Below are 144,179 nucleotides of genomic sequence, written 5' to 3'. Positions count from 1 at the left end.
CAGTGGGGTGCAGTGCCACGTAAAAGACCCCGGCCAGTTCACCTGTGGAGACTGCCCTGACGGTACCGTCTCCAGCGGCAAGGAGGGCTACAAATGCTTTGAGTATGGTCTGTAGTACACCAGCTATTATTTCTTTTAAATATGCCGTCACGTTTTCATCTAGCGACCTCAAACACGATAGCCGTCCTTACTCCTGTTTCCCGGTGTTCCTCCTCAGACATGTGCAGCCCTCCTTTTCCCTTCCCATGCCACAAGGACGCAGAATGCCGAACCACCAAACTCAGCTACAGCTGCGCCTGCAAATCTGGCTTCAGCGGAGATGGACACAACTGCACAGGTGCTAAATGTTGACCGGTTAGATAAAAATAACCACAAATACTGCCTTGAAAAAGTATTTATACCCCTTTTACTTTATCTCACTAGAGCCACAAGCTTTCTTTGTAGTCTTAAGTTGGACCAACACAGAGTAGTGACGTTGATGGTTTATAAAAATGATATACAAGAGAAATCTGAAATGTAGGGCGTCTATTCAGGGTCCTTTTTGTTAATGCTGTGTGGAACCACCTTTCATTCAATAACAGGTACACGTCTAATGGGGTGTTCACACTGAACGCGGCGTCTGTGAAGTTTCCTGAAGTTTTACGAAGGGGGTCACGATGCTGCATTTCCCGGGGAAAACCTACGGAGCTAGAACAGTGACAGCTTGCAGCGAAAAATTAGACAATGAAAAGTCAAACATTGTTAGAATGTAAAAACATATGATGATATTCTCATGTTATGCGGCAGCTTTGTCCAATGACAGACGTTTGTCGTTGTCGCTACAAGCTGGCATTGTTTTGCCGTCGGGGGGCGGAGCTAAACCGAAGGCCCGTTTTTGGGCCCTCTGTTTTTCCCATACTCATCATCTACCTGCTGTCACTGGTTTAGCTCCATGTCACTACAATCATTAGCTGTAAAAGCTTATGAAGATAATATCAATGAAAATAATGCCCTTCGTTGTGTTGAGCAGAGGTACTTGACCGGCGCTTTCCATAAGTTTAATTTCCACAAATTCAGTCCCTCAAAAACTAGATGGAAATGTGCTGAGGAAACCACTGCAGTGAGGATTAGTAATGAAAAAGAGCCACCACGGGTATTCACAATGGTGTTGTCTTCAACAACTCAAAAAGAAAGGTTTTGTATAAAATAATACTACGTATTCTTTCAGTGATGTCATCAAAATGTTGGTTGTTTGTACCTGTAATACTTTATCGGTTTCTTTTGCTGTTCTTTTTATATCTGTCTGCAGGTGTAGAAGCAGACTCCATAAATGTAATTTTGTTCTCTCCTTTTCTTCTACTCTATTTTCGTCACCTTTTCTCCCTTTTGGGATTTATCTCTTCCTTCCCTTCTCTTCTACTTTCCCGTTTTCGTGTCCATTGAACGTTAAATAGTCCCAGAATAATATCTAATAAAGCTTTTTGTATACACACACACACACGCACACACACACACACACACACATATATATATATATATATATATATATATATATATATATATATATATATATATATATATATATATATATATATATATATATATATATATATATATTTATAGTCCTCTTCTGGACTGAGACGTCTGATGTTTCTCCAAGTATCTGTTGGAGCCACTTCTCCAGAGTTAAGGATTATTATTACTTCTGCAAGGCATTGTATTTACATGTAATGCCTGAATTTGTTGACTCATTAAGGATTTTTTTTTTTTTTGCAGATGTGGATGAGTGCACAGAGCCTATGATATGTGAGAATGCCAAGTATGAGTGTTTGAACAACCGTGGATCTTTTAAATGCCTCTGCAGATACAAAGACTCCAAGAATGCTGACGGATGTGGTGAGTACAAAAGTATTACTTCAGAATATTTAGCTAGTGGCAGATATATACTGTAGAATTGTATTTATAAATGGTCTAAGCTTTCTTTACAATCAGGCAATGTATTTTATTTCTATATTTATTTTGCAGGTACCTCTCCGAATCCTCCAGGTATGGTCTCCCATTTACAGTTTATTTTCTGGCTTAACTAGCTGTATTATGGCCGCCGTCGGATACATTTATAATATAAATCTTCATTGTGCTTATGTGTCGACAGGGTACAACATGTTTAACATCTCCATGGGCTGGAAAGACGAAAGTACAGATAGAACCAAGCAGGTGAGTGATTGTGTTCTGATTTCACCCCTGTCGCAAAGACCTTACAGTAATAATAGTCTCTGTTTGACTGCAAGGTGATGGTTTAAATATGTTTCTCAGCTGGATGACCTCCTGTCAAGAGGTTTCACAAATAAGTTCTACAACATCAGCAAGAAAGTTTCATCCAAACCTGGCGCCGACGAGTATCGAGTGGCTGTGTCCAGCGACACGCCCCACTGGTACATCCGGGACTACCTGGCCAGAGTCGGCGCCTACTACGGCATGAAAGACGTGGAAGTTGATGGTAAGATGCTGGTGTGCGAGTGTAAATCTGTGCAGCTCACAACATAGTGAACAATAGAACCGCGGAGACGCCTTTTTCATGATGAACACGACGAAGCATTTTTGAACTGCTCCATCTTGATTCTGGAAACAGATTTAGATGAGTGTAAGGCCAAGGAGGCCGGATGCGTCTTCCCTGCCAAGTGCATCAACACCTACGGAGGCTACAGGTGTGTTTGCAATGGCACAGAGGTCGACGGAAGCCAGTCCTGTATAATTTGTGAGTATGCATAGAATCCTAGATAGAAATACATGAAATCTCAATAATATCACTCAGAATATCACTCAAAAGTTAGTTTATTTTAGTAATCAACTCTAAGAAGAGAAGTTGATTTTGACAAATATGCATTACAGTTAATGAAAGCCCAAAATCTAGCTTCTGATAGATGTTGAATATTAGACCAATAAAGGTTATGATTGGATTTTATTGTGTTTTTAACACAGAAATGTTTCTCCACAAGCAGGGTGAGCTAAAATTGGTCATTACTATAAAAAAAAATTGGCTGTTAAAGGAGTGCTGTACACAAACATATTGAGGGAAAGTTAGGTGGAAGGAAAAAGCACGGAAGAAAATGTTGCACAAGCAGCATGGATAGCTGCAGCCTTAAAGAGCCACCACGCACAAACCTGTCCAGGATTTGGTCTACATATGTGACATTCGTTGTATTGAAGCCACGACTGAAGCAGAGACATTAGAAACCACTTTTCAGGGATAAGGAGAAAAGGAACTGGGCTGCTGCCTGGTGGCCCCAAGCTCTGTCTTCAAATGAAAATTATTTTTTGTATTTTATTTAAAAATTTAAGTTTTTAAAGTTTAAGTTGCTGTCTGCTGGTGTTGGTCTACTGTGTTTTATGAAGTCCAAAGTCGACAAAGTCATCTGCCAGGAAACTTTAGAGCCCTTCATGATTTTCTCTGCTGATAAGCTTTATTGAGATGCTGATTTAATTTTCCTGCAGGAACTGGCACCTGCCCCCATGGATAAAGGCACTAAAACCTGTTTCAATGAATATGTGCTTGGCTGGCCAGCAAACTGGTCTGGACTAAACCTTATAAAAAAATCTATGCATTTTTTTAATAGTGTCCTGTCCGGCAGTGTGGCATTAAGAATTGTCTTAATGCCAAAAACAGATTTTACTTTCACAAGTGGAGCCGTACCGCTTTCACCACAGTGCTCCGCTTGATTTATATATGTAAATAGCTTTGTTATAATTTATAAAGGGAATATTTCATGTTATATGGACGCTACAATAAGAAATTAGAAGAGAGGAAGAAAGGAAAAAGAAAAAAAAAAACGTAGAAAAGGTTGAAGATAATAATACCTGTTTTAATGACTATGTGCTTGGCTGGCCAGCAGACTGGACTAAACCTTACAGAAAATGTATGCATTGCTGTCAAGAGGAAGACAAGAGACACCAGAACCAACAATGCAGACGACCTGAAGGCCGCCATCATACCTCAGCAGAGTTCAAAGCTGATCTTCTCCATGTCACACCGCATCAGTGCAATAATTCATGCACTGCAAAAACAGAACTAACAATAAGTCAAATTTTCTGGAAATGAGTGCATTTATCCTTGATTATAGCAGGTAAACGAGATGATTTGCCAATGGAGTGAGTATTTTAACCCCTAAAATAAGATAATTAGATATACTGCACTTGAAATAAGATGATAGAGATGAGTTGTTCCTATTTTAAGTGTAAAAATCTCATTGCATTGGCAAATCATTTTATTCACCTGCTGAAATCAAGGACAAATGCACTAATTTCAAGAAGATTTGACTCATTTTTAGTTTTGTTTTTGCAGTGTGCAAATGGGGCCCTGACCAAGTATTAGTTTGTCCACATTCTGTGTTAAAAACAATTCCTTATTGATCCCGTGTAAACTTAAAATCTTCTCAGAAACTGAATTTTGTCTTTTCATAATCTGCAAACCACAAGCATCTAAATTAACAAAAAAAATTATAACATTTAGACATTTATATATCCTTCTGAGTGTAAGGAATCTTTATAACATAAATATATTCAATGATGTTATTAAGCTGCACATGTATTTTACAGATAAAAGAGCACTTTTTTTGCATGTGTTTAAAATATTTTGTTTTGTGTGGCACTTGTTTTCCACCTTCTCTCTCCATGAAACCTTTTCAACCAGCCGAGCGATCAGAGGAGCCTGACTCGAACGTGGATCTGATCCTGGGTCTGGTGCTGGGCATCGGCATCCCTCTGCTACTGCTGCTGCTGCTTCTGGCTCTGCTGGCCTGCTTCTGCTGCCGCAGGAAGACCGTCACCGGAGAGTGAGTACCGTCAGCAGTCCTTAGACGTTACGCCTTTGAACTAGGACCCAGCGTTCAAAGAGAACTTAAGAATTGTGCCAATCGGTTGTTCTAAAGATTATATGGATACAACAAGTTCAGTTTGATTACAGCTTTTAGGGATCTAAATCCAGAACAGTCATAAGACTTAGCCTTTCTATAAACAATGAAAGCAACGCATCAGTCTTCATCTTATTTATTCTGTAATGAGCGTAACCACATCAAAAGCTGCACACTAGTATACTAGCAAAGGTCCTACAGCCCAATTGGCCCAGAAAGCAAGCAATGACAGACCACTGGAAGTCAAAATCACTGGATATAAGACATAAAATGCCTTTAGGTGGGTCAGCAGATCCTTGAGGCAGGGAAGGATAATGTTCATGCAGCGGATTTGAGAATAAACAGCTGTAAAGAATGACACACACACACAATCTAATACACAAACGGTATTTCAGGGTACAGTAGTCCAGTTGGCCTGGCCAGGATAAGTCCATTCCAGGAACTTGAAGGCTGTAAATCCTGTCTGCTGTTCTGCTGCTGCTGCTGCAGCACCATCCTCCTCCTGCTCAACTTCTCAGTTGGAGGAAAGACTGCCCACTCTATTACTATATTAAACAAAACACTTCCTACTAACAGCTTTTGTGCGAGTTATGAAACTTTACCTTTAGACCACACAAGATTATTGGTGATACATCGCTTAGAAGAATAAAAAACCCCAACTACATGCACATAGTAAAAATTAGCTCACTATAGAGGGCATTGCTAAGCTTGTCTAATAACATTTTTCCTTTTTGGATTATTTTAGACTAATTTAGTCAGGAATCTCCCATGAAGGAAATGTAGAGAGCGTCTTTGGTCAGATTCCACAGTAAACTCCTCTCGGTTACAAGCTCCTATGCAACTCTGACGTTTCTCAGGTTTTAAAAATCGATGGAAAAGAATCTCCCTTCATATGATCACAGTCACCATATCACAAGTCACTGTGACAAATACCCACGCAATAGGGCTGGACGATAATTCAATAACGATATATATCGATTATAGACAATAAGGGTCAATAATAAGTTCAAAAGAATAACAGTTTTCCTTCCTTTTGCATTCTAGCCATGTAGGTTAATATTACAGTCATTACATTCTCCCAACCAATCACAACACAGACCCAGGAACCAAGCTCCGCCCCCTTCAAAGAGTTCAGAGAGCACACGTTCTTTTTGCTTTTTAAAAACTTGTAGTTTTGGTAAAAAGTTGGTTGAATAAAGGGTTGAGTTTGAATTCAGAGTTTGTGTGTTTTGTATCTAAAAATAAGTTGCTAAGAAACTATAAAACGAACAGCGCTGCACTTAAAATATATGTTTTAAATTTGTTGATAATTATCGATATTGATCAATATGATTTCTGTTTTATCCATATGCTTTTTTTCTATATCGTCCACCTCTACCACACAGCAGCGGTGTTTTGTTGTTGCCATAAAGTGTCTGTTGAGGTGATATTCAGGATAGATCTGTTCACTATTTGACTCAAACAAGTAAACTGCTCTGCTTGTTCGACCACAAGATGGCCGCTGGGTCTAAATTTAGCAATTTGATGTCATTTGAGGAATGCCCTATTGTAGCTTGAATATTCTTTAACATTTTAGCTTAGTTTAGCTAAATTTAGCTTCGGTCAGTTTGGATAATACACCTTATTAATGTAGCTTAATTATCACATCTTTCAATGTTTTTTTATTTATCTTAGATAAACATGCTGTGCTACCTTATGTAATTTTAGCTTAGTTTAGCCTATTTTAGGTCAATTAAGAGAATACACAGTGTAGCCTAATTGGCCTAAATTATTTTGGTTATGACTTTTTTATCTTAAAGTACCTAAACTGCTGTACTACCTTTTTTAGCTTAGTTAGCTTTTTTTTTTTTTAGCTACACCTAAGGTCAGTTAAACCTCTCCTATTTTTTTCTAAGTTAAATTGTTTATTCTGGCTCTATTTAATCTAAATGTATCCTATAAATCCTTCCTTTGCTTTGCTTGATTTAGTTTAGTTTATGTTGCCTTGGCCAAATTAATTGAAGCTAAGATTAATTGTCTTTGGTGTAGCCTCTCTTTAGATTATCATTGATGTCACATTTGGTTAATTTAGAAAAATTGTACTATTATGTATTAATTTTTCAATAAAGGTTTGTTTATATAGTTCCAATTCATGATACATGTCATCTCAAGGGACTTTACAAAGTCAAATTCAATCAGATTAAACAGATAAGTCCAAAAGTTTCCTCTCTAAGGAAACCCAGCAGGTTGCATCAAGTCTCTCCAAGCAGCATTCACTCCTCCTGAAAGAGCGTAGAGCCACAGTGGACAGTCGTCTGCATTGTTGATGGCTTTGCAGCAATCCCTCATACTAGGCATGCATGAAGCGACAGTGGAGAGGAAAACTCCCCTTTTAACCTCAAGCAGAACCAGAACCAGGCTCCGTGTGAACGGTTATCTGTCTCGACCGACTGCTATTAGTATAGCTTATCTTAACATTGTTTAGTTTGGCGTAATTTGGTTTAAATGATCTAATCTCCATTTATCTGATCCTATTTGATTTGTTTTTATTACTTTGTTTAGGTATATCTTAATTTATCTTAGCATCCAGGTTTCAACTCATACATTATGTGCCTATAAATTAAGCTAAATCAGCCTACCAGGACATGTAAGAAAACTTTTTTCTGTCTGTAAGATGTTTCCTAGTGGCTCTGACTTATTAGAAATAACAGAGTTTTCCCCACATTTTGTTGCAGAGGCAAACAAATCACCACACTACGGATTTAACGCATAGCGGATGAAAAGCTTCATTCTACTTATTATTTTTCCAAATGCACATAACATTGTGTTTTGTAATGTGCATGCGTACTTAGCTGCAACGTGTTGCCTTGTATGTGTGCAGATGTATGGCATCTGGACCAGGTGTTAGTGGGCCATAGAGACACCTAATCCCCTTGATGACTGGCCTCTTTTCCTGCTTTCACTCAACCACACTATGAATGTAACAATGCTGTCTGCGTCAGCATTGTCGGATCATGTTAGATTAGAGGGGGGGGGGGGGTACTAAAGCCAGAGAAACATTACCTCTGTGTTTCTTTCAGCAGAGAGAGAGAAAACAGAGATTCTTGGATTATCTGGTAAAATCGACTAAAGTCCTCGAGCTATTTGCTACAATGGAGCAGATACGAGTGAAATGGCCATTTCCAGCTTTTCCATTAGCTTCCCTCGGTTGTTCTGTCACATTTTCCGAGAAAACTATGACTAAACACTAAACAAAGGATCTGGTGGTGCATCTGCCAATATCGCAAGAAATCATTTCACAGGTTGTGTCTCTTTTGCTTGTTATTCATGGGCTGATTAAGCAGCAGGCTGGACAGTCTGACTGGGCCCCGTTATCAAACGGGATATACATATTAACAGAGAGAGCGGTTGTAATATACAGTGCAGTACGTTTTATTGGCCAGCAAAACAACACTGAGTCTGGAGAAAACGTTCAGATGCGAGCGCCATGTTTTTAATCAGCTTTAGCCCCAGATTTCAGCATCTTTCAGGGTATCTAGGCTAGAACAAGCATGAATATGCATGAGTCACGGTTGCTCATCCAAAGATTTCCATAAACCTTCCTAACGATTATTGTCTACTGTCTTAGAGATATGGACAGCAATAAACACAGCAAAGAGATTCAAGCGTAATGGAAGTGTTAAACGTTTTATATAAACAAGTACACAACCACGCCACGGTGCAAAAGAAACCTTTAGCCCTAGTTACAGTTGTTACAGCATTAAAAGGTTGCAGAAAGTAAATGTGCGCATCACTTTACAGCAACGGGACCCGAACACTGCTACAGCGGCATTTTAACGGTGCCTCACAGGTTTGCATGATTTTAACAAATGAAATGATGACAAATTATTTAAAAAAATATTTCCAGCTTTAGTTCATTCTGCACAATTCAACTGACTCAACAAATAAACCAGTTAAAGATAAAATGTAAGAAAAACCACAAAAAAAGTTGAAAAACTTGCATTAGTGTTCATACCTTTAAATCAATGCTTTGTCGAGGCTTCTTTTGATTACCTCCAGCATTTTTCTTTGTGAGATCCCACCTGCCACGTTTTATAGGTAATCTGATTCACCAGAAACAAAGGTTAGAAATCTTTGTAGGATTTTTCCTGCAGCATTTCATGTAAATACAGTTTGTGAAAAATATCCCAAAACCTCTTGAGAGAAGATGCTTCCAGGCTTAAATGCATGTTGTCACACAAAGATAACCCTGAGCATCTTTGAAAAAGCGTCACAGTCTGCGTTGAGCTGCGGGGTTTCGTTTTCTCAGGTGGATCTGCGTTTAAATTAGGGTGGAGCAAATGGGCAACAGTTCAAAATACCAGTCTGTGTTAATCTAAAACCCATCAGATCTCTGCTAGAAAGCTGAAGTCTAAACAAGATTTAATTTTGCAGCATTACAGTGAGTCGCAGCACACTTTCCAAATGAACAAAAGAACGACTTCATTCAGAGAAAATGTATTTCTTTAATTGGCCAAACAAGAGTCCAAAACAAAATCTGACTGAAATTATGTGGCATCACTTGAAGAGCAGTGGCGCCTCCAGAAATATTTCATAGGGGGCCAGATGGGGCCACTTAAACTTTTGGGGTGGCACTGAAACTAAAAGCTGTAATTTCACGATTTTATTCTACTGTTGTAATAAAGCAGCATGTAGAAAATTATTAGAAAGACTTAAGTAAACGCTTCCTACTAATATCTTTTGGATTTTAATGGTTTTCTGAACTTTTAATGTTCCTAATGATCTAATGTGCATAGACCAATAACAGTACAGTTAATATTTTGAGTTGAACAATTCCTTTTTATTGCGTAATTACATTAGGAATAACGTGCACATTTATTCATTTATTGGAAACCAAGGCAGTTACTAGAGGGAAAGTAGATACTGGCAGATACAAATAAAAGCGCAATAGAAGGTCAAGAAGAGCGGCTGCCTTGCTGGCTGTCCATGATGGGATGACATGCTAAAATAACGCTACTACAATTTACACTGGCCAAGACATGGCACGGGGGGCCACCCCCTGGTGGCGCCCCTGTTGAAGAGGAGTCCTTACAATCTAAGAGTAGCAGAGTAGACATAGAACAGAAAGACTAGCGCTGGAATTGAATCCAGAAATGTTTTCACTCATGCAACTGGATCATAACAGCTTTTCCCCTGTTTATAATTTAAAAAAATGAAGCTGGATATGTGTCAGATTAAAGGTTATGAAATGCTTTATCATGCTCTATTTTTGTTAATTTTTTTCCAAAAGCATGGCAACTCAGGAGTTCTGTAGACGTTTCAGATCCACTGATGGTCGTTAATTTTACGCCTGCATTCTGCCGTGTTTTCTTGCAGCCTCCCCCACCTGATGCCAGACCACATCCAGCAGCAGTACAACCCCCCACCCTTCAACTACGCCGACCCGGCCCTGCAGTACATGAGCCACTGCAGCCCTCGGGTCTTAGACAACGTCACGCCCCGGCAGCGGCTGAGATAGCCAGACTCGCAGTTTAACAAAGACGGTGCAAGCCCTTTTCCAGATCCCGTGTGAGATAATAATGACGTGGTGTAAATTATTTGGGTTTTCTTGAACAGGTAATTCAGTCTGGTTAAGTGGCAAAGTCGCCTAGTTGAATCTGCGAGGCTGAATCGTGACACGTTTGTTATTTTCATTCCTATTTAGTGTGCAAGGGTTTTGAATCTGTCTGACCCAGCAGAAGTCCACCATGTCTTGGCAGGGTATGTTGATTAAAAGTGAAAAACACTGCAGTGCTCTTTGGTTTCCAGTTAATAGCTGGCCAACAGCATTTGTCAGTCCATAAAAGGGTGCCACTGTTTAAAAAAAAAAAAAAGATCATTTATGTACTGTTCATTGTTGCATCCTAGTTCATTTACCACAGCAGATGCTCTGCTGTGGAAACCCTGCAAGTTAAAAATACAACCATTGTAAATATCTTGTAAAATGAGAATAAAAATGTACCATTCAATAAAATGTTACAGTGCAGATCATGTCAAGAACAATTGAATGAATGTTGAAAGACGGCCATCTGAGTAATGTTGGGAGGAAGGTTTTTATCCTGGAAGCTGATGAGCGACACGCCAAAGCTGTGGATTTGGGAGGAAAAGAAGACGCCGTGCTAAAATAATTTCCCCTTCAGTTTTAATTATAGCGGTGTTAATAATCTCCTGTGCTCTCAAATCAGAGAGGTGATTGCAAAGGAAAGGTTACATTAAATTAACAATAACAATGAAAAATCAGAAGAACTTGCAACCCAGGATATTAAAATCCAAGAAGTTATCAGACCTCTAAAACAAACCCTTTATTCTCTTTTTTTTTTCCATCCACACCTGCCATAGAAATGTGAACGCATTCTTAGTTTATAAGTGTATAATATGTGCATCTGCAGTGTCCTTTAATTACTGGTACCCTCTTGGTGAAAAAGTTAAAAGTTACTATTTTATTGCAGTGTCACAGTCTCAAACTGAAAATGCTGAAAGTTTCCCCCTTAGTTTTTTGTTTTTTTTGCTGCAGTTATTGTTACATCTGCTATCAACACTTTCTACACTTTGACGGCCATTAGTCTTCTCAATAACATTTGTCAAGGCTGGAGCACACAAAGAGAGGGATCACCGGCCTTTTCCTCTCCTCTTCAGGTCACTCCACAGGCTCTCCAGACGATTCAGGTCTGGGAATCGAGATGCCCGTTGAAGAAGGCTGATTTTATGGCTGGTGAATTGTAGCTAATTCATCAATAAAGCACATTTAAATGGGGGCAAAATTGTGCAAAATCCTCTTTTCTAGCCCTTTAAATGTATTTTGTTTTGTACTCGGGGAACAAAAGAAGTGCGGAAAACTTAAATTTAGTCTCTGCAGATGTTGCGCAGATATCCTTATATTCTGTTTGGCTCATGTTTTTTGATCTGTTCAGTTTTCCCTATTCCCTATTACTGTCACGATCTTCAGGAAGTGTGTGGTTTTGGACTTACTCTTTTAGCTTCGGGTATCACGTACTCTTCGGTTTCATCCTGCAGTGTTTTACTTAGTTAGTGGATTCTGTTAGATTTCTGTGTTTCTTCCCTGTCTGTCCTGTCTATCATTCTCCTTCTGCCTTAGATCTACCTTCATTGCTCTCACCTGTTTTCCATGATCACCTAATTTTACTACTTAGTGTGGATAAAATGGACATAAGGTCCAAACGTTTGCCAATTGCTTTACACTAGACCAAACTGGAGTACTTGAGGCCAAAATGCTCTCTTTAGTGTCATCAAACCCAAAACACACAGTTCATGCTAAAGTCCAAGAAGCATTTAACAAACTCCAAGCATTTTTAGTTTGTGATGCTGGGGCACAAAATGCTTATTTTCTGGCACGCCTCCCAAATGACCGGCTGGTAAAAACAGAACTAAAAATAAATAAACATTTCTTGAAATTAGTACGTTTGTCCTTGATTTGAGCAGGTAAATAAGATTATCTGCCAATAGAATGAGTATTTTGACCCCTAAAATAAGATAATTAGACATCCTGCACTTAAAATAAGATGATGGAGATGAGTTGTTCCTATTTTAAGTGCAACATTTATATTCCATTGGCAGATAATCTTATTTACCTGCTCACATTAAGGATAAATGCACTCGTTTCAAGAAAATTTTAGTTATTTTTAGTCCTGTTTTTGCAGTGTAGGAGACTTTCTTTTTCTTTACCTCCATGCCCATTGTGGTGCAGCTGTGTGAGGTGACAAAATGAATTATTCTTATCCAGCCCTGTTTTCAAGTTTTCATACATTTTAAATATTCTCATTATTTCTCTGACTGAAAATATGGGCATTTTTTTATGTCATTAGCTGTTTTCTCTCTCTTTTTGTGCCTCTGTGTGTCTTCATATTTACCCCCAGGTCTGCAGGAAGTCAAAGGATACTAGCTGCCAGAGTTCCTCTGATCAACCTAAAACAGTACAGCACATGACATTTAAAGTTGTAATAGCTCCATTTATTTAGCAGGAATTATTTTTGTCATGCCAACTGCAAAAATTAAACTACTACTGATGTCACATTTTGCTTTAACTGAGAAAGTAGCCACGACCTGTTGCAATAAATAGCTTCAGTACTTGCCTCATAAATATTTCTCCCCCTCAGCAGCAGCCTTTACCTCTTTTCAGGGACATCTGTTCCTGCTCCCTGTAGTTTCTTGTCTTGTCAGCAGGTGTCATAGCTGAGGCTTTCTCTTGAGGGAGATCAATTGGACTTGTTCATGTGCGGGGCCTCAGCAGAGGCGCAGCAGCACGCTGCTCGCAGCCTCCGGCCCACAAAGCGTGCGCGCACATCTAACAAGGCACCTGCTCTGCAGCCTTGATGTGAAGTGGCCACAGCCTGCGGCGAGCCCGCTGACCCCTGCAGGATGAGCTCATCTGAGAGGAGGCCGCCCTGCAGGTCCCCCTGCCTCTGCAGAGACAGACCCGGCCTGCACGCTCCAGCCGAGGTCAAGGACAGGAGAGCTGGGCCTATCTTCTCTTTATTGTTGCTTCATAGATTGTGCACTTTGCACACAATTAGCCACGATCCTTCCCGTGCTTCTGTTTCTCTTGTTAAAAGTTTTCTGCAGGACTATTTGAGGGCGACATTTCTGATCTGTAGGTAGAAATTTCTTGCAACAGCAGAATATCTGCAGCAGAGCTATCTGGGACGGGTCTACGGGTGAAGCGAGGATGAAATCGACGTCAGATTTCTGGAAGTTTCCGGCTCACGAGCCGCTGAAGGCTGCAGCGTTTGAACTCCTGCTCCAACCGACTGCAGCAGACAAGCTGGAGGCAAGCCAATGAGGGGGAAAAGGAGATCAGGCAAGGAGGACGGTGCTAGATAGTTGGAGAGAGAGCGCGGACAGCCGAAATGAAAAGTGGAAAAGCAAAGAGCAACAGCGGGGGCTCTGTTTGACAGCCAGGCTTTTTTTTTCCCTCTTCTTCTTCTTCTTCTTCTTCTCAGCCAAAACAACAGTGCAGGTTTAGAAACACTTGATGACTTTGTTGCAGGCCCAACAAACAGAAACACGTCCGTCATAAAAGAAAAAGTCCTCGCTCAACGGTATATCACTTTCATCATCACATAATCGAAATAGGCAGGGAACTGCAGACCCAAACAAAATCCTCTTATCTGATTTAAAGCCATTAATCTTTTCTTAATGGTGGCGCAATTTTGGAATTCAAGTATTTCCTCCAGGACAGGTAGGCGAGCCACATCCTGCTGCTGGACTCTGTAATGGCTAATGGTCTTATTGCACTTCCTGCTGACTGGGAACGCTCATAAACCTTTTCCACTGGCCGCCTGTTCTGAATTCTTATGATAATCTGGTCAGGAAGTAGGTATTAAACACCTTGCATTCTCAGTAAGTTCCTTCCTAATGAGGCTGTTGACATGAAATTCGCAGCACGTGTCAAGAAAAGCAAAAGCAATCCAGACAAACAAGTCGAGACAAAGCGTTCCGAACATTGAGTTGTGTCAAACAATCACAGGTAATTAACCTGCTCGTAGTTGTGAAGACAACTTCAGACAAAAGGGGGATCAGCCAGATGTGAGCTTGACTCATTCTTCCACACAATGTGTTCAACTCTTTGCCGGTTTTTGGGCTAATTTCCACAGCAGCTTCGTTATCTTTCTCTGAAACCAGCTGAAGTTTTTCCTCAGCTGTGTTTGGGATCGTTGTGTTGCTAAAAATGTTCATCGTTTATGTCTCCAGGCATTTCTCCATCCCTACTTCCATCAGTAATATGGAGTCGGCCAGTTGAATAAGCTGAAAACAGCCCCGCACCATGATGTTCCCACCACCAAACCTCACTATTGGTTTACTGTTTAGGGATTATTGTGTGTTCCCATTTTTATTCCATGTTGGCCTTCCCAGGCTACATCCTGTCAGTATTGAATTGGTTTATCCAAATGTTCTGCAGCAAATTTTAAACAATATTGAACATGACTGTCTCAGAAAATTAGAATATTGTGATAAAGTTCTTTATTTTCTGTAATGCAATTAAAAAACACGAAATGTCATACATTCTGGATTCATTACAAATCAACTGAAATATCACAAGCCTTTTATTGTTTTAATATCGCTGATTATGGCGTACAGCTTAAGAAACCCAAATATCCTATCTCAAAATATTAGAATATCGTGAAAAAGTATACTAGTTAGCTGTTCAACTAATCACTTGAATCGTCTAATTAAGTCGAAACACTGCAGAGTTTCCTGAGCCTTGAAAAAAACTCAGCTTGGTTCAGTAAACTAAATCACAAGTATGGTAGTGGTTAAGAGACGACATAAGATTCTCACAGTAACTGGTGTACTGACCATGGCATTACTGTCCTTGATTGGCCTGCCAATTCCCCTGACCTGAACCCCATAGAGAATTTGTGGGGTATTGTGAAGAAGAAGCTGAAAGACACCAGAGCCAACAATGCAAATGAGCTAAAGGCCGCTATTGAAGCATCCTGGGCATCCATAACACCTCAGCAATGCCACAGGCTGATTGCCTCCATGCCACGCCGCATTGATGCAGTAATCTATGCAAAAGGATTCCCAACCAAGTACTGAGTGCATTAATGGACAATTTTCAAATGTTTGACTTTGTTTTGCTGTTATAATTTTTTTTTATGTGGTCTGAGGAAATATTCTAATATTTTGAGATAGGATTTTTGAGTTTTCTTCAGCTCTACGCCATAATCAGCGATAATAAAACAATAAAAGGCTTGCGATATTTCAGTTGATTTGTAATGAATCCAGAATGTATGACATTTCATGTTTTTTAATTGCATTACAGAAAATAAAGAACTTTATCACAATTATCAAATTTTCTGAGACAGTCCTGTAGGTCACGGCGTTTGAGTGGGGAAAAATGATTGTTTTTGAGAGGGTAAAAAACTGTTCCTGTGAATTTCCAGTCTTTCTGGAGCTCTCTGCAAGCGGCCATTTGGTCCTGGTCAAGTCCTCTGATAAATCTTTTGACTTCTCTGTCAGAACATTTACGAGGGAAACCCGTTAATGTTGAAATAATGTCCTTTCCACCTCTGGATAGTTGCCACAACGGTGCTCAATGGGACATTCAGAAGTATCAAAGTACATCTCTAATTAATGCCATCAGTAGGTTTTGAAGCAATAAGGAGGATTCTAATTTAAAAAAACATACCCTAACCTGCTTCTTGATCCATGCCTCAACAAAAAAAAAAAAAATATATAGACCTTTAATTAGGACTAAGCCAGCCGATATTAACTGAGGAATAAAGAGATCAGAACTGCTTTTAAAATACTGACAGATCTCAGGAAGTTCAGCAAGCCTTTTCATGGCTTTTGCAGTTTATTGTCTTCATGTTTTCCATACTTACTCACCGTGTCATTCTCCTTCATCACACCGAATTGATGGACTAATGTGTTTTGATTTCCTTCTAAGCACTGATAAACCTCGGTTCGGGTAACTCTCCCGATCATAGACACATATTTACTGGAAAAGGCCGGGACATGTTCGATACCCGTTCTCGTGGGGTTTGAGCACAACTCCTCCCTCTATAGGCCGAAGCAATCAGTCATGCAGATTATCTAAACACGCCCTGGAAAGCAAACACATGCAGGTCTCCATGTGCACGCCGCAACAATGCAAAGGTCTTTTCACTTCTAGCTTGACATGGCCAGGGAAACAGACAACATCCATTGTCCTCCGTGAAAACCAATCCCCCCACTAGGCAGCGATCCGGCAGGTGCATTACAAACCCCTCATTCATTAATAATGCCGACTCTGTATTTCAGTTACACAGGTAAACATCTTCTCATATTTGTCACCAGCACTTAATCTCTCAAGGTCCTCACATGCCACTTAGGCTCACAAACGCCTCCCCCCCCCCCTCCCCTTTTTTTTTATTTTGCCTGGAAGCTGCTTTATTTTCATTGGGGATTGAGGATTAGCATTACAACGTGCAGTGTTGCCACATGCCGCCACGTCATCTGTTGTTCCAGTCCGCTGAAAATTACCTGACCCGCGACGATGGTTCGGTTTTCTGTGACGGGAACAATGCTAGCTGCAGCGCTGATGTTTAAAAGGTGCTCATTCCTTCCCACTGTTGCCAGGTGCTTGCTCAGGCAGAGGAGTTAATTACTCAATGCGGTCGTAGATAATTTTGTAGCAATAAGCATTATAAACTGGGTTCGGTTACATTATATGGGATGGGATTCAATTGGAGTGTGTGCAATTGAATATGAATCTGTCTATACCAGGGGTCTGCAACCTATGGTATAGGTCCAAAGAGCCGCAAGTAGCGCTTTGGACCTTCCACAGTGGCTCTTAACAACTTTGGCTACAAATTATATTTTTATTATGGTATTTAAATGTAATAATGATAATAAATGCAGGTTTTAGAAGTTTTTTCTTGGAATAATTTATTTAAATTTTCACACCAGAATGATGCTAAAAGTGCCAGTAATATTTAATTTTAAATCAATATTTTTTCATTATGTTGAAACTATTATTTTTTTTTATACATCATTATCCACAAATATCAACATCCCATCCATCCTCTTTTTTTTTTTTTATCTCAAAATAGACATAAATAGGGATTCTTTAACAATGACAACATATTTCCTACAGTAGATCTTTATCAAAAATTATAAGTTGTCTGTTTTCAAAAGGCCAGGCAACATTTGCGGCTCTGAACGAGTTTAATTCAAGTAGACTGTAGGCAAAATGGCTCTTTAGACTGTAAAGATTGCAGGCAAGGCAAGGCAAGGCAAGGCAAATTTATTTATATAACACAATTCAGTACAAAGACAATGCAAAGTGCTTTACATGATTAAAATATAGCAAAATAAAAGCAAGTAGGAATAAAATGTAGATAGAAAATAGAATAAAATCAAGTAGGGATAGAATGTAGAAACAAAGAAGAACATTAAAAGCAGTAGAACAGTTTAACTAGAACAGTCAACAGCCACTGGTCTATACAGTCGATTTGAATGTGTAATACTGCATTTACTGCATTTGTAGTGAATTAGCACTGTATTGCTGAACTGAATTTAACTGAACTGAACTGAGTTGTTAGAAGGAGGGAAGTCCACAGGCCAGTGGGGATTGAGGAAGTGACTTCAGCCTCTACTAAACTGAGGTGGCCTTCGAACCCTGCGGGGCAGAAATTAAAACAGGTGATTATAAAAGTGGTCCGGGTTGGGCTCAGGCTGATAAGGATGTATGACGTGTGATAGTTAATGCACACAGGGCAACATGGTAGCGATGGACTCTGTGCTCAGCAGTGGTTTAGGCTCCCGCACATGTGTCAATGCAAGTACAAAACATTAATTCAAGATAAAAATGGCACCCAGCATTAATAACACAAATGTTTTAATCAAGTACCAAATGCTGTATTGGGTCCTACCTCATTGACATTGGGTTTGAGTTTTATTGACGATTATGTAAAGACTCCTAGGTTTCACTTTCGTCTAATTTACATTGACCTCCATTGTGCAGCCATGGTAAAACACCATCTTTCAAGTTTAAGGATGCAATAAAAAAAACATCTTTTTTTTTTTACCAGGTTCTAAATTTGACTATTAAAAAATTTGCCTTGACTGTTTTTATTAGGTTTAATGGGGAAACTTACAAGAAGCTGCTATTCGGATGCTCAGTGAATGTGTAGGGAAACCTTGAAGTTTGCTTTTCTGGAGCATACAGACGTGTGTTAACACAATGCCAAGATATCAACAGTGATGTCAGAGAAACAATTGTTTCCACCTATCAATCTGGGAAGGGTTATAAGGTCATTTTCCACCCGCGTTTTAAAGATTACTACCGAGAGGAAAATATTTTCAGACGTGCAGCTATAGTTTCCCCAGGGAGAGATGTCTAAAGAAATTCACACCAAAGTCAGATCGTGCAATAGTCTGAGAAATAATAAAATGAACATTTAAAATGTAAAGAAGGGTTTGGTGAGAAAGTGGATGTAAAGAGAATATGTCAGGACAACTGCAGGTTTATGGTGTTACACCTGAATGAACCAGCAGACCTCTGGAACAACTTACTTTGGGCAGATAAGACCAAACACCTCAAACCGACTGTCAATGATGGCTAACACCATGCAGCCATTAGATTGACAATGAACTGCTCTGCAAACGGAAGTACTCTACCATCAAATGTGATGCCATCCATCCAACAAGTGAAATTTGATCTATAATCTGGGCCATCCAACCCTGAATGGTTGGAAAATAAACAAAAATCAGTGTTGCAATGGCCTAGTCAAAGCCCATAACTCAACTTGATTGAAAGAGTTGACCAGAGTTCCTCCTCAGCAAAAGCTTTTGCATTTTGGCTTAATCTCTTTTTAATAAATAATGTAAGGGTTGAATTTGTTATGTGCTTTTGTGCGCCTGATTATGATCGGCTCATTTGACGACATCCTGATACATGAAACCCTGGATGTAAAGGAGGGTGTACTTTCTTTCTTTGAACTGTAACACAGTCTTCTGGGACATATGGGCGTGTCTGGGGCTTTTCATCTGCGATCAAGAGTTGGATTTCCACAAAGACAGAAATCGGTAGATAAACCGACGCAAGTTATGTAACTATTCTCTTATTTTACAGTGTTTCTGAAGTATTTCCACCCATCTAACGGTGAATTCACACACCTCCTGGTACAGTCATTTGCACATGCAACAGCTTACCGGGTCCTTGTGACAGATTTAGGCTTTTGTGCAGTCACCTCAGGAATTACATAACTTGTATACCGACAAAAATCCCTGCAGCAGAAAAATAAAAAAAAACATATAAGAAACACCGGAATCCAATTTGCTCCATGATTAGTTTGGTCAGTGGGAGGAATGGCATCTGTTGACAGAAACAGGAACCACTTTGGATAGTCATTTTTCACTTCTCTGCATAAACTATTGAGCTTTTCTACACGTTCCTCGGTTTCTTTGAAATAAAGGCGCACGGACACTGAAGCACATTCTTCCCGTGGTTGTTTATATCCTTTCTCCCTGCACCCACACCTCTGCATCTTTCCCTGGGTAGAGACAGGTGGTCACAAGTAGTAAAGGAGATGTCAGGCAATGGAGCACTCAGTATATCAGACCCCCCCCCCCCCCCCCCCCTCCATTCCCCATCTAACACCAAGCAGCACAATTAGGCCCAAGAATCTGCAGCAAATGCGTGTTAACTGTTGCAGTTGCTCATTGTAAATCTCGCACAAGCAATCAGACACTGCAGTCCGTCGCACGCCAACTCTACAGCTCTGACACTGAATGAGTTTCAAAGTGAGGAAAAAGTTGTTGCAGAACTACTGTCAGTATCTGGGAACTTCATAAACACGGAATAAATGCGTTCGGGATAAAAAATAAATAAATAAATAAACAGTGTAAGTAAAAGTAGACATCTGTAATCAGTGACTATTAAAAAGTAAAAAAAAAAAACGCTCCTGGTGGCTAAAACATATGACAATGTTCCTGAGGCAGGGACGCTACGCTACAGGCTCGTCTGGTGCGCCTCTATGGCACTGACTGGATGTCTGTAGACAAGATGCAGGGGCAGCGCAGACCATGGGAGTGACGCATTGCAGGTACAGAAGGACCAATCAGAGAGCGCGGTTGCTTTCCGCTACGTTCTGTGCCCTGCCACTGCCTAGCAGAAAGTATTCATACGCCGTCGTTTAGTCCACCGGCGAAACGCACCGTGACGTCTTCTGCATACCTCAACGCCACTCCGGAAAACGTAATTTGACAATTGAGGCGTAATTTAATTTACCTTCGCGTGAAACGTTGCCGCAAAGTGTTATTTTTTTAATAACCGAGCGAGAGACGATAGAGGAAGTCGGCGGAGGGATACGGGGAGAAGGAGGGGTTTAGGACAGCCGTTAAAGGCGAGTCCAGTACCGGTCTCCCTCTCAGTGTGCTCGCAGGGCTGCTTAGTATTCGTTGCTACACGTCGCGGAGACTTTTTCTGGGCTTTTTCCTTTAAACGGAGCTTGTGGTGAAGTAGCTGCTGCACCGACGCTGAGATGGTAAGAAAAGAGAACGATTTATTTTTTAGCTCTAGCTTTCGAAGATAAGTTTTTATATATATATATATATATATATATATATATATATATATATATATATATATGATATATATATATAATATATATAGATATTAGAGAATATATCTACTTATATATATATATATATAATATATATATATATAAAAAAGCCTTAACGGGGGGTACGGATGTAAAGCTGCAACATAACGCTGTTAGAAGTATAAGTTGGTGCCACTATCTGTTCCCGTTGTGTTGCAAATGTGCAGTTCTGCTAAAAAAAATAAACAAAAAAAACCTAATTAAAATGAAACTAGCGTTCTGAGTCGATCTTAATGACGTGAGGTTGAAATGTTGGTGTTTTGAGCATCATGGGCGTTGTTTGATCCTCGATGCTGCTTACGCTCCAACAGCCGTTATGAAACTTTTCTTAGTTTTCTGTTAAAGAAAACGGGGGGAAAAAACTGTCATCAGCCCGTTTTGCTCGTAGCTGGGCTCCTTGACGCGAAGTAATGGTATATTATCGTCGTGCTAAACGGGTCCGAGGCAGAGCCGGCGCTTGACGGCTGCTAGCGGGCTGTAGCGCTTCCTAGCTAGCCTTTACCCGCCAAATGATTAGCCCTCGGTTGTCTACCGTCACCGGCCGCCTGAAGCTGCTCCGGCATCTGGACTAACGTGTTTGGGCGACGTGTCCCATCAGTGCCGCTTCCTATTATGTAATTATCGAAAAAGGACCGAGGTGGAGACCACTTCCCTTTTGGGCTGGTTTTGCACCGACAGCCTGCGTAGCGAGCTGCGATTACAAGCTTTACAGCACTTGGGGTTTAGATTATTGAACCTGATTCGTTTTTGGCTGGGCGGATAACCTGCAACCCCATTCAGCACCTGAGTTGACGTGTTATCTCTTAATATTAATTATTATTTCTGTCTATTAAGTCTTGTTCTGCGATGATTGCAGGTTCAGCTCATCTCTGAGCAATCTCTCTCTCTCTCTCCTCAAGCAAGTGTCGATCAATGGGATCATAATGCGGATAATGCATCAAAATAGTTTTAAACAAAAAAATATTTATTTTACTTTGCATTAAGATTTGGCCTCTGATGGCTTATGCATGCGTCACATGTGGATTTGGCAACAAAATTTGTCCAAGTTCTATTTTTTCTTTTTTTTTTCTTGGCACTTAATAGTTTCTGTAAAACTATTGCATTAAGATTTGACATGTGTGTAAGGGGTCTAAATGACAGTGGATACTTGTTTCACCAAATAAAGGAGTCTTAAATTTCAACATTATATTACTGTTTGCTATTACACAATCTAATTCTGGGTTCATTTTGGTTAATTGCATAAATTATGTGCATTTTATACACTTTGATCAAGTTTCTGCTATCTAAGCAGCTTAGCTATGGCTCTAAAGTTGACCACAGGTAGATTGCAGTGGTGTGAGGTGTTTTCATGTTTTATGATTAATCTCATTAAAGTTCTGATGTTGTTTTTTTTTATTCTAGGCTGACCAACTTACAGAAGAGCAAATTGCTGGTAAGACATGGCTGCACTGATCTTCCTCCATAACTCGCTGCACCGGCCTCCGTTAAGGACTGGCGGATTTACACTTTTGCCTTTTAAGGCGTTCTACAAGGCTCCGTCTCGGTCATAAACCTGGAATGAAAGAAACCGCTGTTGCCTCTGCTGTTTGCGGACTGCTGAAGGACTCCCCTCTCGGAAAAACTTTGCATTTCCTCGGCCGCCGCGCTCTCTACGTGATGTAATCTGGAGGAGCTCTGCTCTTCCTGAGGCGTTGGCACTCTCCGTTTTACTGCTGCTTTAGCCGGGCCGCGCTGGAATGCCACCAACAACCGCAGTAGCTGCTGGGGGCTCATAGGAGCTCATATGCTGAGCTGGGACCTGGATGATAAACTATGAACAGGACGACTTGCTGTCTGCGTTTATTCGTTGAGTCGTGGCTATAAATTCAAGGCAGCTCCTCCTGGGCGGGTCACATTAGGATTGAAGCTGTTAGCTTCTTGTGTTGTGACTGGTAGCATTAATTTGAAGCTACCTAATGGTAGAAAGTGATTCCCTTTTTAAAGCAGTGAATTGGTCTATTACAGAACACGTTCCTTTTTTATTGTCCAGCTTTACATGGGTTGTAGTTTCTGGCTTGAGCCATCTGCAGCATGCCACCATTTATCAAACGTGAGCATCATCTTGAAGCCTCAGGGATGTCCTGAATGTGCCCTGATGCTTGCTCTCGGGGTGTTTAACCAGAAACTCGCTCAGTTGGAGGTGTAAACAGAAGCGCGTCGGTGTGTTTGTGGTGACCGACAGTCCTTCTGCTCAGCCTGAGTTTAGCCCAACAGTAGAAACCAGATTATGATGAGCTCAGCCTTGGACGTTAATTTTGCTGCTTTTGTAAGCCTTAAGGGGTTGTTTTGTCACCTTTTCTGTCTCTAGAGTTCAAAGAGGCCTTCTCGCTCTTTGACAAGGATGGCGACGGCACCATCACCACCAAAGAGCTGGGCACAGTCATGCGCTCTCTGGGCCAGAACCCCACAGAGGCAGAGCTGCAGGACATGATCAACGAAGTGGATGCCGATGGTGAGAACCGCTCAGACGCTTGAAGCCGTAAAAGCCCTTGGCTCTGGCTGCAACCACTCATCTTTTGTTTTTTTTCAGGAAATGGCACGATAGACTTCCCAGAGTTCCTAACCATGATGGCCAGGAAGATGAAGGACACGGACAGCGAGGAAGAGATCAGAGAAGCATTCCGCGTCTTTGACAAGGTAAGCGCTCCCAAACGTGCGGCGCGGTTAATTAAAGGCAGGCGCCTGATGGCTGGCCTGATTTTTCTTCAGGATGGAAATGGGTACATCAGTGCTGCTGAGCTGCGCCATGTGATGACAAACCTGGGAGAGAAGCTAACGGATGAGGAGGTGGACGAGATGATCAGAGAAGCAGACATCGACGGCGACGGACAGGTCAACTATGAAGGTTGGTGGCTGACGTTTAAATGTGGTTTAGATCGACCAGCGGCGTATGAGACCTACAACTCTGTTTCTTTCTTCTTACAGAGTTCGTACAAATGATGACGGCGAAGTGAAGGCCTTGTACAGATTTCTATATAAATTTGCCTTTTTTTCTTTGTGTAATTTATCTGTAAAATCTTAATAGCCCCCCCCTTCGTCCCCGCCCCCTTCTGCTGTCCAAAGGAACTGCATGTAAACTGCATAGGCTCTTGTCCCCATGTCCCTTTCTTTTGCTGTCATGGTGTTTTGGAGTGACGGATTGGCCGTACAACCAGGAGCTGGTGGCGGCCTCTGGGAGCCGGAGAGCTTGGGATGGTCTGATGCTCGGGGCCCCTCCACGCCTGGCGCCGACGTTGGAGACCTGTCACCTGGTTGTCACTCGGCAACACTGTTGGCATGGAAGCATCGTAGCAGAGTTTAGTCTCTGCATGGACTATGGACAAAGTATTTATGGAAATCTCAGCATTGCACTACTGCAAAAAAAACGACACGGGTGTATCTCCTTGGTACTCGTACAAACTCTTTTGTATCTGCTCTTCTATATTGGAAAATGACTAATCTTAACATGCTTTTTAATGTTTTACTCACTACTTTTACTTTCCTTGTTTCTTTTTCTTTTCTTTTTTTTTTTCTTTGACCTCTGGTCATGCCTAAAAACAATCCATTCCAAGTTGTATATTTTTGTTTTCCAATAAAATTTACAATCTACCCATATTTGAAACCTGTCTTGTTTTCTCGGTTTAAAATGAAGCCTTGACTTTGTTCACCCTGTAATTGCTGTTTTTTATTTTATTTGTACGAGGACAAACCGCTCCGGTTTAACAGTTTTTCTTTTATGATGTGCTTAATGTTTGACTGGAAGCCTCCCCTGTTTGAAGACACAAAAAGCACTTAGGAGCATCAGCCAATGCCTCTCAATGTATTGAGCTCGACTCAGATTTGTTTTAAAAGGATCAGGGAGCAGAGCGTTGACCCGGTGCGAGCGATGGCCGCCATTAGGCCATCCTGCGCTGTCCCTGCTCCCCTCACCGTGGGCCATGCGTCGTCTCCTCGATGGCGTGGCTCTGCGTTTAAAAAGCTGCCCCAGTTAAGGAAGTGGGGGCAGAAACCGGTGTAAATAGAGGTGTACCTGTTGGCTTTCTTTTTTCCAGAGTTTGTTACAGTAGCTTGCAGAGATACTAAAACTGTTTGAATGGTGAAATAAAGCTCTATTGTAGACTTCCTCCGTCTGGTTTCTTTTCTCCACTACTTTTGGTGATATGCTTCATTTGTGTTCACCTGTCAGCTAAATGGGCAGCCAGAGTCTTATCTGCATCATGTTACTATTGAATACCGTGGTTTTAACCAGTAACTTGGGAGCATGCATCTAAAGGTTTTTAGTGAAACCCACAAAAGGTTAGATTTGCTTGGAGTGGTGAGCTAAAAGTTAGAGAACCCATTCAATGCCACAGCCTGGTCTTATGACTGCATGGGCTGCAAAAGTAAATCTCCAAAGCTTTAAAAGGGAAGTATTTTAAAATGGTTTGCTCTACTGACCTTTTTCTAAAGGTTTATTGGTGATCCAAACAAAATGCAAAAGTTGTAAAGATGCAGGTCATTCTTGGAAAGCAGTGTTTGCTGGTTCCTCCCAAATTTCATCAGTTCTAACTTTAAAATGCAGCGTGACTGCATGGTTAAAGCTTTCTTTGTCTCTCTCCCCCCGTAACTAAGACCACATGCTTCCCGTAATTCATCTGGATATACACCAGTTAGTATTTTTACTAGAGATTTACTGTTTAGATAGATTTGCTAGGATTCTTTTGAACCACAAGACTTGGGTCAATTACTTTCGGTATCCTTTGTCTTGTTACTGAAAAGTGCTGTATAAATTGTTTTACCAGAACTTTGGTCCATTTCTCCTGGCACCATCAGTGTAGCTGAGTCCTGCTTGCACCTTTTCAGCTCTGCCTACACGTTTTCTGTGAGTGAATATTGACTTTGTTGTTCTCAAGCACATTTGAGATGATTCTGGCTGTGTGATTGGGGTCATTGTCCATTTGGAAGAGCAATTTGGTCCCAAGCTGACTTCCTGGGTGATGTCTTGGCATAATGGTTAATTTTGACACTTCCATTGTCGTGTACATTATGTACCTACTTTCTGGCCTCCCATTGTGTCTAAGCCAAAACAGTCGAGGAGTCTAAATTTAGCCCTGCACCAGGCCGGCTTGTTGAAAAATTAATCTATGGCTGAGCTGCTGCTATAGTAACAGAGTTATAATGGTGGTCAGGTATCACGTAATTTCCTCTTGAAGCAGATAGTGAACGCCCCTGAGCGATTCCCCGGAAAACAAAGTTGTTTCTGAGCTTGGTTTGAGGTTAATATTGTGCAAAGCAGAAGTCTGAGCACGGTTAGTGAGAAATTAATGTTAATGTCTTTTTTTTTTGTTTCGTTTTACAGGCCAGTCATACCTTTGTCCGTGGATGGCTGGGAACTTTGAAAGTAGGTGTCTCGGCGTCGTGCCAAACCCAGTTTGACTGTTTGCTTCGTCAACAAACACTCAGAGTGGGTCTGTGTAAAACAAAGGGGGGATGTGTAGGAACGCTGCTGGGTCAAGTGTGGTGGAAGATACGTGGGGATGTGAGCCTATTTCTGCTCCAAAGGCTTTGGGAACCTTGTCACAGTGCGGTGGTACCTGTGATGTACAACAGGGTGAAGATGTCGATGGGTAAAACATCTTGTCCATCCGAACTCCACAATAAGTATCACTAGGAGACGGCAAAAAAAGATGCCGTAATAACAGGCCGACGTTCTTTCATGCAAGCAGCTCTTATTTAAGATGTAGAAATGCAGTGTCACTGCTATGACTGCAACTTGGACGTGGTTAGATGGCTTGTTTTGGCAACAAACACTCGCGGAGGGCCGGGTGCAAACCTAAGGTTGAACATGTGGAAAAACACCTTTGTCCCTGATGTTTCAATACAGGATCTGTGATGGTGTGTGCCTGTTTCTTGGGGGCACACATTGGGGGGCGTGGCCTAGTTGTTAGAGCAGCGTGCTTGCCCTCTGAGAAGGTAAGTACCTGGTTTGATCCCCTGAGTAAGACCCTTAGCCCCAGATTGCTCCCCGGGCGTTGTGATAGCTGCCTACTGCTCCCTAAGGGATGGGTTAAATGCAGAAGACTAATTTCATTGGAATGTACAATTGCAATGACAAAGATTTCTTCTCCTTTTGTTAACCCACATTAGTGTGTTGCAACATGGACTCTTGGATAAATTAGTTGGACTGTCTGGACCCAGTGCAGGTGGTGGGAGACAAAAAGACGTAAGGAAAAAAATCACATCATTGATGGACGTCTCCCATCCCATGCATGGAGTTGCTGCAGAGCTGGAGATCTGTTTCAGTGACAGACGGCTGCATCCCAGATGCTCTAAGGAGCGTTTCCGCAGGTCCTTTCCTCCCAGCTGCAGTCAGACTTTATAATCTCTGCTGCTCCAAACAGACTCACTAACTGTTTACATCGTGCTGATAGCTGCACAGGTTCTGATCAGATCATTAAATGTTTACACTGTTCCCAGATGCTAAGCTAGCTAGCACACACCTTAGCTACTTCTGGATACTGCTGCAGTATCATGCACATTGCATATCATGATATTGTGTGTTGTGCAAATAGGCTGGAGTCTTTTCCACTGTGCAATATTTACTCTGGTATTTACTTTTTATCATCCATTCTTAGTTTTTCTTTAGAGATAATTTTGATTAGACTATGTTTTTTCCTTTTTTCTTCCTCTTTTCATTGCTAGTAATTGTCTTGTGTATTTGCCACTGCCACACCCGAATTCCCCCTCTGTGGGACAATAGAGGACTTCTTATCTTAATGGGGACCTTTTGCTTTTGTCAGATTCAACTAAAATTCATCTTTTTTAAATAAAACTCCAACTGGTGTTGGGAAAAAAAGAAGAATATGTGGAAAAGTGTCCCTTAACCGCTGTTAAGGATGGTTGAGGATGGACCTGTTTCTCTCAAAAAGGTCCTGACGTTCTTGTTGGAGTGTAAGGCATCTTAGACGCTTATAAATACAGGAATGCAGTGCCAGCTTGTGTAAATAGTTGATCCCTCTGGGTTTGAGCTTTTGCCTCAAGCAAAGGAGTTTAAGGAACTTGTCTTGAGTGATGGTGGAATAGAGCGGGAGGCGGATATTCTTGGTGGGGTCTGATCTGCAGTAATGCGGGAAGAAGAGCTGAGCCAAAAGGAAAACCTTGATTTACTGGTCGGTCCTTCTTGCCCTCCTGAACTTGGATAAGTAGAGGACATTGGATGGATGCAGTTATGGTTTCTCTGACATCATAACCGATCCCTACTGATCAATGGAAAAAGAAAAATGACATTTTGGGCATTTCATAAAACTATATTTAGCTGATTTAAGTTGATCCAAACCTCTAGGAAATAATAATTAATGATTATCAATGATAATCCTGTTTTCCTGGGGTATATAGACGAGGTGACAAGTAGGCCCCTTTCTCTTTGTTACTCTTTGCAATAGAGAAAAACATAAGAAAATGCAATTTGCGTAAGGCCAGAAACCTATTGACCACACATCCTTAGCATTATTATTATTATTTTTAAAGCTGTGGCAAACAAAGCTGAACAAGGACCAAAGCTTTTCAAAGTTACAAGGTCACCACTTATAGTGAGAAGTGGAAACGCATCTCATGCCTGCTGTTAGGTAAAGTGAAGGATCTGTGATGCTGTGGGCCTATTTCTCCCCCAAAGGTCCAGTAAAGCCTTCTAAAAGGGCACGGCATCATGGATCTATTTGGATGTACAAAAATGAAGTACTGAAACTATGACTGTGTGCTTTGATCAAACAATGCTGTAATTCAGTTTTTTTTTTTTTTGGAAACAAGCACTCCAGATGGTCCTGGAAGGAATCAAATGACGAACATGTGGAAAAACACTTCAAGCTAGGTTGGCGAGTTTTCTGGAAGTCTCCCCAAATCCCTTTTTGACTAACTGTGCATGCACAAGACCGCCTTACCTTGCTCTTCTGCAAAAAATCTCCCAAAATCCTCATTCCTTCTCATAAACATGAACGTGGTTTGCTTCTTGCAACTCTCAGCCAGGTTCTACAATGAACGGCTAACACTGAGGCTAGCCGCTAAGCTAGCCGCTAAGCTAAACGGATACATAAACTCTAGAAGTAGGCAATCTCTGCAGCGTACCAGTCTCTTCTCGTCAGTGCAAAGGTCTGCAGTTCCTGTAGAGATTGTTTTTTTTAACCTCTTTATTCTGAAAACATAATGTATTGACTAGGATGGAAGGACGATTTTACCCAGTATGAAAGCGTTTCTGAACAGGATCACCAACTATGGCTTTAATCCCTATTATTACGTAAGGTGGAGGATCCGTGATGTTGTAGATCTGTTTCTCTTTAAAAAGCTGTGGGGATCTTTTTTGAGTGAATTGCATCACAGAATACACAGAATAGGACAAATGCAACACAAATATGGTGGTCTCTACCAGTAAACAGAAAACGTTGGATTTTCATCAGGTCTTTCAAATGCATCTGTTTTCCAAAAACAAATATGGTGAAATCCACACAAAATCAACCTTCTGCCGTGATCAGTCGTCAGGTCAGACCTAAAGCATTTAGGAACCCTGTGGGGTGAGCTGAAGAGAAGAGAGGGCCTAAGAGTTGGGAGGATCCAAAGAGGTTGTGCAAAGAAGACTGGCTGAAGCTAGGTGCAACATTGTGAAACATGATGGAAGAAGAAGTCAGGTTACTTTCTCCTCTTTATCATGGGACCTCATGTTGATGGTTACAGCTGATAGTTTACCGTGTGTTTCTTTTATTGTCAGCCTAACATCAATAAGATTTTGTTGTCTCTCTTGGGCCGCAGGGTGTGGTGACCATCATAGAAACCCAGACCACAGAGGCTGCCGTCTTAAATGCGAGGCAGCAATCCCAGTAAAAAAATGTTCTGGAAGCAGGAGCCCCGGCGTGTGACGCGACAGCCCAAACAAACAGAGCCGCGGACAAAATGATGCACGCTGTCGTATCTGTCGAAACACTTGTTTATCTTTATTCCTTGTGCTCGCACATCAACACCTCGCCGCGTGTGACGGCAAAAAGCAGCGCTGAAGGTTCCCGGCGAGTAGAGCCTCTCTTTAACTCTCCGCTCACTGCGGAGCAGACAGCTCATGAATCATCGCTTGATCGCCGGATCCTTCCCTCTCATCTCCAGCATGGGGGAGTAATCACCAGCCGGCTCTCTTTCTTCCCCTACGCTTTCCCTCCTTGCGTTGAGCTTTTGCTTTCTTTCCGACAGCCAACCCTTACCCTCCGCTCTGCCTGATGTTTCGGTCGACTGTGCAGCAGATCGGCTTTCTCCCCCTTAAGTATCTGGTCACTAAGTTGGGTTATTAAGACCATTCAGTTTTTCCATCGCTCACAAACAGGCTTCATTACAATCTACTATCAATAGGTTTTGATTACAAGCTATGACCTAACGCGGGTCTGCCATGCAGTCGAGCAGGTTATGACAACCGCAGGGGTCAGAGGAAACCGATCCCACAGGCGGTCTGATTGTATCACTTCCCCACTTGAGGGCCTATTATGGCACTGTGCTGGTTGACCAGTCAGCTTTGGCTCGTATTGCAGAGTGTTGCAGCCCTAGCCCGGTGTCCATGCTGGTAGCCGATGGATATCTGAGCTGCGGTGGCAGCTGCTGAGTGTTGAGAGAGAAGGAAAGGGTGCTAAGAAACCCCCAGGGTGCTATTACTGCAAAGCTGAGAGCAGTTTTCTCTTAAGTTGTGTCATTTATTTCTTTATTTTTTTTGTCAAAGGTTAAGCTGCCAAACAAATCCCACAGCGTAGTCCAGTGGAAGTGCCGATCATTGACACCCTGACCTGATGGAAACGGCTTACGTTAAGACAGCGATGATAGTTTTTTTTTTAATGGTTTATGCTGAGTAAGAGGTTCTCAGAATTGTACCCTTGAGGTGCTCCCATGGGCAAGTGTCTGATTGAATTTTAAAGGAACAAAAAGTCATTTATGGGTAATTATACTTGTAGTAATCTCATCCGAAGAATAGATTACCTTTACCCTATTGGGTCCCTTGGGATTTTATGTGCATAACTTTGCTTGTGTTTATGGAAATTGCCTTAAATTTGGTCAAAGTTTGTACTTTCTCCTTCAAGTGTTTAACATGTTTATTTTGAGCGAAACGGAGCGGTCTGTGTCCTTTTGGTGCCGTGGACTATAGTTGAAAATGCATTTTTGAATACCCTAAAAAAATTTTTTTGTCTTTTCCCTGGTGTTGAAATGCCTTCAATATTTCATGTTTGCTCTTTTTCTACTATGTGAAGATATTTTTCCTTGTACTTTAATTTTAAAAGTTACTGTGCAAATACCTTTTTGTGACATTGCACAAACAATTGAACTGAAACTTGTATTTAGTTGTTTATTTTTTTCTTTTTCACACGCAGCTTTTCCATTTCCGCTTTATATTATTTGAAAAATGTTTAAACAGTACAGACATTTATGTGAAGGCTTTGAAAACGTAGGAACAGGAAGATAAATTACAATAATTCATCCTTGCTGTTTATCAAATATTGGATGGAATATTTTATCATTACTTCAAACTGTCAGTTTAGTTTTAATTAGGTTGCAATTTTAGTTAGTAAATGGTAATCGAATGCAAAGTTGGTTAGCAAAGACAGTGAGGAAAGTTCTGTGTTTTATTGCATTAGTGAGGCTATGTTCCAATAATTTTAGGTAATTTAGGTCAAAGCCTAGAACTAGAAAAGGGGTCGCTTTTCTCCTAACCATGGCTGCCTTTGATTTGTGAAGACTGGCCACTGTTTGCTTACTGGTAATTAGCTGCTTTAAGATTCTGATAAGCTAAAGTGAAATGAGGAAATGCCTCAGAATGCTGTAATGTTCATATTACTGTTTTCTAAATTAAAAACAGAAGGCCGTCACGACTGTGACAAAATAGTTCCAGGTATCCATGCCGCTCAGGAGAGCATTTCCACACGCTGTGCCACAGTGGGAAAGTAGGCCAGGCGCTTTGGCTCAAACACCCTTTTTACAGAGGCTCAAGGATTTCTCTGCTTTCCACCAACTCCCTGGAAACACACCTGCTTTAGCACCTGTGGGAGCGTCGAGCAGGTGTGTGGATGCCTGGCAGGACTGCGGCACAGGGTCAAGTGCGCTGGCAGCTCGGATCAAATGTCACGCGGCGGTGCCAGTCCGTCCCTTTGAGCGACGGAGGGAGAGCGAGAGACACCATCCTGTCGCTTTTGGTTAAAGTTGTGGAGAACGACTGAAAATGAAAAGCTGGTCCCGTGTTCAGGGACAGGGGAGGAGGGCGGAGGAGGGGCAGTGCTATTTCTGCATGGCCCAACGCTGGTGATGACCAGTATGTGTGTCAGTGGGTAAGAGGAAAGGAGAAGTGAAAGACAAAGAGTGAGAGGCAGAAAGAGAGAAAGAGAAACTGACTTTTGAAAGGCTTATGATCTACATGGTAGCAGAAGATAAAGGAAGTGAGAGAAGCAAGTGTTCATAGTATGAATACAACTTCTGCCCTCTAAGAATACCATTCACAAAAATACAGGGCTGTGCCGTCATGAGAAAATAAAGTTTCTACTTTTAGTAAAACTAAGGACTCCCCAACAGCTTTTAGAACCACCTTAATTCTCAGTATTTGTTCTCTTAATAACTGAATTAACTTAATTTAGGTTTGCAGACGTTATATAGTCTCTCCAGCCTTTGTAGCTCCTAGATTTCTTATTTTTTTCCCCAGTTTCCTGCTGGTTTGGCGATCGTTTTCCTGTTGCTGACCCGTTTTCTGCCGGTGCTGTTGACAGATTGCCTCACCTTTGTCTCCAGAGTGTTTTGGTACACAGAAGAGTTCACGGTCGTCTCAATGACTGCAAATTACCCAGGTGCTGAGCCCAAGAAAGGCATTTGTGCTAACATGCTGGACTTAAATTTCTTCAAACATTGTACTGATCATTATTACTAGACACCTCCAGGTTAGACTCATCAGGCCAAAAGAGATTGTGTCATTAAATAACCTTTTATGATGGATTTTGGTGCACCAAGTTTGTTCAGAGCTACAATGGAAAGGGTTGTATCAAAGCTGATTAATTTGTTAGAATGGCCTGGTTAAAGTACAGATCTACATCCAATTGAGAGTTATTGACAAGACTTGGGAGTAACGGTTCAGCTACGCTTTCCATCCAGTCTGACCGGCTTTGTAAAGATGAAGGGGCAGTCATTTTAGTTTCTATACGTGCAAATCTGTTAGAAAGATACCCCAAAAGCGAAAGGTGACTTCACAAGATATTAAAGCAGGCTGGCTGAATACATGTCACACTTTTTCTCCCTTTTATTCATCCAAAATTCAAAAAGCCATGCATTAAATTTCCTTACATTTCACAATTGTGCACTGCTTTGTATTAGTCAATCGTCTAAAATCACGATTAAATACCTTTAAATTTGCGGCTGTAACATGAGTTCAGGTTTTGAACACTGTAACGAGGCACTGTAAGTAAATAGTCATCAAATGGAAGCAAACAAGAGTGAAACGGTCCAGTAAATTTGATGAAAGGAGGAATTGACCAGGAGCCTAACTACCCTTTAACACTGTCTGGTCAGGAAGGCAACCAGCCTGCCCTGTGGTCTGCTTTCTCGACACATTTCACACTGTGATCCCTGATCGCCAGCTCTTTTTATTCATTCTGTCAGCTAACTGGATGTATAGCAGAGGGAAGAGTGTTTTATTACATGGCCTAGTGTTTATCAGTACGCTTGCAAGGGATTTTGTGGTTTGCCACCGACATAATCAGCTGCATTCGTTGTGCTCAAATTGCTTCGGTGACGCCAGCCAGGGAAGCAGAAGGATCTTATCTGCAACAAAGGGTACTTCATTCCACTTAACTGCGTGTTCTTGGTAATGCTCCCTTCCTTCATCTCCCCTCTCTTCTTGCTCCTAGTCGTCTTTCCCTCTTTGTTGGCAGTCGGGCTGCGCTGCCTTCCCACTATCTCTGCCCTGCTATGCACCCAGGAGGAGGAATGCTGTTCAGCCATGCATCACATGCACATAGCTTAGTGTGGAATGCTGCTGCACCCTCAGATAACACATTCAGCGTGAGGGGCCAAGGCAGTGGCAAACAATAAAACAGCTATTCCTATCGCTACCTGTTTCACATGTCTAGTCCTTTCTGGTGACGGAACAAAGCGAGACCGCAGAATAATGCCCGGACACAGATTTTAATCACATCCGCGTTTTTTTTGTGTGTGTGTGTGTGCATCACCATACAATCAACGACAAGAACAGCTGCGGAAACAAATGCATGAAACATTTCTGGTTTTGTAGTGTGCATTTATTCAATGACCAGGCATGCTATGTCCTCACAACTTGGAAACTGATGACCAAGAGCAGAGGAATTTTGTGCCGTGGCCAATTTGACAGTTGTTGAGGGAGTGGAGGGTTATATTCATCCCTTCTCTGTCCACCTGGACTATCAGATCGTATCCAAGGATTAAAGCCCACTCTATCAGGCTTTACTTGAGTGCTTTATTGATTATAGAGGATAAAACAATAACGCCTCTAGTAATAAAGCAATGGCCCTTTCTAATGGTATTAACAGATAACGGGTTCTGGAATAGAAAATGGGTGACGTGAGGAAATTTTTAGATCTCATTTAGATAAGTCGAGGGAAAAGTTGCAGCACGAGCATTACAGCTGCAGTGTCTATTATTTATATGTTTATAAGACAAAATGGTTGATGAAGAGTCTCTTTTAAGCTGTTTGGTTTGGTTTTATTGCTCTAAGTTCTGATACTGCTAAAACTAGCTTTATAAAATTAAACAGTAAAAAGTCCCAAAATAAGTAGTAAATATTTGACTTGCGGTTGACAAATGGCTGTCATACAAATCTAATAAGGTACATCAGCTTTTAAAGAGCAACTTCTCCAGACAATATGGACCTCTGTGTTCTGAAACAAAAATTTGTCAGCAAGTATAAAAGCTACAGGATTGGTGTGTAGTGTAATAATAATAATAATAATACATTTTATTTAAAAGGCGCCTTTCTAGACACTCAAGGTCGCCGTACAGAAGGGTAAAAAACAGAATGTCAGGAACAGAATCAAAACAAAAAACATTTAAAAAATAAATAAAAAATAAATAAATACCGAATGTGTAGAATCACTTAGTAGGTCGAGCATATGTTTTGAACTGTCCAAAAAGCCAGTGTCCAATAAAAAGCAATCATGAAATTCAAGTAAAACATTCAAACGCCTGGTATGAAGTACGCCATGACGTACAAAGTGGATATTGTCTGCAGAAGACTACAGCATGCTAGCAAAAGGCTACCACTGTCGCTCCCATGAAGTTGTAGCAATCCCCCCCAAAAAATCCCTTGAGAGGTTTCTGAACCTCAAACAGTAGTTTCAGCTCTTCTGCTGATGATAGTAATTTGCTTCAGTAATTTGCTAGTTGACAAACTCATCACCTCAGTATGTATAGGGAAGCTATCAGCTATATTAATAATCTTATCAGAAATATGAACTGGTGCAAGGAGGAACGTCAGGTGCTCCTTGCCTTCCACCCAAAAAGCTCTTTGAAGGCCCAATGACAACTTGGAGTGGTTGATCCTACCACTGCTGCCACTGCTGTAGCCATGCAGCAGTGACAGTACTATAGCTGTATGGGCACAGTTAACCAAACAGTTAGCTTTACAAACTCATATTCCACACACTAAAGGTAAGAAATAAGGACATTTGAAGAAGCTAACACTAACCGCTAACCAACGACTCTCAGTCAGTCACACGTCTTCAGACAAAAGATGCTGCATACACACGGTGCATGATGGCCGTTCGCACCACTGCATGTTAGAGGGAATAGCTGTTTCAGTTCAGAATAAATAACTTTTTCACATTTTTACATGGCAATTTGAGAAGAATATTCTAGCCCTCTGTGCACAAGACTGGTAGCTGCATTTTAAGAAAACCAAAAACGATGTGAGCATTGGCTGTCAGTGTTGCAGTTTATACGAGAGAAACAAGCAACAAGCTCTATGAAAACAAACAAGCTCAAAACAAGCCCAGCAGGCAAGCCACCGCACTGTTACACAGGAGCCGGTTGTAACTAGTATAAATGAACAAGCCCAAAGTCGCTGAGCAGACCTGACAACACTGCTGGAAGCCTGGAACAGTGCAGGACTGCTCGTTTCTGGAGGTCCCTTTTCCCCTCTATCATCAAACTCTTTTTTTAAGGAACATGCAATAATTCATGACTTTTTTGGGTTACCTGTTATTGTAACATCAGAAATATCAATATTGTTATATTTAATGTGCACTATTTTTTTATTTATAAAGCGTGAATAAAAATAGGTTTCATCATTGATGTGTTGAAACAAGTTTTTCCGATCTTATACATGCTGGTTAAATGTCCCAGGAGGATTGCCATAAGGTAGGCAGTAAGCTAGCTGGTGTTTTGCATGGAAGTGTTGGAAAATAAAATAATCCAATAGAGCCAGGGGCGACCCAAAAGCCCAGCTCCGAGTTCAGCCTCCTTTCACATTGTGCTGTGCCTATAACGAGCCCAGAAAGCAGGTTTACACCACTAATTAAAGGGTTAGGGTCACAAAGCAGCACACTGTGTACAGAACCCCCCCTCCACCCCTCACAGACACCAGCGTCTCTGTTTTGGAGCAATGGGAGTCGACGATATTAAGACCACATTATAACAAGAAGAAGAAAGGTAATAGGAAAACAGCACAGTTATTAACAATGTTTTTTGGGGCAGTTGTGACTGCTACTGTTGTGGAGAAGTCTGTGTGGATGTGGTGAGAGCCAGAACAGTGACATAAGAGGCGAATGAATATCTTGTGAACGATGTTATTGTACTCAGGGGTGCTAAAACCAAATAAAGTGGAATGCTAACCGGTCCGCAAACCGGCCATGTCCATTTGTGTGAATCCTACTATTATGAACCCTTTAGAACCCAAGTCATATAGATGGAGACCCACTTTGCTCTCTAACAGAACGTGGATAGAAAACCTCTTTATGTAGGAAAGCAATCATGACACTCATGGTCTAAACAGAGTTCACTAAACATTGTTTTTAATAGCTACTTTTTGCATACCAAAATATACTCCTGCACCATCACCAAGCTCTGTACCACAACAGTACATTCCCAAAATGATCCAACCACACACACCAATGACTGTGCCACCCTCCAGGCACCGCCCACAGGTTGGATTGCTTGGCTGCTGTCGGATGCAGCTACATAATGTAAGATTAAGACTTACTACCAGAGGTAGGTTAAGAGATTTTCTTTGCAGAAGCTTAATGACATCAGGCTTGATGTGAATGTTTGCTTCTTGCTATGCATTAAATAGTCTAATTGAAGGATGGCAACGTTTAGCCCCAGCCTTAAGACCTGAACCTTTTGTTGCAGAGAAGGCAGTAGTGGGATGTGATGTGTATCAGACACACCACCAAGTGTGTTGAAATAACTCACAGCCATCGTAATGTGGAGGCTCCCAGGATAGGCATAAATCCAGTGTGTTCTCCGATATTCACGTCCCAGAGTGTAATCAAATCTACTCTAGTGTCTACTGCTTGGGTTCCCACTGGATAGGGAAAAAACAAACAATTATTCATGTTTTCCTTATGAAAATGTTAGGGCCCACACATAGCTCATCCTGTGCATCCCAGCAGAAATAAATCCAATTTACCAACGCCTTGTATGCTTTTATAGCCTCTTGTACATAAAGTCTGAGGTAGGTGATATTGTTGATAAATATCCAAATTACAAACGTTTGACCACTTGCCAACAGATCCTTCTATTAGAGACTGAAAATAGATCTGGCAATATATTTATCTTAATGTGTCACAGTTGGACCAAAATGCGGACAGGAACTTGGGATTATATATGGTGAAGGACATTTAATAATAAAACACAAAACTCACTGGTCTAAGTGAACAAGACAAGGAGCACGGACAGAGGACTGAGCTGTGTAACAGAAGAATCCAGCAAGAAACAATGAAATACCAAGAGGTTAAATGCTGGGATAGGGGGAGATTTAGATCAGCTAACTCAGAATGAAGGCAGAGGAGCTGAGGGAAGGAGACTAATTAACACAAAGGGAGTTGAACTAAGAGGCAAAGAAACTACTAACCAAGTGAAAAAGAAAAGAAATTAATGTCCAAATGCACCAACAACAGAACACAATAGGAATAATCTACTATGGGAAATTGAACTAAGAAATGAACTGAATGTGGGAAATCCTACAGAACATAATAAACGAAAACGAAAAACCTAAATACCCAAGAATTGTAACATTACTGTCTAAAAGCACCGCTTGGCTTACCGTTTTACTGTTTATTTATTACTATACCGCTGTCCTCTCATGCTAGATTTATACATATATTCAAAGTAAAAAACGTAAATATACATTGGGTCTGCAGCGTATATACCACTGTTTCAACTTAATAACACAAAAGTAGGTGAGCATTGTGTGAAAATACTGCTGTGGAACTAAAGTGATTAGCAAATGTTTTCCAGAAAGACCTTCTGTTGAAATGTCCTTTTATGTTTGCCATGGTTAGTGTGTGGCTCGGTAGGTGAACAAATGGTTTATGTCAGGTTTGCTCTAATATCATCCGAAAACCTGATGTAATTGGAAAATATTGGATTTTCACAAACATTTGCCCTCAACTGCCCAATAACCGTCCGTGAAAGAGCAAAAACAGCCCAAGTAGATTAAATCTGTTCTATGGTGAGAGGCAACAAACGAGATTTAGGATTTCTTTTTCATGTGTTGCTACACAGCAACTGCTCGGACTGCCTGAAACTACCTCAGCTGTGTTTGAAGACAGGATCTGATGCGGTTTCAGGAGTTTCTTCCAACTTGGACGGAAACAGTTAAATTAAATTCAGTCCGTGGCTCTTCATTTCTTGAACTGCTGACATTTAGAGGCTAACAGAGGTTCAACAGTCGGACTGTCATTATTCTGGAGACAAAATAATGTCTCCCTCCAAACAGAGAGATGCACATTCACCAGGCTGGATCCCTGTGTGCAGGAGGCTGCTGTGAAAGCGATTTAGATATGAGTTTGTTTATGGTACTGATGAAAGCAAAAGGCCATGAGTAAGTGTGCCTCAGTCCTCAGTCAGCGCTCTTATTCCCCTCACAGTCCGTCACTGATCTTGGATAAATGCCTCATGCCAAGGACTTAGCACTCTCTGTCACCCCAAGTCTGCCCCTTCCACAAATACAGCCAGAACCCAGCTCTCCTGTTCTCAATTAAGCTCCCGTTTTATGGAGCACTGCCAAAAATAGACATTTTTGATTTAAAAACATAAATCATGCAAAGGAATGAACTTATCCTTCAGCCGTTAAGATTGACTCACAGGTTGTGAGTGCAAGATGTTTGGCTAAAAGATGATTGTTTTCTTTCCTTGCCATTATTGTTCATGAAGAGGAAAGTGAACGATGTTTATTTATAAGATATGATAAGATGAGAAATTATTTATCTTCCCAACATTGGGTAAATTCGGGAGCGACAAAGTGGCAAAGACAGAAAATGGGGCCAACATCTGGTGTCAAGGCAGGCAGTACATGGTAACTAAAAAAAACGATGCCACCAGTGAAAGAGATCATCATAAATGTTATTATCTTAGCTGGTGTCTCAGTCAAAGGGCTTCTAGCCTCCCTCTGGAGTATTAGCATCATTTAAGGGTTAAATGGGAAGGCCAATCTGAGGCTTTTCTGGTTCAAGCATGCTCTAACCATTACCACAGCCATTATTACCCTGATGCAGTTGAGGCTAAATTGCTGCAGATTCAAGACGACCCATGAAATGAAAGGAAATGACTTTAAATGTCCAGAAACCATTAAATAATGTGATAAACTATTCCAATATTGCTGCTCACCTTTTCATAACGCTACGGACGGAAATGTGAAACTTCCCACACGGACAAGCCAAATACCTTCTGGGGAAAATAAAGTTATAGTTGGACAGGACCAATTGTGAGCTTTTTTTGGTCATAGTGATAACAAGTGTGATTAGAGGAGTCCAGGTGATGCTTTTAAATATTAAAGGTGCTGTACCAGCTGTCAAGCATGGTGGTGGCAGCAGCATGCTATGGGTCTGTTACACTGCATAAAGTGGATGGACATTTGATGAGGGAAGACATACCTCCAAATTCAACTTGGAACTGGAAACTAGATTGAAATCTGGACATAGTCTGTTTTTTTAACCACAGGATAATGACACTGAACACACACCAAAAAGGGTTTTGAAATGGATAACATGGGTGACAATAAAGCTTCTAGCTTCCTAAAGTCTCTACCGACCCCCAATTGAAATTTTATACCAAATTCTGCAAAGACAATTGGTCCAATATTGGGTAAGTAGCTGTGCCTAAAGCTTGTTGGTGTTTTTAATTCTCAGCACATCCAAATTAAAGCTCTGACACAAAACCTCAGATGGCCTGAGAAACTTAGTGTTGGAGTCCAGACCTCATCCCCACAGCCCACACTGAGGGTGATGACTAGCTGGCCGAGGAGTTTAGCTGCCCTCTGAAGTGAGATGCTGGCAGGGTTACCAGGTATCTTTTTACTCCTCCTACCTTCAGCTGACGACAGACCCTCTGGAACAACATTCCACTTCTAATAAATGACATTTAAAAGTTTAATCAGCTCCAAAGGCGCCTGTTAGCGAACAAGAGGGTCATTGTCTGAGTGGCTAATGGCGCTGGCACCACTGCAGTGTGTGTGTGTGTGTGTGTGTGTGTGGATGGAAACCAAGAAAGCTGGAGGGCTATCAGGTGAGTCTGGAGTGATTGATGGAGGTGCTGGCCAGGCTGCTGTTTACTGTAGTTGGCAGGTTGCTTGCAGATACGCATGAAAATGCGTCAAATGTTTTAAAACTTGACATTCTGCCTTCAATGTTTTTTTACATATCCATAAATGTGCTTGTGAATTTTTGCGCTGTGTAGGATAATAGACCCTGTAATTTAGAATATGGTCCCCTAAAGACATTTCCCCCTGTTTTTTTATTGGTTTTGGAAATGGGTATTTTAGTCTATGTTTAAGCTTAAGTCAGCATCAACTAAAAAAGCTGGTATTCTCTACAGCACAGGTGTCAAACTGAAGGCCTGCGGTCCGAATCCAGCCCGTCCAAGTAAATTATCCGGCCCTCAAGAGCCAAAAGAAAAGGCATATCATGTCATAAAGTAGAGGCATATATCCTTTTAAAGTGTATAAAGTGGCTAAAACTGTGCCTCCTGTAAGTGTAACTCACCCCAATATCAACTTTTTTTTGCAGATAAACTGTATAAACTGGGCCTAAGGGTGCTACTTTTATGTTAGTGTGCATTTTTTATACTACTATGCAAACTGGAATGAAATTATGAATTGAAAAGTATCGGCTATACACGTGCAACCGGCCCTTTTAATGATTTCATGACACTAAAGTGGCCCTATATAGAAATGAGTTTGACAGCCCTGCTCTACAGGATATCTTTACCAGTTCTTTTAAAGTGGTTAATGGTGTAAAGTAGTTTTTGCTGTATTTGATAGGTGCCATTAACAGTTGATACTGTGTACTCCTTGAAAATACTTCAGGACTTCGATGGAAGTTGTTCAGGAGGTATTCTGATCAGACAGTTTACTACGACGTTCCTCAACATGAAGGAGTTCCTTACCCTGTTATTAAAGTGAAACATGATAAATCTTTGGAGGGAGCTCATCAACTGCTTGTATCAATGATCTCTTTCAACCCATATCTCATTGACACAGTTGTCAGAAAGTACACGGGGCGTGATTATCACCACCTTTTTTTACAGCACCTTTCAATTTATGTCAATAATCAGCACAAAAAATTATTTCAGTAAAACATTAAAACATACTGTGAATACCACCAAGATCAGAAACAAATAAAACAAACAAAATCAAAAAACTTATAAGATTAAAGCAAAGATGTCTTGCTCAACTGTAAGCAAAAGCACGTGAGACCAAGTTGTTTAATAGCTTAGACTTAAAATTATCCATGCCTGAGCAATTCTTATTTTAAAAGAACTGCTCATCACCAAGGTTTTATAACCTCAGGTTGTGAATCAGCGTATTAATGTGCCTCGAGTGTAAAGTGGTACAAACAGTTAAATAGTGCTATAAAACAAAATCTGTAATGAATACAAAGCCAATCCTGTCAAAAAATGGAGTTAGCTTGTATCTAAGTGTTGAGGCTTGATTTAGAAAATAACAACCTTTAAGCAAGTATTAACACATACGTTTTAACATCAACTGTTTTGTATAAAATATTGTATTGGTCTGCTGTAATATTCTAATATCGTCAGGTTTTCATTAGATGTCAGTAGAAAATCATCATGATTAATGAAAATAAAGGCTTGGGAACACCTCTCTGTGTGTAATTGATTTATGTGTGTTTTACTTAGTGGTTACAGAAATAAATTAACCTTTCAATATTACAGTATTTTATTAGGCTGCACCAGGATTAACTGCAAAAAAAAAAACAATGAACTGTTTCCGGTAGGAATCGTATTTTTAGACGGTAAAAGATTATTTCTATAAGAAAAGCAGGGTTTGAGGGGGAGCATGGCTTTTGACTGGAACAGGCAGGTAAACTATATTTAAATAACCAGGAAAAGATTCAACAAGACTATTTTGTTGCTAGTTGATGATAAACCCCAAGAAAATAATTGGGCCGTACACAGAGTCCTGAGGTACTCCCTCGTTAAGAAAGGAAATTTCTGGCCAAATCTTCCCTAATTTAGGGGAGAAACTGGAACAATTAAGGGCTGGACATGTTTTCAGAGGCTCTGAAAACTGGTGCCATCAAACATTTGTTACATTTTCTTAAAGATCCATCTAGTGATCAGAATGCCAGAATTAATTAGGCTAAAATTGTGATTTTTTCGACAACATTTCTCAAGCTGTACCGAACAGCCTGAGTCTGCAACCTGAGACGGCGACCCTATCGAGAAGCTTTTGGATGTCTTGCAGCGTTGTTGTGCAGCAAAGTGACAATCATCACAACCTCATTCACCTTGGGGATAAACTATGCATGTGCCTACTCTCATTTCATTTCTAAATGAGATTACAGGACACATTTGATCCTCATAACCTCTACCACACCCCTCACCCATCTATGACTCCATGGCAGCGTTTTGACATCACAGCAATGGTTTAGTATTTCTTTCTTGGCGTCCTGCGCCTGCTTTGACCTGCCTGTGCCCTCTGTGTGCCCCCCCCCCCCTTTTCCGCCTCTAGAGCAGGCATTATGAGGGCGATCTGAATGCCAAAGCCTGCACCCGGTCCTCACCTATAACCATAAACTGATCATTGGTCAACTTATGGCTGGAAATAAACCCAACAATGACGTCCTGTAAGCTTTGATAAGCAGTATTGTGATCAAAATAGGGCACGCTGTTATATATTCAGTTATTTCTAAACCGCATGTTCAAAATTTGATTTCTAATATTTCATTTATACCCCATTAAGCAAAATACAGCAAGAAAAATGTGTATTCTGAGAAAAAAAAGCTATGAAACCAGACCCTATAATAGGTAGTCTTACCTGTTTGAGTTGAAATATCTTCAGTGAGATGCTTTTTGCAGGTTTCTACCAGCCTGGGATTCCCTGTGTCTGCTCCATTCCAAGTCACCAAGCCCCCGCACAGCATCTCAGTGTTGCATGATCCAGTTTTGCTTCATGTTTATTTTATTTTACAGATGGCCCAAGATTGTCCTCTGACACGTGTATATAATTCATGGTGGGTTCTGTGATGGAAAGCAGACCAGGCCCTGCTGCAGCAAAGCATCACCCAACCATGACACTTCCACCTCTCTGCTTCTAGGTTGGTATCAGGCTCTTTTCCTGGAACATGTCCTCTGTTATACCCATATAATTCATTTTTATACTACTGAGAGAAGATTATTCCAAAAGTCCCGGTCTTTGTCTGCGTTTCCTCTGGCAAAATTCAGTACAGCCTTCCTGGTTTTCTTAAAGAACAAAGGTTTCTTCCTTGCTTTCCTCCCATAGAGGGTTAAACTGGTGCAGTTTCTGTTTAATTGTACAGATGTATTATATCAACAAGACTTTGTTGTTGGGCCTGTAATGACCTTTCAGGGCTTTTGGAGACTTCTTTTAGCATCTTTTCGGTCTTATTTCAGGCTGTACTTGCTTGGACAGCCAGACGTGAACAGGTCAGCAGTTGTTCCAGTTTCAGACTATATCCCATACAATAGAATGACAGATTTCAAATTCTTGAGGCCCCTTTAAATCCTTTTAAATGCAGATTCTTCTCTCCGAAAGGCATCACATAGCTCACTTCAACGTTTAGGAGCACCAAACTATTTACTTCAGATGTAAACAGGAGAAATCTCCTTCAAAGTCATGAGTAATGTTGAAAATGTTCTAATCACCTGGAGTGATATGCATGTGTATACTTTAAGTAGGAAAAAATATTGAGTGTTCCCCAATTTATTTCGAACCCGAAATGGTGTTTGTTGTTACATTTGTTTTTTTTGTAATTTTCTTTTTTATTTCTATTGCTGGTGGTTTAACATTTCAAAAGCAAACAGCCCAGAAAAACCTGAAAACAACATTGAGAAAAGAAAAAGAAAAAAATAAAGATAAGTAAATAAATTTAAAATAAAAGCGAAATAATGGAGAATCTTACTTGACCACCTGATGCCTTGGTACGAACACCATACTGTATCCTAAAATAAGGGTAACGGGTGGAGGAAGTGGTTTTACATGAAGTCTGATTTTACGGGCTTTAAATACTCAGACCATTTTGACCAAATTCTATAAAATGTATATTTTTGTATCCTGAAAGAAAAAAAATGCAATCTTATCCATGATATACATTTCATGCAAGTCATTCTTCTATGGTAGGTGGTTCCATTTTTAGCCATTTTCGTGATAGCCTTTTTACTGGCTGCCATAAGTAGACCAAACAATGTTCTATCTTCTCTATTCAACTTTAGTTGTACATCATGTACATAGTGGTGCATTTAAAAGGAATCTTAACTCCAGAAACATGTTCTACATGACTGTGTACTTCCTCCCAGAATGCTCTAATAACATGGCAGCCCCAAAAGATGTTCTTATGTGTGGCTCCCTCAGTCCCACGCAGTCTCCAACATGAAGCCTAGATGTCTTTTCTGCATCGGCGTGATGAAAAACCTCACAATGTTCTTCCAACAGAACTCCCGCCATGCATTTGATGCTGTTAAGTGTTGTTCCATTTTAATAATAATAATAATAAATAAAAAACGTTACCTGATTTTCTTCAGGTTGTAAAAACTGACTTTAAATAGCCACACGTCCAAATAAGTTCGAAAAGACACAGGCTATCAGGATATCCTGTCATTTTTTCTTTTTTTTACTTGGTGCATTTATGTGTGTGTGTGTGTGTGTGTGTGTTTGTGTGTTGGGATTTAGCATTTAAACAATTCATGCACATGTTCATATTGCAGCGTATGTACATTCTCCAAAGAATTTCATTTAAAAAATAACGTCAGCTTGTTGTTTTGTCAGGCTGTTTGCTTGATGGTGTGCTCTGATTGGAAAAAATGAATTATATAGAGAGACAACCTACATAGAAAGATAACCCGTTTTCCGTTATTGAGCAAAGCAGCAAAGCTAAGCACAGCGTTGAATGGTGCCCTGTAATGTTACACGTCTAGGTACAAGAAAGCACTTTGAAAGTGTTCACCACTGCCCGTCCTGTACAGCTTTATCTGCTATATGTACACTGGATAATCTGCAGGGAATTATTTTTACTCGAACAAAAATAAATAAAAGTGTCTTATTGAAGGAAACCGGTTTACAAAACAAAAAAAAATGCAACATTGAAATACAATTTCCAGATTATATTTAATGGGATGCTGTACTTTGCATTCAAAAGATGGTACAAATCAATTTAATTTAACAGTCTGGTGACAAAAACAAACCTCAAAATCATCTCTGAGCACCTTCCCCCGCCCTGCTTAAGAAAAGCACATCCCCACAGCATGATGCTGCCACCTCTATGTTTGACCATCTTCTCTAGGCGAAGTACAGCAGTTTGCCTGTAGGCTAAAGAGTTAGATCTTTTACATCTGACCAGATGCACACCACACAGTGGTCTCCTGTGGCTGTTTTTCAACACTGGCCTCTATTCTTAAAAGCCAGATTTCTAGAACTATCTTTCTCCCACCAGAGCTCTGGATCCCTGCAGCTCCTCCAGAGTTACCATGGGCCTCTGAATGTTTTATTTCCTAGCCTGGAAGTGCAGATGGACTGCCATGTCTTGGCAGGTTTGCGGTTTCCATCTTCAGATAAGGAATTCAACAGATTCCAATTAAATTAAATTATTTGGGTCATTTCATAACCCAAGTCTACTTTAAATCTCTTCACAACTTTATCCCTGGTGGATTCCTTGGTCGTCCTGACGCTGTTCACCAGTTTCCCACAACTCCACAGAAAATCTGTGATCATGAGGGATATAAATGACACAGAAGTGGACGCTGTTTGCCTATTGGGCCGATGCTTCAGGCAATCGGGTTGCACTGCAGTTAATTCTTGGGAGGTATTGGTGTGAAGAGGACCAAATATAAACTAATTCTTCCGTTTTCCGATTTCTATTTGTAAGAATAATCAAAAGAGCCTTGCATACTATTTATTCCAAGCCTGTGATTCCCTTATTTTGCTGCAAACGAAGACAACCGAATCCATATTTGTTGCCAGGGGGTTGTAAGCTGGGCCCTGGCTGCCCCCTTTGCTCTGTCACTGTGTGTATATTTGTGCACGTGTGAACACACAGTGTAATATTTCACTCTCTCCCCTCCGGGATTAGACCATTCATCTCTCGAAGCCCCTGCGTAGGTGTCTCACATAGTGCTAATGAGGAGAGGATGGAACAAGAGTGAGCCTGTGAGTCAGGAGGGAAAGAAGTAAAAATAGATCCTTTTTCCTCCCTTCGGACAGCAGAGGCTGCAATCAATTATGAAAAAAAAAAAGAGTATTGATGAATGAGGAGGTTTTAATCCTGGAGTGATGGATGCTTGAGAGGATGGGACTAGAAAGAAAGAGTCTATTTCATTTTGTTTGTTTTTCTTTGTAGCAGTCTGGGACGCTGATTAGAGCCGGCTCGTACCTCACATTGTAACAGCAGACATCGAGCCGACCCGGTCAGGTCTGCAAAGCTGCACGACGGGGGCATCGTTGGCCTTTTCTGTCTGCGAGAGCGCTTGCTTTGCATGCATGTGTGTTGTTCAGCAGAGCCGCTATCTCCCTGCTTTGCACACTTACTGAAACAAGAGGATGGCTGCTAGGCAACCAAGCCACATCACATCACATCAGGAGGAGAGGGCGAGCGACACAGACCCACAGAGAGGAGAGGGAGCGGGGAAGGCGGAGGGAGGCTGGAGGAAGAAGATTGTGCTTGCAGGATTACATAAGCCAGGAGCCCAAGTCATATCGCTCGCATTAACGCGGCGAGGCACTCGGAAGTCATTAGTCCATTAGTTACAAGTGGCAAGGCAGGTGAAGACGTAGCGTCCAACTGTGACTGTATTTATTTATTTGTGTTTTATACAAGGCTTGTTCATAACAGAAAGCACCATGGAGAGAGGAGTCAAGATGAAGGAGACATTTTTAAAAAGCGAAGAGCTGTAGTGGACAGAACAAACTGAAACGCACGGAGTCAATTAAAACCGCATGAAAATATACTGAATACACACATACACAGTATATACACACATATATACACAAATATATATACATATATACATATATACATATGTATATATATACATACATGTATGTATGTATGTATGTATGTATGTATGTATGTATATATATATATATATATATATATATATATATATATATATATATATATATATATATATATATATATATATATATATAAATATATATATATATATATATGTGTGTGTGTGTGTGTGTGTGTGTGTGTGTGTTTTATCAAAATTAATTCAATGGATCACATTTCTAGCTTACGTTCTCACCAGGCACAACACGTTTTATGATTTTTTTAGACTTTTAATCCCCAAAATTCTCCTATGGAAATAAAATAATTATTTGTGTTTTTGTTGATTTTTCTTTCTCTGTACCATATGTCTTAATTGGATCTTTGTGAGGAATTATCTAAGGCTGGGAGTGTCATAAATTGGCCGTTACATTGATCCTATATATAGGATCAATGTAAATATATATATATATATATATATATCTCATGAAATATAACGGGATCTTGCCATTATACCACCATACATGGATGTCACTCCTCTAGAATACAGTGACAGATTACAATGACAGATGAAAGTCTTCACACCCCTTCACTGTTTGCACATTTTCCTACATTTCAGACTCATTCTAAAGTCAGTTTAAGTATCAATTTCTCTTTATAATTCTAACCCGTAACCACAAAGTGAAAACACGTTTTCAGACATTTCTGTAAATTTGTTGAAATACAAGATAATTATATAAACTGTTTCTTACCGTCCCAGCTGTCATCAGAATAAGCCTTCCCTGTCGTAGGTTAGGTATGGATACAAAAAGACATTTATATTTGCTAAATGCTACAATAATAAGAGAGATATTTATTTCTTACTGTCTTGAATTTTAAAAGTTAATATTCTAAAAATGACTCATCCAATATTTTGTCCAGATGATGATGAGATATATTTGTACGGTACTGATTCGGAGGTATACCTGTGTTAAACCGCCAGGAACTAATTGCTTCCTTCTTGGACATCCTGGAAAAATCAAAGGAGATTAGCCAAGACATCAGGAAAGAAACTGTGGACTTCCAGAAATCTGGGTTTTACGTGGGTACATTTTCCAAAAGGTGCAACATTGTTCTGGTCAAACGATTACATGGGAGTGTAACGGTGATGGCGAGGGAGTTAGGTTCTGTTTTAGTATGTGTCAACGCAGAAAAACAAGTGCAACACTTTGTGAGATGCAGGCTGAAGCTGTCAAGAGTATCATTATCCACAAAGAAATAGGTCCTGTGGTCTGATAGGCCGCTCAGAAAGGAAGAAGCCACGTGTCCAAATGCCTAATAGAAAGATTACTGAATCTGAAATGATTATTTTAAAAATAATAATTTTGGGATTCAGCAAGTATAATTAATTAATTCATGCTTGCTCAGTATGAGGGATTGCTGCAAAGCCATCGACAATGCAGACGACTGTCCACTGTGGCTCTACGCTCTTTCAGGAGTGAATGCTGCTTGTCAAGACTTGATACAATCAACTGGTTCCCTTATATAGGAAATTTTTTGATCAATATGTATAATCTGACCCAATTTGTATAATCTCATTGAATTTCACTTTGGAAAGTGCCTTGAGATGACATGGTTCATGAATTGGTGCTATATAAATAAAATTGAATTGAATATTTCAAATTGATCATATGTCTAAATAACTTTATGGCAAAATTAGAGCGGGATCTGTGAAGGATCCTGATTGTTTCAAACTTCTTTTATTCATGGATAACGGGTATTGCTATCAGCACATTTTGAGAAACTCAATACCCCGGATTGTGCTGCAAATTATTTCTTTGACTTCATTGCCTGGTTTGTGCTCTGACATGCACTGTTAACAGAGACCTCAAAATGTGCTTAAAATCCTTTTTAATAATCTGAATTTAGCACAGGAGGACTGCCATGAAACTTCACAGAAACCTCTCTGTGGAAATTGGACGCACCTTAGTTAGGTTTTGAGTGCCTTGGCTAACCCTTATGTTTGAATATTTACAGAAATTTACAAGAAAAGGTTGAAAGAATGTATTCCTTCATTGAAGAGATTAGAACAGGTGAGTGTTTGTGGCCAGGATTTAAAGTAATAATGAAAAAAAAAACAATCATAAAATGTTCATATAAAGATCAGCACCTGTCCACATATACTGTCTGCTATGAAATAAAAATAATACACATTATTTGTCACAACCCGGAACAGATATGACTTATAAATAACTCCATAGGAGATGCATGCAAATAGTTGCACTGAAACAATTGGAAAAATACTAACGTTTCTTCAAATAATTTATTATAAATAGTGCAAAGAATGATCAAACATTGATTTGGAAAAAAGACAATTGAACAAGAAGCAAGTGACAAATAACTCTTGCTAACCCTTTTCAGACACATAAAATAGCTTCATTGCTAATCAAAAAAATAAAAAATAAAATAAACAGATAGGCAATGGTAAGTACCTGGGCACATACTGCTAAATAATACCCTTACCGAAATAAAGAAGCAAATTATTGTATTCTAATAAATTGTTTTTTGTGAAAACAAAAAGACATCTTTAGTTTTCCCCAGAAATCTTGGTTTTGTGTGCTGAAGTATTGGTACACCCCTGTTAATAAATGCATGTCTGAAAAGGGTTGCTTAAAATGAAAATGTCACTGCTGAATGTAAAAACATAAGTTAATTTTGTTTGTTTAAACAACCAATCATATAACATTATATGAAGCTACACCCGGCTGAAAGTTAGCTTAGCTAAGCCTAATGTGAGACTTAATAAAAAAAAAAAAATGAAATCTTTCTTTTATCATGTTTGAACATTACATTAGATTGAACAATCCTAGGAGAAAAAAAAAGGAATGTAGGAATTTAGAGTTTTGCCAGTTTGATGAGCTACGCTAATTGAGCTAACTGCATACTGATGATAATTAGTATTTAGGATACGTGTATTGAATAAATAGAAGAATAGCTCAGAGTTTTCCATACGTCGCTCTGCTGGAACAGACAAACCTAATTCTGAGAAAAAAAATATTGATATTTAAAGCAGGATGACATTTCTTATTTCGTATTATTTAACTTAAGAGACCAAATGTTTGTCCACAACCACCCCAGGCTCTTCAGAGCTCTCTGGGGATGATGGTGAAGGGCCTGATGGGGCAGGATGCCTCCAGCTCCAGGGCCGTCAGGAAGCAGTCTGGAGCCTGGCTGGAGTCCCGAGCCTGCAGAGCTTCGCCCAGGCCACTCCACGCCTCGTGGGAGGTGCTGTGGATCTGGACCGCATCCCGCAGCACCTTCTCACCCAGGTGGACCCGGCCACTTTTCACCAGCAGGCGACCCTGAACAGACAGAGGCGAGAGGCATGAAATATAACATGATTGCTTACAAGCAGTCATGAAGAAGTAAGACACCCAATTAAATATGGAGTTCCTGGTTTTCAAAAGAAATGTTCATTTAATAATGTCTCAAATGTCTCAAATGTTATTCATCTTTGGGGGAAAAAGTCCTCAATTGAACCTGAACAAAAAATAACCCTGTTTTATTCATCATAAGATAACAGAAATGGACAGCCGGTAGAATTCATGGTGGATGGAGTGACGGTAAATTGGCCAGGCCCTGCTTTAGCAAAGCGTCCACAAACCATGACACTTCCTGTCGGTGAGGATTCTCAGTCATCCAGGTTATGATCAATCCCAAAAAGGTTCAAGAATAAGGACCAAAATGTTAACATTTTGGACAGTGAAGATGGTTTAAGAGAGGAGTGAAGGAAGCCATTTACGTAAAGCGAGAAAAAAACAACCTATAGCAGAGGAGGAGAGCTCAGGTTTCAAATTTCAAAAGCCTACAACACAGCGATAGGTTTGATTCCTGCCAAGTGTCACCTCCACACATGCGGCCACAACATTTCTCCTGTGAGCCAGGCAAACAACGAGCCTAACAACTCTCTCCATTGTTGGGGCGACCAGTTCCAGGTTAATCTACAGGTGAATCTAAACTCTAATGAGGCCTCGCCTGCAGGTCTATAAAGCTGGGAACTCCACACTACTCCCGACATCCTGAATTGAGAAAGCTTCCTGGATGGGAAGCGAAACGTCTTCAGCTTCAGAAGAGAAGTCCAGTTGTTTTATTTTTTAACCTTTTTTGGCATGCCACTTTCTGCTCCATGCGTCACAGCTGGTCTGAGGAGCTTTTCTTGGAATGCTGCGGCTGTTTTGTTCAAACACACCTTCAGTTATGGTGTCAAACAATTTGATTTCAGACTCGTCCGTTCAAAGGTCATTATTCTAGAAGTTCTCTACTCTACTGCAAACGTTAGTCTGGCCTTGATGCTTTTCTTAAAAAACAGGGCATCTTCCTTTAATATGTCCCAGGAAAGTTACCGTCTTGAAAGTATTGAAAACATGAAGTAAATCGTGTGCTAAAAAGACAGAGAAGGCCAAAAAAACAGTTAAAAACTCATTTTATAAGAAATTCCTGCTTCTATGTGCAAATTAATATCAGTTAGTTTAATGTTAACCCTAAAATGGTTTCTCATTACCAAAGTAAACAAAGCAAGCAGACAGTCAGGTGAAAGCAAAGAGACCTTCACTATTTTAATGCAAATCGTACAACTGTAAACGGTCACAGCTATATTTCTAAACATCTGAATGTCCCGCTGGAGGCATAATCCAGGATCTGAAGGAACAGCAAAGTGCTGCTCCTAAGATTTATGACAGAGGAGTCAAAAGACTAAGTCCAATATCAAAGGAGTATTTGCAGAGTGCTTCTGAAGACCTTAAAACAGCGTGCACAAGACTCCACTGATGAAGAAAAACAATGCTGAATCTTGTTTAAAATTTGCTGCACAAGATTTGTACACGCCAATGAGAATATAGTCTGTTCCAGTGAGACCAAAGCTGAACTCTTAGGATGCAACGACGTTTGGAGGAAGAATGGTTCCTTACCCAAAAACATCGTAGTGCGGGCTGTCAAGCAGCGTTTGGTACCGCCGGACTTTACTGAACTGAACGCAGGACAAATGGTGAAATGTACATGAAACATTCTTGAAAAGGACCTGGAGAAAAGACGAATGACTGTGGATTTCCAGTTAAGAGACTGTAATCCCAAACACACAGCCAATGAAACACTTAATTGGTCTCAGAGTAAGGAAGAAAAACTACCAGAATGGCAGACCCATTAATGTGAAATACCAGGAAAGAACCAAAGAGAGTCTAGAACAGACCCCTGGAACTACAAATCCCACCTGAGCAATGCATGTCTAGGTTCTCTAAACAAGAAAATGATATACAAGGCTTTTCCACAATAGTTTTAAAATATTTCTCTGTGTACTGTACTTATTCCATGTGTCCTTTAAATTATTTACCCAGAATTCTTATTTACTAATTTATTATATTTGACTTTGTTAATTACTTGAGCCACTGAAAACATCTGGTGTGATTGTTATGCATTAGTCCCCATTAGAAACCTGATAAAAATGACATGATTTGTGTTGATTTTACATGCTGTTTGTGTGATTTCAGCTCGTTTAGGAGGAAATAAATCTCGGCATCACTGAGGTCAGTTTTTTTTTTCCACACTACGTTTTACAGAACTCATTGCTTCCCTTTTAATTTCATTTATACGACTTAAATCTTTCTGTATTGTTAAAAAATAGAAATTATATATTTACGTGTCAAGATTTGTAAGACAAGCCCAGGTTTATAAGTGTCAGTGTCCTAATTTTTCACATGACTATATTAATTTTTATATTAAATAGACCTAGATATTAAGAGATAATACTAAGAGTACAATGTTGAGCTAGCATTACTTAACCATCCAGCCTCAAATATACATCTATTTATTTTATGTCATTAAAACATTATTTTTTGCATAAAAAAAAATCAAGTCAGCAGATGGAGGCTTAAAAAAAAAGATAAATCTTGGATTACGATGTTGCTGTTCTGTAGAGTCGAGTCGTTTAGGATGAAAAAATGAAAACAAAAACTAAGCAGCAATAACAAGGGGTCACATTCAGCTGGGATTGAACAACTAAAGAGAGAAAATCCACAAATGATGAGATTAAGAAGAAACCTCAGCAGAGATGATGCACATTGTTAGATAAACACACACATAATGCATATAAAAAAAAGTTGAGACAGGGTTTAGGTTCAGAGAGGAGATCTGCTGCGAAAAGATTTCAAAGCAATGGGAACGTGGTTTTAGACAAAACGATGATAACAATGCAGATTCTACATGGACTCATGTAAACCAGTGGTTTGGTTTGGTTAGTACGAAATCCCTTTACCATCTGAGCCAAGCATTTATCGGTCTGCCTCTCTTCAAGCACGTCTATATATTCATTTCTGTTGTGGACCTGTAGTGTCTTAGCACTAAAAAAAACTCTACAGTTTAGGATCCCAAAACAGGTTTCTGTTGCATGAATGATAAAGCTCTGCTAAGCATAATGGGTCATGCAATCTCTACCATCAGTTGGTTAACAGTGAAAGACTTTGCTGTGAACCCTGCAAGTTAATAGATAACTTGGCCAAGCAGGAATGACAAGGCAGGTAACTAAACTAATTTATTATAAAACTGTATAACCTATACACAATTCATATTATGGCCAGTGTTTGTGTGTATACAGATAATATATTTGACAAGAGGTTTAGTTTAAGCTATAACCCTCATAAAGGTCAACAGTGTTATGTTTTTTTCGCCTACAGTGTCAAGCAAATCTCTCATACACAAACATGTTCAACATGCTGGTGAAGATTCTCAGTCATCCAGGTCATAGTCATTCCAAAAAAAAGTAAAAAAACAAAGCAACTGGACTTGTTTTCCGTAGTTGAAGACGTTTCGCTTCCTCTCCAGGAAGCTTTCTCAATTCAAAAAGTCTGGAGTAATGTGCAGTACCAAGCTTTATACTACTGCCATTACAAGGCCTTTGTTAGGCAGTAGTATCTTCAACTACGGAAAACAAGTCCAGTTGCTTTGTTTTTTACTTTTTTTGGAAAAAACATGTTCAATGGTCTCTCACATTAAGGCTATAGATGTTGTGTCACATACACATAGAGAATGACAACAGGCAGCTGTTCCTTCATAATATTACCCCTGTATAATGATACTACACCCCCCCCCCCCCACACCACCCCACCATACACACACATACGCACTCACAGTGAGCTGGCCTGAGGTCAGACAGACGAGTCTCGTTATGCCGTCCTTGCTCACAAGTTTCAGATTAATTGGGCTGAACTTCACATAGCTGTCTGCAGGTTCTGATGCAACTTTGAATGAGAACAACACACACACACACACATAGACACATATGCATGCGCTGTCTTCCTCTTTTTTCGCTGACGGTGTGAGAAAAACACAAGGACATCAAAACTTCTAAGTAAGAGGAGAGCAGGAGAACAAGGATGCACACACTTACAAGTACCTGTATGGGCCTGCAGGTGTTTGTGAGAGCACTCATCGTGCGCCCCTGCTGGTTTGAAGACATTCTTCCAGCCTATTTACATTAAGTCCATCCAGCTTTAAAGAATAATTAGTATTACGGCCTTGGCTCACCTAACCAAAGATTTTGAAACATACAGTTGCTCCTTCTTTGTTTTTTTATTTGTCTGCAACGAAACTATGGGATTGCTGCAATACGTATGCTGCTCAATCAGGTGTTGATACTTCCAAACGTCAACTGTGTTAACATTCAAAACATAAATGGCCTGAGGATGGCTACAGAACTTCAAGGCTAAAAGAGTCTAAAACGGTTGACAAAAAAGTTGCAGGACAAAAGTCAGGATAAAGAAAGACTACTTTGGGAAGAGAACATATAATACATTTTATAGGTGTTGGTTTTACAGTAGCACAGTGAGCCAGAGTGGCCATGTGCAAGCAGTTCATCCCTCCCATTCAGTTCTGGAACAATTTCTCTTGGGACCAGGGATTTGGAATGGACCATGTTAAAGATCTCCATTACAAATGCGGCTTCACAGAGCTGAGGCCTGAAGGTTATTATCGCCTGTCGCTGTGGCTTGGCTGGTGGACATCAGTGGTGATGGAAGCTGTTAAGCTGAAGAGAAGGTCTTTAGGGCTTTGTTGTCCTTAGGGACTCCTGAAACAGCTGACAGGTACCAAGTGGCCAGAAGGACTGCAGCTTCTGTGGTTGCAGAAGCAAAAACTCAGTCATGGGAGGAATCTGGAGAGACTATTGATAGAAACTTTCAGTTGGCTTCAAAGCAATTCTGGAAAGCCGAAAAGAGAAACATCCCAAGCTTGTATTGTTTGGGAGGGAAACTGCGGACCTGGACTGAGGACATCATTGGGCAGAGGAGGGAGTGCTTTGAGGATCTCCTTAATGTGCTCGCCATGTCATCCGTGGAAGAGATAAAGCATGAAGACTCGGGAAAAGGCAATTACATCACTGTGGCAGAGGTTGCTGAGGTAGGACAAAAACTCCCTGGTGGTTGGGCACAAGATTTGGATGCGATTCTGGATGAATTTCTGAAGGCTCTGGATTTTTTTTTTAAGGCCGTCATGGTTGAAACACCTCTTCACTGTGACATGGAGGACTGGGACAATATTGTTTGAGTGGCAGACTGGGATGGTGGTCCCGATTTGTTAAAAAGTAGACCAGAGCGTGTTTTCCAATAATTGAGGGATTACAGTGGTAAAGCTTACTCAGGGAGTTTGAAGAGGAGACTTTGAATAATTGTTGAACCTCAACAATACAGAGAAACACAGCTTTTGTCATGGCCATGGTACAATGGACCACATCTTTACACTCACATAATGGCTGAGGGGATCATGGGTGTATGCTTCTCTGGTCTACATATGTTTTGTGGATCTCCAGAAGGCCTTCGGCCGTGTCTCCTGTGGGGGGATGCTGTGGGAGTATAAAGTATCTGGGTGGCTTTTAAGGGCCATCCAATCATTTTACACCCAAAGCAAGAGTTGTGTCTCAGGCCATGACCTCCAGTGTGAAGGTCATGGCCTGAGGTCAAGGATGGGACTTAGCTCATCCAAGTCTGAGGCCATGGTCCTCTACCGGAAAAAAGGTGGACTGCCCCTCTGGATTTGAGAACAGTCTTCACGTCAAGTTGAGGCATTTAGGCATCTTGTTGTCTTGTTCACAAGTGATGGTAGGATAGAGCAAGAGATGGACATACACGGATTGAGGCTTTTTCTGCAGTAATGCAGAAACTACTCAGGTCTGTTGTGTTGAGGAAATAGCTAAGCCAAAAAGCAAGCTCTGAATTCACAGGTCTGCCTACATTCTGACTGTCACTTTTGGTCATGACATATGGATAATGATCAAAAGATCGAGATCCCAGATACAAGTGGCCAAATTGAGTAGATAGTCCAGGTTGTTTTAGTTTTCTGAGAAAGAAGAGCCATTGTTGGGCATACAGGTGGAAGGTGTTCTCAGTCCAAGAGAGGTCAGAGGAAATGTGAATGGCCAGGAACTTTTTGCTGTCCACACGCTCCACCACCTCCACATGTATGCAAAGCAGAGCATGTTCACTCTTCCTGGACCTCCTGTAGTCTATTATTACTTCCTTGGTCTTGCTGGTGTTCAGGATAAGGTTATTCCTGGAGCACCACTGGTGGGCCTCTTCTCTGTGGTGGGTCTCATCATTGCTGGGTATGAGACCCACCACATAGTGGGTCATCTACAAACTTCACGACCATGTTTGTGAGGTGGATAGCAGAGCATTCACTTGTGAAGAGGGTGAAAATGGGAAGGGCTGAGGACAAAACCCTGTATTGTGCTGGTGTTGTCGATCAGTTGTGAGTTTGCTTTTCATCACCACCTGGGGCCTGTTGGTGAGGAAGTTACTGATCCAGGAGCAAAGCGATGTAGATAATCCCAGGTTGTGGAGCTTCAGAACCAGCATGTCTGAAAGCATTGTGTTGAAGGCTGAGATGAAGTCCTTGAATAGTCGACAATGAGTCAGAGCTGTGTGAAGTGCCTACGAGACAGCACCCTATGTGGAATGATTCTCCCAATAAGCGTCCTGCAGGTTGTCCAGGCAAGCAGGGATAGTGCTGTTGATGGCCTTCAAAAGCATTCTCATGAAACACTTCACGATGATGGGGTTTAAAGCAAAAACGACAGTTATCAATAAGGCAGGTGATGGTTGGTCTTTTGGGGACAGGCACAAGGATGGAGGACTTCAGGGAGACAGGGACCATGGAGAGCTGCAGGCAGATGTCCAGAAGAAAACCCTGCAAGTTAGTCAGTGCATACTTTTTGTGTCTGACCTAAAACCAAATCTGGACCTGCAGCATCGTTGATGTTGCTCTTCATCAAGTTGGAAGTCACTTGGTGGAGATGCAGGAGGAGAGGCTGATGCTCCACCTCTGTCGCATGTTGGGAAGATGTTAGGTAAGGTTTGAGAAGAGTGATGTCCTTTCTGAGCTGCAGGTCACTGTGTCTATAATCTGTGATGGTCCTGATGCCTCTCCACATGTTGCGTGGGTTGTTGTTGAAATGCACTTCAATACACCTCTTGTGCTTTGCCTTCTGGATGCCCTTTTGTAGCTCACTCTTAGCCCCGCTGTAGGCCAGTCTGTCTCTGATCTGTATGCTGCATCCTAGGCCTTCAGCAGGGACCGCATTATGAGTTTCATCCATGGTTTCTGGTTAAAAAACATTCTGATAGTTTTCGTGGGTAGGACAGCATCAGTGCAGAAGTGAATACAGGAAATCACTGTTGATGTGTATTCCTCCAGATCAGGATTGTCTTTGAACACTGAATATGTGTGTTCAAAACAATCCCGTACGGCTGAGCTGGCGTCCTCAGTCCAGACCTGATTGGTTCTGAAGACAGGTTTGGTTCTGCAGATCAGGGGTTTGTACGCAGGGATCGGGTCCACAGAGATGTGATCTGAGCTTTATGTCATCCTGGAATGTTGCAATAGACCTGGTCTAATGTGCCCTGGTAGGAAACTTTATGAATCTGTGGAATTTGTTGAGCACAGCTTTTAATTCAACATGGTTAACGTCTCCATTCTATGATCACAGCTGCTTCTGGTTTACAGTTCATCTGGCTGCTGATGAACCAATGGAGCTCCTCCTGGGCTAATTTGGTGTTAGCTCTTGGTGGAATGAAGGCTTCAAGGATAATAACAAAGCCGAGTTCTCTAACCAGCTTTAATGGTCTGCTCTTCACTGCCATATATTTAAGATCGAGAGAGCATAAGTTGTAGATTGTTTTTGTAGCTGTGCACCATAGGTCATGCATTTACAATGCCAAACCTCAGCCTTTGATCCTCCCTTCAGCTGTAGTCTTTGTTAGCTCCTCTCTTTGATGCAGCTGACAATGTTGTTGTCCAACCACATCGCTGTGAATATCGCTACACAGCTGTCCATCTTACATAAGGCACTCCTCAGCTGGATCTCATCCAGTTTGGATGCCAGGGTAAAGCCGGCCCGTAAGGGTTAGCCTTTAGCTTAGCTAATTTATGTACATTCATTTTTATAAATGAATATACATGAATATACATGAATAACACAGAAATAAACTCAATTCTAAGATTTTGTTAATCACCACTGTAGTGCATCATAGATAAGTACAGTAGATCAAATTAACTATATAGTATAAAACCGAAGCATGTAGTCAAAAAAGTCAAAGTCGGAGCCATGACATCAGGTTTTTGGCAGGTGAGCCAGAACCTGCGGTGGTGCAAACAGAACCGGTGCTAAGCAAGCAGTTGGAACAGTTTAGACCTGGAACGAGTTTGGTGGAAAACCCCTCATACTGTCCACAACATAGTCCATTTGACCTGATCCGGTAATTATTACATTACGTTTCAACATGTGCAGTTTTCTTTCATTTCTCTGGATTTCACCTTTTGTCAGTGAATGTATAAAAATACTGTTTAAAGATAAAAAGGTTGTGACAAATAAATGCATAGAAAAAGATTCAAACATTGCAAACAGTGTAAGCATACAGATAATCACTGTTGAGGAGAGTGAACAGGCGAGGAACCATGGTCAGAAACTGACATAATGTTAAAGTCGGCACTACTTCAATAACACTAAAACAGCATGTTTGGTTTCTCTCCTCATGCAGTCCAGCCAACCATGTCTTATGTTTTACCTCAACTGAACCTAGTCAGCTTGGTCCTGCAGTTTTTATCTTTTCTACTGCCGTTCAAGTGTGTGGGCAGTGGCACATTCAAGCCAAAATTAGACAAACTCCAGAGAAACTTCAAACTGTTAAAAAAAATCTAATTAAGTGTGTTAAGCAAAAGAAGTAAGGATCAAAGACAACCCCACCCCCACCTCCAAAAACCCTCAAATGTACCAAGCATAAACTTGTTTATAGAATTCAGATTAGTGATGTTTGATGTCATCTGATGTTATTTATGTGATTCATTGCAGCAACAAAACACCAAGATAAAGCTGCCAGTGATAAGGTTTCGTTACAGGAAACAGACTAATCTAATAACTTCAACACTGCCACTGCCACAACTAAACAATATAGATAAGAATGCATAAAATGCCTTCAATTGATTTTTCTACGCACTATGGATTTAGAGATTACTTTCCATTACATTATGGTAATTATGGATTCCTAATAATTACATGTTTTGTAATATGAAGTTCCCAACATGTTTTATTGTTATTTCAACATAATTCACAAACACAATTGTAAACAGTGCTATGTACTATACATACAGTGCTTTGTGTACGTATTCATGACACGTGAACCTTTTTACATGTTGTCATGTTGCAACCAAAAGGCATTATAAGGATTTTATGTGACCGATAAAATGTAGAGCAGTGTTTCTCCACCCTGGTCTTTAGACCACGCTGTCCTGCATGTTTTCTGTTTCCCTGCCCCCACAAGTAGAAGCACTCCACCTGGTTCAGATGATTGGTGTGCTGGAGCTGGGGGAAGCACTGTAGGACCAGGATTGAGAAACACTGGTGTAGAGCATAATTGTTAAAGGTAGCAAAACAATAAACATGGCATGCAAAATGCTAGTATTGTGCCACACGTTGCATTTTTTGCAAGGCCAAAAAGTCCAGTATTGAAAACCTTTAAAATTTAGGAAACTTTAAACAGGGTCCGTCGTGGCTTTTCTTTCAACAATGGCTTTCTTCTTGCTACTCTTCTATGATGGCCAAATTTGTGAAGATCTTGTCAACAGATTCTCTCACCTGAGCTGTGGATTTCTGCAGCTCCTCCAGAATCAGCAAAGGCTCTTAGCTACTTCTCTGATTTAAGCCCCTCTTGCCCCATTGGTCGCTTTAAGTGGACTGCCAGATATTTGCGGGTTTGCAGTTGGGCCATGTGCTTTCGATGTTCAGAGCACAAATTAAACAGTTCTGTGTGAGCAAACCTAGCTTATAAATCTGTTGATGCTGTTTTATAACCTAACCCTGCTTCAAATTGCTCTACAAACTTTCTCCCTGATCTGTCTCCTTGGGTCTACATGATGCTGTTTATTTTCTGATGTTCTCTAACAAACCCGTGAGGCCTTCACAGAACAGCTGCCTTTATACTGAGGTTAAATTACAAATGGTTGGACTCTTCTTTTCTAATTAGGTGACATTTGATGGCATTTGGTTACATTGGATTTTAATCAGGAATATCAGTGTAAAGGAGGCTCAATACACACACACACACACGATGGTTTTCAGACAGCTATTTGAAAAACATCTGGAAAACCCTGCATCATTTTCCCTTAACATTCACAATTATACTTTGTGTTGGTTTACCAGACAGTCCCCACAAAATACATAGAAGGTTGTGGTTTAAATGTGACATCATGTGAAAACATTTTAAGGGGTATGATTACTATTCATTCCAACACTATGGTGAGGTGCTTTAAGCAAATTATCTCCTTTTTACATCATAGATACTTAAATAAATACTCCATCAAACACCTTTAGTCTCGATTCTCTTGATACAGTTTCCTCCAAAAGTTGACAGGCTTTCTCAAAATGTTCTTTTCACCAGCTTCTTTATTATTTTTTCCTGTTTGCAAAGCCACCTAATGCTGACCCAGGTGCTTCTTATGGCTCTGGAAATCTCTATATTTCCATTTTTCCAGAGTATGCATTAAAAACTGAGAAATCAAAGTCAGAGGGGGAAACACTGAAGTGGTTTAAAGGTATAGAGGAGGGATAGAGCAACATCGCAAAGAAACAAATAATTTTTGGCTCCTTTAAGTCTGAGGTTATGGTTCTCTCCTGGAAAATGGCTGGATGCTATGTCTGCGTCAGGGTCGGCATCTGCCCCAAGCAGAGGATTTCATATAATTTGGTGTCCTGTCCACAAGTGACGGCCAAAGTGAATAGTTGATGGAGAAATGGATTGGATCTGCAGTAATGTGTTATTTTGGTCTGTCTTGGTTATCCGCCACGCTATCTATTCCAACCATCACCTATGGTCATGACACAGAGAATTTGACTCCAGATTTGAGCAACCGAAGTGAGCGTCCTGTGTAAGTAGCAGCATGGCTCTGGGAGGAGAAAAGGTGCTGAGGTTTGCTATTTAAAGGGGATCTCGGAGTGCAGCTGCTGCTCCTCCTCAACACTGAAAGCCATCTGTTGAGGTTGTTCAGGCCTCATCTCAGTAGGATTCCTCCTGGAGGCCTCCCATCGGAGGCCCTCATGGGCAAGTCTCATTGGGAGGAGAACTCGGGGCGAACCCGAACTCGCTGAAGGGACTATACAAAATTCAGGCTTAACATTATCACCATCTGCCTAACAGCGTGCTGATCCCCCTTTTTGCCGCCAAGGAAGCCCCAAACAGCTGAGGCTTCGGACCGGGCTCGACCCCTGAAGGTGTGGAAATGAAACTCCCACCAAGATGTTTGCAGTGGATACTTTAGGTCCTGCTCAGGATCCCAGGGATCGGACATTTTAGAGTCAACTAAATTGCAGCCATTAATCAAACTGCAAAAAGAGAGCAATAAGGATGACTAACAAGGTTGGCCATCTGGGTCACACCAACCCAATATTTATAAATTATTCAAACTTATGGGACTTGACGGATTTACAAAGTGTGCATCTTGTTTAAAGCCAGAAATAAACACCAATAAATAGTCAAAAAACTTCATGATCTAATGGAGAAATGGGAATTGAAAACTGGGAAGGTCAGAACAGCAAGAGAAAGTTTTTGCGATTTCAGTCTGTGGTGTGAAAAAGAAAAGTGACGCAGAGAAGGAGGACAGCGGGAGATGGACCCTAAAAAAGGGAACCGTTAAACGAAAGGAGACGCACTGGAAGGAGAGGTCGAGCGTCAACTTGTCTCGGCAACATATGCGCGTGCAGAGACAGAGGAGAGGAGACTGAACGAAGGGGTGGAACCTGCAGAATTGGAGGCAGGCAAAAGGAGGAATGCAAGGAAGGAAGAGATTGTGTGAGCGAAGAGAAGGAGCTAAACTGGGAACAATGAACAGAAAGAGGAAGATGGAGAGAGGGAAAAAACAGACGTCAAACAAAAAAAAATTAAAAATAAGTGAGCTCAGAGAAGCCATACATAGCAACAGAGGCACCAGTCGTTTCCCTGTTTGCCCCCCCCCCCCTCCTTCCAGTTTGCTCTGCTCCTCCTGTCTCACTCAGTCTTCTTCCCTCTCTCTGTCTATTCATGGTTATCAGAGGTTCTGCTCAATAGAATATATTTCCCTGGTTGCTAGGCAATTCCATAAAGCGGTGAGAACGGCCAAAGTGTTATAAATAATGTATTTGCATTATCTAATCAGCTGACAACCGCCCCCACCCACACAGCCGGGGAGAGAGGGAGAGAGACAGGGAGAGAGATGGGTGAGCATTTGATAATTGGAACGCGATTAATTCAATGAGCACAAGTCCTCGTCCTGAGAGCACGCATGCATATGTAAGGCCGCGCGTGAATATGCCTCTGCTGGAGAGGAGTAAAAGTGGAAGCCTGTGCGCCTGCGAGGCCGACTGACTCACAGCGGGCTCCGCTACAGAGGGAAAGGGATGAGACGTGGAAGACGCTGGGAGTGGGTTGGATTCATCGCATTGCAACGCCGGAAGCAAAGCCGGGGCCGCGTTTTTAGGCTCGGCTACACGCCAACATGTTAGCAGTCGTACCACAGACCACACCGGCTCGGACGGGTGAACGTGTTAGCGACGACGCTGCTGCACCCGTGATGGACAAAACTGAGGGCCAGTGTCCTAGAAGTTACATTAAACAGCTTTCACCCGCAGTACGTCGCTGCTTCCTGGTACCGCTTCCTGTGCATCACCGTCTGATCACTGTGTTCTCCATCTGTCTCACAGACATGTGCACACAGGTGCTGACAAAGGCGCTTGATCAGTGGAGCAACAGATGGAACGGTGTCCCCGTTCTACAACAAAAACAGTGGCCATTGAACATGAAATAGTCCCAGCATAAAATCTAATAAAGCTTCTTGCATATATAAATCAAGCGGAGCACTAAGGCGACAGCAGTAAGGCTCCACTTGTGAAAGTAAAATCTGTTGGGCTCTTTTTGGCATTAAAGGTATACTATGCAACCGGGGTTGATTTTCCAGCGAGGCTCCCCCCAGAGGGTGAAAGTAAAAGTGCACTGTCGTAAAGATGCTCAGCTGTTCTGGTTTCTCCGTCAAGCCAGGCGCGGTTGTTTTGAGCTTAGCAGACAGGCGAACGCAACGAAAAGTCGAAAAAAACGGCAGTACAAACAATGACTAACACAGTGAAAGTATGAACATCAGGGTTTCCCGCAGCGCTATCTTGGCGAGGCCGCCGCGGTAACGTCTCGCCAACATAAAAAAAATAAATAAAATAAATAATAATAAAAAGAAAAATCTATTTGCTTTCATGTTTATTTGACGTTAACACGCGGTTCTTTGTTGTTGCTTTCGCGCGTGCATATAGTGAATGGCAGGGAAAAAACACATGGAGTTCTCGCCGTAAAGCAAGACCGACTCTCGCGGTCTTGCACCAGACTTCTGAGCCTGTGAGTGCGGGCCGAGGGCTCCTGCAATGGCGTACCGTGCACGTGACGTCACCGTCTCAAGAGCAACGCCCCTTTTGCCGCTTAGGTAGGGCATACAGGAGAGAAAGCACGGATAACCCAGTTATTACACGCGCAACAGAACCAGCGATATGACCGACTTTGCAGCCATTAAACTTTCCCAAGACGATGTTCCAGGCACACGGATTACTGGTCGAACTGTCGAAGAACACACCAACCTTCAGCTCAAACGATGGCTTGAGTGTCGAGGGCTTAAAAAGACCGGAAAACGGGCCGAGTTGATCGAACGGTAAGCTTTGTTTATTTTTTTTCCTGCGCGGCGATCATGCCGTCATCGGCCGTTTTTTTTGTAATCACCGTCCAGGAATCGGTATATGTTTAATGTTTGTCTTATTTGAAATGTTTTTGAGTAAGCTATCCTGGTAGCAGGGTATCATGTTAGCGCCTGCTACCATGATAGCCTATATGCTATCATGGTAGCAGGCGCTTCATTATTAACATGTCGGCCACCAAAATACTCTTACCTGTTCACTACTTGATGTCGCTGGAATTGGGTCAGGATGTTCTTCGGTTGGGCCCTTTCCTCCGACAAAAGGCTTGCTATATGTGTAGGCCGACCGCACCGGTGTACCAAGCGCACACATTTCTGCTTGGCAGTCTTGAAGAAAACATCCTTCATATGCGGCCGATCAGCGTACCTCGAGTCGCTGTTGCACGTTCCATAGCAACAATGTTTAAAAACCATGGTCTTAGATTTGGAAAAAGCAGTCGTTTTACCGAGTAAAACCTAGACTAACGTACGTCTCTTTTAAAGCAAAACAGCGGCGGGTTTCGGGAGCTTGCCCTACTGCGTATCACGTGATGTGACGTTATCGTGACGTTACGTTTCTAAAAATAGCTCGCTCGCGGTACGCCATTGCAAGTACGGTATTTCCCCCACAGATCACCAGGGCGGCCGAGAAAACCTTTGTTCGACCTGAAATGACTCATTTAATCATCCAAAACGGTATGGAACACATTAATTAACTGAAAAATGTTGCATAGTATGCCTTTAAGTCATTTCTTAATGCTACATTGCCAGACAGGACACACACAGCACACAAAAAAACTAGCACCTTTTGGTCTCATAACTATTTAATTACTCCCTGCAATCAAATCAATTTCCAAAATTATTGTTTCTCATTTAACTTTTAGCTAAATAGAAGAAATAACAGTTAAATCTGAGGTACCTTCAATCCCTTTGAGTTGATTAAGTCTAAATTATGAAGTGCCTCTCTCTTTATTAACAAAATTATTTAACTGTTAGTGACATTTTAACAAAGTGGTTAGAGTCGGCAATAAGTCTGTCCAAGAAGTAAAGTAAAATCACAGAGTTGGGTTCAGGGGATGCTAGGGATCACCAAATTTCCTTAGAGACAGAGCTTAGAGAGTTTTCAAGGATGGGTTTTAGAGGCCAAGCAGCGACATTCAAGCTTTACATCACCAAATGTGACAGTGGTGTAGAGAACGCTGCTACTGGGTTCTCTAGCAGCAGGGACAGGTTCACTGGAGGCTTTCTGTTTCTGGCAATCCGACCCACGAGTCTGGATTTAGCAGCTGCCAGGAGAATCACACCCGCTTGACCGCACAGACGTTTAGGTACGGCCCATTCCTGATCCAACGCACCGGTCCATCAAAACATGGATGTGCAGGTTTGGTGTGGAAGATCTTGACTGGCCCTGCACAGCTTACTGAACTTAATATGAGCGCGCAGAGGCTGCAAGGCCTTCCTGTCCAGCGTTACTGTCTGACCTCACAAATGCTCTTCTTGAAAGAGAAGAGGATCCCGGAAAGGCTCCAAGATCCCCGGTTAGAATCCCATAGATTGCCACTCGGTTCTTGAGCACGATCCGAAAGGTTTATACTTGATGCATGTTGTTTTGCGTTGAAATGAGACATGCAGACCCAACGTCTGCAGCATTTATGCTCCGCGTGGCTTTCCCTCCGAAGTCGCATTATTCTCCTAGACTCTGGAGGGCAGCGATGCGCCAAGCGTACTACACTCCACGACACGTATAAGTAGAAAACACAGTTGTTTTCAACATTTAAGCCTCTTACTTTCTTCCAACAGTGTGTCTGCGATTTCTGTCCAGGAATTGTAAAAATGTGTTGATTGTGACAGCAGCGTTAGCATCAGGGGCCCAATGCCTGGCTCAAATAAATATGGGTAAAAACAGTTGTTAACAAAGCTTAAAAGCTTTTAAGTCGGACGATATAAAACGCCAAAGGCAGCCATCTTCCTGTTTCATAGATCTAACAAATTTCACTGCGAAAATCAGAGAGAAACAAATGAAAATAAGAGAACGTTGCTGTCATTTCCCTGTGTTGGTGCGTCTTTCATTTGTTGCTTGGGCACTAAAAGCTTCAAAAGCATCTAAAGGACGGTCACACACAGTACAGTATGTACTTTTGCAGAATAATAGCTCAAGAGTAAAAATATCAACCAAGAATATCATCAGAATTCCCCCTTAAGGCAGAGCAGAATAAATGGGCCACCGGCACACAATGTGTCCACAGCAGATCCAGTACAAAAATAAACGCATGAAGCCTGAGACGTCGAGCTGCAGAGACTGTAGGTTGGATTTTTAGCAAGGCTAATGCAAGGCACAACATGGGCAGTCTTTTTAAATCAAAACGTCCAACACAGTGTTTTCCTCTCTCTCCGTCTCTTCCATTTACTCCTCTAATGCAGTCCTTAACCCACGACGTTTGGTGTTTCACGCGGAATTTCTCTATGTGGGTCAATTACCTCTTCTCAAAATAAATCCAATTGCATACATTTGTGTGCCTTTTGCAAAAAAAAAAAAAGGCACAAAGAGTCCACATGTGCACCAAATCCATGGAGGAAAGCTGGCACACACACACACACACACACACACACACACACACACACACACACACACACACACACACACTCAGGCTGAGAGCACATCTGTCCTGTAAGAGACCCAGAGCGGGACTCGGCCAGCTGGCTCCGTTTCAACTTTTCACCCCCCCCGGGATTCGGTTCTCTCGCAGGCCAAATAAGGGAGCGATGCAAACCTTCGTCCACCCCCTGGGACTGCACTTTCATGCAGACGCACAAATCCATCCCAAAGAGCGCAGTAGGAGCAAACACACATTAGCCTTATGTGGTCACAAGATGGCAAGAGCTGGAGTCAAAATATCAAGCAGCACATCTACTGTAACCATGGAAACCAGATCGGTCACAGTTGATGTGTGCGTACGCGTGTGTGTTGTTGGATGATGGTCCTGTTTTTTTGTTTGTTTTTTGGGATATCCCTCTCTAAGATCCCTACGCCATGACAACAGAGGAAGTTCAGAGGTGAGAGTGGCTGTGGACGATCCGACGGGTCATCAGGAAGGCAGACTGGCAGAGAGACTGGGCAGTGGGAGTGGGAGGAAGTGGGGAACTAGAGATCTTTATAGTGTGACACAGAGAGAGAGAGAAAATAGCTGCCAGGGAGAAATAAAAAAAAAAGAGAGCGGGAGTGATCAGGAGAGAAAACGAGAGACTTCAGGCACTATGTTTTTCATTTTTGAAGTATAGTTACTTTCATTTGTTTTCATGTTTGCGACATCTTCTGTGAAAGAGCACATCTTGTTTCATAAACGTATAAGTGTCATCCTCAAATTGTGAGTATAAGCAGGTATAAGGGTTGAATTAGGAAAACCAGAGGGCTTCCTGTTACACATGTTAAAATGTGAGAGTTTCCTGGGGCTGTTTTCAGCATGCACAACATTTCTGACCTCACATCACACCCAGACTATCATGGAAAAGCTCTAAGTACACAAATGTAATGCTTGGCAACACGACTGCTGTACATCATTGTAGTGTAAAGCAGAATACTCTTGCTATAACCAAATGTTTCTCACCACAAGGTATGACTGAACAATCCACGCTGCACATTTGAAAAAAATAGAATATCACACTACACTAAGGCTTCTAGTGGATAGAAAGGGGTATTTAGTGTGCTTGCTGCTGGGGTGGGGTACACACCTCCAAATTGCACCAAGGCTTGGCTGTGCTAGTTGCTGAGAGATCCAAGGAAGTAAAATATCTTCTGTTTTTCTTTTTTGTCACAGTGAATTTTTTTAGATCAAAAACCTTTAATATAGAACAGGAATAACCTGACTAAATACGATTTTATTTGTTAAGGGAAAAAAAATATCTAAATCAACCTGGCCTTATGTTAAGATATAATTGCCTCCCAAAAGTGGGACTTCTTGGGAAATGTAGAGAGTGAGAGTCCCATTTCATTTGGCATAAAACTAAAAGCATTTCAGAAGAAAAAATGTCACCATTCCTACAGTCAACACGGTAGCTGTACTTTTAATGGCCAGGAGCTGCTTGGCTGCTTCAGGACTTGGGTGAGCGGTGATCATCAATGAAATCGTGAATTCTTCTCTCCCACAGAAAAACAAGGAGGAGGATGTTCAGCCAGAAGTTTGTGACCTTAAGCTTAAATGTGAAATGAATGTTTTTGAGCGGCCTAGTCAAAGTTCAAACCAGGATTCCATTGAGATTCTTTGGTTTAACTACAACAAGCTGGCTGTGGTTGAAAAGTCCTGCAATGTGGCTAAATTGAAAAGTGTCCACACTGATGTAAAAAACACTTCTTGGCATTTATGCCAAACACTTGAGAGAAGTTGCTATGTCCAAAGGTCCAACAGCCAGTTATCAGGTTTAGGCCAGGTTTGTTTGTACATTTTTTCTCCCTTAAGCAATAAAACAAAACAAATTTAAAAACTGCATTTTATTTTTGACTCAGATTATTTTTTCTGACATTAAAATTAGTTTTACGATTTGAAACAACCAGAAGAAAAGTGAACACAGAAGAAGTCCCTAAGAGGGCAAACCCTTTCACAGCACTGTGCTTGTCTGATTATCCAAGAAAAGTCCTGGTGGGGAGGAGAAGGTGCAGCAGTTCATATGGGTTCATAATACTGAAAGCACGCTTGTTCAGCTGACGTGGCTGTAGAGTCTAAGTTAGACCAAATAAATGCTCAAAGTGGAACATATGATCTCTCATTCACCACGTTGTTCCTTGGGCAGTCCCGCCCTTCCAATAACAGATAACTTTGTGTATATATATATATATATATGTATATCATTGGCGTTTCAAATTTCACTGATTCAAACCAGTCTTTCCAAGAACATCTCTGTGGGTGAAAATTAAATCCTAAATATTTCAGTATAAGCTTGTGTGCGTATTAACTAAAATATACATTTCAACTTTGTAAACTCATGGTGTACCAGAGATGGACAAGAAGCGGAGTACAGAGAGCTGGTGGACCGCTTTGTGGCATGGTGTGGAAACAATCATCTCATCTTGAATGTGAACAAAACAAATTGGATAGTTGTAGATTTCAGGAGAAACAGGATTAGATGGAACCCGTATCCATCATGGGAGAAGAAGTGGAGGTGGTTGAGGAATATTGAGACCTCGGTGTTCATTTGGACAAAAGACTGGACTGGAGACGCAACAGTGAAGCTGTCTACCAGAAAGGACAGAACAGACTGTACATTTTGAAGAAGCTAAGCTCCTTCAGGGTTTGCAGAAAGATGATGCATATCTTCTATAAGTCTGTTGTTAAGAGCGTCATCTCCTCTGCCATCATCTGTTGGGGCAGCAGCATCAGAGCCAGGGACCTAAAAAGGCTCGACAGCCTGATAAAGAAGGCTGGTTCTGTTCTGGGGACAACTTTGGAACCTCTGGAGACGATGATGCAAAGAAGGATTTTGCATAAAATAAAGAACATTATGGACAATCCTCAACATCCTCTTCATGACATTGTCATTGGAAAACAGTCTCTTCAGTCAAAGGCTTCTACAGATTGGTTGTAAAACGGGTCGATACAGGAGATCTTTCCTGCCCACAGCCATCAGCATCTACAACAACTCCTTGACCAAATGAGTTACATCATTTAATTTCCCTTTGGGATAAATAAAGTAGTTTTGAATTTGAATTGAATTTGGATGGAAAAAAAAAGCTCTCAGTGCCCACTAAAGCTCTGCCCCCAGACGGTATTTTCCACCCACAACAAGATTTGGTTTGGTTCCCTGGACGTGAAAAAAACAACAACAACCTCAATACAGACCCCCAGGGGTTCGCCAACCAATGTCTTTGCTACATTCAGATGTAATAGAAACATTGCCAAATTTCAACCTTTGTATGAAACTCAACCAGAATTCAACAAAAATGGAGGTGAGTAAGTGAAAGTGAACATGGCGAGGACACACCTTAGGTAAACTATCCAACAATACCCTCAAAAACCAGCGCTGGAGAGTAGCCCTGGCCAGATTACACCGAGGAGAAGGAAGGTGGACAAAGACAGAAAACTGACTACTCTGACTGTTAGGACCTGAATCTGCTCGTTGCTCGTGGATGTTTTATTAGGATTGTGAGAGACTTCATCCAGCTCAACAACAGTTCCCTGACAGTACAGGAAAAGCAGAGGCGTGTTTGACATCATTCTTGCTTTACCGCTACACCTTTCTGTCTTAACTATGGCTGTAATATTACACCGTGTTACGTCACTTAGATCTGACAGTAGGAACAACAAGTGGGTTGCGAGGAAATGTTAATAATAGCTGATCTTATTCTGTGGCAGAATTATATAATCTTATATAAATCTTAAATGAATGAACCTTCCTCCAGCATATGTGAGTCAGTGTCTTGTGTAACAAACTGAGAAATATAATTTAAGTCAATGACGAAACGTCAACTTGATCACGGGATGTAGACTTTTCAAGCACCCTCCATTCTTATGTCAACCCTAGTAAAGGTGTGTGAGCTTCAAAATAAATGCATCTTTTACTATACACTGAACATTTTGGGAAAAAAACATCCATCCTTTCTCTGCTTATCCTTGCAGGGTCACAGTGAGGCTGGTGGCTATCTACAGGGGTCCTTGGGCGAGAGGCGGGGTGCACCCTGGACATGTCGCCAGTCCATCCCAGTCATCGGCATTAGTTAAAATAACATTGATAGGAGAACATTAAGTGTTGCTCTATTGGAAAAGAGGGGGCTGTGCCAGTGAAACTAGACAATTTGTTTAAAAAAATGTTAATGTGTGATAGAATAAATGCAGTAAACAAATGGATCAGTTTCTTCTGAATGTACGCACTTTGCCACCATAACATCCCAGTTAAAAAAAAAAAAGCACACAATCTATCAATGCATTCACTCATGTTCAAAACAGAGCAGCGGTCTATACGTTTTAAGTTTTGGAGCCTCTAAGTCCTCTCCCGTCACTCACCATTTGCACCAGTATGTGCTCTCCTGTGGGGTGGATGGCCAGGGCCTCGTCGTAAAGGGCCTTGGCTTCGTCCAGTTGGCCCCTGAGCTCGGCCAGGCGGCCCCGCTGCAGGAGCACCGAGTGGGAGTTGGGGGAGAGTGAGCTGGCCTCTGCTATGCAGAACTGGGCCTCCTTGAGCCGGCCGTCCGCCATGAACAGCTCCCCTGCAGGACAGAGAGGTGGGACAGAGATACGGATGGACGAGGTGAGAGCTTGCCTCAGGAACAAACGACAGAAAATGTCAAAATAAAACAAGCGTAGAAAAGCTGTGGAAGAGGACATGAAAAGAGAGGTTTTACATTCTTTTTAAGCCCATCTTTAAAGTCTAATACAAAAGTTTACAATGAATTCATGGCAGGTATTTCTACAGAGCTCTGGTGTTACTGATGGATGGAATGAATGATGGAGGGATAGATGGATGGATGGATGGATGGATGTATGTATGTATGGATGGATGGATGGATGGATGGATGGATGGATGGACGGATGGACGGATAAATGGATGGGATGATGGATGGATGGATGGATGGATGGATGATGGAATGACTAATGGATGGGTGGATGGAATGATGGATAGATGGATGGATGGAATGTTGGATGGATGGATGGATGGATGGATGGGATGATGGATGGATGGATGGATGGATGGATGGATAAATGGATGGATGATGGATGGATGGATGGATGGATTGATGATGGAATGACGAATGGATGGGTGGATGGAATGATGGATAGATGGATGGATGGAATGATGGATAGATGGATGGAATGATGGATAGATGGATGGAATGATGGATGGGTGGATGGATGGATGGATGGATGGATGGGTGGATGGATGGAATGATGGATGGATGGATGGATGGAATGATGCATGGGTGGATGGATGGATGAATGGAATGATGGATGGGTGGGTGGATGGATGGATGGATGGATGGAATGATGGATGGATGGATAGATGGATGGATGGAATGATGGACGGATGGATGGATGGAATGATGGATGGATGGATGGAATGATGGATGGGTGGATGGATGGATAGATAAATGGATGGATGGATGGATAAATGGATGGATGATGAATGGATGGATGATGGAATGACGAATGGATGGGTGGATGGAATGATGGATAGATGGATGGAATGATGGATGGGTGGATGGATGGATGTATGGATGGACAGAATGAAGGATGGATGGATGGATGGATGGACAGAATGAAGGATGGATGGATTGATGGATGGACAGAATGAAGGATGGATGGATGGATGGATGGATGGATGGATGGATGGATGGAATGATGGATAGATGGATGGATGGATGGATGGATGGAATGATGGATGGATGGATGGATGGATGGATGGAATGATGGATGGATGGATGGATGGATGGATGGATGGATGGAATGATGGATGGATGGATGGATGGATGGAATGATGGATGGATGGATGGATGGATGGATGGATGGATGGATGGATGGAATGATGGATGGATGGATGAATGGAATGATGGATGGATGGATGGATGGATGGATGGATGGAATGATGGATGGATGGATGGATGGATGGATGGATGGATGGATGGATGGATGGAAGATGGCTACAGGCAGGAGAATATCCAGATGTTTCGGTCGCATTAGTGACAACGACACAGATCAGAGAAATATGCACTTTTCAGACACTCAGAAGGACACAAACACACACACTGTTTCAGAGAATGCAACAGAGACCGGATGCAACATAAAATATGGGATGGCATGAAAAACTCCTGCCTAAATATGGCCATCAAATATGAAAGCTGTGGGCCTCCTTTCTCTGCTGCTGGGAATATGAGGACAGACCCCAGACAGAAAACACTTCCTCACACGATGACTCACGCCCACGAGCACTTCACTCGCAAAAAGCCCAGCAGAGGACCTGCCCCTGAGGACGAAGTGGACCAATCGCAGGGCAGGAGGCCGGAGCACCGAGCTGTCACTCACTTGTGTGAGTGGACGGCGGGTCCCTCAGGAAGAAACCCCCATGTGGAAGTGGAAGAGAGAAACTTGGAGCACTGTGTTGGGTAAATATACTAAAAGTGCTCTCTGCCTCCGAGAGCGACGAACCCATGTCTGTGTGATAGAAGATGTGTTTGTTTACCTGTGCTACACAGATGCACAGATGGGAAGCGCTTAATGCATGCATGCTACCACTGTGGGATGCTGGCTCTCTTACCTGACTCCGCCAGATAGATTTGCTCCGCATATCCATCTGGAAACCTTCTGTTGAAGTAATTTTGGGAAGGGGCGAAAATACTGGTTAGCTGATTGGCCTATGTTGGTGATAGACGGGCCAAATAAACCAATCAGATTCGTCGTCGCTCTGTTACGAGCGACGACGAAAACACAACCACAAGCCAAGCTACTCTTGCTGCTTCAGGTAAAGGCTCGTTAGCTCAGCAAAGAAATACTCTGTAATGCCGATAAAACTTGCTCGATAGCCGCGCTAACGCTAGTTTCATCGGCTGAAGCCGCCATGTTCTTTAGACTGAACTGTCGCTCCTCGTTGCGTCACACCTCAACCCGCCTCAAAGCCAACGCTGATTGGACGTTCGTTTGGTGAACGGCTCCAAATTTTCTTTAATGGAGGGTAGCCAGACTGATCTGCGAGTGAAACCTTGAAAGCTCGCGAGATCAGGATGGTCTCACGAGGCTACTGGCTCCCAGCCTTAGGGTTCCCTTTCACAGAGAACAGACTTGGATCTAGTGATGTAAAGTATATCCAACCTGAGCTTAGAACTCAGTATATCAAGGATTCATGAGCATTTTTTTTCTCAAAAGTCTGCATGTGTCGCATACTGGAGACCTTGCTGATCTAAAACTCCCACTTTGGACAGTGACATTGGTTTTCCAGCAGTTTTCTATCCATGTTTGGCTGGAGACTTTGTAGACCTCAGAACCAGGGACCTAAAAAGGCTCAAGAACCTGATAAAGAAGGCTGGTTCTGTTCTGGGGACGACTGTGGAAACTCTGGAGATGATGATGCAAAGAAGGATTTTGCATAAAATCAAGACCATTATGGACAATCCTGAACATCCTCTTCATGACATTGTCATTGGAAAATGTCTCTTCAGTCAAAGGCTTCTACAGATTGGTTGCAAAACAAACCGCTACAGGAGATCTTTCCTGCCCACAGCCATCAGCATCTATAATAACTTCCTGACCAAATGAGTTTAATTTAATTTCACTTATAAATAAATAAAGTAGTTTTGAATTTTAATTTAATTTGGATTGAAAAAAACACTCCTAGACCCTTGCAACACACCTCTGCACCAAAATGGTACTTTCCCCCCACAACAATATTTGATTTTGACTTTAGTTTTCCAGCAGTTTCTTATTCATGGTTGGTTTCCTTTCATCAAAGGGTGACAGTATTCACACTTGGATACAACAATGTCCAACTGGACAACGGTAAACTCAAAAGGGGTTCTGGACTGGTCAAAGCAGGTTAACGTTAGGTTCTGGGGCAACCTTGACTTCAACCCTGTTGAATCTCTGGGCTTTTCCCAGACAATCTCCCTACCAATTCAGCCAATAACAGTGATCAAAAATCTGATTCAAAGCGTCGGTTTTAGGTTCAACTTGCTAAGAGACGTTTAAAGGTGACATATGATGCTTTTTAAATCCTTCCTTTTCATATTTAAATCATTCAGCTGTTGATCTGTCTATAGAGGAACTGCAATGCTTTGGTCTCAATTCCTCGTTATTGTTGCCCCACAGCTGCTCTTTTGGCCCTGTTCTGAGGTGTGTCTGAGAGCAACTCGTTTTGGTGCTGTCCCTTTAAATTCACCCCCCCCCCCTCCAGGGCACAGGGTACTCCACTCCACCCCATTCAGCCATTTTTGTTGTATGCTGGGTAGGGGGTGTAATGAATTGTGTGGGTTAACCAAATTTATCCCCTTGTAGCTTTGAGAACCTTCAGCTTGGACTGCTGTGAGAACTAAAAAAGAATTTCTGAAATGGGTAAGCTGGAAGTCCATGACCTTGTTTAGTAGCTCAACAGCAAATAATGTGATGTTATTGTTAAAAAAATAATAGAAAATATAGAAAACTGAATAGATTGAAAAATATGACCCAGACAGAATATAAAGATATCTGCACACTATCTGGAGAGACTATATTCACATTTTCTGCACTTCTAGATACTCGAAGTACACAACAAAAATGTACTTAAGTGCTAAATAAGTGGATTTTGTAAACATGTCACCTTTAATATTACTATAGGGTTATACTGTAGATATTTATTATTTGAGATTGAATGTGTAATGTGCAGATTATAATGAAAATGCCCAAATCAGGAGGTGATGTTAATACCGGTACTACACAAAGCTGTAGAGGCTCTTACACAGTAATGCATTGGGATACTGCACAAAAAACGCCATTTTGGTTTGAATTTCCACTGCTCTATATGGATGGGTGGATGTGGCTTCTTTTGATTACCTCCTCACGCTCTCATGTGAGTTTTTGAAAGGCTGAAAGGATGTCAGAAACAGACGAATGCATTAGACATGTATATGGACTCAAGGACGAAGAAGCTTTATTCTTATACGTTACCAAAATGAAACTGTTGGTGAGGCAGACACCGACTCAGAATGCACATTGCTACACACAACACACTGACATACCAAGACATAATCTTTCTTTTTTAAACTAACAAATAAAAAAGTCAATTACACTGCCCAACAACAACATCCCCTAAGGGGCATAAGTGTACATATAGTCCTTAGCAGCTCATATCAATACTGTGCAGGAACTTTAGTTGCAGAATTGTGCAATTTGCATGGATGTCTAAACAGACGGTCCCTGAGAGACTGAAGTGTGTGAATAGTACACGCATATCACGCACGGACCCTGCACAGACTCCCCTGCATGGTGCAGTTGCACTGAAAAAAGGGCCAGAACCCCTCAGCAGAGACGTAGATGTTGAACTTGATCGCCCTTGTTTGCAGCACAGACTCAGGAATTTATGCCGTCAGGGATTTTAGTAACCCCATTAAATTAGAAGATCATTCATATCAAGTTATGTAACGTTGATCATAAACTAGATTACAGCTCAATTGATTCTTGGATGGGTGCAGCTTTTCCTTTAGAAGGAGTGCTTTGGCTTTTCTCAACAGTACTCTGAGTGAATTTTTGATGCTGCAGTGCACACAGCAACAAAAAAGTGTGCTTCCGCTGCATCAAGTGCATAAACAATGTCTTAGTCCCCTGACGGGCTGAAATTAAATTGAGCATATAAACAGGTCAGTAAGTTGTGTAAGACTCTGAGGGTGTGTAGCTTTCACCGCTACAGCTGCTTTGCTTGGACTGACTTGGGCTTCTTTGGCTAGATGGTTTCAGACATAAATAAGGAGTTCAAGGCCCTAACACTACACTGGAAAAATAGAACAAAAAATAAGAAAATTCTTCTTGACATGAAAGTATTTTTCCTTGATTTGAGCAGGTAAATAGGACTATTTGCCAATGGAATAAGATTTTTGCACTTATAATAGGAACAGTTCATCTCCATCATCTTATTTCAAGTGCAGTATATCTAATTATCTTATTTTAGAGGTAAAAATAATCATTCCATTTGCAAATAGTCTTATTTACCTGCTAAAATCAAGGGCAAATACATTCATTTCAAGAAAATTTTGCTTGTTTTCAGTTCTTTTTTTTCCAGTGTAGGAGATTTTCGTGTTGTAGCGACGCTTGATCCTGGCTTTAAACCCAAACACGATGGGATCCGCTACAGAAAGGTATCATCCAATCCAGTCACATCCAATAAATTACAATATTATTGAAAACTTATTTTATCTCAGTAACTCAATCCCCAAAGTGAAACACATTAGATGTATTAATTACAAACAGACTGAAGCCTCTACTTCTGTTAATTATGATGATTTTCTGCTTTCAGCTGATGAAAACACTGCATTTAAACACAAACTGCAGGATTACAGTAGACCAATAAAAAGACACAAAGCACAAATGTGGTCTTCCTGAGAAGGATGTTCAATACCTGCGTAAAGGTTGTTAATTTCAAAAGGTGCTTTTAACCTGACAAACAAGCCTCTTTGGATTCATATTCTAATTAATTGAATATGACCGTAGAGTGGATTTTAAGCAAATGGATATTATGGATATTTAAGGTGGAAAGACATGAGCATCAACATTAAGGAAGAAGTTGGGTTATAAGGCCATTTAATCTTTAATGTGTGAAAATCAGGGTCTTTGTGCTGACCCTAAACCCACGAATCGTTTCATGCTCCTCCACTGCTCTCATCCTATTTCCTTCGCCTTTAAATTCAAGCTCATCAGAGTTGATCTCCACAGGAGGTGCATCCCAATAAATTAGAATATCATTCTGTTCCTCTCCACTCTGTCTCAGCTCAAACAATTTCAATATTGTGTAAAAGTGGAATATATTTTGCCTGTCATGTCAGAAAGTCAAACTGTTATTTTATAGAGATTCATAATCTTCTAAGCAGGTAAAGAAAACCCCTATTTCTAAAAAAAAAAAATAGAATCACATTAGACCAATCAAAAATGTCGGGTTTCTGTAACGCATATCCATTCCTACGCATTGTACTTGGTTGGGCCGGACAGGTAAGACGCCTGCAGCTCATGTCTAGAATCCGTCTGTGGGTAGTGGCTCTGGAAGCACTGACTACAGCCTCAGCTCACTCCCAGTAACGTTCAAATTCTTAAACGAATTTCGCTTGACATTGCTGAGGCCGGTGCGCCTTTTACCGCCACACTTCTTCCTTCCACTCAATTTTCCGTTATGCTTGCATACAGATCTTTTTGGAGATTCCACTCTCTGTCCAGTCAGCAGTCTTCCCCGTGATTGTGTCGCCCACTGACCCAGAGTGAGAGACTCGGGGGAACCTTTGCAGGTGTTTTAAATGAATTAGCTAATTAGGGTGGGACACCTTTAGTTTCCGATAATGAACTTTTTCACAGCATTCTAGTTTTCTGAGACTGAACTTTGGCTTTTCCTTATCTGTGAACCATAATTATCAAAAGTACAAGAATCATAGGCTTGTAATATATCACTATGTGTAATGACTCTATGTAATATATGAGTTTCACTTTCTGAGATGACATAAATAAGGAAGAGGATATTACGCTTTTACACAATATTCAAATTTTTTTCAGACGTACCAGTAATTTCCAAATAAAATCCAACATTGCTTTCATCTGAGAAGTGAACTTTGGACCACTGAGCCAGAATCCAGTCATTTTTCTCCCTAACACAGTTTATGGCCATGAAGCAGCTGTAAATACACGTGAAAGTATGGAGCTAACTCCCTTATAGAGAACGACCTCCGAGCCTTCCCTCATCTGTGCAGCTAGGAAAGGGGACAGAGAGAAACACGGGTCAAGACAGCCAGTCCAGTTCTTTGAGAACTGATACAAGAGAACCCGGGCCAAAATAAGAGATCTGATTTTCAGTTCAGTGTGGGAAAAGAAACTGAGGGAACCTGTAAGGGTTTCCTCCCTGGATTCCCTGTTTCATTTCTCCTTACAGCTTTCCATTAAAAGACATTTATAGGATTCTGCTAACCTCATAATATTCTAAACATTCATTAACTGTCCCCTTTTGAATTTCTTCAACGTAATTGCAGTTATTTTGTTTGTGTTCATTTCTTTAGTTTCTTCACTATATGATTAAAATGTATTAGTAAGATTAATAATAATACAATAGTTGGTTGTAGAAGAAACTAGTTCAAGTCTAACCACTCAAGTTCAATTGACGTGATTCCAGAAATAAATCTGTTTTATTAACAGTAGTAGATAATATTCGTATCATTTAAATTCCTATAAAGGAATAATTTTTATACAATATGCAACAAGATGGCCAACTAAGCAAACCATTTTCCCATCAGATTTATTACTGATATGTTTGAGAATTATAAGAAAACATTACATTACATTAAAAAATTACATGAAATATAATGACTTATGATTACATAATAATCCGTTGTATGTAGGTTTTAATTTTTCCTACACAGTTTTTCCTTCCACCTAATTTTCTATTCAAAGAGTACAGCCACACTTGGACAACCAGCATCAATAATCTTTAGTAGTTTATTTTCCTTGTGGATGACGTCAGTGACAGTCTGCTGGACAACTGTCAAGTCGGCAGTTTCCAGTGTTTTTTTGAAGGCCTTGTCATAATCATAACATTTCTGGATTAATACACCCTTTTTTTTTTAGATGTACTATTCCAATGTTCCAAGAAACAAAATTGTGGGTTTTCATAAACTATAAGCCATCCATCTATTCATCCATAACTTTGGCGCTATGAGACACAGAGAAAAAACTGAACGAACCACTGCTCATCCCTAATGACAACTTTAGAGGAAAGTCACGTTTTTGTTCTCGGAGAGAACCAAGGCACACCCAGGGAGACATAATATATCAGTTTGAATTTTTTTTAAAGAACTATGATAATATATTAAGTTTTTCAATGTTCCAGTTTATTTTTGAACCACCTGTACTTAACTTGTTGATAAAATAATATTCCTGGTGTCACGGTGGATGGAAAACCGTGGAATCTAATTACTGGGAGTCCTTATTTAAACCAACAGTTTCTTTACAGTTGGTTGATTTCTTAGTTTAAAATTATCATCATTCACTGATACTTTATCTGACCAGCAATTGAGCTCACATGATATGCATTCTGAATGGGGAGGGGGGTTGGGGGGGACAGTATCCTTCTTGGAAATTGGAAAATCTAATTTTCCAGGAGGTCCCAGCGGGAAATGACCTAAAATATCAAAATGTCATTACAAGTCATGTGTTGTGACGCCTTACCAGCCTGCAGCCAAATACGCTCCAGAGTGGCCCAGATGTAAGTGGGTCCTTGGCGGCGGGTGGAGCTCAGGTCTGATACCTCCGACAGCGCCGCTTCCAAGCGGGACACCGCCACCGACGGAGGGCTGAGGGATCCTGACACAGGAAGGGGGAGGACCAGAGAAAACAACCTTTTACCTCTGAGGACGACGGTGGCAACTTTAACACAGCCGCCATGATTAACAGAAGTACGACTGAATCAAACAAACACAGTTAAAGGCCTGGCTGTCGTCACTTTTAATGAAATTTGCCAGCGGGTCGTCTTACTTTCAGAGCATCAAGAAATTTCCTGTTTGAACAAGAAGCCTTTGAGAAACACAGGTGCAGAGGTTGGTCACGTAATGCATATTTAAACAGCACATCTGCTCCTCTGACCAGGGCTGCATACGTGCAAACAGAGTTTTAATCAGGAAGTGGTTAAATGCAGGAACTTTCACCCCCAACCTGCATATGAACTTTTTTTTTTTATCAACTTTTTTTTCCTACATGTTTTCAAAAATGAGAGATGAGTCTAATTCAAGATTTTACAACAGGATTTGCAACCCAAATATAAACAGCGGCAGACTCTGTGGCGTGAAGGTAGTGGACCTGTGGAGCCGTCCTGGAAGTCGGGGAGGTTGAGGTGGATGGAGGGTTTCCTGACAGCAGGGTGGACCTCTGACCTCTCAGCCATCGGTATACTGCTGCTGTCATCTGTCTCACTGTAAAATGTAATGTATGAGAGGGAATTAGGAGGAGGGCCATCATAAAAAAAACATGTGGATGTGTAGCTGGCTGCTTATTCTAGGAAAAACACTTGGAAAAACCAAAAAACTCTAACAATCCATATGAATACAGTCATCAAACCAAATAAAAAGTCACACTTTTTTTTACAAGAGAGTCTCCAAAAAAAAGACCAAAAAATTTTTGTTGACACTTTCCCCAGCTATTTGCTGGTTCATAGCTGTTAACAGCACTTTTAAAGTTTGCAAGATCATATCCAGCGAATATAGGAGTAGGCAGTACATCACCACTAGTGATCTAATATCGGAAGGGCGTGGGACCTCCTCAGGCCAGCAAAGGGAGTTTAGAGTTACAATTCAATTAAACTATTTCGGGGGGAAAACCCTCGGAAATTACAAATTGTCACATTCAGGAGATGCTGAACAGAAATGAAAAAAGCGTTGCCAATAATAACGCTACGCAATTTCTTTCCAGTTGTGATTACAAAACAGAAATTGTGGACAAAAGACAGGAAGCACTTATTTTCTGCACCATGTTAAATGTTCGCCAGAAAAATATCTTCTCTCAGGAAAACCACAAGAACATTATTTATTACTTAATGGGCATCTCTTCTGCTTGTGTGTTTATCTATTAGCCTCTCCGTTCACCGGGCACCACAAGAACAAAAACCAGCCAGAACATGGATAATCTCTGCTGAGTCCTGGAGATGTCCTCTGCAGTGTATTAAGAACGTAATCCATTGTGTATTATGGAGCTGAGTCTCACTTGGGTTCTGTTTTAAAACGTGAACAAAATATGTGTGGTGAGATTGTGGTTTCTCCTTGTCGTGGAACATTTCTGGGTCTTTGGCTCAGCATAGACAAGTCTAGACCATGAATTTTAGAAAAAGGGTTCTTTGCACATTGAAATTGCTACAGGCTGGGCTACTTTTCCAATAGCGCTCTCAAATGGAGAGATGTGCAAACACCTCCAAATTGCACATATGGGCAGCTTATTGGTGGATCGGGGTTCATGTTGGGATCTTCAGGGAGAAGCTCAAACTGGAACTGACTTTTCGATTGCAATGCAAATTGTAATTGACAACAAAATTTGATTGATTGATTGATTGATTGAAATGCAGTATGTAAAATGATCACACATGATGGCACAATGTGTATAGATAACCTACTTGCTTGCATTCTGTGCTGCTGCTAAGTTGATAAAAATGCTTAGGGTGTTTTCTCCTTTGCAGTAAGACTGAAACTAATGGTGGCGGGGCAGAAAACTCCGATTTTTATATGTAAACTAAGCAAACTGAGAGTGATAAATAACAAACGTGCCGAGTACTAGTGTATGAGTACGAGTGTAAGTGGGGCTATCCTTGTCAATGCAATACACATTAAAACAACCGTGGAGACGGTAAGCCGGTTTTAATCTGGTGTGAGGGGGGACTTGGTCTGGAAATGCATCCGTTTGGGGGAACATAGGCGTTTTTGCAACCCCCAGAGCTTCAAATGTTTTGATGTCACACAATTTCCAAACCCTTTTTCTATTGGACAATGCAGAATGAATGATTCCTGTCTGATCCTGCCTGAAATGCTCGTGTTCTGCAGTGCCATGATGTCGCTCCCTGCTCCCTCTGCAGGACCGGCAATGAGGTTTGAGCGGTTACACCTGCGGCAACTCTAATTACTAGGAGCTGCTGCACCTAGGAGGAGCAATATTCCTGACTCTCCCAGCGGGTAACCGCCAGATTCTTGACAGCCATTACAGCAGGAGAAACAGTGCACTCAACAGTTTAACTGTAACTAAACACCCTGACTGGTCCCTGTGAGACAACATTCATATCCAAGTCCAAACTGTTGCTTGAGACTCTCCAGTGGCTGCTGGACATGGGTAGACACATCGCTGTGCGCTTTGAACAAAAAGAGTGTTGAGTGATAAGCAAAGCAGCAGCGGCTCTAATCTGTCTTGTGCATATTTACCTGAAGCGGCTGACATCATACTGACTCTGCCAGCGTTGCAACATCTCCTCGCAGGTCTGCAGGGCTGCAGCAGGCCCGAACATGGCCTCTTCCAGCTTCACCTTCGTCAACAGCAAGCTGAACCGAAACATGTCTAAATTAGTCATTTTCTTAGAATCCAAACTAATGCTCCACGTGTTTTATTTACACACTGTGTCCCCAGGGTGGATTCAAACCCCCTGAACTGTTTCAAATTTTCTCACGTTACAACCACAAACTTTGGTGTTTTCTATTTGGCATTTTATGCGGTAGACCAACACAGAGCAGTGCATAATTGTAAAGGGGACATTTTTTCTTTACATGTTTTTTAAAGTTTTTAAAGGAGGGTTAGGTTATAAAACAAAATCCCAAGCTTAGAACATCTCACAGAGCCATGTCCCATCATCTGAAAATGGAAACAACATGACACTAATGCAAAACTACCAAGACATGGCTTCAGAGAGCTGACTCTGGAGGAGCTGCGGTGCTCACCAGCTCAGGTGGAAGAATCTGTCGGCAACTAGATTTATGCCGTGCACAAATCTGGCCTCTAGAGGCAATGAGTGCGCAATAAGAAGTCCCATTTGTAGTTTGCCCCTAGCATTGAGTGGGAAGCAGGCACCACGCGAAGGAAGGTTGCTGGTAAATTGAGAACAAAATTGAATATCACCATATTTATTAAGCAATAAATATGGTGGAAAGCTACCCCTGCAAGCCACCCTGAATACGTACGTCATCCCCACCGTGAAACACGGTGGTGGCAACGTCATGCTTGTAGACGCTCTTTATAGCAGGGGCATGGATGCTGGTCAAAGTTGTTTTTGGCGATTTAATGGCATTAAGTACAAGACAATACTGGGAGAAGACAAGAAAAGGCTTGAGACTGAGGTGAAGGTTCACCTTCCAGCAGGATAACAACCCTGAACATGAAACCAGGAATACGGTGGACCGGTTTAGATCAAAGCTTATTCATGTGTTAGAATGGCCTAGTCAAAGTCAAGGCTGTTTTCCTGTCACAGCTCCACTACGGTCTATCATCTGAATCTCAATAAAGCACATTATAGGAATGTGGTTAGGGTAAATTATTAAACACTTTGGGGGGATAAATACTTTTGCAAGGCACTGAACCAGCAGCATTCGCTGTGTTCTTATTACTGCCGGCCAGTGTTGTAGTACTCGAGTCCGAGACTCGAACTCGAGTCCGAGTCATTAGCTAAATTTAGAGACTCGTGACTTGACTTGGACTTGAGCACTGATGACTCGAACTTGGACTCGGACTCCTACATTCAGATCATTCTGACTCGAAAATTGAGAAAAAGACTCGACTTTTTTTATATCGTTAGGCTATAATTTTAATATGTCATTAGAATATTATTTGGTGTATGATTTTAATATCTAAATTATTAGTGCAATGTGATGGAGTGTGGATTTTTTTTTCAGTTTAAACACATGTAGGCTATGCTTACTTTAGTGCGGAACTTGGACTCGACTTGGATCAATAGTGACTCGACTCGGACTCGACTCTGATTTTTTTTAATGACTTAGACTTGACTCGGACTTGAACACTGGAGACTCGAACCTGGACTCTGACTCGAGGCATAGTGACTTGACTACAACACTGCTGCCGGCAAATGAAACCGTAAACTATGTAAAATTGACTTGAGCGATGTTCAGATGTAAAACAAGTCAAACCTGTTCTTCAATCATGCAGCATTAAGGAATGAGGGAGAAACAGAGAAGGACAGATTTTCAAGAAATGAGGATTATCCTTCGAGGCGCACGTTCAGGTCTTCCATGCAGATTGGAACCACTGCAATCACAGCGTAAAGTGCTCCGGCCACATTAAGGGCTCGTGGATTTAACGGCAACTGATGCGCGCACGGATCGATGGCAAGAGACCGAGGGGAAAGTCGGTCAACCTCCGAAAGTGGTTTTGACGCGCGCGTGCGTCGAGAAGCACGGTGAGCAGGAGCCGCGGAGCGCTTCCGCTTTGCCCTTTCGGCCGAAGACAACTGGTTAAGTGATGTGGGAGTCTCTGATGTGAACACGGTTCCTCTGCGTGGGTAATTGCCAGCAGGGGCTCTCAGAGGATGCAGTCTGTCATAGACATCAATCATCCACAAGAGTGAGGAGAGATAGAAAGATGGAGAGATGAGGCTCTAGGATGGAGGGATACAGGCTGGGGAGAAGACTTGAGCTGAAATAGGGGCTTGGTACCGACTCCAGGATTGGTAAAAAGCTGGTGTGTGTAGCAGGAATGAAAGATGGAGGGGTTTATTTGTGCAGAAAAAAGTTGAAAGTGTGTGATGGTGTGTGTGTGTGTGTGTGTGTGGGAGGAAGGAGGTTGGATTTACTGGCACAGAGATGACAAGTGCTGCAGAGGGAGGCTGTGTTAAGGATACGGCTGCCAGCAGGACTTCACCGGAGAGCGCGTCTGTGTGATGGTGGGTGTCTCAGTGTGACAGAGCTTTTAGCAGGTAAGGCATGGTGTAAGCTCATCCAGGTGACAGGAGGTATGAATGCTGAAGCACACAAACAAAAGGGACTCTCTCTTTGTCGCCTCTGTGTACGGCGTGGAAAAAAAAAAAAATCCCGCTAAGCTTAGATTAGTATTAGTTAGTAAAAAAGCAAGAGCGCAGATCATGCTCGAGTCTCCTGTAAGACGGGGCCAGTGAAAGGCTTACAGCTGCTGATCTTTAACGATGCATTTAAATGGGCTAATTTAATTTACTTGTGTTCCCTGATCTACAAAGAGTCAAACACATGCACATGGTCTCTACATGCACATACAGCTCACTAATATCTGGTCAAATAGGCTTCAATAACTTGCAGAGAAGCCACATGCTTTCTGTAGCCATCAACAAGCTCCTGGCTAAATTATGGCTGAATATTTCCCCACTAATATTGGCAGAATGAGTGGAGCTTGCTTAAACTGGACGGTTTCCAGACACAGATAGAATAGTCCAGCAAAAGCCATTCCAGAAGCTTAGTATCAGTTGCAAAGACCAGTTGGAATTACATGGAAAACAATAAATGCAGGTGTGCAAATAATGAGGAAATTCAAATTATTGTCAGTTTTTTATTGGCCGCTTCATGTCCTCTTATCTAAATCCGCTCGAATAAAATTTGCACAAGCTGTAGGAGCTGCAGAACAAAGGCTTTCCAGGAAGGGGAAACATTTTTAACCCCTCGCACAGCTGCAAGAACCTTTTTTTTTTTTACCTTTCACGGAGAGCAGCTATGTTAAAGGAAGGCCCGAACCGTACAAGCCGCAAACATTATTCTCCCCTGCAAAGGTTTAGAAATAGATTTAACAATCTGAAACTAAGGAGCCGAGACACCTTTGCTCAGAAACATGGAGCATTTACTCAGACGTGACTAAGTCCCATCAGGCTGAGGACAGGAGAGAAACCACCTTGCTCTTCTCTGCCTCGCCACAATCTGTGTTTTCCCAGGCAGCGTCAGAAAAGATAGATTTCACCAAGATTACAACACTCGACACCACGCAGCGGATTACGCAGCCTGTCATCTTCCCGGGGACCGGGCCGGTCGTATAGTGTGTGAGCAGCGGAGTCAGCGAGCGGCGCAGCTCTGAGTAAACGCTCGGCGTCGGAGTGCTGGAGAGCGGCGAGGGCCCGGCGTAAACTCCACGCGTAAAAATAGCTGATGATGTTCCCCCCTGAAAGAAGTGGTACATCTACTGTATTACTCAGTCCGCACTCCCACAGATCAGAGAGCGTATAGTCTCTGGAAGCACATGAGGCGTGAGCACAAAAAAAAAAAAAAAAAACTGCAGATGCACGGCGAGCATGAATACGCGCACATGCACATGAACGCACACGTGCATATGGAACACACACACACACACACACACTGGCCTGTGCAGATATGCTGTCAATGTGCAGCCCAACGTGCAGCCAGCCAGCCCTGCAAGAGCAGCCTAATAAACATTTGCACACGCGCACGCCTCGGAAAAAAAAAAAAAAACACACATACTACTGCTGCAACATCCCGTTTGATGAATGCTGAATCAAAGGCTTGGATGAATCATTCTCTTTAGTACAAACTGTGAGACCATGATCACCCCTCGCCCCGAAGAAAACACACTGATATAACCCCATAAATCCCCTTCCTCTCCTGCCTCACTTCCCCCATTCCTGCTTTACGTTGAAACGCACGCCGGGTTATTCTGTGAGTAAAACGTCAAAGAAAAAGGGAGGAAAGAGTGGGAGATGAACCCAAATGTGAACGCAAGGATGAGGGGGGGAAAAAAAGAAGAAGAAGAAGAAGAAGAAGAAGAAGAAGGAGAAGGAGAAGAGCGATAGGATGCAAAGTAGACAGAAGAAGGCAGAAGCCGGGGGTTGAGGATGTGGGAGAAAACGAGGAAGCAGAAATTTGGTATGCTACAGCGAGCTGACAGTTCGCTGTGGTGCAGAGAGCCAATGGCTAACAAGAGTCACACACATCCACGCGCGCACACAAAAACACACACACACACACACACACAGAGAACATGCATGTGCAAGATTGGACAAATGTTCGCGTCCTCGCACCCACACAACACACAAGTGCAAGTATGCACATATTGGAAGACACACCAGGCACAGAATGTGAGCTTTGATCTGGTATGCTCGCTCACACGTCCAGAGTGAATGATATTCTATGGGCTCCCTGCTGAGAAAACACCTCCTTTCATCGCCTCTCTCTCTCTCTCTCTCTCTCTCTCTCCGTCTCTGCTGGGAGCCTCGTATTCTGACTCTGAGCGCTGCGACCGGGCCTCGGCTCAGCAGGTCCTCTGCGACAAGGTCGGAGTACGAAATCGAAAAAAAAAAAAAGAAAAGAAGCGTTGCTGAATTTTCGTCACTTTCATTTAAACATTGCAACTGGCTTTGTTTCTGAAATAGTTTCTTAAGGTCGGACAACATCTGAGAGGATCAGCCGTCAAAGGCCTGCCACAGATCCTCCAATGGACCTTGACCGGCACCGTGCTAAGGGAGTCCATTGTTTAGCATAGCTGTGCTGTTGGTGGGCGAACCTCAGTCCGTCCCAGTCGCAGGTAGTTTTCTCTCAGCTTTGCCCTGCTGTTTGCTCTCTAGGTACCTCCAGCAAACCTCTGAGGGGCTTCAACAAAACACCTGGATTCATTCTGCCTCGACACCTCTGTAATTCAAAGACTCCTCTAATGGGGTGGCTCTGAAGGCGACGGGTTGCACTGCATTTTATTTGGAGGTCTCACATTAAAACAGGATTAATACAAATGCATATTGTGTGTAAAAAAAAGAAAAAAAAAAGAAAAAGCAGGACAAATATATCACTGTCCATCCACTTTAAAACAATGCACTACTTTGCGTTGGTCTATCACCTAAATCTCCAATTACAAACATAGTGGTATATGACTGATAAATAGGAAACAAGTTCAAGAGCAAAGCACCTAAAACTAACAGAAAAACCACAAAAAACAGCCTATAATTAAACATTTGCAGGAGTCTTCAGGAATGCATAACAGTAATGCTGTTTCTACTGCAGGCCTACAGGTTATATCTTGTCAGCTGATGACTGGCTTCATGTCATACTCAAAACCTTGGTTTCTGCAAATGACTAAGTAATCCGCCAACGTGAATCACGCTGTCCATAACTAACAGACAGATGTTTGTATTAATAGTAATTATCTGTGTTCATTGAATAAGCCTTTGTTGTTCTCTTGGTTCTGTCTTTTTTTACACGCTTGCACGCTCTCAAGGTAACTACCTGTCCGGCTTACCAGGAATCTGCTAATGTGCGCCATAATTTTACCCTGGGAAAGATGCCACCCCCAACGGAGTCAGGATCCACTTCTAAGTTGGTAAAACCAATGGGATTTGCAACCGTTCTGTGACCTAACTGTACAATTACATGATTTAATCAGACACAATCTGAGCATTTTTAAATTGCACTTCAGGTATTGTGAGTTTTGAGTACAAAGCATGTACCACTAGGTCACAGCGAATATAACCGTATAACACTTCAAAGTAAATAAAAAAAGAAGAAGAAAGGACTGTGATATTTGCCTGTGTTTCGTGTTCAGTTTACCTCGGACGTGAGAACTTAAGTTGAGGTCTCGCCCAATTTAACTGCCTTTTTCTGTTGCAAGTCAGAAAACCAGCAACATTTTCTCAGTGGAAAGGCTAACCACTAATAGCAACACAAAGTGTTACACTTACTCAGCAGTTTATGCAGTCTTCCACCTTGGGAACCAGTTTGCTAACAGCGCTAGAACAGCATTATTAGTGGGATTAATGTACTGAGATCCAAACATTTAGAAGTGCAAAGAGTTTATTGTTGGTGCAATCATGACCTTTTAGATACTCAGCAGCCATATTGGATTTTCAGGTTGAGTTTGACAAGAAGTCTCCAACTTTCCATGTTGAAATTATGATTTCAGGGTGCATTTTGCTGATATTTTTCCTACTTGGATCTTTCTCCTTGGTTGTATATGGAAATCCAAGTTGATCAGTAACTCCAACACAAACTACTATGCTACATTTAAAGGGGACATATCATACAAAATCCACCTTTTTAGCCCTTAAATATATGTTGTTGTGTACATGGAGTCTCTGGGAATGCATAACATTTAAATGTAGTCTGTCCAGGATGTGCGTAGACATTTTTTTAATATTCTTTTTGGGGCATGTTTTTGAAGCCGTTGAGTGTTCTCTGTTTTCTATTACGTTTTCTGAACAATTACGTCTCGGTATTTGCTGCAAAACGGCTAAACAAGATCATGGACTTCCAGCCTACCAGTTTTGTGAATCCACCAATTTCATTTCTCGGAGCAATTTGGAAGTCCAAGCTGAAGCTACAATTGGATAAGTCAAAACGTTCAGTTGTTCACTACACCGTACCCCAGCATACTACAAATACGGCCGAACGGGGTGTGAAGTGCCTCGTTTAGATTTAAAGAGACAGCACCAAAACGAGTTGTTCTGAGACGCACCTCGTTAAAGGTGTAAAGAGGGGAATGTCTGGGTAAATTAACGAGGAATTTGGACCAAAGCATTGCAGTTCCACTTTATATAGACCACAGAACTGAAAAGCATTATATGTTCCCTTTACAGGAAATTAAAGTCCTGCTCTTCCCTATGCTGATGCTGGGTTTGAACGTCAGCAGATTGTCATTACCACATCTAGTTTTCTGAATAGATTGTGGTGATTGGCTATTTGCATTAAACAATTGAACAAGTGTATCTAATGAGGAGCCGGTAAATATATGATGATTCTACTGAATGCTATTTATGGACTAAATAGGTGTGAATATTATAGAAAACTAAATTTATAATATTCACAAATCGTGCCATTAATGTGCCCGCAAAACTGAAAATAAATGACACAGATGTAAGTGATGTAAAATTTCTTGGTGTAACAATAAAAAATAAATCAATTTGCAAACCGTATATTGACTATATCAGATCAAAGTTGTCTAAAACATTGGCAGTGTTATATAAATTTAAAGACCTTTTAAATAAAAAAAAACCCATTATATCTCTTGTACTGTTCATTAGTTTTGCCTTACCTGATGTACTGTATTGAAGTGTGGGGAAACAACTATAAAACTAATTTAAACCCTTTGTTCATAATTCAAAAGAGAGCTATTTAAATAGTAAATAAAGCAGATTATAAGGAGCATACAAACCAACTTTTTGTTCATTTAAAAAACATTAAAAAATTTCAAGATTTGGTTGACTTTAAAACTGCTCAAATCATGTAGAAAGTAAAGAATAATTTGTTGCCAGTACACATTCAGGGTCTGTTTCTGATCAGGGACAGAGCTTATGATCTTAGAGGGTATAAAATGTTTAGAAAACCAAAAGCAATAACAAATGTAAAACAATATTGTGTTTGTTTTGTTGGGGTTGATGTATGGAACAAACTAGATCAGGAGCTAAAAGACTGTACAACGTTAATAAGGTTTAAAAACATATTTAAGAATAATGTGAATTATGAATGATGTGAATGCAATTAAGAGCAATAAGATATTAGGTGCATTCCCCCTTTTTTTTTGCAAAATGTTATTATTGTAGAATATTATTTTCCTAAAATCATATTTTGGTATGTATCATAAAAGGTAACCATCTCTTTTGATTGGTTTTGGAGGGTGGGCATTATAGCCATATTGCTTCTGCCAATACACTCTTTTTCAGACTGTTTTTATTTTTTATATAATTTTATGCTACAAGGACATGTATTGTCATTTATTGTATACTTCTGTGTCTGAAATAAATTCAAAAATTATTAAGTACCTTGATGCAGCAGAAAAAAAATAAAGGCTACTTTGAAGCTAGAAACTACTCGGGGTTTCTATTCTAAATGTCATGCTTTCTTGTATGTTTTTAATGCGTATGTTAATTTGTAACAAATGAACTAACATTGTAAGTAGATGTGGATTAATAAGGTGATGACAGAGTGAATAACAAAGCATCAGCACTCAGACACTGACTAAACACTCAGTTATGTCACTGTCCCAGCCTTTCTCTGACTCAACATCCTTTTTTTTTTTCCCCCTGTGCTGAACCATAACAACAGTTTGACACAACAACCGCTGCCTGCTCCATCCGTGTGACCTCACGGTTACCGGGGCAATGGGGGATTCCTGCCGCAGAGAGCGACGTGATTGGCCGAGCCCGGGCAAAGGGCTCTTAAATGGGTCAAAGCAGTCAAGTGTCTCCACCTAGGAGGTGTAAAATGTGCGCTGCCCGCGTCTCCAAGAGTGCGCCTTGTGCATCCAGGCAGACGGGGGAACAGACTTCATCATCCGACTCCACACGCAGCGAGGGATTGGCTTGTGCGGTTATAAAAGCGCCCACCCACTCTCTTCCCCTCCGCTTCCTGTCAGGCTCTGATGTCCTTCGTTATTTCATCAATTTTCTTGTTTTTCTGTTCTCTCCCAGCCCCCAACTCCACCTCCACTCCCCCCACCCCCCCCACCTCCCCTTGCATCTTTGACAATCACCCATCTGTTTGTCCTGGGACCGTGGAGGCCAACACTGACCCCAAACGGCTGCAACATGAAGTGCTTTTCAGAGCTCTGAAAGCACATCAGAGGCATGATGCAACATGCTGCCATATTAGTGAGAAAGGATCGGCCTTGGCAGGTTTTATTGCACGCGTCTGACAGAACAGGCCATCCTCCTCAGGTAATGAGCACATTCCTGGTGCTATTGCAGCTCTGTGAAATAATACAATATATATATATATCTATATCTATATCTATATCTAGATATATATATATATAAAGCGTAATAGTGTCAGATTTTATCGTCATTTTAGCTATAAAAATCAGTTGTACATAAATGTTGCAGTGCGGCGAGTGGTGTGAGCGGCTTCCAGAGAAGATATAGTGTGCACGTTAGTATTACTTCTGAGCTCAGGGTGGATGCATGCGAGCGTAAGGCGACACATTCGTCCAGCAGTACCACAAAAGTAGCACTGGGATTGTGGTCAGCACCGGAGCGGTGGAAGGGTGAGGGTGCACGAGGGGGCATAGGTACCGCAATGCAGGCTTCCCACTCCGGCACGTCTAAATAAGGCGTCAAGACGATGCCTGTGTTTGTGCACTTGGCTTCTACCACAGTGCAGCCAAGACACCCTATCCCCACAGAGAGGGCGGGTGCAGGGACAGGACCTCCATGCACCACCCGCCAGAGATGCTTTCCCCCACACTCATAATAACGTTTCACAGGAACCAAGAGTCTGTGCACTCTGGGTTTCTCTTTTCCGGCAACATTTTCCGTTTTTAAGGGTGGATGCGGTTGTTGTTTTTTTTTTTTGTTTTACTTGAAGTTGTCCGGGTGCTGGCTGAGGGCCAGGGCGAGGGTGTCCAGGGCGTGGCGGTGATGCTTCTGGGAACTCAGCAGCAGAGTCAGGAGGTGGAGGGAGAGTAAGTCGTCCGAGCGCAGAGATAAAGCCGTCTGCAGGGGCTCCATGGCTGCTGACACCTAGAAAAGCACCGACTCATTTTCAGGAAAAAAACTTCTCACACAGTGGGACTTTGCTCAAAAGGTTTGCTTGTACCTGGCGTACAAGGGCCAATTGGAGAGCCAGGTACATGGCAATCTGAGCATCCTGGGGATCTAATGATTTAGCTCTGTGGAAGAAAGACAGAGTTTAATATCTTAAACATAAGCTCCAAAAAAACAATATCTCAATGCCTTGCAAAAGTATTTCAACCTTTTAAACTTTTTTTTTTTTACATTACAACCAAAAGATAGTGTGCACTCCATTTGGGTTTTATGTGCGAGAACAACACAAAGTAGCACAAAATATACTGAAAACGATACACGGTTCTCAAAATGTGAAAATATGAAAAGTGGGTCATGCATTTATTCTCAGAACCCTTTTGTGTGGCACCCCTGAATGAAATGGCCTTCAGGAGTTAACCAAGTAAAGTCAACTCTTTGTAATTTATTCTCAGCGTAAGTAGAGTTGTTGTGTAAAGGCTTTCAGTGGCAGGAGTAAAACTTTAGTCTAAAGAACGGCATGAGAGGTCCGGTTTAAATGTTGAACTTATGTCTGGTGGAGCGACAGCGCTGCACATGGACCCAAATGTGGCATCCCCACTGTGAAACATGGCGGCGGCACCATCATGTTGTGGTTTTCAGCTTGCTTTTCAGTAGAAATGGGGATGCTGATCAGAATGGAACAGTTAGATTAAAGGTGTTATTTGTCTTTCCTTTTAAATGTATGTCAGTAGTTCACTCTGGTTGCATACAAAGTTTTTATGAAAGATTATCATGTCCGTTAGTTGTTATTTTGGTGTTTTATGCTTTGTTTTTGCTCAGTTTGTTGATAAATAAAGCCTTTTGTGTTTGTTTACGATTTTGACGTAAGCACAGCAGGGGTTAAAACAAGGAAGCGCCTAACGGGTATTAGCATTTTCAGGCAAGACAATGAAGAAAGGTCCAAGATCCAGTGGAAAACAAATAAATAAATAAAATGATTCCAAGAGGGAAAAGGCTGGTATGTCGCTGGGAATACTTTATGAACGTTGGTGCTCACTAGTCGCGTTTCATTTGACCAACAAATTGCGCAAATTGTAATTACGAAAATAAATGTACTTAATGGAAACACAGCAATTTTGAAAATACTCCTATTTTTCGATAAAAGATTTTTATGCTATAGGATCAGGTGGTATTTCAGCCACTGAATCAGACGCTAAAGTTGCCGATTGCTCAGATGTGACTGACATGATAAAATGTTCTGATCTGAAATTTGCTGTAGATTGATGTATTTAATTAATTAAGTTGGTCTTTGATCATTATCCTAGTTCTGCGATACTGTCGCTAGATGGCGCCAAATCTGTTTATATCTGTTCATCGAAAAGTGTGCAATTAACATATATAAACAGATTTATATTTTTATATTTTCTTTTATCCACAAATATACATATATCTATATTTTTTATCCACAATAAGGACCATCAACACATTATCAGTATGTGGGCTATGTGTTTATAACCTTATTTTATCATGATCAAACAGTTTTTGGACTTTTTTTAAGTATATAACGTGGCTGTATACCTTTAATAGGCTCAGCCTCTCCATTCAGTTGGACAATGCTTGAGCTGTTTTGCAAAGAAAGATGGACAAATCCCTAAATCTGCAAAGCAGGTTGGGACATAACCCCACAAGACCTGCTGCTTTAACTACACCCAAAGGAGGTTCTACAAAGAATTGACTCAGGGGACCTGAATATAAATGCATGCCCCAGTTTTCAGATTTTTATTTATCTTTTTAAAGAAATTGTGAAAAACGTGTATTGCTTTCCTTCCACTGCTTTGTGTTGGTCTTGCACATAAAACCAAATCAGAATGAGGTTTTGATGTGACAAAATCAGAGGTTATGAAAACTGTTGCGACACTGTACAGAGCCATTGATGAGTTTTTCTGACTCAGCGACACATACTTATTTAACGCTCGTAGGGCTTTCTTATTGAATTCATTCCGATCAGCTGACAGGGTGGCTGCAGGCGGAAAATTATATGTATATAAAAAAGAACAATGGTTAGGTCGTCACATAAAAGAAAAAGATTTCTAAATCCTGACATTTATTTCTGCCATAGAACGAGAGACGGAGTCTAACTTTACCCTCAGAGGCCTGAAGACTGAAGCTGAGTCCCAGAGCCAGGTAGGCCCTGGGCAGACATTCCCTCGCTTCTTCTCCCATCGAAGCCACACTCTTAGACAGATTCTCTGCCTCCTTAAACTGCACAGGAACACACAGACACACAATTAGCCCATGAAAAATGTCACTTAAATAGATTATGCAGTTCTTTGTAAAAAAGAAAAAAGAAAGGCTACGAGGTAACTCTTTCGATCCAAGATAATTTTCTATTTATCACGTTTAAATAGACACAGACCTCCTATGCAAACTTACATAACTGTTCATAACAGTATAGCTATGGGTAGAGAGATATCCAAGATTTTGTTGTTAGTTATTCTTGTGTTTTTTTATATATATAATAGTCACACTGAATCCATATTTTTGAGCTCAAACCATGTGGTCCACTGAAGTTCCTTTTGTTGACTAGTTAAGATTTAGAAATAAGCCAATTTATTCTCTAGTAGTTGATCTAAATACTAACTACAATTCTCATGGCCTCAGATAATGGACTTGTGTCTATACTTGTCCTGTTAGATCTCAGTGCTGCGTTTGATACAGTTGATCACAATATTCTCCTACAAAGACTTGAACATACTGTAGGGATTAAGGGGAAAGCATTAGGCTGGTTTAAATCTTATCTGTCGGACAGATTCCAGTTTGTTCATGTTAATAATAAATCTTCCTCAAACTCTAGGGTCACCTGTGGAGTACCACAGGGTTCAGTCCTTGGACCAATTCTCTTTACTATATATATGCTTCCGATAGGCAAAATTATCAGACAGCATGGGATTAATTTCCACTGTTATGCTGATGATACTCAGCTATATTTATCCATAAATCCTGATGAATCCAATCAATTACTTCGACTGCAGTCATGTCTTGATGACATCAAAAGCTGGATGACTTTAAATTTCCTGCATCTAAATTCTGACAAGACCGAAGTTTTAATCTTTGGGCCAGAGTCCTCAAAAAATAAACTTCTTAACCAATCACTTAATCTGGGTGGCATTAACCTGGCCTCTGGTAATAAAGTAAAAAATCTTGGTGTTATTTTTGACCAAGACATGTCATTTAAATCCCATATTAAACAGGTTTCCAGAGTTTCCTTTTTTCACCTCCGGAATATCGCCAGAATTAGAAACATTCTGTCCAGGAGTGATGCTGAAAAACTGGTCCATGCATTTGTTACTTCAAGGCTGGACTATTGTAATTCTTTACTATCAGGAATTCCACAAAATGCAGTTCAAAGCCTTCAGCTGATCCAAAATGCTGCAGCAAGAGTTCTGATGAAAATCAACAAGAGGGATCATATTTCTCCAATTTTAGCTTCCCTTCATTGGCTTCCTGTTAAATCAAGAATAGAATTTAAAATTCTTCTTCTAACATATAAAGCCCTTCATAATCAAACTCCATCATATGTCAGAGCTCTGATTGCCCCGTATGTTCCTAACAGAGCACTTCGCTCTCAGACCGCAGGTCTGCTGGTGGTTCCTAGAGTCTCTAAAAGTAGAATGGGAGGCAGATCCTTTAGCTATCAGGCTCCTCTCCTGTGGAACCAACTCCCAGTTTTGGTCCGTGAGGCAGACACCCTGTCTACTTTTAAGACTAGGCTTAAAACTTTTCTTTTTGACAAAAATTATAACTAGTGACTCATGTTACTCTCAGCTACCTTTATAGTTTTACTGCTATAGGCTTAGGTTACTGGAGTATATCAGGATCTAATTTTCTCACTACATTGAGTTCTACTGTTCTTCAATTATGCATTATGTGTTGTCATTTCTGCTTTAACTTTCTGTTCTCTCTCTTTTCTCTTCATAGTAGGTACACCTGGTCTGGCGTTCTGTTAACTGTGACATCATCCAGAGAAGACGGCTCACCCGCTACTACCATCTAATGTAGAACAGATTACTAGATCAATGTGTGCTTCTGTGCTTTTTTGTTTCTCTTGTTGTGTCTCTGTTCTGTCTTCTGTAACCCCAGTCGGTCGAGGCAGATGACCGTTCATACTGAGCCCGGTTCTGCCGGAGGTTTTTTTTCCCGTTAATGGGTGGTTTTTCTTCCCACTGTCGCTTCATGCTTGCTCAGTATGAGGGATTGCAGCAAAGCCATGTACAATGCAGATGACTCTTCCTGTGGCTCTACGGTTCCCCAGGAGTGAATGCTGCTTGTCGGGACTTTGATGCAATCAACTGGTTTCCTTATATAGGACATTTTTGACCAATCTGTATAATCTGACCCAATCTGTATAATATGATTGAACTTGACTTTGTAAAGTGCCTTGAGATGACATGTTTCATGATTTGGCGCTATATAAATAAAATTGAAATGAATTGAATTGAACTCCATGGGCTAGCAGAAAGAAATAACACAAACGTAATACTTTAAATTCAGTTGCATGTTTTAATGCAATTATATTTATGTCTTATCTTGACTGTACTTCAGATCAATATTCAGCAAAAAACCCGAAGAGTTCTTGGTACCATGCTCTTTGACGGAAGAGATGAGACTTTATGCAAAACTGGTCCAAATCTTAATCAAGGACTACTTTTATGTCATTATAACTATTACATGCAGAGTTCCTCAAGTTTTCATTCTCATTGCACTTTTATTCATAATCTGCATCCTCCTCTATCTTAGATTGGGGTGGTATAACATCTCTGACTATATGCTGATGACACACAACTTTATTTTTCTGTCACCAAACGACTACAGTCCTTCACAGCCACTTAGTGACTGAGTCCATAAGTTTAGTGAAAAGGTTGGTCAGAATTATAGCAGTCTAATGTGGAAGTAATAGTTTTAGGTAGGAATAAAAATGAAAAAGTGGGGCAATCAACTAGGAACTCCAAATCAGCCTATATACCCTTAACACAGAATAATAATAAAAACCCTAGGGCACGCTTTTTCTACAGTAGGTTAGATGAGGTAAGTTGAAATGGCATCTCTGAAAAAAATATGAATCAGGGAGCTGTAAATCATTGGAAATCCTGTTGCCAGAGTCCCGACCAATAACAGGAAAATTGACCATGTCAGCCGTCATTAAAATAACCGAACTGGCTGCTTGGAAAACCAACAGTTCTCCTCTTGGAATTCCCAGGATCCAAACTAGACACACGGGAGTCAGCATTTCATTCCCATGCTCCTCCACTCTAACATAAACAGCTCTCCTATTACCAAAATTTACTGCAATCCTTGCTTAATCTCTTAGTTTGTATTTCGCGTTGAGCCTTTTTAAAGCAATGCATGCCATTTAACACATGCAACGTGAATTAAATCAATTTGAATCACCTTGCCTATGAAAGGTACAACACAAATAAACTTGCTCCGCCTTGCGCTGTGCAGCAAATGGTGCAGCAGGGGATGAAGTATTGATGGGCTGGGCGTGCTGTGAGTTTAGTGCGAGGACAGCCTGAACAGATTCAGCTGAAGGACAGCGCAGAGTTTGTTGAAGGACACACACACACACACGTTCGCCCACACACAGGCAGCAGCAAACTGCAGGCGGTGTGTGGCTCAGCCGAGCCGAGGACAAAAGTGTGCCACACGGCGTGTGCGCTGTGGCGGGTGGGCAGGTGGGTTTAAGGGGGCATCGGCTCTGACATGCTCCACTTTGTCCTCTTCTCCTCGTCTGCCCGCTCCCTTTCTCTTCCTCCTGCCTTTGCTAGTTTGAAAGTCGACACACAATAGTCAGCATTTTAATGCGCAGCCTGTCAGCGAACATCTTAGGAGGATTATGCCGTTGTTGTTTTTTTTTTTACCCCCCCCCCCCCCCCCCCCCCCCCCTCTCTCTTCTCTAGAATGATGTGAAGATCAGCAGAGCTGCTCTTCAGGAATTTAGAAAAGCAGCTTTACTTTCAGATAATCAATCGTGCAGTTTGTGCACATATCGTGGGTCTTTGTTGTATCTAAAGGAGTTTTATATTATATATATAAAAAAAAAAAAAAGTAGAGATGTTAAGAAATGACAGTGGAGCTTCGTCGGCCCTGACATAAGGAGCGTAACGTAGTTGGATAGATTACAGTCCAGACTGTGCGGTGGAGCTGACGGTGGATAACGGTGGCCCATTTCTGTAATGCCGCGCTGCACTATGGCCGTAGTGTCCCATTGTGATTAAAACTGTAAGCTCCTTAGTGTTCCTGGCCTGCCATGATCTCCAGCCACTAACAGATGTGCTGTCTCCATACGCCTGTTAGTTCCTCTGTTCTAATCTGGACCCTTTCTCTCTGTTGGACTCACTCTCACCCTCGCTCGTTTATCTCTGCCTCCATTGATCCCGCTCTTTACTGACGGCGGTGTTTTTTGGGGGCAAAACGGAGATTTGGATGAGAAGCAACCCAACGCATGTACAGTATCGGGATGCTTCTCTGTTGGCACCGCGCAGGACTCAGAAGAGAAGGTCTCAACTTTTCTGCTCTAGACAAAGGATTTTCTAGATGTCACAGAGACAACAATTGGAAAAGGATGCGAGTCTTTTGGTTATATGAGAACCAAATTGAACGCTGCTAATCCTGTGGAGGAATGTCGTGACCGACGCGTCAAACTGTGGGGATGCTTTGCTTCAGCGCGGACAGGGACAGGGTCAGAGTGGAGGGGAAGATGGGTGGAGCTAAATGTAGGACAATCAAGGAGCCGATCTTATTATGGGCCACAAAAGATCTGAGACTCACCTTCCAGCAGGACAACAACCTCAAAGAAACAGTCAGAACTACAGCGCAATGGTTTAGCTCAAAGCTTATTTATGAGTTAGGATGGCCTAGTCAAAGTAAAGACCAAAATCCAATTGATAAGAGTTGCACATGTTAAATAATTTTTCTGTGTTGGTTTGCAACATTAAATATCATCAAGCTGTTGGTTGTAATGTGACAAAATGTGAAAAGGGAATATGAGTACTTTTAAAAGACATTGTTAATTTACTCTGTAACTGCATCAGGAGCCACAGCTGAATGTGTGTGCTTCATAAGAAATGTGAGCATTATTGAGCATTCCTCTCACAGATAAACCTTACATACACAACACTTACAGGTGCTTAGATCCAGGTACTCACAGTCTCACTTCTATACAGAAAACCCCCATAGTTAGCTTTAGCTGTCACTGTCTACATCTCATAATAAATAATACTGTGTATTTTTCAGTGATCTTATCAAGATGTTGGTTGTTTGTACCTGTAATAACTTATCGGCTGGCTGTGCTGTTCTTTTTATATCTCTCTTTGCAGGTGTAGAAGCAGACTCTGATGATGTTATATTGCTCTCTCCCTTTTCTCTCTTTCTCTTTCGCCTTTTCTGCCTTTTGGCATTTTGCCTCATCTGTTTCTCTCCTTTCTTTTCCTTCTTCTACTTTCCCATTTCAGTGTCCAATGAACATGCATAAAATCTAATAAAGCATAAAATTGAATAAAGCTTCTTGCACATATAAATCAAGCAGAGCACTATGGCGAAAGCAGTAAGGCTCCACTTGTGAAAATAAAACCTGTTGAGCTCTTTTTGGCATTAAAAGACAACAGTTCTTATTGCCACATTGCCAGACAGGACACAACAACAACAACAAAAAAATAAATAAAATGTGTGCATCTTATGTGCTAATATGCAGGTGCTAAGGCTGCATTCACCCAGTGCAGCTGACCGAGGCAGATTTTAGCGGCCAGCAGGGGCAACGACGGGTCGTCCGGTCTCATCCTGGCACATTCTTTAAACACAGACACAGCACCGACCCACTGTGAAACACAGACAGACACAAGAAGGAATGACAACCAGCCCGACAATGAGTGCATTAAACACACATCAACCGTCCTCACGCAGCCGTAACAGACCCATTTAGACACACGGTCACTTAATACATGTAGGTCAATCATTAGCGGACACACACACACACACACACACATACACCAAGGCAAGCCCCGTATAAAAGCAGATCTGACGGCGCTGAGGCGGCCCCCCTCTCCTTTTAGGGGGCAGACTATTTCTAGAGATCCCCATTGATCAGAGGTGTCGCTTTATCCCACAGAACAGATCAATTTATTCTGTCGCACAAAGAACACGAGAACACACCGACGCACAGAGAGAGAAAGAGAGAGAGAGACGTGGAGGGAGGGGAAGAGTGGCAACTGGAGTTATTCCAGATATTCCAGTTGCAGCATTGTAATGTTGCAGATCTAAAGGATAAATATAAAAATGCGCGGTGAGCTATTTTGCTGCACGTGTGGGGCGTGGGGGGGGGGCGGAGGCAAAACGTCGGCAGACACTGGGACAGAAGGCGTCGATATATAAGGAGAAGTGAGCTCACCTTCCCGGCCGCCATGAGTGACAGGCCCAGCTGGTGCCAGAGGTGGAACTCGTTGTATGAAAACTTCATGGCTCGCTCCAGACACTACGAGCAGACACACACACACACACACACACACAGACATGTTTCGGTCATGCAGCTTTCAGAACGTGGACGTTTGAGCGTGCGGGGGGGGGGAGTTTTTTTCGGGGGTCCTCTCGTCGCCCCAGCTTGTTGTTCTCCTTGAAGTGAATTAGCTTGGGAGAGCTTGTCAGTCGCCCACTCGGTGCTGTTTCGCTGCACAATGACGTGATGGACATGTGTGGGGTTTCGCTCAGCCAGAGGTTGTCAGTCAAGCAGGAAATAAGGTCCACCCGACGTTATGATTAAATATGATGCTCTAAATGGGAACAAGGGGGCCCAAGGAAATAAATATATGAATCTGCGAGTTGATTTTATCACAACATTTCTCTGGTTGACACAGGACCACAGTATGTACAGATCAAAAGAGAAACTACATGCTTTCTGTAGCCCTGAGTGAGATTCTGGGTGGATATTCGGCTACTGTTCTTGACAGGAACCGGTAGAGTTCCTTTAAATTAGCCGATTTCCTGGAACAGGCGCGTCTTTTGTGTGGTCACCACCTTTCTCGGTAGGATTGAAGAAGGCCCCATGGGAAGATCAAGCCAGAAGCCGGCGGCCTTTATGCTTTCTAAAACCAGGTCTGATGTATGTTTTGGATCGTTGTTGTGAAAGAGATGTGTTGGATACTGTTGGATATGGGATTAGTGAGTGGAACGTCAGTTTTCCTGCGAGCTGCATGCTCACTTAAACAGGCTGGGACACAAGGCCGTGGCACAACCAATCAGACAGCACCCCAGAGGTGACACATTATTTTACTGACGATATGTTAGGGAGTATACAGTCCTTGCATGGGCGCGTACCTGGGTGATTCTATAATTTAGGGTACATTGCATGTCCACTGATGTTAAATATACTTATACAATCAAATTTCTTCAAACAAATTGCATTTTATGTGTAAACTTGTTTCATTAAATAACGTCACACAGACAATAAATGCAATATATTCTTAATTTGGCTTAAAATGTGTCATTATGACCCTAAATGTACAGTTTTGTCCATGTCCGATTTCAATGTGAGAAAGTTGAGGGTCCAAAAACATCCATTAAAACCATTGAAACAAATAAATTATTTTTGCAATCTTTTTCAAAAGTCTTAATATTAAAGGAAAATAATAGTTTCAAATATGAGTTATTTATTTTAATACTTAAAATATATTAATTTATTCGTGTCCACAAAATGTTGGTCAACTATGTTACAAACAAAACCTCTCCCATTATAAAGAAGTCTAGGTCTAGACTTCTTTATAATGTTTAAGGAAGGATCAGTCGGGGCTCTTGCCACGTTCATTGACCGTGCGTCGTGTTCGATCAGCGCTGATGTGTCTGTAGACATTTCTCTGACTTTTTAGAATAAACCAGTTAAAGTCTAGATTTCTGTTTCATGCGTCGTATATTTAACACTCTAAACCAAGTGGGGTCGCCCTAGCGGTAAGAGCTGGGTCAACCAAAGGTGTTTTACCGCCAACAGGGTGCGGTAGCTTTAACACCACGTTTCAACCCAGCGAAGTTAAAGAATATGGAGGTTTTCCTCTTTCTTTATTACTCCATCCACTTAGGTAGAACTGGTAGAAAAACAGCCCTACAGCATGACGCTACCACCACCTTCAAGTTCACTATACACTGCAAAAACAGAGCTAAAAATAAGTCAAATTTTCTCAAAATTAGTGCATTTATTCTTGATTTGAGCAGCTAAATAAGATTATCTGCCAATCGAGTGAGTATTTTGAGCCCTAAACTAAGATAATTAGATATACTGCACCTGAAATAAGATGATAAAGACGAGTTGCTCCTATTTTAAGTGCAAAAAATACTCATTCCATTGGCAAACCATCTTATTTACCTGCTCAAATCAAGGACAAATACACTAATTTCAAGAAAATTTTACTTATTTTTTGTTTAGTTTTTGCAGTGTAGGCTCAATCATATTTGGCTCCTGGGTTGTTCTTGAACATCCCACCAAACTTAGGCTAAAGGGGACCTGACCCAGCAGAACGGATGAAGCACGCAGACATTCAGCTGATGGGATAGACTTTCCAAAGGCCCGATCTCAACCATTTTCTAAATAATGCACGAAATCCGGGTCTGTGCCAAGTAGTCAACGGGTTTATGACAAATCCACCAATTATAATCAGAAGAGTGGTATTAATTGTTGATGATTTAACTCACAAAGGAATGTTTGGCCCAGTATTGGTGGAAATGTATGTATACAGGTACATTTAAAAAAAATAAAATGCTTTTTTTATCGCTCATTTCAATAAGTGAAACTCAAAAATTACATAGATTCATTACACGTTCATTACACTTATTTATTTTAATTAATTAATTAATTAATTAAGTCTAAATCTTAGACCCTTTGAATATTGTAATTGGATAGATGGCCATAAGGCAGTCATCCACACCCTCCACAAGGTTTGTAAGCCACGGATTGGAAGCTGGTCCTTCACAGAGAGCTGTATCCATGCACATTCGTAGAAAGTTAGGTGAAAGTAAAAAGGGTGGCATGGGAAGGTGTGTTAGCAACAGGAATAGTTTTTAAGCAGACTCCATTCAAGAATTTGGAGGAGCTTCACAAGGAGTGGACTGAAGCTGGAGTTAGCGCCTCAAGAGCCACTAGGCACAGAGGACTCCTGGACTTCCTGAACACCTCAGCAGAACCACAGGCCGATCACCTCACGGCGAAAAGAGCCCTAAAAGTAAGTCAAATTTTCTTGAAATGAATGTATTTGTCCTTGATGTGAGCAGGTAAATAAGATAATCTGCCAATGGAATGAGTATTTTAACCCCTAAAATAAGATATTTAGTTATTCTGTACTTGAAATAAGATGAAGACGAGTTGATCCATTTTAAGTTCAAAAGTCTTATTCCATTGGCAGATATTTAAACTTAAATCAAAACTACACTAATTTCAAGAGAATATTACTTCGTTTTGGTTCCCTATTTGCGGGGCTCCATGCCGTTCCGCATTGATGCAGTAACTCATGTTAAAGGAGCCACCACAAATTACTAAGTCCATAATTATAAACCTAATTTTATAACCTACATGTTCTGACTTTTCTGGTTAAAAAGTTTTTTTCAGACACAGATTTGTGGGTTTTTCTAAACTTAATGTCACAATCATCCAAACTCCAAGAAATAAATGCTTGAAATATTTCACTCTGTGTGGTGAATCTATATAATATGAGTTTAAATTTACGAAACGAATGACAAAAAGTATTGAAGCTTTTCAAGATATATATATATATATATATATATATATATATATATATATATATATATATATATATATATATATATATATATATATATATATACACACACATATATAAATACAATTTTAGATGTGCCTATATATTTAGGGCCTGTGTGGATTAGAGAAACAATTAATTCATATGTGTACTCCCTGTTATTATTCTTTTTAAATCTGTGAAGATCTAGGCCTGCAAGAGAGAAGTCTCCAAAAAAACACATTCAGGCTGAAAATCCTGGCTGAGATCTCCAAAGGCCTTGCTGGAGAATAATTTATGATCTGATGAAATAAAATTTTAACTTATGGTTTATACTTCCAAAAAGACACGAGAGACAAAAACAACCCGTATCTATGGTGAAACATGGTGGTGGCAGCATCATGCTGTGGAGTTAACCTTTCCCAGATGAAACTGAGTTTTTGGTAAAGGTGGATAAATTCATACAAATATCCAAATGCTCCTCAGTATAGAACAAGTTAAATTCAGTTTATTTACATACGTGGCAATAATTCACGTATGTAAAAACTTTTAAGGCAAGGCAAGGCAAGTTTTTTTATAAAGCACTTTTGAGTAATAAAACAATTCAAAGTGCTGCATATACACAAAAAAAACAGAGGAAAGAAAAGCATTGCAGAGACAAGAGAAACATTGCAGAGACAAGCACATTGCACTGGAATAGTAGCAGTAGGTCAGATATATACGAAAAGTTGGACTACAAACTTCAACAACTTCAACAAACACGCTGGCCGACTGTAGGTGGGAAAAAAGTTATAATTGATTAATAATGCTTGCATTTTTTTACATTATAAGAAATTAGCATTCCTTCAGGGATGTGTATGTTTTTTTCATTTCCTCTTTATACCTTAGGTGTTTAAAAAAAAAAAAAAAGAAGCAGAAATGTTGCTGCTGGAAACGATAGGAGAAAATACGACCAATGTTTCCATCAAAAACGGTAATATCAGTTTTTTCCCTGGGGCATGTTCATAAAATAACAGAACCTGGTTTGGGGACTACTAAAGAGAAAGTTTGTATGTGGTTCTCTGGAAAGCTTTTCTTAAACACCGATGTTCCAGACAGATTCCTTAAACTGATGAATGCTTTTTTTTTTTAGGGACAATTTAGAAACTTTTTCTATTGAAAGTAATTATTTTCCTATTTTCCTATTTCCTATTTCAACGTTCCTTGGATTGTGTTCACAGGTGCCGTGTGTAATGTGATGCAAACTGTTGCATATCTACAAGTTAAATGTAGATAAATGAACAATATTCGGGTAATACTTCTACAGGTGAGTGCTGGTGAAGATTCTCAGTCATCCAGGTCAAAAAAAAAGTAAAAAACAAAACAACTGGACTTGTTTTTCGTAGTTGAAGACGTTTCGCCTTCTCTCCAGGAAGCTTTCTCAATTCAACAAGTCCAGTTGTTTTACTTTTTTTTTTTTTTTTTTTAAATTCTACAGGTGAGTTTTTTTTTTTTTTACAGCTGGAGTTTCCTCTTTGGTGTCAGATTTTGCAGCCTAACAGATCGACATGATTCAGCAATGCCACACAGAAAATGCTAATTATCCAGGCTTTTGTTATGGCATCAAAGAAGCATGAGACTGACTGGTGTCTGCGGGGTTTATTTTATCTGAAATCGGCGCTTTTGTAATGGCAGAAGAATCTGAAACCAGAAATGTGTCAGACACACATGGTGCGTGGGGGGGGTGGGGGGGTGGGGGGGGAACCTCTGACCTCAGAGAGCATGGCGTACTGCCCCCTCCTGGCCATGCCGATGGTGAGCAGGTCATAGACGGAGGTGGCATCCTGCAGGCTGGCCTGGCGGGCCTCGGCCTGGTCCGGCAGGCGGCTGATTACCGCTTCGCCGCTGGCCTGTTGGGAAAGAGACGCTGATGGGAACGGAGGAGGGAAAAGACGAGGGTCGGACAAGCCGGTCCCCGTGGATGAAGAGCAGGAGGACGCGCGTGTCTCACCATTGACTCTGTGATGAGCAGCAGCAGCACGGCCTCCTCCACCACGTCCTGCGGACAGAAGCAGCTGCCGAGACAAAAAGACAAAAAAAAAACAAAGCAGGAAAATCTCTCAGACGGGAAGTTTATCGTTCCACCGACGACAAACAAAACAACGGCGGATTACCGAGAGCGTCTGGTTTCTGTCTCACCTGCAGGGGCTGTAACTCAACACGGACCACCACGGCTGTATCGCCGCACGCCGACATCTCGGATGTCACATTCAAACACACACACATCCCGTCCATGTCCTACTAAAGGACACAATCTGCAGACATCATCGCGGCCTTTTATGAAACAACTACGTGGCGATAAAAGCAATCATCGACACCGACACACAGCTATGCCTCAGGGGGGATTCGGCTCCTCCACTCCTGCTAATCTCAGACATGGATTTAGATCTTCACTTATGATAGTGTGGGCAGGATTAGTCATGTGGTGGTGACTAAGTATGGCTCACGGGGGCCTCGGCAATGTTTTCAGGATCCCCGCAATGAGGGAAATGCAAAAACCAAACGACAATAAGGCGAAGGAGTTTGATCGGATAGCGGGCTTTTGCTTTTTGGGATTGACAAAGTGTGTTCTTTTTTTATTCTGTTTTGATCTTAGATTCTATTTACTACGTTATTTGTGTCATATCTGTCATAACAGGAAAAAAAGCATCCTCAGCTTTCTTTGAGGTCAGACCTGTTGATATTTTCTCAGGACTGCGTTACAGTGGAGAAGTATTCACACCCAATCAATGGTTACACATTTTTTATGTGTTTTATTGGGATCTGATGATACAGAACAGCACAAAGTATCCAACAACAATCCAAATATTGTGACGCAGATATGAATTCAGCTGGTTTTAATCCGAGTACCCATTCCCTATATAAAAAAAACCAGCATAACAAGCCTTCAGAAGTCGACTTGCGTGTAATTTATTCTCAGTTCAAACACAGCTAAAGGCGTCAGATTGTTAAAAACATCATAGGGACCAAGGAACACAGTAGACAGGTCGGAGATACGGCAGAGAAGTCTAAAGCAGGCTTAGGTTTCGACATAATAACCCAATAGTTTGGACTTTTCAATCCAATGTGGGACAACAGGGCCAAGCAACAAAGATCTAGCAGAGAGGACCATGGTAACACTGGAGGATCTGCAGAAATCCATAGCTCAGGTGGGAGAAGAGTTTATGTGAGAGCACCAAGAAGAACGTCTGTGTTAAAGGAACCCCATTTGTGTAAGGGACACAGAAAACGTGTGGGAGAAGGTGCTCCGGTCAGATGAGACTAAAATTAAAGTTTCTGACCTACTACACACTGCATACAGGCCTAATCTAACTCGTTGTGTAGTGGAACGAGTTAGATTAGGGACTAATAGGGACGACGTCGCTCCATCTCCACTCATTTCCGATAGAAGTTACGCGATGAGGCGACAGCCGCCTGCCCTCCTCCAGCCGGCGAAATTCGTGCGTGTGAAATTTACACATGAACGTTCACAAGCGGGCCTGCGAAAGTTGAATAATGTTCTCCTTTTGTTGCCGTCGCTTGGCCCTACAGCCATATATCAGCCATATATACCATACAAAATCATGATAGTCTCTATGCTGAGTCCTTGTCTGTAATGCAGGGTGAACACGGTTGTAGTTTTCTTTTGAAGAGTAGACATAATAACAAGATTTCAGGCAATTCCAGCAAAATCCACTGACTCTTCATCCTTGTCAATGTAAGTCTGCTTTGGAAATATCAAAACCCGCCATAACCAATAAAATCTCTGGGGAAAAAAGCGATCCAACGTTGGGATTTGAAACACCTGCTGCTCCCCGTGTGTCGAGCCCATAGAACCTTAAATCCCCCCCGTCACACACCATGATACACGGTGGTGGCAGTATGATGCTGTGGCTTTTCTTCAGCAGAACCAGGTAAGCTGATCAGATTTGATGGGAAGATGAACAGAGGTACATTTGGGGCAATCCTGGAAGAAGACCTGGTAGAGGCTTCAGAAGATTCACCAACCAGACGGACAACGACCCTAAACATCTAGCCAGACCAATGTGTGACTGATGTGCTAAAATTAATTTGTGTTCCTTTAATTGAGAAACCGACACCAAAGAATAACTTTGCAAGATGTTCAACATTCCTCATTTTAAAGCAGGAGGATGGCTGCACTTTTTTGTAAGCGTTCTGCTAGTTTATTCTCGTAATTTGACACATCCATCCATCCATCCATCCATCCATCCATCCATCCATCCATCCATCCATCCATCCATCCATCCATCCATCCATCCATCCATCCATCCATCCATCCATCCATCCATCCATCCATCCATCCATCCATTTCCCAACATGTCTATCCCTCATGGGGTGACCAGGGGTGCTGGTTCCTATCTCCAGGCGTCAATGGGCGAGAGGCGGGGTACACTCAGGACAGGTCGCCAGTCTATCGCAGAATTTGACACTTTATTCTCAAAATATTATGACCTAATTTTTCTAATTTCACGCAAAAAAAAAGTAAAAAAAGAAATCCCAGCCACCAAGAAAGGGGTTAGCAGTCGCTGTTAGGCTGAAAGGTTTGGGAACCGCCGGTCTAGAAGACTTGCAGCTGTAACTGTAGCGGACAAGGCGTCGTCTGAGGGGGTTAAATCTGAATGCGACGTTTTTTAAATAAACTTGCGTCATTCGTGGCTCCTTACTTTATCAGGAAAGTATTAAAACACAGATACTGACGTTGAATATGTGTAAATACACACGCATATAAGCCACAGTGAATGTACAGAAGACATCCTCTGCCTTATTTCTTTTTGTATTTTTGTATTTTTTGCTTTTTCTTTTTCTTACCTACTCCTTTTGATCCATGGTATAATGAGGACATACTGTGTATATATTTGATGCACCTCGTCCCACTTGACTCCTCTCTCCTATGACTACTGATTGCTGAGCCGATGTGACATGTGAATTTCTCCAATGTGAGATCAATAAAGACTATCTTATCTTATCTTATCTTAACCCTTAGTGGCTAAACCCAGGTACTGCCGCTCCAGAGGAGGATCATAATAAGATTCCCGGGGGAAACTAAGCTGATACGTACCAGTCTGTGCCGTAACGTTGTGGTGGTTTAATCGTGGGGTACATGGCGTCTTTGGAGGCGGCGGCTCCCTCTCTCCGGAGCCACACTGCAGGCGGGGGGCCCAGCGGGGGCCAGTAGCTGTCCTCGCTCACCGAGCAGAGCAGCACCTGTGCTAGCTTCATGGCAGCACACTGGGATGCAAGAGCAAACACAAATCCCTCATCGCTGCATCCACAGAACGTTAAAGCGGCGTCGCGTTGAGCCAGCGGCTCCCTCACCTTCCTGAAGCTCTGAGACCCTCGAGACTCCACCACCCTGAGTACCCTACGCAGCTGGTGAGCGCCCTGCGCCAGATGACTAACACACACACACACATAGTGGGCTCATATCAGCGTGATGCACCAGTTTTAAAGACTGGGTAAAAATAAATGGACACATAGCAGTATTCAGACAGATAATGTAAAAACAGCAGAGAGGAGTTAGAATAACACTGACAGTTTTTACATTGACACAAACAGAACGACGAGGGGGGGCCTGCTGAATGAAGGTTAGCCATCTAATCAAACACGAGGGGCCTTTACGCTGGTGACGGTGGAAACGCGGGTCAATCCCAGACACATCAAGGCCTTCTTTAAAGGATTTACGGTTGTTTTTGTTTCAATGCAACACTGACACCTACTGGTTCAAAGTCAGGGTCGCATTCTTGTTTTCTGGACGGCATGCAGATCCTTATAGCTCAGAAGTTCTGCATGTTTGCATACAAACGACCCTGAATCACAAAACTGCACGAAAAGCTGCTCCTAAACGCCTAAAATACCCTGCTAAAATCCCAGGGGTTAAAAATACAGACAAATAAGACCATGATAAATACTTTTTCACCTTTATTCTGAAATGCATGCTGCATGAAAACAAACACATTTCATTTGTTTTTTTTTTCTATTGACTCGTTAACGATAGATGTCACATTAAAGGTGGAGAAGATTTTGTTATTATTCATTATGGTCTCAGTTTTTAAGTCTCAGAAACCTGGAATTTCACCAGGCATGTTTGGACTCTTTCAGACCAACAATAGATTATAAAACAGCCTGAGTTGTGGAGAAATTACAAAGAAATGTCCTCATTCATTTTTTTTCCCAGAAGGAATGCTAATTGTTGTTTTTTTGATGACGTTACAACAAGCTGAGAGGGTGAAAGTCAAAAGAGTGAATTGTGAACAAGTAGTTCATTAAGGTTTGAAAATTAGTAGTGATATGGAGGCTCCAGGCCTGTGTGTCATGCTGGGCATTAATATCACCGACCCTGCCTGTATAATTTGTGCTTTATAAAAACTCTGTTTTGTTCAGTTTTAATGCTTTGTTTAGGTCCTGAATCAGTGGCTCCACAAAAGCATAAATCAAGAAGTAATGTGTCAAACCGAAGACAAAAGATGCCATTTATATATAAATCAGTGTAGAAAATGCTTCCTTCATCTGTATATTATATAAAACACAACAAAGTTAAGCTATAACTTTTTTTGATTATTATGTTAAACTGCATCATCTGTAAAATTTTAAAAACTCCTCCAGACTGTGTAGGAAGAAAGATTAAGGCTGGAATTCAATAACAATATATATCGATCGATAGACGTTTATCGATGATCGATGAAAAAAGGGTCAATAAAAAGTTCAATAGAGTAACAGTTTTCCTTCCTTTTGCATTCTAGCCTATTATGTAGGTTAATATTACATCATTACATCCTCCCAACCAATCACAAGCAGACCCAGGAACCAAGCTCCGCCCCCTTCAAATAGTTTAGACAGCACGCTTTTTTCTTTTTTTTTAATCTTGTAGTTTTGGTAAAAAATTGGTTGAATAAAGAGTTGCATTTGAATTCAGTGTTTGTATGTTCTGTATCTAAAAAAAAAATAGGTCACTAAGCAACAGCATAAAATGACCATGGCTGCACTTAAAGTATATGTTTTAAATTTCTTGATAATTATCGATATCAATCAATACGATTTCTATTTTATCGATATACTTTTTTTTCTGTATCGTCCAGCCCTAAGCGAGACGGCTGCATGTCTGCCATACTCACCCTCTCTGCAGCAGACAGAGGTAGGCGCTCTGCAGAGCCGCCTGCAGGAAGAAGCCCAGGTCAACGTCAACAACGGCAGACGGGAGGCTGGCTTTGGTCGTCTTGGCATGGGGAGTAGTAACCATCTGAAAACACAAACACACGCGCTGTCGTGTAAACACGCGTGTACGTCACGTGTGCCGTGCGTGTATGAAGGCCCACCTTGTCGAGCTCCTGCAGGTAGGACAGAGCTGCGTCACACGCCCTCAGGAAGCAGGACAGACTCTCCTCCTCTCTCTCTGAGAGACGGATACGAGACACCGCAGACAGCGTCTGGTGGTCCAGAGACAGACCTGAAACGTGTGGAGAGACCGCGGCCATGAAGGGGCGGGTTGATCAAGCAGTTAGAGGAAGCGTAGCGCACAGAAAGGCGCTACTTTTAGGGATATTTTAAGCTGGAAACATCTTTTTCTCATCTGCCTCCATCTCCATCCATCCTTCTCTATCGCACCCACCCCTCTACACGCGTAAACCCTTTTTTTTCCCTGCTTTTCCTAACAACAAACCCGCAGTGACTTTCCTTGTTTTTCAGTAGTTTTACAGTTGCTTCCAGCTAAAGCTAGACACCAACACAAACAGTTTTGTTTTCCTAAATGTTTGGGTTATAGAGTTGGAAACATTTGAATACTGGCTCCATATTCCTTCCTGTTTTTCTCTGAGTTATTTCTGTTGTTTGGATGCATCAGCAAATGAAAACAAATAGGCCTCTATTTCAATTTTCCTCGGCTCACAAGTCATTGCAATAACTGAAAGGTATGGAAAAAAAAGAAAGTACATGCTCCTTAAACGCTGTTGCTCCACATATTAGATCATAATAAAACATCTTGTCTTTGCCTTGCTCTGAATCGATCAACTGGAACCTCAAGTATATAGAAGAAACAAATTCATAGTGGAAATAGAAAGTGCACCCTAGCTTCTTTGACAGGATTTAAGAAGGAAAGTACCAGATGTCACTGAATATCTGCTCATCAGGGAGATTCCCTCTATAAGACCATGAGCTTTGGTAGTTTGCTGCTCTGGTATGTATTAAAACAACAACCATCTATCTGGGAAGGATTGTAATTTTCTAAAACTTTGTAGTACATACTACTACATAGAGAAATATTACTGTCAAGTAGAAAACTTTTAAGGCAAGACAAGGCAAGTTTATTCATAAAGCACTTTTCAGTAATAAACAATTCAAAGTGCTGCATATACACACAAAAAACAGAGGAAAGAAAAGCATTGCAGAGACAGGAGAAACGTTGCAGAGACAAGCACATTGCACTGGAATAGTAGCAGTAGGTCAGATATATACGAAAAGTTGGACTACAAACTGCAACATCAACATTTAAAGACAACTCTAAACAAATAGGTTTTTAATCTTGATTTAAAGGAACTCAAGGTTTCAGCACTTTTACAGTGGAGCATAGGAACTAAATGCTGCTTCTCCATGTTTAGTTCTGGTTCTGGTTCTGGTTCTGCAGAGCAGGCTGGAGCCAGAAGACCTGAGTGGTCTGGAGGGTTGATACACTGATAACAAGTCTGTGATGTATTAGATGCTAAGCCATTTAGGGATTTATAGACTAACAGAAGCTTTTTAAAGTGTATTCTCTGAGCTACAGGGAGCCAGTGTAAGGACTTTAGAACTGGGGTGATGTGCTCTACTTTCTTAGTCTTAGTGAGGACGCGGGCAGCAGCATTCTGGACCAGCTGCAGCTGTCTGATCCACTTTTTAGGCAGACCTGTGAAAACACCGTCACAGAAATTGATTAGACTAAAAATAAATGAATGGGTTCATAGTCATCTGGTGACATGGTGATGTAGAGCTGTGTGTCGCCTGCATAGTTATGGTAACTGATGCTATCTTTTATGATCTGAGCTAGAGGGAGCATGTAGATATTCAATAGGACGGGACCCAGGATGGACCCTTGGGGAATCCCACACGTGATTTTTGTCGTTTCTGATGTAAAGCTATCTACCGACAGAAAAACGTCTCTGTTCTTTAAGTAGGATGTAAACCAGTCGAGTGCATAAGACAGACACCGAAATTCCCAGCAGCAGATGTTGCAGTGAATCCATTCAAACCATTCAAAGCACATATAAAATGCAATAAGCAGGAGCTTCATCTCAAACACCACAGGCTTTTATTTGCGTAATAATATGTTAGAGTTTGTGACAGCGAAAGTAGAAAAAGGCAGAATAAGTATAGCTTCTGTGAAACGCTTTGCAGGAAAACGTCCAACTTAGATTTCTAAAGATTCATCTGAGTGAACGACAGGACTTCTGGACCGATGTCCTTTGGAGAGATAAGACCAAAGCGGAGATGTTTGGCCATAAAACACAGCACCGTGTTAGCAGAAAACCAAACACAAATCATCAGGACTAAAACATCACAAAGCTGAGCACAGTGGTGGATGGTTGATGATTTGGACTTAATCTACAGCCTCGGGACCTGAGCACCACTACTCTGTAAACCTAAACATTCTGTCTGATGGATGAAACTTGGCCCGATCCAGGTCAGGACAAAGATCTCAAACACCCCAGCACATCTACAGCATAATGGCCGAAAAGGAAGAATTGTTGCAACGGCCTAGTCAAAGCCCAGACCACCAGTTGACTGAAGTGTGTAGTGGAGGTTTAAGAATGGAAACTGAATCAACGTTGGAAAGAAGAAGTGCTGTGTGCAACTGATGTTGGCTCATGGGGTGTACTGCAGTTGTTACTTATTATGTATATTGATGTATATAAATGTGACTGTAGGCTAATTTGTATTGAAAACTGAATCTAAATCAATTCTGTATTTTTTATTACCTTGGTCTTGGTTCAGTCCTACCGAAATACAAAACTCCTCTCCGTCTCTGGTGCTAATTTACTCTCAGACTCTCGTTATTTCCTCTCTGTATTTGCGGATCCACAGACAGTAGACGCACAAACAGAGAGGAAATGGTGATCGGGTCCCTGGAAGACCAGATGCTGGACAAACTGGACCTATTAGTACAAACATTCAAGGAGTTCAAGAACCTTTCAAGGCAGGAAGAGGCCTGCGGCGTTTAGCCGCCTCGGGTTCGACGCCGGGCCAAATCAAATAAGCAGACAGCTGCCAGCCGTCAGACAACGTCCATGTCTGACTTGATTCCCACAGCCACAAGCTTCATATCCCACAGAGAGGCCTGAGAAGGAGCTTCTGCCGTGGACTACAGTAAATATCATTCAGGGGGAATCAAAACAAGCAAAGGAAATCTAAATCTGACAGTTATTGCAGTAATACTCCTTCGTGTTTCATGAGCATGAGGTCATGTCCGATTATCAGGAAACGGGGAGGGTAACGACATAATGATGATGAGTGAAACGAGATTACGCGGAGCCTTGGTGTTGTGCTCTGTGAATTTGATCTATGGCCTTTATCGATGCCGGTGTTCAGAGAGCAGCAACCAACAAAAATGCTTTAGATGTGATCTCCCTGGAAAAACACCAAACTTCATGGCACCTCGGATTCACAGCTTCACTCTGAAACTGTCCCATTTTAGCCTCTGTAACGATACTGCAGGACAGTCAGGGAGCAAGATAGAAAAAACACACACACATTTATTCTTCCACATCCACAAGCTCAGGTAAGGACTCAGCTCTTGGAAAAACATCAAGCGCTCCTTGACCCGACTATCTCCCCAATCAAGCTGATGGTTTCCAGCCATGTCCCATCTGCTTCCAGAGACTCCTTCTACAGCCTTGTGCACTTCAGATCCACATACAAGGTCACTTTGGTTCTACTCGCTCCATAATTCCCAGAAAGGTTTGGTTTAGCTTGCTCTTTTTAAAATATAAATAACACATCCTCCAGCTGATGCACTGCAGCCTTACAAAGACTTTTTTTAATGGCTCGGCTTCGCACTTTGTTGGAGGAATACTATAATACGTAAACCAGGTACTACACAGGCTGCCTTCACTTTTACTGATATACATTTATTAGCCAGAGAGATGTATTTCAAGCATTAATTTCTATTAATTTAGATATGGCTTATAGCAAATGAAAAGGCTAAATTTAGTCAAAACATTACATAAAACTTATAAAAGTAGGATCTATACTGCAGAAATGTTAGGCTATGGCCTTCACAATCCTGGTAGAAGACTTCTAAACTGAGATCAGAAGAAAAAGGTACGGACTGTTGCTCACTGGTCCAAAGCCCTTCCTTTTTTTCAGATAAATGTTTGTACATTTAGCCTTTAGCCATAACATCTGCTGGCATATGCCTGTGCAAATTCTCAGTTATCCGGATCATCGCAACAGCAAGCAGGCTTAAATCGGAGGCGACCGGACTTTAACGGCACCACAAGACACTCTTTTGACAATAATGATGTCCAGGTTTTGGACAAAGAGAACAGATGTTTTGAAAGAGAGGTGAAAGAAGCCATCTTGGTCAAAAGAGAGAAGCCATCACTAAACAGAGGGGGAGGATCGAGCTTCCAACTCCCCAGTGTTTACAGCTGGATCCTCCAACACGTTCCAGAGAGATTACATCAGCAGCATGGTCATGATTCAGGTGACGAAGTACTCCTCTCACACAAAGCAATAGCTTCTAACGACCACGGCAATGGCGGGTTGGTCATTGATGTGCATCTGGCCTAGAAAAAGCCTAGGAGGACGGGCCTCCGTGTCATTAAAAACAGCAGCGCTCCAACTGCAGGTTGCTCAAGTGCGAGCCGCCAGAACTGACAAAGACTCCTGGACAAGAACTGAACAAAAGTCCCATTGCCTCCGATTTAAGCCTGTTTGCATCTGCTGGTATAGGTCCACGGTGGGCACAGCATCTACCAGGACAATTTACCTCATCCTTCCTTCTGCTGATAAGCTTTATGGAGATGCCCACCCTATCAAACGTACCGATGCCTGCTGTAATAACCATGCCTGTGCTTGACCAGCGCACTGGCCCGACCTGAACCCCATTGAGTATCTCTATTGTCAAGAAGAAGGTCAGAGACACCAGAGGCAACCATGAAGCTGAGTTGTTCTTAAAGCAACCTGGGCTTCCTGATCACCTCAGCAGAACAACAGGCAGATCTCATCCATGCCACGTTGTACAGATAAAGTAAGTCAAGCAAACGGAGCCTGTGAGATAACTGTGAAAGTAAATTACTAAAAACAGACAATTTCATCTGTTCTTCTGTTTTTATGGATGATATGGCTCTGTTGGCATCTTCAAGCCATGAGGTTCAGCGCGCATGGAAGCGGTTTTCTGTGTGAGCCGTGGTTCTCAAACAGAAAAAAAGGTGGGCAAACCTCACCAATCTCTGTCTCAAGACGAGGAGTTAAAGTGTCTTTGAGTCATGCTGATGAGTGAAGGCATGGAGTGGGAGTTTGATGCATCAATCAGAGCTTCAGTAATAGGTTAATTACATTGGTCTGAAATGAGTTGGGATTCCCTCCTAAAGCTAGAAAGGACACAAGAGGAGGAGAGGATGGAAACATAGCTAGACAGACGGATGAATGAATGAAGGGATTGTTGGCAAGAAGTTCTCCAGAAATATCAATTTGAAAAGCTCATATGTATAAAGACTCAAAAATGAATCCTAAACCAACATGTGAACATCGCTGGTTTATTTCTTCAAAGTTTCAAAGAATTTTCATCCCAACAAAACTCTGGGCTCCACCTTAAAGTCCCATCAAGAACCCAGGATATTTATCTCTCAGTGGGCCTAATACTGGTTATCTGGGAGCGCCGAACAACAAACCAGATACTTGTTTGTGAGGTACCTTTAATGACGAATGCCTCAGCCAATAAGCGGAGGTGGTAGACGGGTTGGTCTTCCTGGGTCAGCTCCTCCAAGCCCACCCTGGCACACATTCCCTGCGCGTCCCGGTACCGGCCCTGAACATAGTGCACCTTGGCCATCAGCAGCAGAGCCTCATTCAAGTACCGGGGCTGCAGAAAGAAAAACATGGTCACGCAAACAATGGTATGACTGGAACGAAAGGTTTTTGGTTCCCCACCAAAATTCTTTCTGGTATTTATTTCCAAATGATTGGACCCAGAAAAAGACCCCAAGATTGGACTGACTGTGAGGCGGCCTCGGCTCAGGATGGAGTTGAGGTAGCCTTTGGCCTTGGAGAGTCTGGCCTGAGTCTTGTCCATAAAAGGCGTGGAGCTGCGTAAGAGATCCGTATTTTCCAGCAAGCACTCCTCCAGCAGCGCCTCGGCCATCAGCAGGGTGCAGTAATCATCTGCAACATGGGATTGAAGAAAGTTAAAAGCAAGCAGCCTTTGATGGAAAAAACTCTGAGGGTCACAGGTCATCTGCGTCTGTAGCCAAAGCAAACCCTCCCTCAGTTTATCGAAAACAGATCTCAAAGAGCAGCACAAACCTTTCTGAAACGTGGTCTCCGTTCGGAAGCTGCAGTTTCCATGTCGCTCAGACTTTGCTGAACGCAAAGTGAGAACTCAGTGAGAACTCTACGTAAGTCGTGAAATTTAGGTTAACACAGAAGGAAAAAAACGACAGATTCAACCTCTGTGCTCATGTAAACACACAAACACATACTCCAGTAAAGATTTCCTGTTTAGCTCTTTCAATGGCGGGCTGCTCTTTGAGCTGTGTTTATGCTGTGATAAACTTGACATTTCTGCCTGGTTTGTTTTATCAGCACAGCCAAGGCAAAACCTATCTCTAAGGAGAAGGCAGGAGATAAACAGCACAACATGCTTTTCTCCAAAACCACCGGGAAAGACGCTAGATTCACCCATTTACAAAAACTAGATGAAAACTAAATCCTAAATTTGTTGTTTCCAACTTGTTGTTGGGAGTATTACAGGTTTAACAGGCTAACAACGATTGTTACTATACTGAAGTTTTCAATGTATAGTTTGTGTTTCTTTTGTATTAGCATGTCATGTTGTGTTTATAAAGGTAATATGGTTACATAATCAAATTTCCAGATTACATGGTCACCTAATTTTAGCATGAAAAAAACGTTTTCTATAAAACGTTTTTTCAATCAGACTGAAAATCAAGTTTTTTTTTTTTTATTTAAATAAATGCTACAAACACTGACATGCTGTTTATGGCTTAAAATTTACAAGTTCGTAGCCTGTGAGTAGCATGCATACATCTGAGATTTCTCAGACTGTTTTATTAATTAGTCGACTCATAAACCGACAGAATACCTAAAACATTAGGATCAAGGCTTGACGATGAAGAAAAAGCTGATATAATGGCACTGATTGCACTGCAAAAACGGAACTAGAAATAAGTAAAATGTTCTTTAAAATTAATGTATTTGTTCTTGATTTGAACAGGTAAATAAGATGATTTGCCAATGGAATGAGATGTTTGCACTTAAAATAGGAACAACTCATCTCCATCATCTTATTTTAAGTGCAGGATGTCTAATTATCTTATTTTAGGGCTCAAAATACTCATTCCATTGGCAGATGATCTTATTTACCTGCTCAGATCAAGGATTAAAACACTAACTTTAAGAACATTTTACTTATTTTTAGATCCGTTTTTGCAGTGTGAGCTCTTCCAGGGCTGAACTGATGCTACAGAGCCAACTCAGAGTCATGTCATTACATCAGCAAAAATGTATCTTCTAGTAAATGTTTCACACTCCGTCTGTTACAGTCTGCGCTTCTGTGAAAGGGCTCTGGGGAAAAGTGTGTCACAAATACATGTGTCTCACTACCCCTACCGAACCAGATGTTTAAACATCACCCACTTGAATTTAGAAATGCTGAGTTGACCAACAGTCTGTGTTTCTGACAGCTGTTTTTTTTATATGCTGACTGGCATTTTAAATCTCTGCCCCAATCTGGTGACTGTCAAAGCCAAGAGAAAACTGACCAATAATCAGTGCAGCAGCATGAATTTTTATCTGTTTGAGCAAAGAACAGAACATTTGACAGCAGATTTTGTCTGACTATCTGAACCTCTCTTTCATTCCCCCACAGGATTTAAAATTAGCTTGGAGTAACTAACTGTGGACAGACTTAGGTTTTATGTTTTGGTTAGTGTTTAACCCCCAGAAGAAAACGACTTGGTGATTAAGTAAAGGAAAGCGAGACTTGTATCACTGCTTCATGGCTCCCAAATATGAAGTTTTATGGTGACATTGCTGCTGACACCCTTGAGCTTCGCAGTGACATGCTGGTCAGAACTGGCGCAAAACTTTTAACGCCTCCCTAAAAGGTGCCAGAATTAAAACATTTTGAAAGTCTTTGTCAAATATGGTAATTCCAGTGGTGGGCACAGTTAACCAAAAAGTTAGCGTCACAAATTCATATTCCCCAAACAAAAATATTTGTTTTCGTTATTGTTAAACCGATGACAAAAAGGAAATTTGAGGAAGCTAACGCTAGTCGCTAACCAATGACTGTCACGCGTCTTCAGACAAAAGATACTGGATGCATACATGGCACATCATGAATGTATGCAGCGCTGCATGATTAGGGGAATAGCAGTTTTAGTTTGAGAATAAATGACTTTTACACAGCAGTGGATGAGTTTGAAAAGAATATTATATCCCTCTGTGCCAAACCAGGCAGCAGCATCTTAAAAGAAACGGTTGGGCAGGAACCAGTGTTGCCAGTTCATACAAGAGAAACAAGCAACCAGCTTTATCACCTGTATCTTATGAACTGTATGAATGAACAAGCCCAAAGTTGCTTATAGTAGGCAAACATGGCAACACTGCTGGAAGCTTGGAACACAGTGTGAGCGTTTCTGGAGGTCCCTTGTCCCTGCTGTCATCTCTCTTTAACAAATGACCAATAATGCCAATCATGACTTTTTGGGTTACTTATTGTTGTAACATAAATAATATCAATGTTGTTATAATCAATCTGCATTCTTTGAATTGAAAAGTATAAATAAAAAACAGCTTCGTCATTGCTGAGTAGAAATGTGTTTTCCTATCCTATACATACTGGTTAAATGTCCCTCGAGAACTGCCATAGGGTAGGCAATTGTTCTGGTGTTTTACACTGAAGTATTGGAAAAATAAAAGCGTACCACTGAGCTATGTGATAACCCAAAAGCCCAGCTCCAAGTCCAGTCTCCATCCACCTCATGCAATGCCAGTAACAAACCCAGAAAGCTTGGTTACAACACTAATAAAATGCGACTGCCATCAGACTTCTGTCTGAACGGTTCAAGAAGACCCGACAGCGAACTGCATGCGCATATAACAGAAGAAGACGTCACACAACAGCTGATACCTGCGTCGCTGTTATTAGGAAGTTATTGAGCAATAGGAGCCTACAATATTCCACATCATAACAAGAAGAAGAAAGGTAAGAATAAAACTGCAAAGCTATTAACATTGTTTTTTGTGGAGTCGTGACTGCTACTGTTGTAGAGAAGTCTGTGTGGATGTGTAGTGAGAGCCAGGACAGTGACATAAACGGCGAACGAATATCTTGTGAAAGTTGTTATCGTGCTTACAGGTATCAAAATCTAATAAAGTTAAACGAACGTTAACCGGTTCGCAAACAATTTCTAAACTTAGCATAAATGATAAATGAACGAAAAGTTAGCCGCGCAACTATGTTTGTGGATTAGCACAACCGTGCCCACCACTGGGTAATTTGCCATGGTGGTAAGTCCCTGGCAGGTTGGGCTCACCACAGACTGCTTTTAAATCCCCCAGTAGGGTGCCGGCTTGTTAGGTCTCCAAGCTACTATACATTGGCAACAATTCCAATGACATCCTCTTCCTAACTGGATAAGTTCGCTTATAAATTGTAGACTCTGTTATTACTACTTTTGTCTTGGGTGGACGCTGTGTAACGCACTGATCCATGAGTTCTGCATTTCAAACATATCATCGCTCTTAAGCAACTCTCTACTGTTTTCTGTTCCCTCACGATTGCTTTTTTTTTAGCCATGTTGTGCTTTATCACATACTTCTAGATGTTGGACATGAAACTTAACATAACTATTTTTGAGCCACAAGCCTGAAAAGAAAATGCTGTAAAAGATTAGAATATATGTAATGTTTAATATCACTGATTGATAGCCAGCATTATAATGGTTCCTCGTGTTAACAATAATAAGTTAACACCAAATTTCCAGTCACTCCAGTATTTTCTGTGGCTTCTGAGTGCTGGCTGCTTTTCATTGTTGTCACAGTGGGCCCAAGATTTAATTTATGACTACCTTAACTACCACGAAGTTCCTCTATCTGAAACCACCTCACCTGGTGCACCTTGCACACTCGCCGCCAGATCAGCTAATGCGAGCCATGCAAGCGCACAGTAATACCACATTAAATTAACACCTGAGTGCACAATCAGTCAGTCGTAAGCACAACAACAGACGGCTGTAGTCAGGACACTCGAACCCATATTTACTCTGCGTCGGTGAGGGGTGGAGGCAGGTGCATTAGTGAAATGCCTCAGTCATGCTTTATGAGGTGCGGAGCAGAAAGTGTGTTTGCGTTTCTTTTGTGGAATGATCTCGAGTGTAAAGGCAGAGAAATTAGCAGACTGGTGGATGAATCTGGTTTGGCATTAAAGCGAGCCGCCGGGAGCTTCCTCCTGCATTTTAGAGACAAAAGAAGAGATCAAAATGTGTTTCAATGTGAAACACTTTTATTGTTTAGGGTAAACTTCCATTTTGTCGTAAATGTCAGGTTGCAATGTTTACTTTTCATTGGTTTTATCTGTGTTATTTGAGAAAGAGATCTGTTTAGGAGACCTTCGACTAATCTAAGCCACTCTATCTTGTGTGGGGTCCAAGGTCCAACTGGTGTACAGTGTGATAGTATTCTCACTACAAAAACATAAATCCGTTCAAATTGTCTGTATTTTCTTTTAATTAGTGCATTTGTGACGGATCTTCAGACTTTCAGTATTGATTGGTACATTCCAGCGCCTTCTATGCGTTAAAATTTAAACTCTGCTTTATCTGGAGACAATGTCAAAAGAAATGCCAACAAAATAAAACTTTAACAACATTTCCCGTCAACTTGTTGCAGATCAGGTTGTATTTCACTGACATGTATCAGTGTGTCGGTCACAGATTTGCTGCTATGTTCACTACAGAGCAATCAGGAAGTGACAGAACATGAGAGCCCCAGCTGACGCGTCCAGGTCCAGGTGCAGCCCGCCGTCACTCACCGTCCTCGTGGATCCGCGCAGCGCGCATCTGCTCCACCAGCGCCAGGATCTTGCCCCACTGGCACTCGGCCCGGTAGCGCTCCAGCTCCGCTTCCAGCCGGACCTGCGTGAAGGAGACCCGGGACGCCATGGTTGCTCTGTCCCGGTGGTGGTGGTGGTGGTGGCCGTACTCCCCTGACACGATGGGAGTAACTGCGGACTGACCAGGAGAAATAAATGGGAGATCTTTGAGTGCGCAGGGTGGGGTGGGGTGAGGCTTGGATCATTACTGTACGGGCGCAGGAAACAAACTAAATCTAGAAGACAATGTATTATTTTTGGAGTATATATTTCAATGGGAGCATGTTGGTATATGGATAAAATCCACTTCAATAAACCAGGCTATTGTTAAAAGCTTTATTTATTTTGGTAATTTAGTTTAAAAAGTGAAACTCTTTTAAATGTTTTATTCAATTTCATTTAAATCCTCCAGCTACTGTTTGAATTTTAAAGACTATGCCTTACAGGTCATGAAAATCCTAAATTTAATTTGTCAGAAATTTAGAATATTGCATTAGAGGAGTCAAAATAAGCATCAGTATGTTTTGCCGGACACAATCATAGTAAGAATGGTGCCTGCCCAGCAGACAACTCACAAAGACAGTTAGACCCACATGTTCACTGCTGAATAAGCTAGCTGATCACGAGATTTTAATGGAAAGTTGAGTGGAAGGAAAAAGTATGGAGGAAAAAGGTGCAGAAGTTATAGGGATGACTGTGGCTTTGGTGGGACGTGAGGTAAAGTCCATTTGGGAGCTTTGTGGAGATTCACAAGGTGGTGGACTGCATGAAGCTGGAGACAGGCAGCTGCAACTACAACATACCTCCACAAGTAATAATAATAATAATAATAATAATAATAATAATAATAAAGTAAAACCAGTGAAAAGTAGAAAAGTGTGGATGGATTTCTGGTCATGGACCAAATACTTGCACCAATTTCTCTCACACCTGAATAACATGTATTCAGTTTTACCAAGATTTAACAAGGGTTACCCCCCCCCCCCCATACTTTTTTTTATTTCCACATGCTGTTCTCAAACTTGCTCTCAGAACACTTTCCCCCATATAAGAATACAATTTTAAAATGCAAGATACTGAATAATTGAAATGTTTTTTGTACATTAAAAACTGTAACAACAACAACAATAGCAATAATAATAATAATACGTATTATTTATTGTTAATCTAAGTCACTCAAAAAATGTAGATTTCAGAACTAGTTTGCTTTTTAAGTGAGACTTATTGACTTCTAAATTAGCTTTCTTCTGCAAATATTATAAACATTTCAATTAATTAATGAAGCTTTTTAATTAATTTGGGAAATTACAATAATTCACAGGTGTACTATGAATCTGCTAAGTAGTTTTGTTTAGAATTTTTCTTGTATTCATTATTAATATTATTGTTAAAAATACTTTCATTTATATATATGTTTTATGTTTATCTGTTACAATATGTTCTCATAATATTATAACAAATCTATTTTTTGGGAAAAGGTTTTTTTTATTTGCATTCCTTTATTTTAAATTTATGAACATTGTATTTGCTAGTATTAATTAATACATTTCTATTCTACAGTCAAAATGTAATGCTACTGTAGGGTCATAATTTATTTTACTTTTGTCTGTGCAAGAGCTAAATTTTATTCCCTGTGTATAAATAAACACCAACAGGTTATTTAACTTGTGAAATGAACAGACTGAATTTATAAAATGCTTTACCAGTCATTCTGACCTCTTAAAGCACTACAATATAGCTACATTCACACACACACAGATAGATAGGCAACCTGGGGTTAAGTGCCTTTCCCAGGGGCACATGGACATGTGACATGGGAAGTTGGAATCAAACCCACAACCTTCTCATTGCAAGACAACTACGCCACCCTCAAAACCACAGTTGCCTCTTATATGGCAGAAATGCTTGTGAGCAGAACCGATACCCGTGGCTCCTCCTTCCCCACTCTACAGAGACATTTGTATGGAGACATTGGACATGGCAGCGCAAACTGAGTAACTCGATCCCTATAATCTACATTATTAGAGTTTTTATTTATTTATTTTAATAAACAATGCAAGTTGGCTGAGGTGGCTGTTGCACAGGCAATTTAGGGAATTTATCGCTACCTTACTCTTACAACAAACGATCTTTAATGCAAATCATAGAAGCAATTAATAAGGGTGGGTCAGCAAATCAATTTCTGCTTAGTACTCCATTAAAGCTCGGGCCGGCCCTGCCTGAGAGGCCTTGATTTGTAGCAGCGTGAAGGCAGGGCGCTTCATCTGAGCCAAGTCTTTAATCTTTCTTTCTGTTAACACTTTAACTGGATCAGACAGGGCTTAAGAAACAGCAAAGCAAAACTGTGGCTCGACACAAACAACCACAACAGGGAGCTAGCCTGCATCACGGGGGCCATTTTATAAAACAATATTGTTCATGTGTGAGGGGGAGAAAAAAAAAACGTATATGCAAATGCCTGGCTCGCTCCCTGATCTGGGTCCTGCATCACTGGCAGGCTGACACCAGCTTACCTCCCTTGGCTCAGATACAAATGAGTGCATCTGTTAGTCTCTGCACCACGACATGTACTTGAACTTTATGAAGCGCTGCAAAGTGCAACCCAATTAATACTGCTGGTGTATTTTATACCAGTAAAAACTGATACATGGGGAAAGAAGGGAAATGACTGCAGTCTACCAGCAGCTTTATATATACATATAAAATAAAATAAAAATTAACCACAACACAGGGGGATGAACACAAGGGAGAATGGTTATTCACTACGGAGAGTCTAAGTCAGCTACTCGGAGACATTAAGAGAAACCTCAAGCCTCTTGAAGAGAGATTTGGCAGCGTCATTTTCTCTCGGGAAAGTTGACATTTGCGTGACATGAAAAGCGCCTGTCCGCGTCCCCAGTGAGCGTCCAGCCACACAGTCAGCATGCCCCCGTCTGGTGGTCTGAATGTGAAAACCCAGCAGCGGATTCGCTCCCCCTGCTGACTGGAAATTGTCACTGCGCCCTCAAAGTTTTCTGTCTGTCCAAAGATGGTTCCCCGCCCACAGGAAGCGTCGCCAGCCGTTTATACGGCTCATTTAGCCAGTTAGCTACTGCACTGCACTAGATGGATATTTAATCACACTAGTTACAAGTTGCACTTTTTGGCTACTACTGGTACATTTATCCAGCTAATTAAAGTGGAACTATAACCAGGGAGACAAACAACTCTTTGACTTGGCTCTTGACTTATTAAGGGATAACGTATAAAGCCCTTAATAATCAAACTCCATCATATATCAGAGCTCTGATTACCCCGTATGTTCCTAACAGAGCACTTCGCTCTCAGACTGCAGGTCTGCTGGTGGTTCCTAGAGTCTCTAAAAGTAGAATGGGAGGCAGATCCTTTAGCTATCAGGCTCCTCTCCTGTGGAACCAACTTCCAGTTTTGGTCTGTGAGGCAGACACCCCGTCTACTTTTAGGACTAGGCTTAAAACTTTCCTTTTGACAAAGCTTATAGTTAGAGTGGCTCATGTTACCCTGAGCTACCTCTGTAGTTATGCCGCTATAGCAGTGCTTCTCAATTATTTTCTGTTACGCCCCCCCCTAGCAAGAAGAAACCTATTCGCGCCCCCCACTCCCCACCGTGCCTATCCATCCCTGCATAACATTTTATCCTTATTAACATTAAAGAAAAAAAGAAAGACATATGGTCAAACTTACAAAGAATAACTTTATTAAATCGTGTTTTAAGTCTGCAACAGAAAAGATTTTAAGTGCATCAATGCCTGAAATTAAAAATAAATAAATCCTTGTTAAACTGTAAACATGTTTGACCAACTAATTGCACCATTGCAAAATTTAATCAGATCAATAAATATTTAATAATTATAATAACTAATAAACTACAAAAACTAAAAAAATAATAACTAATATATATTCAGTTCAGCAACATTAACTCAGGAGCACAATATATAAAACACTTGAACCTACAAAACCAAAATGAATTAAACAATTTGTGCTCATTTTTTCTTTCTTTTTTTGATCAAAATGAGGAGGCAGGGCCCCCCCCCCAGGTATTGCACCGCCCCCCCTAGGGGGGGGCGCGCCACACTATTTGAGAAGCACTGCGCTATAGGCTTAGGCTACTGGAGGACATCAGTGGATTAATGTGTAGTAGTAGCTACAAGTTACTAAGTTCTGCCCGCTTGTGACCCTTTAATGTAAAAACTAGATGGCTAAGGTAACCTCCACGTGTAACTGGCCAATAAGTGAATGTTAATATCAACAGTTAACTTGCTAAATCAGTTTACTACTGCAACTTAATGCACAATGCTAACGACTACATTTTTGCAACCAGAGTGTTTTTCTAGGTAAGCGTCATGCCACAAAATAAGTAATTTTATGATCATTTTAAAAATTTATTCCTAACAAATTTGTACTTGGCTACATTTTTTTGTACATTTATAAATATCATTTTTCTCCTTAATAATATCCTCCTACTTTAAATAACATTAATTGTAACTAATTTTCTGTTTGTTCACCTTAGTTCATAAAATCATCTCAGATATGTTTACAGACGGTTAAAGATAATATGCTCTGATACCACAAATTTATAAAAACAAAAAAACAAGGACAGGGTGTTACTATAGATTTGCACCATTTATTATATTCTGTACTAATTCAACAATTAAAGAAGGAAAGATTACATTACTCGGGATGCACACTGCATCTCCATTAACTTTGGTATTGGTATTTTTTAGCGTATCACTATCAGCCCTTACTTTGAGTAACCCTGGGCTGATATTACTAACCAATATTTATTTCCATACAGTTGCCGTTTGTGTATGCTTTGTGGGAGGGGGTTGGTCATGTTGTATTTGTTTGTGACAATGATAGTGAAGTTCGGGATGTTTCATTGAAGCAGCGAAGCAATATCAGTGACATGGTCCTTTTTTATCAATAGAGTAGTGATATATATATACATATATATATATATACAAATACATATATATATATATATATATATATATATATATATATATATATATATATATATATATATATATATATATATATATATATATATATATACAGTATTGATGTTGGATATTGCCCCAAATTTCCAGTGCAGTGCTTTCCAAGAAATTACCCAGACAAAATACTGTACAAAATGAATGTACATAGGATAACTATGTTAAGTCTGTTCTCACGGCTAATATTTTGCTAAAGTTGTTATTTACAGTGTGTTTTAAATGCACTTCTTGTCAGCCCAACACTGAAAGAGCCTTCTATTTCATATTGTAATCCTTTGTTTGTTTGTGTGTTTGTTTGTTTGTTTGCCAGTCAAGCAGTCAAGCTAAAACATTTCTGAAAAGAGGAAAAACTTATTTTAACAAAGCAGATAATAAATACCTACTTTTTAAAACCTTTTTTGTAAAACGTTTTCTCTAAACACAATTTAATAGCGTTAAAAACGGAACTCTACCGTTTGCTTTGAATGGTTGCCACAGCAACAATCCCCCTTCTCAATATGGCGGGGGCTTTGACGGTTAATTCGTTAACTTGCTCAACTTGCGGATGTTCATGGTTAAAAACATAATAAATGTAATTGGGTGTGGATGCCATGGCATTCTCGAGTGGACGTGGTTTTAGTCGATTCATAAATGTGAGAAAGCTCTTCCGCTTAACGCTTACGGGTACGGTTTATTGAACTTTTTAAAGTTTAAAACGTTGCGAAAGTCGAGCGCGTTCGTTAGAGAAGGGGAACTATCTCGCTTCGGTTGCGTAACCTTTGATCACGTTGACCAATCAAAAATGAGCTGTCGTGTCCATAGCAGGGTACGGGAAGCCGCTTGGTCCGCAAAGCTTCTCAGCGCTGACCGTCGCCAGCAGGAAAGCAACGACACAACACGTTATAGCGGTTTGCAGCGGAGGCACGAAATACCTGAAAGTGAGGATTACAGGTAGCGGCTTTGTTGTCTGTGGCTGACTAAATGCTGCCTTTGTTGACTTCTGTTGCGGCTTCTTGTCAGGAAATAAGTCCTTGTGCTAGCAGATGTGTGCTAGCTAATGTTAATGTTTGTTTACGCTCTTGGACATCTAACAGTAGCCATATGCAAATAGGACAGAGCTGAAGTCCATCCATAATGTTTAACATTATGGTGAGCAGCTAATAATAATATTAGCCTGCACTGATGTCAGTCTATGGACTATTGACCTGAGAAATGTGTGTTTTAAAATAATCTGTTTAGCTGCATGGGTCCACAGAGGAGTGTGTGTATATGTAAAGGATGATTTCTAAATGAACCTATCGTTTCTCTCCTGCAGAATGAGGCGTCCCGCACAGTGCCTGTTCCTCTTCCTCTCCTGCTCCTTTCTGTGTGCTCTCACTCAGGAGTCCCCTCACCAGCAGCAGCCCCCTCCTGTAATAGGAGGCTCAGCCCACATAAATCGCCTGGACAGAAACATGGTGCAAGACAAAGAGTGAGCGAGCAACCTCCTGAAGTTCAGGCACGTCATCCAGGACCAGGTGCACTCTCCAGTCTAACCAAAACCTCCTTGTTTTTTTTTCTGTCCTCTGCACTCAGCCACATCATGGAGCATTTGGAGGGCGTCATCGACAAACCCGAGAAAGACATGACGCCCCAGGAGCTTCAGCTGCATTATTTTAAGATGCACGATTACGATGGAAACAATCTGCTGGATGGTCTGGAGTTGGCCACTGCTATTACACATGTGCACAAAGAGGTAACCCTAACCCAAAAACCGCAGCCATCTCTAGGGTTTTACGTATCCGGACATAACAAAAAAGAATCTGTTATCTACAGGGAGCTAAAATCGCGCAGGGATAACCAATCGCGCACTACACATCGTACGCAGATGATATTTTGAAATCAAAAAAAGCTTCTGAATGCACTCAAGGGGGACACAAGTTATCTGTTTTGTGCCACATTTGACTGTATGAGTTAATTGTGCAGAAGCCGGATTAGATAGCATTTTGTGAATGATGTTGACATCTAAATGATTAAGATTTAAACCACGAATAATAATACACCATTAGTTAATCTAATCCAGTCTTTTTTAAAGTTACAGTGTGCCTTATTACATTTCAAATAAAAATTTACTTAAGTGAAAAACAGATTTTTTTCCCCTTCACTTTTCACTCTGAATGGAGACCGGTGTATGTCTATTTCCAGTCTCATTATATTTGGCTCACTATAAGGTGTGTGTGTATATATATATATATATATATATATATATATATATATATATATATATATATATATATATATATATATATATATATATATATATATATATATATCTGCCAATTTTCCCAGGGGTGGATGTTCCAGCAATTGTTGATTGCTGGAACAATCAACCTATAATAATAATAATAATAAAACTAAGCACATCTGGGTACTTTGAAACTGTCTATCTCCAAAAAGATTTAGCAGCGTGATTCTGATTGGATCATTTTGCATCTGAATAAAGCCAGAAGTCAAGACTTTTGGCCAAAATGCAAGCTGGTTTTGTTGTCATTAGACCCGGACAACCTGCAGTCACTAAGTCAAACATCAAGTCCTCTTTACGCCAAAGTGTTGTAATGTCAAATCTGAGGTCATCTGTCTGACGTCTGAAGCTCGGCCAAAACCAGATTGCGCAAGCGGCGCTTTAAAAGAACAGCTGGCTGAAATTTCTCCAAAGTGACGCAAGATGTTTTGTTAAAGTCCTCCTGTCCTCGATTTGTAGGAGAGAGGGGAGCACAGCCAGCCAATGAAGGAGGAGGAGCTCATCGCGCTGATCGACGACGTTCTGAGAGACGACGACAAGAACAACGACGGGTACATCGATTACGCAGAGTTCGCCAAGTCGCTGGAGTAGATGATCTCGCTGTTTCCTCGTGGCTGCAGCATCCAGAATGAGGGGAGGGGCGGCACGTCGGCGTACTCTGAGCCCGACTTGCTTCGCCTTTCATTTACAATCGTTCAGGGGTACTCGTAATTTACAAAGCTCGTGACAATTCTCTCATATCGGATGGTAGGAGCACAACTCCCTGTAATTTCACAAGATACACAAAAGAAAATAGACTTTGAACCCTGTCTTTGTGGATTGTGCTGTTTTTAAAGGGTCAGTTTAACCAAATGCTCTTTTGTTTTTTTTTGTAAATTCACACTTTGAGGGTCACTATGCTTGGTGTTTTCTACCCAAGTACACCAGCCAACCCCTGTACAGACCAGTGTCTCATGTTTGGTGATGAGCCCAGCAGCAGAGCTCCTAAAAGCAGTAAAAGATAAAGTTGTTTGGTTGAACTGACTCTCTGAGTGGGAGTTCTTCACCTCTTCAGCAGCACTTATTACAACGGACCAGTTCATTTCAAACACAAACACACACGCCATTTTTAAATTTAATAAAACACACCAGCTGTTTGAGTCTACATTTAGGACCAAATGATTTCTTGTGATGATAATTAGGCAAATAAGTTTGCTTTGATCGTCGGATGAAGGGTGAACCGGGCTAACTGACGAGCGAGTTAGCGGTCAGTGCGGCGCCTTTGTGTCCGGCTATCAAAACGAGCCAAACGTGGCTCGCTTCTGGTCAGCCGCAGGGTGCACGACTCTAATCAGTCACCACAGGAATGTAAAGCAGAGCTGCATCAGATTCTGCAACACTGAATAAGCTAGACTGAACGCACGCTGCCGGACTCCTCTGCAGGCTGGAGTTTCAGGGAAGCTCTCGCTCAGATGTTGGCTGCCTTTTTTTTTTTTAAAAAATGCATAGAGTTCAAATGCATCATGCCAAGTTTGTTGAATCCATCTAAAGTCTAATTTTTCATATGATCGTCAACTTGATGCTTCAGTCAGCTCTGATCACAGACTGAAATGATGTAAAGGTGTAACAAATGTAACTTTGAATGTGAAAAGAAAACCGTTTTCTCTCTTGTTACTTTCAAGGTAAATGATGTTGTTTGGTTCTGGAGGATTAAACTCGTGAAATCACATTTGTTTGTTTTATGAATCGGATTGTCCCGTTGCAATAAGATGTGAATTTGAGACTTTAAATACATTTTGAAGGGTCATGGAGGGCTGCACTGGGGTTCATCAAGGGTGGTTCATGATTGCGTTGGCTTAGCTGATGCCAGTTGAGCTTGTTAGGAGCAGGTTTTCCATCAAATGTGGACCGGGCACACCAATACGCCTTAATCATCAGATTCAGAACATTTGAAATTGGACTGGTGACACTAGAACATCATCACATCCACTCCAGGCTTGCATATTTCCAAGTTATTCCTTTTTTTTTTTTTTTTTTTTTTTTTAAACATTTTTGTCACTGCGACTGCCAGATATAGACCTCACCCAAAATAATCTCACGAAGGAGCTGCCGTGAAAGATGCATATTCCCTAAAAGTATTTGGAGGACATGGTCAAAGGCAGCATCAAGGTTCTGCACATTCATCCCAGAGTCAAACAGTCAAAGCCGTTTATTCCGCCTTCAGAGACAGCAACTTCTGTCCAGTTCAAATTTAAAAGCAGATAAAGGTTATTCAGGCTTTTAAGTCTCCAAGACACGCCTGTAGTCTAGTTATTAACTGACTTTGTAGTATAACAATGGAAATTTATCCCACGCTGTCTAGTAATCATACTAAATGGAAGCATATTAAAGTAAAAGTCATAGGTCCAAGTACCTGGCCCTGTGGTACTCCAAAACTAACTTTGGCATTTCAAAGAATATCAAATGCAGCACTTAGATCAAAAAGGACAAGTATAAGTCTGAGTACATGAGAATATCATTTGTGACTTTCATCAGTGCTGTTGTTGTGCTTCAATAGGCTAGAAAACCAAACTGGAAACTTTTTAACATTTTACGGCTGTAAATGTGACAAAATGAACCTTTGATCTGCCGTGTGGTAAACAAAAACATGACGAGTAAAATATTTATCTAAAGCTAGTACTTAAAGTATTTAAAACCTTGTAGTACTATATTGTTTCTAGAACTTTTAAAGTGAAGCATCTTTCTTTTTTTTTTCTTTTTTTTTTTTTTTTGCCTGTAATGTTTCTTCTTCACAGAGGAAAGGTGATTTTTACTGCCACAGGGGGAACAAAAAAAAGCTTCTCCAGCATCTCAGGAGCCTTTGTCCTGTATGTTTTAGATGTCTGTACTCCACCACACCTGAATCAGATGAATACAGGAGCTCCTCAGCAGCCAGCAAAGGCTGCAGAGGCCTGTTGATCACACATTTATTTAAGCCAGGCGTGTAGAGGCAGGGAAACACCTAAAACATGCAGGACCAGTGTTGAAGACCCATCCTCTAGAGGATATTTAAAACAAAGGCATCTAGTGCATACTGCCACACTTTTGGAGGAGACTTATAAATCAGAAAATCAAGCTTTCAAACAGAGATTTATTTATAGTGGTTATTGCGGCTCTCTTTGATGATGAATTGGCCACACAGGGTCTCGCTTTTCCTTCCTAGCTCCAGGGGGAGCCCGTCTCCAGAGGCTGCATGGAGCCCAGCGGGAACATGGGTGAGGCGAGGTTGGTCCTCAGCGAGCCGTACCAGTCGTCGTGCTGCCGCTGAGGGGCCGGCTGCGGGGGGCTGCCGGGGCAGGGGCAGCGGCTGACCTGGGTTTGGTGGCGGGGGTACGCCCCTGACGGCAGCACGGAGGACAGATGAGGGATGTGGGCCAAGGGCTGGGGGTAGTACTGTCGAGGCATGCCCCCCATCAGCGCCCTGTGGCCACTCATCACGCCCACGGGGAACACCTTCTGGGAGGCCCGCTCGTGTTTTCTCTGCTTGGCTCTTCTGTTCTGGAACCACACCTGCTGAGACGAGACAACGGAGAGAGCGGCTGAAATGCATGACGGCTCTTTTTGGCACAGTTGGTGCCGTTTATTTCAATAAAGATTGGTTAAGATTTACAACGTGCTCGAAGCTGAGGGTTTGGGATGTCATTCCAGAATTTCACCGTTGGCCTTCTTCATCCATTTTTTTTAAAGGTCAGGTTTGATGCGTTTTTCAGGAGCACTGACCCAAACCGTCAGCCGTAAAATAAAAGGAAATTAATTAGGATGTTAGGATCTCTACTTAGTGTGAAGCACAAACCTGGCCAATAAAGCTGCTTCTGATTCTAATGTTCAGGAAAAGGTCTCGATTAAAGGTCTCACCCGTGGTCATGAGGTGTGGATTATGATCAAAAGAATGATATTCTGGATGATCCTCCTCCATAGGTTGGCTGAACCTGGCCTCAGGTAGGGTGAGGAGCTCCGTCACCCAGGGGAGCTTGCTGCTCTGCCTCCTGGGCTCCTCCTTTTAGAGGCTCTCCTGGTACTTCCAATAAGGAGGAGACCACGAGGAAGTACCCAGAGCTTGGTGAAAAGGACTGGAGGATCACCCAGAATGAGCTAGAGCAGCGTACTGCAAAAACGGAACTAGAAATAAGTAAAATGTTCTTAAAATCGGAGTATTTGTCCTAGATTTGAGCAGGTAAATTCATCTCCATCATCTTATTTCGAGTGCAGGATATCTAATTATCTTATTTTAGCGGTAAAAATACTCATTCCATTGGCAGATAGTCTTATTTACCTGCCCAAATCAAGGATAAATACACAAACTTTAAGAACATTTTACTTTTTTGTAGATCCGTCTTTGCAGTCTGTGAACCACGTGTTGTCTGGCCTGAGGAGGCTCTACTGAGGATGTGTCCAGGTTGAGCTAAGTGACACAACGGACAAATATTTAACTCTGTTCACTTCATCAAGTAAGGTGAAAGCCAAATCAGCAAAAATTACACTGCAAAAAGGGAACTAAAAGCAAGTAAATTTCTCTTGAAATTATGTATTTTTTCTTGATTTGAGCAGCTAAATAAGACTCTTTGCCAATGGTATTAGTAGTTTTACCCCTAAAATAAGATAATTAGATATCCTGCACTTGAAATAAGATGACAGAGATTAATTGTTCTTATCTTAAGTGCAAAAAATCTTATTCCATTGGCAAATAGTCTTATTTAGCTGCTCAAATCAAGGAAAAATACACTAATTTCAAGAAAGTTTTACTTACTTTTAGTTCCTTTTTGCAGTGTAGGAAGTATGACAACAGTTACATCGAGAATGAGGGTCTAATCTCCACCAAATCTCAAATATTAGGGTGTATTTATACATATTTTTTTAAAACATACATAATTCCTAATGCATTAACAGTACAAAAGGCTGTTTGAAAAATACTATCGGCATGATGAATCTAAAGGGGTCCTTGGAAAAACTTTACCACTGCTAAGGGGTCCCTGGCCACGAAAGGTTTGAGAACCCATAAGCTTGATGATGTTGCAGAGGAGAGGGATGTCTGGGGTTCCCACCTGGACCTGTTGTCCCCGCTACCCGATCTCAGACAACGGAAGGACAGACGGATTGGATGGAATAACCAGGAACCTTCAAGGAAACACTGGAGCACCACTGTGGCCGTCCACAGTGAAGCCAGTGTGACATTGCTATCTGTTCACTGAGCAAGAAAGACTCTCTGCACTGCAAAAACAGAACTAAAAATAAGTAATATTTTCTTAAAATTAGTGTATCTGTCCTTGATTTGAGCAGGTAAATAAGATGATCTGCCAATGGAATGAGATTTTTGCACTTAAAGTAGGAACAACTCATCTCCATCATCTTACTTCATGTGCAGGATGTCTAATTATCTTATTTTAGGGGTCAAAATACTCATTCAATTGGCAGATCATCTTATTTAACTACTCAAATCTAGGTCAAAAACACTAATTTTAAGAACATTTTACTTTTTTTTAAGTCTGTTTTTGCAGTGTGCTCCAAAGTCTACACATTCTCGCTTGACTGAAACCTCCATCTGCCCACACAGACAAGCCAAATGCTATAATGAGAAAAGCTTTGTGGTTGAGTTGAACCTTTCAAACCAACACTGCACCAACTGTGAAGCACGGTGGTGGCAGCATAGAGCCAATAGGAATAGGAAAGATGACATTAATCCCAAACACACGTCATTTTTCTGAGTGGATAAAGCAGGATACTTCCCGAAAATGTTCCCTAAAAGTTGGGTTTGTGCCATGAGATCTACCAATGCCGCCAAGACGAGGGATCAAATTACCAGTCAGAAACACTCCAGAAACCTGTTGAAAATCCAAACAATGCTAACCCTAAGCCAAATAACAGGTTTGTCATCCTACACTGTAAAAATGGAACTAAAAATAAGTAATATTTTCTTAAAAAGAGTGTATCTGTCCTTGAATTGAGCAGGTAAATAAGAAAATCTGCCAATGGAATAAGACTTTTGCACAACTCATCTCCATCATCTTATTTCAAGTGCAGGAGGTCTAATTATCTTATTTTAGGGGTCAAAATACTCATTCCATTGGCAGATAATATTATTTACCTGCTCAAATCAAGGACCAAAACACACATTTTAAGAACATTTTACTTATTTTTAGATCCGTTTTTGCAGTGTAACCTGAGTTAGCGCGCCATTAATGACGACAGGACGAAAACGCCTGACTGGAATCGTTCGTCTGCAGACGACGTCCAGTAAAAGGAACAAACTCTGCCCGGTATCCCACCTGTATGCGAGCTTCGTTGAGTTTGGTGATGCGGGCCAGCTCCTCCCTGCAGTAGATGTCAGGGTACTGATTTTGCTGAAAGGCCAACTCCAGCTGTTCCAGCTGCTTGTGGCTGAAGGTGGTACGGTGGCGTCTCCTGGCGGGAGACGGGTAGGCTTTGCTTCCCCTGTCCAGGCCGACCGTCACGGAGGTCTGGCACGTTGCTCCTTTCCTCCCGGGCTCACCTATATCTGTTTTCAGGAGCAAAAAAAAAAAAAAAAAGAATAGAAGAAGAGAGCGAGGCTTTGCATGGAAAAGACCTTCATTTTTTAGTGGAGACAATTCTCCAGCTCCTATTTCTTAACTTCCTTGGTTTGGTTAGGGAACAAAACAACAGCCTTCACTTGTATGAGTGCAGATGACCAAAAAGGAGGGATTAGACTGCCTGAGCGGTTCCCACTGCCAGCAGCAACCTGAGAGCCGCAGAGCTTTGGCTGCCTAAAGACGAGCTCGTGAGAAAGAGATACCAGAAACTGGAGGATTTGACCAAGATTATGTCCACATTCACTGATGAAGGGACCAATCTGCGGAAATGGGGGACGAGGGGTCCGTTCACATCACTGCTTTTCTTGTTTGGTCTAACATTTAGTTTGTTTTTTTAACTGGAATGCGACGGAAAGCTGATGGTAACGCTTCGGAGTTGTGTTTAAAGAAAATTCGTTTTCTTCTCTGAAATAAAGTGACGGTAAATTTGAACGTTTCTCTCAAACTGGCTGCAATTGACGCTCCGCCATGACACTGGCAACATTACGAGGTGATAAAACTGGAAACAGTCCTAATTTCCACAAATGAAGGAGTCAAAAGTGAAAACACAACCAACAATTTAAGCTGTAATTTAACCGTATGCATAAAAAAACCCAAAAAAAACGAGTTACTTTCCAGACTTCTGTATAATTATTTCTCCTTGTGGAGCAGAACCTCAAACCTTTGGCCTCCAGGGTCAAGTCACTGTCGTCGCTGATATGTCTGACTGCGTTGTCGACCAACCTGCGCTGGAGCTGACTGTGGCCATGTCAGAGTAAAGTTCTGCCAAGTCCTGGTGGCTCCTCGGCGCTCCACTCGCTGCCTTCACCTGGGCCATCTCTCCAGCTCTGCATCCCGGCACAGATCCGTAGCCAAAGTCCTCCGTCCCTCCCATCTCGTTTCCTCTGGACGGTCTGCGGCAGCCAATGGGAAACTGGAACCAGACGCTTGTGATGCCTCAACATCAGATATTCATGTAATGACATTTACTTGAGTAACTTTTTACTGCATTGTTCCTTTTACTTCCACTTGAGTAACATTATTTTAAAGTAAAGGCTACTATGACTGCTTTACACACGTTGAGTTACATCACTGGATGAAGAACAGGCATGTTTAACCTGCATCAGACAGAGAAGCACACAATTTATGTTGAAGTGAGACCTCTTGTTTGCACACTAGCTTCATTGGTCTGATTTTATTCTCTTAGCCTGCCGCTTCATTCAGAGGTCCACTGATATACACACTGCATACTGTCACTGGAGGTATTTGCAATTTTTTCGGACATGCATGCATAAAATAACCGTCAATTTTTAGTTTCAGATGCTTTATGTTGTGTAAAAACTAGGTTTGCAGATGTGTTTTTTTTCTTTTCCCTGAAATTATATAGTCATTTATGCTGATTTTTTTACTCCTTTTTCATTATTTAAACAAAAAAAACAACAACAACCAGAACTTGTTCATAAATATATAATTTTGTCCATCTGATTACCTGTTTTTTTTTTTTTTTTTTGTTTTTAACAAATTAAATCCGATATTATGATCAAACTGTTTCTCTGTGCTTTTTTGGATGACTAGTATTTACTTCTGCTTGGGTAAAAATATGCTGAAGTAGCGCTAGTCTTTCTTGACTACATTTTCGACCACTTGACCCAACTCTGCTAACATATATAAACAGCAATGGCATCTTCCTAGTTAAAATAAATAACCTATCAGTGTCTGAGATGCTGACGCTACCTCATGTTTTTATTTGTACCCTATTTATTTGTAGCTACGCTGGGAAAAGATTTCAAAACCCAAAGAGATGTGGGTTATGGCTGTATTTCTGGTAAGAGTAAAAGGAGATAAGTTTTTGAATCTGACTTTTATGTGTCACAAATACTAATAATAATATAAAACTCTCCACCAGGTAAAAGAAAGAAAATTATTTAAATCCAAGCCAACATACGACAAATTCTGCACAGTGATTATTTGACACACAAATATGAAGCCGAGTGTTTCTTTTGATCTAGGAGGGGGAATAACAGTCGAGTGCTGGGAATTAAAATCACTCATTTGTGAGTATTTGTAAAAGCAGGTCTCGTTACAGACCTGGTTAAACGAGGGCCAAAGGGGAAAATAATCAGCAATTAAAGAAGCAACTGTTGCTACCCATCAAGCTGGGGAGGGTTGCAGGGGCATCATCCAACAGAGAGAGGCATTTAATATAATAATAATAAGTATTATTATTATTATTATTACTAATAATAATAATAATGATGATAATAGGGGCATTAATGGTGGGTTGGGTGGTCACCTTTTTGTAGTGTTGGATGGGTGGAAGGAGTGAATTAATGGCACCATCCATTACAGCAACACATTTAAGTCCTGCAACTGCAAACAGACAGCCACACCACTATGTTATATGTTTAATTAATTGTTTGATGTCCTTCAAAAAAATTGTATATTAATTTAAAACTATAATTTAAAGAACCCACACTTTTCAAGAAGTTCAACATTGCCTCATCAGTGTGAATCTGCATTTGTCCTGTTGTTTATCTAATTTTTGCCAAGTCGCTTTTCCTTCAGTATTTCATTATTTCTTCAGAAGTATTGACATTTCTTTTAAAAGATAATGTGCACTTTATGTAATGTGAGTACATGTGTTCATCATGTGCCAAATTAAAAGTATTCTCGAACAAGAATGGAATCTAGTTGGAGTAAAATCTTAAAATGCTTCAACATATTTGCCGAAAAATACTAAAAGTTGTCAATAATTTGACGGTCAGCTGTCACCTGCTTTTTGTACATGCATGCATTTCCTTGCAATGTGATCATCAGATTTGTTTGTAGTTTGCGCACGTCTTACATTTGTGACATCTATGCAGTAGTTAAGTTTCACTGGATTTGGTTTCACTGTTATAAATTAAAGAAAAAAATTATAAAGTTGATAGCATTTCAATATAGAAATTTAAGGAAGCTGGGTGAGAACAAACGCCTGCAGGCTTCAATTAACTAAAGCACTGTTGCAACAAAAACAGATAGTGGGCGACAACTCCTCCGTAACGATGTACGTCACTGATAGTCAAACAAAGACAAAAAATAAATTCTGACAGCTACAGGGGGGCTCTACGCGCTCTTGGATCACAGTGTGGGCGATCTTTGTTTAACAGTGTTGGGTTGGTGGTGCTTTTTTTATACATGAGAGGAGAATTAACTAATTTAAGTACCCTGTAAAGACAAGGGCCCGTATTCACACAGATTCCTAAGACTAAAAACAGCTATTAGTGACGTCATTATAGGAAAATGTTAGAATATTTCCTCGGTAAGATAAAAGTTATTCACAAAGCATCTTGGGCCTTCAGAGAGCTCCTAAAGTGAATAAATATTAGGAGTAGGGAGAAAGACTTTTAGTGAGGCTAAGTGCGTCTTAAGCAGGGAAGATAGTGGAAACAGAGAGAGCTGATTGGCTGATCCACCGTCTAAACAGTGGAGGAAATAAACGCATAAACCTCCTTAACAATCACACAATTATAATATTTAGGGAAGATAAACTTTATCTTCCCCTTAGGGGGGAATTAATTAGTTTCAGTGGCCCGACGGCTTACAGGCGGCTCTATTGAACGTCGTTTGAATGTTGAATAATCATGAATAAAAAGTGGAGAAATGTATATATAAAATGAGAAAGTATTTTCTGTACTGCACGATAATGTCAGTAGCCTAAATGGTCATCTAGAAGTTCGGATCTCCCCGCGTTTGATCGCTGTACGCAGCGCTTCATTTTCCAGACTGGTGCGTAAAAGACGCACAGAGAAAAAGGCGCACTGATCTGCGGCAAAACCATTCAAAGTCTGTATCTCAATAAGGTGATTCAAAACATGTTGATGCTGTGTGAGTCAATAAATGTTGCTGTTTTTTATCATAATGAGACACTAATTGATCTCCTTTGATCACGGGGAGCGCAGGTGTGTTCTTTCTTGTACTATCAACCAATCACAGCTCTTAAAATACAGCGTCACACCCAGTAGAGGGGGTCAACCACACCTCATCTAAAATATAAACGTTTCTGCCATCTCCTTCCTCTATCTGAATTACTGTGAAGCTAAAACTCCTACTTTTAGCCTAAAATAGGAGTTCTCTGACAATTTTTGTGAATACGGGCAAAGATTTTTCTCAAAGATATTAAATTTATCAAAGAGCAGCAAAAGGTTGCACTTTATTTTTGCACCTATAAGCTAATGACTATTTGCACACTTTTTAACATCTCCGTCAGTGTTTGTCTGATATATTCATGCAGATGCACAGTATTTTACATTGTTCTGTATTTTTTGACTTGAACATTTACATCTTAAGACTATTTGCAGGCCTTTAGCTTCTCGGTGGGTGTTGTCGGTATGATCGAGTTTAACATTAATGTCTTTGATTTGTTTCTGTCTGTTATTTGGGAATTTTGAGTCAGTGTTATGACAAATTCTCCATACCACAAATAAATTAATCAGTGGGTCTAAACTCTAAACAGACAGCAGTTTCAAAATACCTGAAATATCCCTTCAAGCTCAAGATAAAATCTTCATGAAAGTCACTTTCTTTTAGGGAACTCAAATATTTTAAGCATAACTCAGACTCTTACAATTTAGTAAATAATTATCCTCTGGGGAAAAAAATCACATTTTCTGTTTATTTTTTGTTTCTTCTTTTTACGTTTGTGGCTCTGTCTGAAAGAAAAGAGGCTGGGCTGAGGTGGCATTGTTGAAGGTGCTGAGATTTTCATTGGGAGATGGACAAGATTGGACCAGGACCAAATTTAGGGGAGCAGTTCAAGTCGGGCGGCTGGTAGAAGTTAGAGAGACGAGGTTGGATTGGTCTGGACATGTTCTGAGAAGAGATAGAAGACATATTGGAAAGACAATGTTGGAGATTAAGCTTCTCTGCAGGAGGAAAAGAGGAGGAGCACCATGAAGATCCAAGGACACAGTGAAGGAGGACATGGAGATGGTTGGAGAGGCAAAGGATAGGGCGAGATGGAGGCTGGGGCCAGTCCTGAGGGGAGCAGCAGGAAGAAGAAGAAGCAGGCACAATCTTTAAGGAACACCAAGCGTAGCCATCTGTGTGTGACCACCAGGGGGCCCCATTTAGTCAGCTTGTGGCAATCGGATGAAAAGACAGACCCAGGAAATGTGTTGGCTGTCAATATTCTGAAAGAGGATGTGAAGTGGTGAGAGTGAAGTCCAGCTAGCAGACGTGACTCCCTCCTTTTTGTCCGAATGGAAGCCCATCTGGATCATCTCCTTCCTTCACCACCAGAGCAGGATCTCTGCTCCAGTCTCCCGGGAAGTCGGCCTCTCCTCTGCAGCTTCCATGATGCTAAACTCAGAGCTACGTAGGTGCTGAGGAAGGGTCCCTCTGATGCTACGGAAACATAAACCCATCATGGCTCAGGGTGGAAGACAGCGTTCATCGTGCAAAGCATTGCAATTATTTGTTACTTTAAAGTGTTTTTTTTTTTTGCTCGTTAGCCACATACATGTTATAGATCATCAAACAAACTGAATATCAGAAACAACGCTGTCATTTATTAAGAGACAAAATCAGCCCAGCCCACCTAGCCCTCTGTGAAGAAGTAATAACCACCTTTTGGAGGTGGGCCTTTATCATATAATTTAATCACCATCGTGACACATTTCTTAAATACATTTGCAGTGATTTTAAACACTCAATGGTTATCTCACGGGCAATTGAGGGCAATTAGTGGTGGACAAGCGGGTGTTGGGTTCAGGAGCAGGCTGTCAATTAATGCCAGGTTGGTTTGGGGGTCGTCTTTTTTTTTTTCTTTCTGAATAAATGAAATTAAATCATTGTTTGTATTTACCCAGGTTGTCGACGTCTGGTATTAAAATCTGTTTGATGATCTGAAAATGTTGTATTATTTCTCAGCCATCCAAGAACTTTCAGCTCTGGTTCTCCCAGACCTTTGGATACGCGGGGAAACATCTAGAAGAAACAGCAGGTCCAGATGTTTTCTCTTCAAGCGCAGAGGATGACCTAAAACCATTAAGCATGATAAAAAAAACTAAAAACTAAAGACCTCTTTTCGGGGGGTAAGTACATTTTTTCACAGGACTAGAAGAAGTAACGAGTAATCAGGTGTCTCCTTGCTGTGGATTGCATTTAAACTCTCGCTTTCTCCTTTGTCTTCTTGTGCTGCATCGTCTGACCCCAGAGATCCGTGTGACACCGTGGGAGCAGCAATCAGACTCGAAACGCAGACAGGAAATGTGTCAGACAGCAGATTGTGGCTCTCCCTCGGACCCTGAAGCCCTGCCAGGAAAGTGAAACAGACAAAACGCGGCGACTGAATGACCTTTTGAGGTAGTGGGCCCTCAGGAACGCCTGCTGAATATTAATCCTCGGTCTGAAAACGCGAAATGACCCTGGAGACCGAACCAACGTTGACGTAGACGACTCGAGAAAGTCCCCTCCTTGTTTTTCGGCTTCTTTGCGGGCTGAGGTCTAATTTGATTCCTTGTGACAGCCTGTGAGGGCCAAGTCCTGTGCGTGTGTCATCAGAGAGCCTGCATCCTGCCTGTATTGTGAGTAATTCTGCGCACGCTGCTGCCAAGCTCCCTGATCGTCCCATATTCTCCTCACATGTTTCTGGCCACTTGAAAGTCCTCTTGTCTG

General features: G+C 41.3%; 5 protein-coding genes across 8 annotated transcripts in view; 3 read left to right on the top strand and 2 right to left on the bottom strand.

Moving 5' to 3' along the window:
* Positions 1-10,723, top strand: part of si:ch73-105b23.6 (mucin-like protein) — a 21,871-nt gene extending 11,148 nt beyond the window's left edge. Inside the window, exons 11-19 of the mRNA XM_021316331.2 lie at positions 1-107; positions 218-337; positions 1,756-1,875; positions 2,005-2,025; positions 2,132-2,193; positions 2,293-2,476; positions 2,609-2,734; positions 4,667-4,808; positions 10,242-10,723. The exon at positions 1-107 is cut by the window's left edge and continues 83 nt beyond it. Of these exons, the coding sequence (XP_021172006.2) occupies positions 1-107; positions 218-337; positions 1,756-1,875; positions 2,005-2,025; positions 2,132-2,193; positions 2,293-2,476; positions 2,609-2,734; positions 4,667-4,808; positions 10,242-10,383 (1,024 nt within the window). The 3' untranslated portion in view covers positions 10,384-10,723. The remainder of the gene's footprint in view (positions 108-217; positions 338-1,755; positions 1,876-2,004; positions 2,026-2,131; positions 2,194-2,292; positions 2,477-2,608; positions 2,735-4,666; positions 4,809-10,241) is intronic.
* Positions 10,724-20,760: 10,037 nt separating this feature from the next.
* On the top strand, positions 20,761-25,153 carry calm2a (calmodulin 2a (phosphorylase kinase, delta)). The gene is made up of 6 exons (XM_012862386.3): positions 20,761-20,896; positions 22,415-22,445; positions 23,361-23,504; positions 23,583-23,689; positions 23,762-23,897; positions 23,978-25,153. The coding sequence occupies exons 1-6, from the start codon at positions 20,894-20,896 to the stop codon at positions 24,004-24,006; spliced, it is 450 nt and encodes a 149-aa protein (XP_012717840.1). The 5' UTR covers positions 20,761-20,893; the 3' UTR covers positions 24,007-25,153.
* A 24,848-nt stretch (positions 25,154-50,001) lies between these two features.
* On the bottom strand, positions 50,002-126,670 carry ttc7a (tetratricopeptide repeat domain 7A). 3 transcript variants are annotated; one of them, XM_012862373.3, is made up of 21 exons: positions 126,491-126,669; positions 123,625-123,823; positions 118,567-118,730; positions 118,263-118,431; positions 112,694-112,824; positions 112,493-112,617; positions 110,697-110,775; positions 110,440-110,609; positions 107,332-107,395; positions 107,093-107,230; positions 101,996-102,079; positions 101,322-101,426; positions 95,697-95,814; positions 95,515-95,572; positions 93,626-93,698; positions 93,389-93,549; positions 83,561-83,677; positions 81,462-81,574; positions 80,835-80,969; positions 71,967-72,169; positions 50,002-51,059 (listed from the first exon to the last, which is right to left on the bottom strand). In XM_012862373.3, exons 1-21 carry the CDS (start codon positions 126,545-126,547, stop codon positions 50,841-50,843), a joined length of 2,682 nt encoding a protein of 893 aa, XP_012717827.2. In that variant the 5' UTR covers positions 126,548-126,669; the 3' UTR covers positions 50,002-50,840. The 3 variants fall into 3 exon arrangements, with proteins under 3 accessions (XP_012717827.2, XP_021172012.2, XP_021172013.2); XM_021316337.2 differs by lacking the exon at positions 101,322-101,426 and having other exon boundaries at positions 126,491-126,670; XM_021316338.2 differs by lacking the exons at positions 101,322-101,426; positions 101,996-102,079 and having other exon boundaries at positions 126,491-126,670.
* Positions 126,671-129,333: 2,663 nt separating this feature from the next.
* Positions 129,334-132,667, top strand: mcfd2 (multiple coagulation factor deficiency 2, ER cargo receptor complex subunit). Of its 2 annotated transcripts, none has more exons than XM_012862384.3 (4): positions 129,334-129,629; positions 129,994-130,149; positions 130,254-130,413; positions 131,419-132,667. In XM_012862384.3, exons 1-4 carry the CDS (start codon positions 129,481-129,483, stop codon positions 131,548-131,550), a joined length of 597 nt encoding a protein of 198 aa, XP_012717838.2. In that variant the 5' UTR covers positions 129,334-129,480; the 3' UTR covers positions 131,551-132,667. The 2 variants fall into 2 exon arrangements, with proteins under 2 accessions (XP_012717838.2, XP_012717839.2); XM_012862385.3 differs by having other exon boundaries at positions 129,502-129,616.
* A 1,338-nt stretch (positions 132,668-134,005) lies between these two features.
* Positions 134,006-138,407, bottom strand: prop1 (PROP paired-like homeobox 1). Its single transcript, XM_012862382.3, has 3 exons — positions 138,267-138,407; positions 137,241-137,470; positions 134,006-134,487 (listed from the first exon to the last, which is right to left on the bottom strand). Exons 1-3 carry the CDS (start codon positions 138,358-138,360, stop codon positions 134,137-134,139), a joined length of 675 nt encoding a protein of 224 aa, XP_012717836.3. The 5' UTR covers positions 138,361-138,407; the 3' UTR covers positions 134,006-134,136.
* Between the last annotated feature and the right edge of the window lie 5,772 nt (positions 138,408-144,179).

This window comes from Fundulus heteroclitus, chromosome 22 (assembly GCF_011125445.2).
Source record: "Fundulus heteroclitus isolate FHET01 chromosome 22, MU-UCD_Fhet_4.1, whole genome shotgun sequence".
In the NCBI taxonomy this organism is placed as follows: domain Eukaryota; kingdom Metazoa; phylum Chordata; class Actinopteri; order Cyprinodontiformes; family Fundulidae; genus Fundulus; species Fundulus heteroclitus.
The sequence above is the reverse complement of the archived record's forward strand: the minus strand, read 5'-3'. Positions and strand labels throughout refer to the sequence as shown.

Bases quoted from the DNA above. Each gene is read 5' to 3' on its own strand.
- ttc7a (XM_012862373.3), bottom strand. From the start codon at position 126,547: ATGTCAACTTTCCCGAGAGAAAATGACGCTGCCAAATCTCTCTTCAAG. The intron at 118,432-118,566 runs GTCAGTCCAATC...TTCTTTCTGCAG, and splicing joins TGAGCCGAGGCCGCCTCACA to CCCCGGTACTTGAATGAGGC. The intron at 112,825-118,262 runs GTACCTCACAAA...CACACGTTTCAG, and splicing joins TGAGGCATTCGTCATTAAAG to GTCTGTCTCTGGACCACCAG.
- calm2a (XM_012862386.3), top strand. The intron at 23,505-23,582 runs GTGAGAACCGCT...GTTTTTTTTCAG, and splicing joins CAACGAAGTGGATGCCGATG to GAAATGGCACGATAGACTTC. The intron at 23,898-23,977 runs GTTGGTGGCTGA...TTCTTCTTACAG, and splicing joins CGGACAGGTCAACTATGAAG to AGTTCGTACAAATGATGACG.
- prop1 (XM_012862382.3), bottom strand. From the start codon at position 138,360: ATGGCCCAGGTGAAGGCAGCGAGTGGAGCGCCGAGGAGCCACCAGGAC. The intron at 137,471-138,266 runs GTTGGTCGACAA...TCCTGAAAACAG, and splicing joins CACAGTCAGCTCCAGCGCAG to ATATAGGTGAGCCCGGGAGG. The intron at 134,488-137,240 runs GTGGGATACCGG...TCGTCTCAGCAG, and splicing joins TCAACGAAGCTCGCATACAG to GTGTGGTTCCAGAACAGAAG.
- mcfd2 (XM_012862384.3), top strand. From the start codon at position 129,481: ATGAGCTGTCGTGTCCATAGCAGGGTACGGGAAGCCGCTTGGTCCGCA. The intron at 129,630-129,993 runs GTAGCGGCTTTG...TCTCTCCTGCAG, and splicing joins CCTGAAAGTGAGGATTACAG to AATGAGGCGTCCCGCACAGT. The intron at 130,150-130,253 runs GTGAGCGAGCAA...CTCTGCACTCAG, and splicing joins AACATGGTGCAAGACAAAGA to CCACATCATGGAGCATTTGG.